The 116,159-nt window shown below is 44.2% G+C and overlaps 1 protein-coding gene across 1 annotated transcript; it reads right to left on the reverse strand.

Annotated features, from left to right (window-relative positions):
* Positions 1 to 1,148: 1,148 nt before the first annotated feature.
* cdc27 (cell division cycle 27) lies at positions 1,149 to 105,421 on the reverse strand. The gene is made up of 20 exons (XM_056287546.1): positions 105,262 to 105,421; positions 73,756 to 73,831; positions 67,508 to 67,655; positions 66,460 to 66,585; positions 64,389 to 64,486; positions 55,789 to 55,934; positions 50,634 to 50,854; positions 37,064 to 37,163; positions 36,519 to 36,628; positions 30,560 to 30,659; positions 30,077 to 30,263; positions 21,990 to 22,162; positions 21,662 to 21,814; positions 21,457 to 21,537; positions 19,537 to 19,664; positions 12,510 to 12,627; positions 12,047 to 12,175; positions 3,371 to 3,445; positions 2,717 to 2,879; positions 1,149 to 1,327 (listed from the first exon to the last, which is right to left on the reverse strand). Exons 1-20 carry the CDS (start codon positions 105,286 to 105,288, stop codon positions 1,149 to 1,151), a joined length of 2,538 nt encoding a protein of 845 aa, XP_056143521.1. The 5' UTR covers positions 105,289 to 105,421.
* Positions 105,422 to 116,159: the final 10,738 nt, after the last annotated feature.

Consider the following 116,159-nt stretch of genomic DNA (forward strand, 5'->3'; position numbering starts at 1 on the left):
CCTTGCACGAAGCTGAACTCTCCTAGTTCAGATTCCCGCTCTCTGCCCGAAGCTGAACTCTCCTAGCCAGATCCCTGCTCCCCTGCCCGAAGCTGAACTCTCCTAGCCCAGATCCCCGATCCCTGCCCGAAGCTGAACTCTCCTAGCCCAGATCCCCACTCCCTGCCCAAAGCTGAACTCTCCTAGCCCAGAGCCCCGCTCCCTGCACGAAGCTGAACTCTTCTAGCCCAGAGCCCCGCTCCCTGCCCGAAGCTGAACTCTCCTAGTTCAGATTCCCGCGCCCTGCCCGAAGCTGAACTCTCCTAGTTAGTTCAGAGCCCCGCTCCTTGCACGAAGCTGAACTCTCCTAGCCCAGATCCCTGCTCCCTGCCCGAAGCTGAACTCTCCTAGCCCAGATCCCCGATCCCTGCCCAAAGCTGAACTCTCCTAGCCCAGAGCCCCGCTCCCTGCCCGAAGCTGAACTCTCCTAGTTCAGATTCCCGCGCCCTGCCCGAAGCTGAACTCTCCTAGTTAGTTCAGAGCCCCGCTCCTTGCACGAAGCTGAACTCTCCTAGCCCAGATCCCTGCTCCCTGCCCGAAGCTGAACTCTCCTAGCCCAGATCCCCGATCCCTGCCCGAAGCTGAACTCTCCTAGCCCAGATCCCCACTCCCTGCCCAAAGCTGAACTCTCCTAGCCCAGAGCCCCGCTCCCTGCACGAAGCTGAACTCTTCTAGCCCAGAGCCCCGCTCCCTGCCCGAAGCTGAACTCTCCTAGCCCAGATCCCCGCTCCCTGCCCGAAGCTGAACTCTCCTAGTTCAGATTCCCCGCGCCCTGCCCGAAGCTGAACTCTCCTAGTTAGTTCAGAGCCCCGCTCCTTGCACGAAGCTGAACTCTCCTAGTTCAGATTCCCGCTCCCTGCCTGAAGCTGAACTCTCCTAGCCCAGAGCCCCGCTCCCTGCCCGAAGCTGAACTCTCCTAGTTCAGAGCCCTGCTTCTTGCACGAAGCTGAACTCTCCTAGCCCAGATTCCCGCTCTCTGCCCGAAGCTGAACTCTCCTAGCCCAGATCCCTGCTCCCTGCCCGAAGCAGAACTCTCCTAGCCCAGATCCCCGATCCCTGCCCGAAGCTGAACTCTCCTAGCCCAGATCCCTGCTCGAAGCTGAACTCTCCTAGCCCAGATCCCCGATCCCTGCCCGAAGCTGAACTCTCCTAGCCCAGATCCCTGCCCGAAGCTGAACTCTCCTAGCCCAGATCCCTGCTCCCTGCCCGAAGCTCAACTCAGGCTGCATTAACTCACTCACAACTTCTATGCCACAGTCGGTAACCGGGTTTGTGTACATCCAAGCAGCTTGTGAACAAACATAGACCGTAACGTCCATCAATTTTATTTTTTCCCTTTTTAGTAGTTTACTCGATTCTGACTGATCAATCATAAAATTTAACAAGGTGATTTCTGATTAGCTATGGATGCCGTTCTGGGATGGGACTGACTGCTGTTTATGTCTTCAGCAGAATTGTGGACATTTTTTTTTAAACGGAAAACAAAATCGTTTTAAATCCATACAATTATTTCAGTTATTGTTTTATTACCAATATTTTGTAGAAGAGTTATTTTCTTTACCTCGGAGTTAGTTTAAGTTGTTTAATGCTGCAGTGTGTGTTGGTCAGCTGGTCTCATTTGTTACTTACTGCTGGATTTTGCTGCTAACTGTAGTCTCTGAGTAATGGTGTAGAAATATTCACAATATACTTAACCTTCATCTCGCAAAGGTAATTAGTCATTACATCAAAAAAATGCTTGCACTTGCTGCCTTTTCTGAAGAGGAACTGCAACTCTCGCATGTGGATACTTTTTTTTTTTGAGCGCCACAACCCCCAAGAAATGACTCATTTCACTATCAGAATTTGATCCATTTGGTCCAATTTGGAAAGTCTAGATCTGCATGATTAAATTACTTCATCCCATTAAGGTTAGCAGAGGAGGGCTAAACCGGAAGCTAGCCGGCTTGGCTGGTGCCAGCAGAATTCTCTGGTATGCATGCTCTACAAGCACTGGGGCTGGTGGGGGTGACTGACTCAGTGACTCGAAAACCTGGCTCTTTTTAGTGAGTGACTTATACAAACTCAAGTCAGTAAAAAGAGTTGAACTTCCCATCACGATCGCTCAACCAGAGACAGAGGACAATCTCCCAGCTTTCGTTGCTAAAACTGGGTGCAAAAAATAGGAGTTTAAAAAACCCCCTGCATGCAGAGCCAATCCAAAATCTTTAGGGGGGGCCTGACATGCAGAAGGTGTGCTTGTAAACACGGTCGTACCAGGAACACGTACAGTATAGGTTAGTTCACCCGAAGTCACCGAAGAAAACTCCTTCAATGTTTGTCACGTTTGTGGTGAAACATATTCATTGGTTAAAAAGAAACACAATCTTTAATGAGGACATGATTCATCCGTCCGGCCAGACTGCTAATCTGCTTTGGAGGACATTACAGGATGAGTTACATCTTCTCCGTGTTACAAAGTGATTGGCTAAATCTCCAGTTTGTTTCACTACAGAGGAGGATGGGGGAGACCATCATCTCCAGTAAGGCATGTCCTAGCTTTCCAAAGCAGTAGGTCTAGGTTTTTTAGCAGCTGCACTCTCCGCCATACATTGCAGCAACTATCTGGCATTTAGAAATCCCCAGACTATTGGTAGGACGAGACTATTCGCTCTCTGATTCATGCAGCTTTCTGTACCTGATTCATAGAGGTAGTCCTCAGTGACAGGCTCTTCGTCTTCAGGAAGGTAGCGTTTATCGATGGCTTCTTTGATCTGGTTGTTTGCTCCTTTGGGGTCCAAATCCATTGCCCAGCTGAAGTTCATTAGAGCCAGATGGGTCTGACCCAATTTCTTATACACCTGGAGAGGAAAACAAACCGGTCCACAGACAGGCAGACACACAGATACGAGAACAAACAAACAGCAGTGAGATATACACGGACAGACAATATACATACAGAGTACACAGGGTTTACACCATGCAGAAAAACACAACAAGTCAATCAAACGGAGTTTAGGGGACATTTTGCTGTCTTTATTGTGGATGTCAAATCAATCGTGAATGTTATTTGAATGTATAGAAGCAAAAATAAGTGTGAAATACACCCATATCGACTGAGAAAATGCAATTGTGGTGCTGATAGTCGAGTTCTTACAAGATTCAGCCATTCCCACAATACCCAGAATTCATTGTGAATGCTGCTGTCTGAGATCAAACCTATCCACAGCACAGCAGAGAAATGGTGTGCCCTATAATTACTGGGAACCAAAAAACAGAGATAACATTTCAAAACGGCAAACATTCTCTTTAAGGAGTGAAATCTACCCTGTTTTGAAGGGAATTTTCTTACTTTGCCTATGAGGAAGTAAACCAGAGATTCTTTGGGGACAATTTGTTTCAACTCTTCCAGTTCCTGAAGAGCAGCCTGGCGAGAGACAGACAGACAGACACACCGATTAAGAGAAATGAAGAAAGAGAAAAACATGCCATACACATGTTAACACAGTGACAGTGTTTTACCTTCATACACTGAAGCCTGGCTAACTACTCTATTCACATACGCTGCAGCCTGGCTAACTACTCTATTTACATATGCTGCAGCCTGGCTAACTGCTTCATTCACATACGCTGCAGGTTGGCGAACTACTCATTTACATACACTGCAGGCTGGCGAACTACTTCATTCACATACGCTGCAGCCTGGCTAACTACTCCATTCATATACGCTGCAGCCTGGCTAACTACTCCATTCACATACGCTGCAGCCTGGCTAATTACTCTATTCACATGGCGAACTACTCCATTCCATACGCTGCAGCCTGGCTAACTACTCCATTCACATACGCTGCAGCCTGGCGAACTACTCCATTTACATACACTGCAGCCTGGCGAACTACTCCATTCATATACGCTGCAGCCTGGCTAACTACTCCATTCACATACGCTGCAGCCTGGCTAATTACTCTATTCACATGGCGAACTACTCCATTCACATACGCTGCAGCCTGGCTAACTACTCCATTCACATACGCTGCAGCCTGGCTAACTACTCCATTCACATCCGCTGCAGCCTGGCGAACTACTCCATTCACATACGCTGCAGCCTGGCTAATTACTCTATTCACATATGCGGCAGCCTGACTAACTACTCTATTCACATACGCTGCGGCCTAGCTAACTACTCTATTCACTCACGCTGCAGCCTGGCTAACTACTCCATTCACATACGCTGCAGCCTGCCTAACTACTCTATTCACTCACGCTGCAGCCTGGCTAACTATTCTATTCACATACGCTGCAGCATGGCTAACTACTCTATTCACTCACGCTGCAACCTGGCTAACTACTTTATTCACTCACGCTGCAGCCTGCCTAACTACTCTATTCACTCACGCTGCAGCCTGGCTAACTATTCTATTCACATACGCTGCAGCCTGCCTAACTACTCTATTCACTCACGCTGCAGCCTGGCTAACTACTCTATTCACTCACGCTGCAGCCTGCCTAACTACTCTATTCGCATACGCTGCAGCCTGGCTAACTACTCTATTCGCATACGCTGCAGCCTGGCTAACTACTCTATTCACATCGCGAACTACTCCATTCACATACGCTGCAGCCTGGCGGACTACTCCATTCACATACGCTGCAGCCTGGCTAACTACTCCATTCACATACGCTGCAGCCTGGCTAACTACTCCATTCACATATGTTGCAGCCTGGCTAACTACTCTATTCACATACGCTGCAGCCTGGCTAATTACTGTATTCACATGGCGAACTACTCCATTCACATACGCAGCAGACTACTTATTCACATACGCTGCAGCCTGGCTAACTACTCTATTCACTCACGCTGCAGCCTGGCTAACTACTCCATTCACATACGCTGCAGCCTGCCTAACTACTCTACTCATTCATGCTGCAGCCTGGCTAACTACTCTATTCACATACGCTGCAGCCTGGCTAAGTACTCTATTCACTCACGCTGCAGCCTGCCTAACTACTCTATTCACTCACGCTGCAGCCTGGCTAACTATTCTATTCACTCACGCTGCAGCCTGCCTAACTACTCTATCCACATACGCTGCAGCCTGGCTAACTACTCTATTCGCATACGCTGCAGCCTGGCTAACTACTCTATTCACTCACGCTGCAGCCTGGCTAACTACTCCATTCACATACGCTGCAGCCTGGCTAACTACTCCATTCACATACGCTGCAGCCTGGCTAACTACTCCATTCACATATGTTGCAGCCTGGCTAACTACTCTATTCACATACGCTGCAGCCTGGCTAATTACTGTATTCCCATGGCGAACTACTCCATTCACATACGCTGCAGCCTGACTAACTACTCCATTCACATACGCTGCAGCCTGGCTAACTACTCAATTCACATCCGCTGCAGCCTGGCGAACTACTCCATTCACATACGCTGCAGCCTGGCGAACTACTCCATTCACATACGCTGCAGCCTGGCGAACTGCTCTATTGTGCTGTAACGTCATAATCTGACATGGTGTATTTTGCTTTAATTTCATATGATGTAGTCTGTCATTTTATAAACTATCATAGTCCTGTTTTCATTTCATGTTAACTTTAATGTTTAATTTCAGTAACAAAATTAATTAGGATATAAAATGCAGCAGCCAGTACATTAGTGCCGCCCCCAAGCCTGGATAATCTGGATAAACGAGCCTGGATAAACAAGCCTGGATAAACTGGGAGGGTTGTGTCAAGAAGGGCATCCAGCGTGAACCCTTTGCCAAATCAAATATATACTACTACTACCACCACCACCACCACCACCACCACTACTACTACCACTACTACTGTTGCTACTAGTACTACTACTACTACTACCACCACGAGTTTTGGCTGCTCCCATTAGGGGGCGCCACAGCAGATCATCCGTTTCCATCTCTTCCTATCCTCTGCACGTTCCTCTGTCACACCAGCCACCTGCATGTCCTCCCTCACCACATCCATAAACCTCCTCTTTGGCCTTCCTCTTCTCCTCTTCCCTGGCAGCTCCATATTCAGCATCCTTCTCCCAATATACCCAGCATCTCTCCTCCACACATGTCCACACCATCTCAATCTTGTCTCTCTTGCTTTGTCTCCAAACCGTCCAACCTGAGCTGCTCCTCTAATACATTCGCTCCTAATCCTGTCCTTCTTCATCACTCTGTTCATCAAGGGAGGAAGAGGGTACATTAATCGAAACAGACCAGTGTTTTTTCATGTTTTAGCCAATTTACTACAAAAGGTGTATACTTTACTTTTCAGCTGTCCATCTTCCAAAGCATTCTGCAGTTGTTTTTATTTTAGCACTTGTGATTGTGTTCAGCCTACCTTTCAGCTGGTTTCTATTCATGTCAGTATGGCATGAATACACACATGCACACACAGAATGTGCTCGAGGTGTATAACCATCACAGTAAACATCTGGTGGTTCTTGTCAATGCACCATCATCGGAGGTTAATGCAGTGGAAGGCTTGGATTATGTTGAAAGGTCTCACAGTGGTGCGGTCCAGTGCTCATGGGTCAGGGTAAGCACTGGAGCTTCAACACAACCTTCTGACATCCCACACTTGAGTTGGCTGTCCAAGGGCAACCTTTTTAACGCAAAAACTACCAAGTTCACACAACCCTTATCACGGTGTCCATATCTGCTTATTATTTATCTCCCAGATTTTACATCAACACAACATGGATGTTAGGTTTTACATCAACACAACATGGGTGTTAGGTTTTATATCAAAACAACATGGATGTTAGGTTTTACATCAACACAACATGGGTGTTAGGTTTTACATCAACACAACATGGATGTTAGGTTTTACATCAACACCTCATGGATGTTAGGTTTTACATCAACACCTCATGGATGTTAGGTTTTACATCAACACAACATGGATGTTAGGTTTTACATCAACACAACATGGATGTTAGGTTTTACATCAACACAACATGGATGTTAGGTTTTACATCAACACAACATGGATGTTAGGTTTTACATCAACACAACATGGGTGTTAGATTTTACATCAACACAACATGGGTGTTAGATTTTACATCAACACAACATGTGTGTTAGGTTTTACATCAACACAACATGGGTGTTAGATTTTACATCAACACAACATGTGTGTTAGGTTTTACATCAACACAACATGTGTGTTAGGTTTTACATCAACACAACATGGGTGTTAGGTTTTACATCAACACAACATGTGTGTTAGGTTTTACATCAACACAACATGGAGGTTAGGTTTTACATCAACACAACATGGATATTAGATTTTACATCAAAACAACATGGGTGTTGGGTTTTACATCAACATAACATGGATATTAGGTTTTACATCAACACAACATGGATGTTAGATTTTACATCAACACCTCATGGATGGTAGGTTTTACATCAATACCTCATGGATGTTAGGTTTTACATCAACACCTCATGGATGTTAGGTTTTACATCAACACCTCATGGATGTTAGGTTTTACATCAACACCTCATGGATGTTAGGTTTTACATCAACACCTCATGGATGTTAGGTTTTACATCAACACAACATGGATGTTAGGTTTTACATCAACACCTCATGGATGTTAGGTTTTACATCAACACCTCATGGATGTTAGGTTTTACATCAACACCTCATGGATGTTAGGTTTTACATCAACACCTCATGGATGTTAGGTTTTACATCAACACCTCATGGATGTTAGGTCTTACATCAACACAACATGGATGTTAGGTTTTACATCAACACCTCATGGATGTTAGGTTTTACATCAACACCTCATGGGTGTTAGGTTTTACATCAACACAACATGGATGTTAGGTTTTACATCAACACCTCATGGGTGTTAGGTTTTACATCAACACATGGATGTTAGGTTTTACATCAACACCTCATGGGTGTTAGGTTTTACATCAACACAACATGGATGTTAGGTTTTACATCAACACCTCATGGGTGTTAGGTTTTACATCAACACCTCATGGGTGTTAGATTTTACATCAACACCTCATGGATGGTAGGTTTTACATCAACACCTCATGGATGTTAGGTTTTACATCAACACCTCATGGGTGTTAGGTTTTACATCAACACAACATGGATGTTAGGTTTTACATCAACACCTCATGGATGGTAGGTTTTACATCAACACCTCATGGATGGTAGGTTTTACATCAATACCTCATGGATGTTAGGTTTTACATCAACACAACATGGATGTTAAGTTTTACATCAACACCTCATGGATGTTAGGTTTTACATCAACACAACATGGATGTTAAGTTTTACATCAACACAACATGGGTGTTAGGTTTTACATCAACACAACATGGATGTTAGGTTTTACATCAACACAACATGGATGTTAGGTTTTACATCAACACAACATGGGTGTTAGGTTTTACATCAACACAACATGGGTGTTAGGTTTTACATCAAAACAACATGTGTGTTAGGTTTTACATCAACACAACATGGATATTAGATTTTACATCAAAACAACATGGGTGTTGGGTTTTACATCAACATAACATGGATATTAGGTTTTACATCAACACAACATGGATGTTAGATTTTACATCAACACCTCATGGATGGTAGGTTTTACATCAATACCTCATGGATGTTAGGTTTTACATCAACACCTCATGGATGTTAGGTTTTACATCAACACCTCATGGATGTTAGGTTTTACATCAACACCTCATGGATGTTAGGTTTTACATCAACACCTCATGGATGTTAGGTTTTACATCAACACAACATGGATGTTAGGTTTTACATCAACACCTCATGGATGTTAGGTTTTACATCAACACCTCATGGATGTTAGGTTTTACATCAACACCTCATGGATGTTAGGTTTTACATCAACACCTCATGGATGTTAGGTTTTACATCAACACCTCATGGATGTTAGGTCTTACATCAACACAACATGGATGTTAGGTTTTACATCAACACCTCATGGATGTTAGGTTTTACATCAACACCTCATGGGTGTTAGGTTTTACATCAACACAACATGGATGTTAGGTTTTACATCAACACCTCATGGGTGTTAGGTTTTACATCAACACATGGATGTTAGGTTTTACATCAACACCTCATGGGTGTTAGGTTTTACATCAACACAACATGGATGTTAGGTTTTACATCAACACCTCATGGGTGTTAGGTTTTACATCAACACAACATGGATGTTAGGTTTTACATCAACACCTCATGGGTGTTAGGTTTTACATCAACACAACATGGATGTTAGGTTTTACATCAACACCTCATGGGTGTTAGGTTTTACATCAACACCTCATGGATGTTAGGTTTTACATCAACACCTCATGGATGTTAGGTTTTACATCAACACCTCATGGATGTTAGGTTTTACATCAACACCTCATGGGTGTTAGGTTTTACATCAACACCTCATGGGTGTTAGGTTTTACATCAACACCTCATGGGTGTTAGATTTTACATCAACACCTCATGGATGGTAGGTTTTACATCAACACCTCATGGATGTTAGGTTTTACATCAACACCTCATGGGTGTTAGGTTTTACATCAACACAACATGGATGTTAGGTTTTACATCAACACCTCATGGATGGTAGGTTTTACATCAACACCTCATGGATGGTAGGTTTTACATCAATACCTCATGGATATTAGGTTTTACATCAACACAACATGGATGTTAAGTTTTACATCAACACCTCATGGATGTTAGGTTTTACATCAACACAACATGGATGTTAAGTTTTACATCAACACAACATGGGTGTTAGGTTTTACATCAACACAACATGGATGTTAGGTTTTACATCAACACAACATGGATGTTAGGTTTTACATCAACACAACATGGGTGTTAGGTTTTACATCAACACAACATGGGTGTTAGGTTTTACATCAAAACAACATGTGTGTTAGGTTTTACATCAACACAACATGGATGTTAGATTTTACATCAACACCTCATGGATGTTAGGTTTTACATCAACACCTCATGGGTGTTAGGTTTTACATCAACACAACATGGATGTTAGGTTTTACATCAACACCTCATGGGTGTTAGGTTTTACATCAACACAACATGGATGTTAGGTTTTACATCAACACCTCATGGGTGTTAGGTTTTACATCAACACAACATGGATGTTAAGTTTTACATCAACACAACATGGATGTTAGGTTTTACATCAACACAACATGGATGTTAGGTTTTACATCAACACAACATGGATGTTAGGTTTTACATCAACACAACATGGGTGTTAGGTTTTACATCAACACAACATGGGTGTTAGGTTTTACATCAAAACAACATGTGTGTTAGGTTTTACATCAACACAACATGGATGTTAGATTTTACATCAACACCTCATGGATGTTAGGTTTTACATCAACACCTCATGGGTGTTAGGTTTTACATCAACACAACATGGATGTTAGGTTTTACATCAACACCTCATGGGTGTTAGGTTTTACATCAACACAACATGGATGTTAGGTTTTACATCAACACAACATGGATGTTAGGTTTTACATCAACACAACATGGATGTTAGGTTTTACATCAAAACAACATGGGTGTTAGGTTTTACATCAACACAACATGGATGTTAGATTTTACATCAACACCTCATGGGTGCTGAAGGGGTTATAATACTGGTTTGTTCCTTTAATGTGTAACTGATGTGTTTGTGCGAAATGTGGATATTATGTAAGATATGCGTTATGGATAAACAGGTATGTGGTAATTTGTAACAGAGATACTGTAGTAATGTCAGTTACTTCTTACCTTGTATTTATATAGTAATTTGTAAGAGATAAACTTTAGTAATGTCAGTTACTTCTTAACTTGTATTTATATAGTAATTTGTAACATATACACTGTAGTCATATTAGTTACTTCTTAACTTGTATTTATATAGTAATTTGTAACACATATACTGTAGTAATATCAGCTACTTCTTACCTTGTATTTATATAGTAATTTGTAACAGATACTGTAGTAATATCAGTTACGTCTTACCTTGTATTTATATAGTAATTTGTAACAGATATACTGTAGTAATATCACTTACTTCTTTCTTACCTTGTATTTATATAGTAATTTGTAACAGACATACTGTAGTAATATCACTTACTTCTTACCTTGTATTTATATAGTAATTTGTAACAGACACACTGTAGTAATATCACTTACTTCTTACCTTGTATTTATATAGTAATTTGTAACAGATACACTGTAGTAATATCACTTACTTCTTTCTTACCTTGTATTTATATAGTAATTTGTAACAGAGCAACTGTAGTAATATCACTTACTTCTTACCTTGTATTTATATAGTAATTTGTAACAGATATATTGTAGTAATATCAGTTACTTCTTACCTTGTATTTATATAGTAATTTGTAACAGATACACTGTAGTCATATCAGTTACTTCTTACCTTGTATTTATATAGTAATTTGTAACAGAGCAACTGTAGTAATATCACTTACTTCTTACCTTGTATTTATATAGTATTTTGTAACAGATATATTGTAGTAATGTCAGTTACTTCTTACCTTGTATTTATATAGTAATTTGTAACAGATACACTGTAGTAATATTACTTACTTCTTACCTTGTATTTATATAGTAATTTGTAACAGATACACTGTAGTAATATCAGTTACTTCTTACCTTGTATTTATATAGTCATTTGTAAATGATACACTGTAGTCATATCAGTTACTTCTTAACTTGTATTTATATAGTAATTTGTAACAGATACACTGTAGTAATATCAGTTACTTCTTACCTGGTATTTATATAGTAATTTGTAACAGATACACCGTAGTAATATTAGCTACTTCTTACCTTGTATTTATATAGTAATTTGTAACAGAGATACTGTAGTAATAGCAGTTACTTCTTACCTTGCATTTATATAGTAATTTGCAAATGATACACTGTAGTCATACCAGTTACTTCTTACCTTGTATTTATCGTTGGCAAACAGGATGGAGGCTCGGTGGAATTTGCACAATGGGTTTTTGGGGTCGATGCTGATCGCTCTGTTCAGAGTCTCTAAAGCATGATCTGATTTCTTCAATGCATGCTGCACCTATGTATGTGCGCGCGCACACACACACACACACACACACACACACACACACACACACACACATACACACACACACACACACGAAACGTAGTGTAATAATCTAAATGACAGATGGATAATGACAGCAGCTGTAAGTTTGCGGTTTACTTTAGATGTGTTGTACTCAGACTGATCTAGCCGGTGGTCACATGGGTACTGGATAGTGCAGTTATGAAGGCAGGAAGGGTACTGCTATACAACAGCAGAACAGGGCTCTGAGGCTGGATGTAACGCTGACAGAATACTGCACGCTAACAGAACTATGACTTGTTCAGTATGGAACATGCTTACATACCACCCCGATATGACACAGCAAGACAGAGCTCTGAGGGTTGATGCTGAGGGCTTTCTTAAAGTGGATCTCTGCCAGGTTGAACTTCTCCTGCTTGTAGTAGATCATCCCCAGACCATACCTGCAGGGAAATTAGAGTAAACTAAAAATTCTACTGACATCAAGTTTGCATAGCATTAACTGACCATTACAGCACCCAACACAAGACAAAGAATCTAAAAGCACTTTCATTGTGTTTTGGTCATGTCATATTGGGGAGCATGCCGTCAGTTATAATGTAACTTGTCATGTCATGTTGGGGAGCATGTTGTCAGTTATAATGAAGCTTGTCAGGTCATGTTGGCGAGCATGCCGTCAGTTACAATGTATCTTGTCATGTCAAGTTGGGGAGCATGCTCTCAAAGTTATGATGTAGCTTGTCATGTCATATTGGGGAGCATGCTGTCACATTTATAATGTAGCTTGTCAGGTCATGGTGGTGAGCATGCCATCAGTTATAATGTAGCTGGTCATGTCAAGTTGGGGAACATGTCACAGTTATAATGCAGCTTGTCAAGTCATGTTGGGGAGCATGCCGTCACAGTTATAATGTATCTTGTCATGTCAAGTTGGGGAGCATGCCGTCAGTTATAATATAGCTTGTCATGTCATGTTGGGGAGCACACCGTCACAGTTATAAAGTAGCTTGTCATGTCATGTTGGGGAGCAGGCCGTCAGTTATATAGCTTGTCACGTCATGTTGGGGAGAATGCCGCCACAGTGATAATGTAGCTTGTCATGTCAAGTGGGGGAGCATGTCGTCAGTTATAATGTAGCTTGTCATGTCATATTGGGGAGCACACCGTCACAGTTATAAAGTAGCTTGTCATGTCATGTTGGGGAGCAGGCCGTCAGTTATATAGCTTGTCACGTCATGTTGGGGAGAATGCCGCCACAGTGATAATGTAGCTTGTCATGTCAAGTGGGGGAGCATGTCGTCAGTTATAATGTAGCTTGTCATGTCATGTTGGGGAGCACACCGTCACAGTTATAAAGTAGCTTGTCATGTCATATTGGGGAGCACACCGTCACAGTTATAATGTAGCTTGTCATGTCATGTTGGGGAGCACACCGTCACAGTTATAATGTAGCTTGTCATGTCATATTGGGGAGCACACCGTCACAGTTATAAAGTAGCTTGTCATGTCATGTTGGGGAGCAGGCCGTCAGTTATATAGCTTGTCACGTCATGTTGGGGAGAATGCCGCCACAGTGATAATGTAGCTTGTCATGTCAAGTGGGGGAGCATGTCGTCAGTTATAATGTAGCTTGTCATGTCATGTTGGGGAGCACACCGTCACAGTTATAATGTAGCTTGTCATGTCAAGTGGGGGAGCATGTCGTCAGTTATAATGTAGCTTGTCATGTCATGTTGGGGAGCATGCCGTCACAGTTATAAAGTAGCTTGTCATGTCATGTTGGGGAGCATGCCGTCAGTTATAATATAGCTTGTCATGTCATGTTGGGGAGCATGCCGCCACAGTTATAATGTAGCTTGTCATGTCAAGTGGGGGAGCATGTCGTCAGTTATAATGTAGTTTGTCATGTCATGTTGGGGAGCATGCCGTCAGTTATAATGTAGCTGGTCATGTCATGTTGGGGAGCATGTTGTCAGTTATAATGTAGCTTCTCATGTCATGTTGGGGAGCATGTCGTCAGTTATAATGTAGCATGTCATGTCATGTTGGGGAGCATGTCGTCAGTTATAATGTAGCTTGTCATGTCATGTTGGGGAGCATGTCGTCAGTTATAATGTAGTTTGTCATGTCATGTTGGGGAGCATGTCGTCAGTTATAATGTAGTTTGTCATGTCATGTTGGGGAGCATGCTGTAACAGTTATTATGTAGCTTGTCATGTCATGTTGGGGAGCATGCTGTAACAGTTATTATGTAGCTTGTCATGTCATGTTGGGGAGCATGCTGTAACAGTTATTATGTAGCTTGTCATGTCATGTTGGGGAGCATGCTGTCACATTTACAATGTAGCTTGTCATGTCATGTTGGTGAGCATGCCGTCAGTCATAATGTAGGTTTTCATGTCATGTTGAGGAGCATGTCGTCAGTTATAATGTAGTTTGTCATGTCATGTTGGGGAGCATGCTCTCACAGTTATAATGTAGCTTGTCATGTCAAGTGGGGGAGCATGTCGTCAGTTATAATGTAGTTTGTCATGTCATGTTGGGGAGCATGCCGTCAGTTATAATGTAGCTGGTCATGTCATGTTGGGGAGCATGTCGTCAGTTATAATGTAGCTTGTCATGTCATGTTGGGGAGCATGCCATCAGTTATAATGTAGCTTGTCATGTCATGATGGGGAGCATGCCATCAGTTACGATGTAACTTGTCATGTCATGTTGAGGAGCATGCCATCACAGTTATAATGTAGCTTGTCATGTCAAGTTGGGGAGCATGCTCTCACAGTTATAATGTAGCTTGTCATGTCAAGTGGGGGAGCATGTCGTCAGTTATAATGTAGTTTGTCATGTCATGTTGGGGAGCATGCCGTCAGTTATAATGTAGCTTGTCATGTCATGTTGGGGAGCATGTCGTCAGTTATAATGTAGCTTGTCATGTCATGTTGGGGAGCATGTCGTCAGTTATAATGTAGTTTGTCATGTCATGTTGGGGAGCATGCTGTAACAGTTATTATGTAGCTTGTCATGTCATGTTGGGGAGCATGCTGTCACATTTACAATGTAGCTTGTCATGTCATGTTGGTGAGCATGTCGTCAGTTATAATATAGCTTATCATGTCATGTTGGTGAGCATGTCGTCAGTTATAATGTAGCTTGTCATGTCATATTGGGGAGCATGTCGTCAGTTATAATGTAGCTTGTCATGTCATGTTGGGGAGCATGTCGTCAGTTATAATGTAGCTTGTCATGTCATGTTGGGGAGCATGTCGTCAGTTATAATGTAGCTTATCATGTCATGTTGGGGAGCATGTCGTCAGTTATAATGTAGTTTGTCATGTCATGTTGGGGAGCATGCTGTCACATTTACAATGTAGCTTGTCATGTCATGTTGGTGAGCATGCCGTCAGTCATAATGTAGGTTTTCATGTCATGTTGGGGAGCATGCCGTCAGTTGTAATGTAGCTTATCATGTCATGTTGGGGAGCATGTCGTCAGTTATAATGTAGCTTGTCATGTCATGTTGGGGAGCATGTCGTCAGTTATAATATAGCTTATCATGTCATGTTGGGGAGCATGTCGTCAGTTATAATGTAGCTTGTCATGTCATGTTGGGGAGCATGTCGTCAGTTATAATGTAGTTTGTCATGTCATGTTGGGGAGCATGCTGTCACATTTACAATGTAGCTTGTCATGTCATGTTGGTGAGCATGCCGTCAGTCATAATGTAGGTTTTCATGTCATGTTGGGGAGCATGCCGTCAGTTATAATGTAGCTGGTCATGTCATGTTGGGGACCATGCCATCACAGTTATAATGTAGCTTGTCATGTCAAGTTGGGGAGCATGCTCTCACAGTTATAATGTAGCTTGTCATGTCATGTTGGGGAGCATGCAGTCAGTTATACTGTAGCTAGTTGTGTCATGTTGGGGAGCATGCCGTCACAGTTATAATGTAGCTTGTCATGTCATGTTGGGGAGCATGCCGTCAGTTATAATGCAGCTTGTCATGTCATGTTGGGGAGCATGCCATCAGTTATAATGTAGCTTGTCATGTCATGATGGAGAGCATGCCATCAGTTACGATGTAGCTTGTCATGTCATGTTGGGGAGCATGCCGTCACAGTTATAATGTAGCTTGTCATGTCATGTTGGGGAGCATGCCGTCAGTTATAATGCAGCTTGTCATGTCATGTTGGGGAGCATGCCATCAGTTATAATGTAGCTTGTCATGTCATGATGGAGAGCATGCCATCAGTTACGATGTAGCTTGTCATGTCATGTTGGGGAGCATGCCGTCACAGTTATAATGTAGCTTGTCATGTCATGTTGGGGAGCATGCCGTCAGTTATAATGCAGCTTGTCATGTCATGTTGGGGAGCATGCCATCAGTTATAATGTAGCTTGTCATGTCATGATGGAGAGCATGCCATCAGTTACGATGTAGCTTGTCATGTCATGTTGGGGAGCATGCCATCAGTTATAATGTAGCTTGTCATGTCATGTTGGGGAGCATGCCATCACAGTTATAATGTAGCTTGTCATGTCATGTTGGGGAGCATGCTGTCAGTTATAATATAGCTTGTCATGTCATGTTGGGGAGCATGCAGTCAGTTATACTGTAGCTTGTCATGTCATGTTGGGGAGCATGCAGTCAGTTATACTGTAGCTTGTCATGTCATGTTGGGGAGCATGCTGTCACAGTTATAACGTAGCTTGTCATGTCATGTTGAGGAGCAATCCGTCACAGTTATAATGTAGCTTGTCGAGTCATGTTGGGGAGCATGCCAACAGTTACAATGTAGCTTGTCATGTCATGATGGGGAGCATGCGATCACAGTTATAATGTAGCTTGTCATTTCAAGTGGGGGAGCATGTTGTCAGTTATAATGTAGCTTGTCATGTCATGTTGGGGAGCATGCCGTCACAGTTATAATGTAGCTTGTCATGTTATGTTGAGGAGCATGCCGTCAGTTATAATGTAGCTTGTCATGTCATGTTGGGGAGCATGCTCTCACAGTTATAATATAGCTTGTTGTGTCATGTTGGGGAGCATGCCATCACAGTTATAATGTAGCTTGTCATGTCATGGTGGGGAGCATGCCGTCAGTTATAATGTAGCTTGTCATGTCATGTTGGGGAGCATGCCGTCAGTTATAATGTAGCTTGTCATGTCATGTTGGGGAGCATGCCGTCACAGTTATAATGTAGCTTGTCATGTCATGGTGGGGAGCATGCCGTCAGTTATAATGTAGCTTGTCATGTCATATTGGGGAGCATGCTCTCACAGTTATAATATAGCTTGTTGTGTCATGTTGGGGAGCATGCCGTCACAGTTACAATGTAGCTTGTCATGTCATGTTGGGGAGCATGCTCTCACAGTTATAATATAGCTTGTTGTGTCATGTTGGGGAGCATGCCGTCACAGTTATAATGTAGCTTGTCATGTCATGTTGGGGAGCATGCTCTCACAGTTATAATATAGCTTGTCATGTCACGTTGGGGAGCATGCCGTCAGTTATAATGTAGCTTGTCATGTCATATTGGGGAGCACGCCGTCAGTTATAATATAGCTTGTCATGTCATGTTGGGGAGCATGCCGTCACAGTTATAATGTAGCTTGTCATGTCATGTTGGGGAGCATGCTCTCACAGTTATAAGATAGCTTGTCATGTCATGTTGGGGAGCATGCCGTCAGTTATAATGTAGCTTGTCATGTCATATTGGGGAGCACGCCGTCAGTTATAATATAGCTTGTCATGTCATGTTGGGGAGAATGCCGTCACAGTTATAATGTAGCTTGTCATGTCATGGTGGGGAGTATGCTGTCACAGTTATTATGTAGCTTGTCATGTCAAGTTGGGGAGCATGCCGCCACAGTTATAATGTAGCTTGCCATGTCACGTTTGGAAGCATACCTTCAGTCATAATGTAGCTTGTCATGTCATGTTGGGGAGCATGCCATCAGTTATAATGTAGCTTCTCATGTCATGTTGGGGAGCATGTCATCAGTTATAATGTAGCTTCTCATGTCAAGTTGGGGAGCATGCTCTCACAGTTATAATATAGCTTGTAGTGTCATATTGGGGAGCAGGCCATCACAGTTATAATGTAGCTTGTCATGTCACGTTGGGGAGCATGCTGTCACAGTTATAATTCAACTTGTCATGTCATGTTGGGGAGCATGCCGTCACAGTTATAATGTAGCTGGTCATGTCATGTTGGGGAACATGCCGTCAGTTATAATATAGCTTGTCATGTCATGTTGGGGAGAATGCCGCCACAGTTATAATGTAGCTTGTCATGTCATGTTGGGGAGCATGTTGTCAGTTATAATGTAGTTTGTCATGTCAAGTTGGGGAGCACACCGTCACAGTTATAAAGTAGCTTGTCATGTCATGTTGGGGAGCATGCCGTCAGTTATAATATAGCTTGTCATGTCATGTTGGGGAGCATGTCGTCAGTTATAATGTAGCTTGTCATGTCATGTTGGGGAGCATGTCGTCAGTTATAATGTAGTTTGTCATGTCATGTTGGGGAGCATGCTGTAACAGTTATAATGTAGCTTGTCATGTCATGTTGGTGAGCATGCCGTCACAGTTATAAAGTAGCTTGTCATGTCATGTTGGGGAGCATGCCGTCAGTTATAATGTAGCTTGTCATGTCATGTTGGGGAGCATGTCGTCAGTTATAATGTAGTTTGTCATGTCATGTTGGGGAGCATGCTGTAACAGTTATAATGTAGCTTGTCATGTCATGTTGGGGAGCATGCTGTAACAGTTATTATGTAGCTTGTCATGTCATGTTGGTGAGCATGCCGTCAGTTATAATATAGCTTATCATGTCATGTTGGGGAGCATGTCGTCAGTTATAATGCAGCTTGTCATGTCATGTTGGGGAGCATGCCATCACAGTTATAATGTAGCTTGTCATGTTATGTTGTTTTTTATGTCCAAAAAATTGAAGTTACTACACTTGCAGAGGAGAACATTGTGGTCATCCACATGGACTGTTGTTGATTGTGATGCTGCTGGGTAGTCTATATGATATGTATAGTGTATATAAAGACTTCATATCTTGTATGTACTGTATACCATGCGCTGTATCTAATATGTGTTGTATCTAAGTGTAGTTCTAGCATGGGTAGTGTGTGTATTGTAAACATAGTGGATATATACCATGTGTTGTATCTAGTATGTGTTGTATCTAAGTGTAGTTCTAGCATGGGGAGTGTGTGTATTGTACACATAGTGAATATATACCATGTGTTGTATCTAGTATGTGTTGTATGTATTATGTGTTGTATCTAAGTGTAGTTCTAGCATGGGGAGTGTGTATTGTAAACATAGTGAGTATATACCATGCGTTGTAGTGTCTGCTGTTGACTCTGATGGCGTTACGAAAACAAGCCAGGGCTCGGTCCAGTTCTTCAGTCAGAACAAACTCATGGCCCAACAGAGTATAGGCATATGCAAATCCTGGATCCACCTGGTGGTCACAGTCACACAGAGCGAGGATACAGAGACGGACAGAGCCAGAGAGGAAGACAGAGACAAAGAGATACACAGAGTGAGAGTAAGGGAGAGAGAAAGAGAGAGAAGAAGTCACAGCACACTGTGACCTTGCTAGCAGTTATACACTGCCCAAAAAAATAAAGGGAACACATAAGCAATGCAATGTAGCTCCAAGTCAATCACACTTTTGAGATATCAACCTGTCCAGTTAGGAAGCAACACTGATTTGTGAATCAATTTCACCTGTTGGTAAATTGTCTAATTTCCACCAGGTGGAAATTAGACAATTTGCAAGACAACCCCTATAACAGGAATGGATTTGCAGGTGGTGGCCACAGACCATTTGCCTGTCCTCATCTTTTCTGGCCGATCTTTGCTTAGTTTTTCATTTTGCTAGTGCCCTCACCACTAGAGGTGGCATGAGGCGGTATCTGCAACCTACAGAAGTTGCTCAGGTAGTGCAGCTCATCCAGGATGGCACATCAATGCGTGCTGTGGCAAGAAGACTTGATGTGTCTCCCAGCACAGTGTCCAGAGCATGGAGGAGGTACCAGGAGACAGGCCAGTACACCAGGAGACGTGGAGGGGGCCGCAGGAGGACAACAACCCCGCAGCAGGACCGCTATCTGGTCCTTTGTGCAAGGAGGAACAGGAGGAGCACTGCCGGAGCCCTACAAAACGACCTTCAACAGGCCACTAATGTGCAGGTTTCTGCTCAAACAGTGAGAAACAGAATGCATGAGGATGGTATGAGGGCCCGACGTCCACAATTGGGGCCTGTGCTCACAGCCCAACACCATGCAGCCCGATTGACCTTTGCCAGAGAACACCTTGGTTGGCAGATTCGCCATTGGCGCCCTGTGCTCTTCACAGATGAGAGCAGGTTCACACTGAACACATGTGACAGACGTGAGAGAGTCTGGAGACGCTGTGGAGAACGTTCTGCTGCCTGCAACATCCTCCAGCATGACCGGTTTGGCGGTGGGTCAGTGATGGTCTGGGGAGGCATATCCTTGGAGGGCCGCACAGACCTCTACGTGCTAGCCAGAGGTACCATGACTGCCATTAGGTACCGGGATGAGATCCTCAGACCCATTGTCAGACCATATGCTGGTGCAGTGGGCCCTGGGTTCCTGCTCATGCATGACAATTCTCGTCCTCATGTGGCCAGAGTGTGTCAGCAGTTCCTGTATGTCGAGGGCATTGATGCTATGGACTGGCCTGCACGTTCCCCAGACCTGAATCCAATCGAGCACCTCTGGGACATCATGTCTCGTACCATCCGCCAACGCGATGTCGCACCACAGACTGTCCAGGAGTTGACCGATGCCCTGATCCAGGTCTGGGAGGAGATCCCTCAGGAGACCATCCGTCGTCTCATCAGGAGCATGCCCAGACGTTGTAGGGAGTGCATACAGGCACGTGGAGGCCACACACACTACTGAGCCTCATTTTGAATCGTCTTGAAGAGTTTCCACAGAAGTTGGATCAGCCTATGTTCTCATTTTCCACTTTGATTTTGAGTATGATTCTGAATCCAGACCTTAATGGGCTAATGATTTTGATTTCCATTGATCATTCTTAGGTTATTTTGCTCTAAACACATTCCTCTGTCTAATAAATAAAGATTTTCAGCTGAAATATTCCATTCATCGAGGTCTATATTGTGTTTTTAGGTGTTCCCTTTATTTTTTTGAGCAGTGTACATGAGAGTCACCATGGTAACAGTTGGATAAGCGTTGCTGAATAGTGGAACAGTGGAATACCTGGATGGCTCTCTGGAAGAACTTGATGGCAATATCATGCTCCCTCTGTAGGCTGAAACAGTTTCCTGCGACACACCAGGCCTACACACACACACAAAGTAACAGACAAGGCGGTGAAACTGAAAGACGTATAGATACGGAGGCAGTACGGCAGTAGTGCACATGTGCTGCTGCTGTCAGTGAGCAGGTAAGGCTCAGCGGTCACCTCTGGAGCGTTCCTGTCCATGTCTGTCAGCTCCTTGGACAGGGCGGACAACGCCACGTCCTTCTGAAGGTGCCACAAGGTAGTGGAGTAAATCTCCATCCCCTCCATCCTGTAGGACTCGATACGACGCACCTCACTAAACATCCTCTCTGCCTGCATGCACGCACGCACGCACGCACGCGCACGCACGCACACACACACACACACACACACACACACACACACACACACACACACACACACACACACACCATGATGAGAGCTACTGTCAGTGTTGACTTAATGGACTGTGTGTGTATGTTGTGTGTGAAGGTACATGTGTGCGTACCTGCATGTACTCTGCCAGCTCAAAGTAGGCTCGTCCAATGTGGGTGAGGACCCAGCCTGTGTTATAGTGGTGTGAGGGCACCGATGACAGGATGCCGATGGCTTCTCTGCAGTTATACGAACACAGAGCCTGGTAGCCACGAGCCAGCTCTCTTAGTAGCCACAGGACTCCATCTGTAACACACACACACACACGCAGAGTCAGGACCATGAACACACAGTCAGGACCATGAGCTACACAACACCTCCATCTGAAACACACACACACACACACACACACACACACACACACACACACACACACACACACACACAGTAGCAGTGGTAACAGTGGCAGCAAGACAGGTCCCTTAGTCACGACAGTCTAATCCCAGGAAACAGGATTCCCTGTAACGTCCATCCAAAACCATTTCCCATTTCCAGCAAATATAACGACAAATATAACAAGCATAACAACAAATATAACGACAAATATAACAGGTATAACAACAATTATAACAAGTATAACAACAAATATAACGACAAATATAACAAGCATAACAACAAATATAACGACAAATATAACAAGCATAACAACAAATATAACGACAAATATAACAAGCATAACAACAAATATAATGACAAATATAACAGGTATAACAACAAATATAACAAGTATAACAACAAATATAACAACAAATATAACGAGGGGATTTTTTTTTAAAATTTGCAACATATTGTAACAGGAACGCCGACACTGATGATGCACAAGCCAGTGCATTCTTAGTGCCAGTCCCAAGCCCGGATAAATGGGGACGGTTGCGTCAGGAAGGACATCCGGCGTTAAAACCTTCGCCAAATCAAATATGAGGATCATAAATCAGATTGCCATACCGGATTGGTCCAGGCCCGGGTTACCAACAACCGGTACTGTTAACCAGCAGAGTGCCAATGGAAACTATGCTACTGTTGGGCGAAGGACAAGGAGAGGGGGAAGGCATGTTCAGAGGCAGCAGGAGAGGAGGAAGGGTAGGAGTGTGGAGGTGAGAGTCGGAACTTTGAATGTTGGCACTAAGACTGATAGAGGAAGAGAGCTGGCTGATATGATGGAGAGAAGAAAGGTAGGCATACTGTGTGTGCAAGAGACCAGGTGGAAGGGGAGTAAGGCCAGGAGCATCAGAGGTGGGTTCAAACTCTTCTACCATGGTGTGGATGGGGGGAGAAATGGGGTAGGGGTAATTCTGAAGGAAGAGTATGTCAAGATGTGTGCTGAAGGTGAAGAGTGTGTCAGACAGAGTCATGAGTATGAAGCTGGAAATTGAAGGTGTATTGCTGAACGTTATCAGCACATATGCCCCGCAAGTTGGGTGTGAGATGGACGAGAAAGAAGAATTCTGGAGTGACTGTATGCACGCTCAGTAATCCAGGTAAGGAAAGCACTGAAAGTTGAATCAGTTCATCTGCACAAAATGTTTATTGACAGAAACGTTTCATCATCATCTAAGTGACCTCTTCAGTCTCACCTGACTACAGGTGTCCCCACCCTTATAAACAATACAGTGACTGCAGGTGTCCCCACCCTTATAAACAATACAGTGACTGCAGGTACCCCCACCCTTATAAACAATACAGTGACTGCAGGTGTCCCCACCCTTATAAACAATACAGTGACTGCAGGTGTCCCCACCCTTATAAACAATACAGTGACTGCAGGTGTCCCCACCCTTATAAACAATACAGTGACTGCAGGTGTCCCCACCCTTATAAACAATACAGTGACTGCAGGTACCCCCACCCTTATAAACAATACAGTGGCTGCAGGCACCCCCACCCTTATAAACAATACAGTGGCTGCAGGTACCCCCACCCTCACAAACAATACAGTGACTGCAGGTGTCCTCACCCTTATAAACAATACAGTGACTGCAGGTACCCCCACCCTTATAAACAATAGAGTGACTGCAGGTACCCCCACCCTTATAAACAATAGAGTGGCTGCAGGTACCCCCACCCTTATAAACAATACAATGACTGCAGGTTTCCCCACCCTTATAAACAATACAGTGGCTTAACTACCGAAAATAACAATCGGTTTCATATGCAAATTGCCCTGACCATTAACTACAGTTACTATTGCAATGTGTACTATTCACAAAGGATTGGGGAATAGTTGCATTATATGATGGTGACCGATGTCCTTAGGTCAGGGGGTGTCTGGGTGGCGTAGCGGTCTATTTCATTGTCTACCAACACAGGGATCCCCGTTCAAATCCCCGTGTTACCTCCCCGTTCAAATCCCTGTGTTACCTCCAGCTTGATTGGACGTCCTTACAGACACAATTGGCCGTGTCTGTGGGTGGGAAGCCGGATGTGGGTATGTGTCCTGGTCGCTGCACTAGCGCCTCCTCTGGTCGATCGGGGTGCCTGTTCGGGGGGAAGGGGGAACTGGGAGGAATAGCATGATCCTCCCATGCGCTACGTCCCCCTGGTGAAACTCCTCAATGTCAGGTGAAAAGAAGCGGCTGGTGACTCCACATGTATCAGTTGAGACGTGGTAGTCTACAGCCCACCATGGACCGGCAGAGGGGGTGGAGCAGAGACCGGGATGGCTCAGAAGAGTAGAGTAATTGGCCAGATACAACTGGGAGAAGAAGAAAAAAGCTGTACCTAGGTCACTTAGTCACTTAGCTGTGTGGTCTTTAGAGAAGTGATGGAAGGTTTTTCTCAATAAATGTTGTCCAGATGAACTGATTCAACTTTCTGTGAATTCTGGAGTGAGGTGGATGACGTGGTGGAGATGGTACCCAAGGAGGGGAGAGTGGTGATTGGAGGGGACTTCAATGGACATGTTGGTGAAGGGAACAGAGGTGACGAGGAGGTGATGGGTAGGTATGGTGTCAAGGAGAGGAATGTGGAAGGACAGATGGTGGTGGATTTTGTAAAAAGGATGGAAATGGCTGTGGTGAATACATATTTCAAGAAGAGGGAGGAACACAGGGTGATGTAGAAGAGTGGAGGAAAGTACACACAGGTGGACTATATCTTATGTAGGAGGCATGATCTGAAAGGGATTGGAGACTGCAAGGTGGTGACAGGGGCGAACGTAGTGGTGGTCTGTAGGATGACTTTGGAGATCAAGAAGAGGAAGAGAGTGAAGGCAGAGCCAAGAACTTTCGGCTTTCTTTCTGCTAGGATTACATTAGATGTGATGGGCACTCCAGATAGCCTTAGACCCGGGCCTGACAGCAGACCTGCTATTGTTAGCACGAGGCTCAGCCTCGTCGGCAGATGCAGTGCAGTTTGTCTCTGTTTACTGGCATGGGAAGGCTGGCCAGAGCAAGCCACCGGTCGTGTGGCCTGGTCTGCGGTCACCTCTCCTAACTGCAAACCGGTTTTCTCCACTCACCAGCCCTGTTGGTAGTCCTACTGGCCAGCGTACTTCTCCCGCTCCTGTCGACAGAGTAAAGCAACGCACGCTAATGATAGGAGACTCCATTACTCGCAATATCAGATTAGCGGCGCCAGCCTTGGTTCAGTGTTTACCCGGGGCCAGAGTCTCCGACATAGATGATAATCTTAGGGTGCTGGCATCACGGGGGGAGAGTCAGGGAACCCAGGCACACAGCACCACTACTTTCAGCAACACTGTTATTCATGTCAGCACCAATAATGCTAGGATGAAGCAATCAGAGATCACAAAAGCCAGCCTAGTCAGAATGCTTGAGTTTGCCGGAAAGATGTGTTAGCATCGATTAATTGTCTCTGGTCCCTTACCTGTGAGGGGTAATGATGAGATGTACAGTAGGCTCACCTCAATGAACCGCTGGCTGGCTCGTTACTGTAATGAGCAGGGTTTCGGCTTTGTTGATAACTGGCCTTCTTTTCGGGGCCACCCCTACCTGCTGAAAGCCGATGGCATTCACCCTACTGGGGACGGCGCTGCTCTTTTGTCTAGCAATATAGATAGCTGTCTATGTTTAATTTTACACTAGGGACTCATCATTCAGCAGGTTGCAGGTGATTATCCAAAGGAGTTGAATCAAGTGCAACTGGACTTGGTATATATCTGTGAAGACGTTTCGCCTCTCATCCAAGACGCTTCCTCAGTTCGTGCCTTTCTGACTAGACCAAGCTAGTCTGACTGGCTGGTGACAAGATTCAGAATTTATCCTCCTTGGAGTCGTTGTCACAGCTATAGATGTCCACGGCTCTTTGTGTTTCGATGTTTACCAACGCCCGTCGCTAACAGAGCCATAGATATGCGTGGCTCTTTTGTGTACTGATGTTATGGCCGCGCCCGTCATTATCGGAGCTATTGATATGCGTGGCTCTCCTGTGCTCCGATGTCCAGCCACACCAGTCGTTATCGGAGCTATTGATTTGCATTTGTTTAGCAGCGACGGTCGTTGGGGGTGTTTCGGCTTCATTATTCAGTGGTCATGAGAGTCGTTGGAGCCGTTAGTGACCGACTGTTGTTCTTGGAGGCTAGGCTTCTTGAGTCTCCTGGGTAGAGATGAAAGAATGGCATTGTAAGTGGGAGATAGGTGGTGTCACAGACCTCTATGTGAAACTGGAAAAACCATCCCTCAACAGAGGAGGAGGTCTGCCACACCACCTATCTCCCACTTACACTGCCGCAGAACTTTAGAGCTACCAATAGCTGAAAGATTAATCGGAATTAGACACCTTGTTGACAGTTTTGATGACCAACACCTTGGACGATTTGTGGTCACACTTTTGATAACATTAGATGTTTGGTTCTGTAGATTATTAGGTACTTCGTTGCACATTCCACCACCACCAGTGGTAGGAGTGATTATTAGATTATTGTGAGTCACACATTTAGGAAAAAGAGCTGGGGAGCAATACAGCAGGGTAGGGAGACAATCTCAATGTTATAGACCAAGCTATCAGACTGATAATCTACACTATGAGAAATTCCCTGACTATACATATTAACTAAACTAGTTTACTCCACATCCGCACTGGATTTAAACCTAGCAGGCTCTCTAATCACCTGCAACATGTCTGTGAATGTTCTCATTCATCCAGGTCATAGTTATCCAAAGGAGTTGAATCAAGTGCACCTGGACTTGGTATATATCCGCAAAGACGTTTCGCCTCATCCAAGATGCTTCCTCAGTTCGTGCCTTTCTGACTAGACCAAGCTAGTCTGACTGGCTGGTGACGAGACTCTGGTTCTGGTCTATAACATTGAGATTGTCTACCTACCCTGCTGTATTGCTCCCCAGCTCTCCTCTCCTAAATGTGTGAATCACAATAATCTAATAATCCTTCCTACCACTGGTGGTGGTGAAATGTGCAACGAAGTACCTAATAATCTACAAAACCAAACATCTAATGTTATCAAAAGTGTGACCACATATCGTCCAAAGTGTTGGTCATCGAAACTGTCAACAGGGTGTCTAATTCCGATTAATCTTTCACCTATTAGTAGCTCTAAAGTTCTGCCTGCTACTGACTACTTCCACAAGATGCTTAAATTTGTTTTCATAAATATCAGATCACTGTCTACCAAAGCCTTACTAATAAATGATCCGTTTTTTTTTCTTTTGAATCCCCCCCCCCTTTCTCCCCAATTGTACTTGGCCAGTTATTTTGTGAATTTGTGATATTGGGTATACAAATGAACTGGACTTGACTTATATCTAACACTGCTTGGCTAGGACAGAAGGTTTGCACCAGCAGCCTTTGAACGCTAACAGAATATGGAATCCATCTCAACTTAATAGAATGACTTAGAAAACAGCAAATTATTTGCTTTGACAAATTTCACTTGTTTATTGTCAAACATCAATTCCATGAGGCTGTTCTTGTCAGCAGGAAGATTACAGGCATTCCATATTCTTCACAGCTATAGCAAAGTTCACACTGCATACAAAGTTTGTATTGTGTTCATTCTAATGTTGATTAACATGAGTGGCATTCTTTTGCCTAAATGATTATTAAGGCCAACAAATAACACAGTACAGCGGTCAGGTTGGGAATAGGTTTCTACAGATGACTCTTTGCATTTATTGTTGCTTGAAATATTACCAAAGCGCTATGACTGTAGCTGAAGTTAGACCTTATAAACAAGTCCATTTCCCAGGATTCCTGAGATAGTGTGTTTCTGTTCCCAGTAGGGCTGTGTATTGGTGAGAATCTGGCGATATGATACATATCACGATACAGGGGCTACGATTCAACATATCGTGATATATTGTGATTTCATAGGCCTGTGTTCTTTGTGCTTATGCTACTTCCTGTCTCAGTTTACGTTGTTACGTTGGAGTGGAAGAGTCAAATCACTGAAGATAGATTACAACACTGTTATCTAGCGGTTGTGGGGTTACACACAACATAAAAGTTTGTCATGAACCTTTACATGTAAACAATTAAACATCGATAGTGTTTTTGAGAATTGATACAGTATCACAAAATATAATATCGCGATACTCAAGTGTATCGATATTTTCTTACACCCCTAGTTCCCGGGATAGAAAATGTCTCAGTTTCAGGAAAAATATTGAACCCTAGTCACCACAGAACTCCGTCTTAAACACACATACACACGCACTGCGTACCACAGCACACTGAGACTGATTACTAACTGTGAAGCCTGTACTCACCATTTCAGACTGTATAAAAACGTAAAGTGGACATGCTTGTCCATTAAGCAGTTCAGTCTCTGGTGCGCCATATACAATGTGCTCCTTTGTGAATTGCCTATATACAATATTCATACTGTTCTATTAAAGAGAAAATTCAAGGTCTTCATGACCTGAGATCAAATGATTCTTTTATATTTGATTATCCTGTTCTTGCTTTTCATAGCCTGTTGTCTTTCTGTTCACCTCCCGCTCTGGTGCCTACATTTAGATAATGTATTTTACTTTCATATTTTCCTTGTCGGCCCTGTGATAGCATGGTGGCCTGTCCAGGGTGTCTCCCCACCTGCTGCCCAATGACTGCTGGGTTAGGCTCCAGCATCCCTGCAACCCTGAGAGCAGGATAAGTGGTTTGGATAATGGATGGATGGATTTTCATTGTATTTTTTCATTTTGGGTTTATTTGTGCTATTTTTCTATGCTGCTGTCTTGACCGGGTCTCCCTCACAAAAGCGATTCTAAATCTCAAGTGGGCTTTCTGGATAAGTAATGAATAAAAATGATGGCATTAGTAGTAGTAGTTTTAGTAGTAGTTTTAGTAGTAGTTGTATTAAGAGCTGTGATAGTAATAGTAGTGATAGTAGAAGCAGCAGCAATGGCAGAAGTAATAACCGTAGTAGTAGAAGTAACAATAGAATTAGTATTACTGATAGTAACAATAATGGTAGTAGTATTAGCAGCAGCAGTAACAGTCATACAAAGTTATAGTACCTGGTAGTAGTTGTTGTAGTAGAAGTAGTAGTAGGTATAGTACTAGTATCATTAACAGTACTTATATGTAATAGTATCAGTAGTAAGGGTGTCACGATTCTCCATATCCACGACTTGATTTAACTTTCAATTTCAAGGGTCAGGATTTGATTGATCTAAACATTTTTTCAGCACTGACGGCTATGCCATTGTTAGACAAGTCTGGATCTGTAAAGATCAACAGATGGTTGTTTTATGCCCTGACAAACGGTAGTTTTTTTGTCAACCATGTGTTTGTTGCTGATATAACTCATGGGGAAGGGAACATTTTGCCACACTAGTGACTTCGGGGAAGCAGGAGGATTTTCCAATTCTCTTGTTTCGCCGACATCTCCACTTCCGGCAGTGGCCACAGTGTCTGGAAAAGTGAGGTTGCAGGACACCGGTAAGTATGCAGCCTGGGAGGTGAGATGGACGTACTTGTTTTACAAAGTGCGTGTTCAACTCATTAAAGCGCAACTTATAAAAGTCACGCACGCCATATAAAAGAATTACATCTATGTCCCCTCCCGGGCTGCGTAGATGCGCTATGCTGTGTCATCTTTCAAGTGTTTTGTTTTTTTTCCTTTGGACACATGCAAGTCGGCGGGGTGGAGAGAAAAAAAATAATTGGAGAATCGCCGATTCTGCTTTTGATTTAGAAGATCATTTAGAATGGAAACATGACAGCCCTGTGTAGTAGTGGTACCTGTGGTTGCTCTCTGCAGACTCAGAGCCTGGTACTGCGGAGACTTGGTCTCAGACAGAGATGGGTCCAGTTTCAGGATGTCCAGACTATCATTCAGGTTACTGTTGGAGGCTTTAGCGGGTTTACACTTTGCCTTCCTGTTTGGTATTTTAGTAGGAAACTTCATCTTTAACTTCTTACTATTCTCCTACGGGGGGAGACAGATGGAGAGAAAGGAAAGAGGAAAAGAAAAAGTGAAAGAAAAGTTAAAGTTGAAATTTACATAATTTTTTAAATTTAAAAATTCTGAAAAGTTTTAAAAATTGTGTGCATCAACGTTAAGGATGCGTGTATACAGAGTGTAGTATGTCCTGTGAAGGGTCTGTAACTGTATGGAGTGTGGTGGTGTGTGTACTTATACTGTATGTGAAGCGTGTATGCACACTGTATGAACACTGTATATATTTAGTTTATAACAGTTTGTATATCAAGTAGTTTCTGTACCTTGGCAGTAGAACTGGCACTAGTAAACAGTCTGGTGCTTCGTCTGGGCTGAACATTGGGAGGAGCAGCTAGAGATGGACTGAGGACCTGAGGAGCAGTACTGAAACACACACACACACAAACACACACACAATCACAAGAAAAGCCTCAATACCACTCTCCGAACTGTGCCAGATGCTGGTGATCTTATCTGAGGTCATACATTCAAACATTCCTTAGAGAGCTTTAAGGCCATGCTCTTGTTTCTGTACATGTAACGTTCTTGTTTCTGTATATCTCTTTAAGGTCACTCTCTTGTTTCTGTACATGTCTTTAAGGTCACACTCTTGTTTCTGCACATGTCTTTAAGGTCACACTCTTGTTTCTGTACATGTCTTTAAGGTCATGTTCTTGTTTCTATACATGTCTTTAAGGTCAAGCTCCTGTTTCTGTATATGTCTTTAAGTATACTCTCCTGTTTATGTATATGTCTTTGAGGTCACACTCTTGTTTCTGTAAATTGTCTTTAAGGTCACACACTTGGTTTCTGTACACGTCTTTAAGGTCACACTCTTCTTTCTGTACGTCTTTAAGGTCACACACCTGTTCCTGCAGATGTCTTTAAGGTCACGCTCTGGTTTCTGTACATGTCTTTAAGGTCAAACTGTTGTTTCTGTACATCTTTAAGGATACTATCTTTTTCTGTACATTGTCTTTAAGGTCATGCTCTTGTTTCTGTACGTGTCTTTAAGGTCACACTCTTGTTTCTGTACATTGTCTTTAAGGTCAAACACTTGGTTTCTGTACATGTCTTTAAGGTCACACTCTTGTTTCTGTACATTGTCTTTAAGGTCAAACACTTGGTTTCTGTACACGTCTTTAAGGTCACACTTCTTTCTGTACATGTCTTTAAGGTCACGCTCTTGTTTCTGTACATGTCTTTAAGATCACGCTCTTGTTTCTGTACATGTCTTTAAGGTCATGCTCTTGTTTCTGTACATGTCTTTAAGGTCACACTCTTCTTTCTGTACATTGTCTTTAAGGTCAAACACTTGGTTTCTGTACACGTCTTTAAGGTCACACTCTTCTTTCTGTACATCTTTAAGGTCACACAACTGTTTCTTCAGATGTCTTTAAGGTCACGCTCTTGTTTCTGTACATGTCTTTAAGATCATGCTCTTGTTTCTGTAAATGTCTTTAAGGTCACACTCTTGTTTCTGTACATGTCTTTAAGGTCAAACTGTTGTTTCTGTACGTCTTTAAGGATACTATCTTTTTCTGTACATTGTCTTTAAGGTCACGCTCCTGTTTCTGTACATGTCTTTAAGGATACTCTCTGTTTCTGTACATTGTCTTTAAGGTCACACTCTTGTTTCTGTACATGTCTTTAAGGTCACACTCTTGTTTCTGTACATGTCTTTAAGGTCACACTCTTGTTTCTGTACATGTCTTTAAGGTCACACTCTTGTTTCTGTACATGTCTTTAAGGTCACACTCTTGTTTCTGTACATGTCTTTAAGGTCACACTCTTGTTTCTGTACATTGTCTTTAAGGTCAAACACTTGGTTTCTGTACACGTCTTTAAGGTCACACTCTTCTTTCTGTACATCTTTAAGGTCACACAACTGTTTCAGCAGATGTTTTTAAGGTCACGCTCTTGTTTCTGTACATGTCTTTAAGGTCACGCTCTTGGTTTCTGTACATGTCATAAGTTCACATTCCTGTTTCTGTACATGTCTAAGGTCATGCTCTTGTTTCTGTACATGTCTTTAAGGTCACACTCTTGTTTCTGTACATGTCTTTAAGGTCATGTTCTTGTTTCTATACATGTCTTTAAGGTCAAGCTCCTGTTTCTGTATATGTCTTTAAGTATACTCTCCTGTTTATGTATATGTCTTTGAGGTCACACTCTTGTTTCTGTAAATTGTCTTTAAGGTCACACACTTGGTTTCTGTACACGTCTTTAAGGTCACACTCTTCTTTCTGTACGTCTTTAAGGTCACACACCTGTTCCTGCAGATGTCTTTAAGGTCACGCTCTGGTTTCTGTACATGTCTTTAAGGTCAAACTGTTGTTTCTGTACATCTTTAAGGATACTATCTTTTTCTGTACATTGTCTTTAAGGTCATGCTCTTGTTTCTGTACGTGTCTTTAAGGTCACACTCTTGTTTCTGTACATTGTCTTTAAGGTCAAACACTTGGTTTCTGTACATGTCTTTAAGGTCACACTCTTGTTTCTGTACATTGTCTTTAAGGTCAAACACTTGGTTTCTGTACACGTCTTTAAGGTCACACTTCTTTCTGTACATGTCTTTAAGGTCACGCTCTTGTTTCTGTACATGTCTTTAAGATCACGCTCTTGTTTCTGTACATGTCTTTAAGGTCATGCTCTTGTTTCTGTACATGTCTTTAAGGTCACACTCTTCTTTCTGTACATTGTCTTTAAGGTCAAACACTTGGTTTCTGTACACGTCTTTAAGGTCACACTCTTCTTTCTGTACATCTTTAAGGTCACACAACTGTTTCTTCAGATGTCTTTAAGGTCACGCTCTTGTTTCTGTACATGTCTTTAAGATCATGCTCTTGTTTCTGTAAATGTCTTTAAGGTCACACTCTTGTTTCTGTACATGTCTTTAAGGTCAAACTGTTGTTTCTGTACGTCTTTAAGGATACTATCTTTTTCTGTACATTGTCTTTAAGGTCACGCTCCTGTTTCTGTACATGTCTTTAAGGATACTCTCTGTTTCTGTACATTGTCTTTAAGGTCACACTCTTGTTTCTGTACATGTCTTTAAGGTCACACTCTTGTTTCTGTACATGTCTTTAAGGTCACACTCTTGTTTCTGTACATGTCTTTAAGGTCACACTCTTGTTTCTGTACATGTCTTTAAGGTCACACTCTTGTTTCTGTACATTGTCTTTAAGGTCAAACACTTGGTTTCTGTACACGTCTTTAAGGTCACACTCTTCTTTCTGTACATCTTTAAGGTCACACAACTGTTTCAGCAGATGTTTTTAAGGTCACGCTCTTGTTTCTGTACATGTCTTTAAGGTCACGCTCTTGGTTTCTGTACATGTCATAAGTTCACATTCCTGTTTCTGTACATGTCTAAGGTCATGCTCTTGTTTCTGTACATGTCTTTAAGGTCACGCTCTTGTTTCTGTACATGTCTTTAAGGTCACACTCTTGTTTCTGTACATGTCTTTAAGGTCACACTCTTGTTTCTGTACATGTCTTTAAGGTCACACTCTTGTTTCTGTACATTGTCTTTAAGGTCAAACACTAATGAGGACTTTGTTAAGTTTGTTTCACAGCAAATTGATTTCCTTTTGAGTCTAAACAAAACGCCTGATGTCTCCAGTTCAGTGCAGTGGGAGACTTTGAAGGCATGTATCTGGGGAGAGGTCATCTCTGATATAGGATATGAGAATAAACTTAGAAAAGAAAAAATGGCTAAGTTGGCACAATGCATATCTCAGCTTGATAACATGTATGCTACCTCCTGATCCCCAGAGATATATAAGGAATGTCTCTCCTTACAGGGTGAGTTTTGATATCCTTACGACGCATCGTACTACAGAAATTCTGCGCCAAATGAGATCAAGATTTTATGAACATGGTGACAAGACCAGCAAGCTACTGACACACCAGTTATGTCAGATATCGTCATCCCATCAAATCCCCCAGATCCAAACAAATTCGGGTACAACTACTGAACCCTCGGAAATTAATAACACATTTAAGGAATTTTTTTAGGTCTCTCTATGCATCTGACTAGGCTTCTACACCTCCAAATTTTGATTTTTTTTTTTCTTTGACAAATTAGATATTCCCTCCATTGAGCAGTCTCTCACAGCGGAGCTAGAGAAGCCAATCACTATAGCAGAACTCAATATAGCTGCATTGTCTCCTCAAAGTGGGAAATGTCCAGGACCAGATGGATATCCTTCTGAGTTTTATAAGAAATTTTGGCACAAGCTAGCCCCTTTACAAATGGATATGTTTAATGAATCATTTGATTTAGGTTGCCTTCCCTGGACTATTACTCAAGCCTCAATTTCCCTTCTTTTGAAGAAAGGCAAAGCTCCCGTATCCCGCACCTCCTACCGTCCAATAAGCTTGTTAAACACTGACTTTAAATTGTTATCAAAACTGCTAGTTGCGCAAGTCAATTCTGTTAAAATTAATATTCTTTCTTGATTCTCCTACTTGTTCCAATGCATACCACTTTTCCTTCCTCAGACATTCTTCTGTAAAGTGGAGAATCTGATCTTGGAGTTTATCTGGAATAAGAAGGTAGCTAGGCTGCGTATATATTATTTGCAAAGGCCTAGGCAACTTGGAGGGCTGGCTTTACCAAATCTCAGGTTCTATTATTGGGCATTAAAATTTTTAAATACTGGTTTCAATATGAGGCCTTTGAGCCCTTTCTTGTTTGCAATGGTGATGGACAGGTTGACGGACGAGATCAGGCAGGAGACTCTGTGGACTATGATGTTCTTGGATGACACTGTGATCTGTAGTAAGAGTAGGGTGCAGGTGGAGGAGAGCCTGGAGAGGTGGAGGTATGCACTGGAGAGAAGAGGAATGAAAGTCAGTAGGAGCAAGACGGAATACATATGTGTGAATGAGAGGGAGGACAGTGGAATGGTCAGGATGCAATGAGTGGAGGTGACGAAAGCATATGAGTTTAAATACTTGGGGTCAACTGTCCAAAGTAACGGGGAGTGCAGGAGAGAGGTGAAGAAGAGAGTGTAAGCAGGGTGGAGTGGGTGGAGAAGAGTGTCAGGAGTGATTTGTGATAGAAGGGTACCAGCAAGAGTTAAAGGGAAGGTTTACAAGATGGTAGTGAGACCAGCTATCTTATATGGTTTGGAGACAATGGCACTGATGAAAAGACAGGAGGTGGAGCTGGAGGTGGCAGAGTTAATGATGCTAAGATTTTCATTGGGAGTGATGAAGAAGGACAGGATTAGGAATGAGTATATTAGAGGGACAGCTCAGGTTGGACGGTATAGAGACAAAGCAAGAGAGGCAAGACTGAGATGGTTTGGACAAGTGTGGAGGAGAGATGCTGGGTATATTGGGAGAAGGATGCTGAATATGGAGCTGCCAGGGAAGAGGAGAAGAGGAAGGCCAAAGAGGAGGTTTATGGATGTGGTGAGAGAGGACATGCAGGTGGCTGGTGCGACAGAGGAAGTTGCAGAAGACAGGGAGAAATGGAAACGGATGATCTGCTGTGGCGCCCCCTAATGGGAGCAGCCAAAAGAAAAAGACTCAATTATTCTTATGAGTACTTTTACTTTGACTTGTGTAAACATTTAACAGAAGGTAAACATTATGATGTAACTATACTTTTACTTGAGTACCATTTTTGTTTACTCTACTCACCACTGTGTATGACCACAACCTTTACCTATCTCACTCATCCCTCCTCCGCAGTGGCCAGCCACTGTGACCATCACATCACTGACCATATTATTTTTTTAAAATTTGTTGAAGAAACAAGTACAGCACCCTTTTTCCTGTAATGGTAACATAGCAGAATCTTAAAAGTCTGAACCCTATCGGGCTTTCAGGAAAAGAGGGCAAAGGACAGGGCTACAAACTTACATGTTGGAGGAAGAGGAGGTAGGTCAAATGAAAAAGAGGAGACAGTGACAGCTCATGCAGTCAAGGAAAAGTACACAGACATAAAATTTGTGTAGAATGTTTTGTGAATCCTGTGCTGATTCCTCTCACACATTTCTTGTAAGTTCAAATCTAAGATGAACACAGGAAGTGAAGAAACATGAGCCCAGTGTTTCTCTCACTTCCCTCGTCTTACTGAGAAGATGGGGAGTGCAGGAGATACCTTCAATCACAAGTCACTGGAACAGTATGAAGGAAAAGGATCAGTTTACACCACCCTCCTCCTAACACACACACACACACACACACACACACACACACATACAGGATGACTAACTATTCGGTTACCTGCTGTGAGGAACAGAGCTCTGTGACTGGTTGAAAGGCATGGGCAGAACGTCTCTGCTGTTTCCACTCTGACTGAACACCGACTTGGACTGACTGATCCTAGACACAGACTGGACAGACACACACACACAGACAGTGAGACAACAACACAGGGGGAGACTGTGTGTGTGTGTGTGTGTGAGAGAGTATGTGTGTGTATGTCTCTGAGTGTGTGTGTGTCTGAGTGTGTGCGTATCTGTGTCTGTCTCTCTGAGTGTGTGTGTGTGTGAGAGAGAGAGAGAGAGAGAGAGAGAGAGAGAGAGAGAGAGAGAGAGAGAGAGTATGTGTATATATGTCTCTGAGTGTCTTTATGGGTGTGTGTGTCTCTGAGCGTGTGTGTGTGTGTGTGTGTGTGTGTGTGTCTCTAAGTGTGTGAGTGTGTGTGTATGTCTCTGAGTGTGTGTGTGTATGTCTCTGAGTGTGTGCGTGCATGTCTGTGTGTGTGTGTGTGTGTGTGTATGTCTCTGAGTGTGTGTGTGTGTGTGTGTGTGTGTGGGGGGGTCTACCTTCTTGCTGGCTCCAGTCTGCTGGGTGTCCATAGCACCAGAGAAGTTCTGGAGATATGAGGGGTCTCCTGGGCTGGGCTCTAGCGGCAGGATACCAAAACTAAACACAGGAAATGATTGACAGCAGCCAAAAGGACAACTTCAGACCACCAACCAGATGGAACACCACCATCCAACCAAGAAACCAGACACAAAAACACAGGGCTCACAGAGACAGAGCCAGTAGAAAACACACACAAAGAGACAGAGACAATAGAAACACACAAAGAAAGAGACAGAGAACATAAAACACACACACAAAGACACAAAGTCAATAAAATTCATACACAGAAAGAGACAACAGAAAACACAAAAAGAGAGACAATAGAAAACATACACAGAAAGAGACAGAGTCAATAGAATACCCACACAGAGACAGAGCCAATAGAAAACATAGACAGAAAGAGACAGAGAACAGACAACACACTCACACAAAGAGACAGTCAATAGAAACACACACAGAAAGAGACAGAGCCAATAGAAAACACACACGGAGAGAGACATTCAATAAAATTCACACACAGAAAGAGATAACAGAAAACACACAGAAAGAGACAGACAATAGAAAACCCACACAGAGACAGAGCCAATAGAAAACATACATAGAAAGAGACAGAGAATAGAAAACACACACAAACACAGAGACAGTCAATAGAAACACACACACAAAGAGATAGAGCCAATAGAAAAACACACAGAGAAAGAGACAGAGCCAATAGAAAACACACACGGAAAGAGACAGAGTCAATAAAATTCACACACAGAGAGAGACAACAGAAAACATACACAGAAAGACACAGTCAATAGAAAACCCACATAGAGACAGAGCCAACAGAAAAACATACACAGAAAGAGATAGAGAATAGAAAACACATACACAGAAAGAGACAGTCAATAGAAAACCCACATAGAGACAGAGCCAATAGAAAACACACACAGAAAGAGATAGAGAATAGAAAACACACACACAGAAAGAGACAGAGACAATAGAAAACACACACAGAAAGAGACAGAGACAATAGAAAACACACACAGAAGGAGACACAGACAGTAGAAAACACACAGAAAGGGACAGACAATAGAAAACCCACACAGAGACAGAGCCAATAGAAAACATACATAGAAAGAGACAGAGAATAGAAAACACACACAAACACAAAGAGATGGTCAATAGAAAAACACACAGAGCCAATAGAAAACACACACGGAAAGAGACAGAGTCAATAAAATTCACACACAGAAAGAGAGACAACAGAAAACATACACAGAAAGACACAGTCAATAGAAAACCCACATAGAGACAGAGCCAACAGAAAAACATACACAGAAAGAGATAGAGAATAGAAAACACATACACAGAAAGACACAGTCAATAGAAAACCCACATAGAGACAGAGCCAATAGAAAAACATACACAGAAAGAGATAGATAATAGAAAACACATACACAGAAAGAGACACAGTCAATAGAAAACCCACATAGAGACAGAGCCAATAGAAAACACACACAGAAAGAGACAGAGAATAGAAAACACACACACAGAAAGAGACAGAGACAATAGAAAACACACACAGAAAGAGACAGAGACAATAGAAAACACACACAGAAGGAGACACAGACAGTAGAAAACACACAGAAAGGGACAGACAATAGAAAACAGAGAAAGAGACAGTCAATAGAAAACACACACAAAGAGACAGAGAAAATAGAAAACAAACACAGAAAGCGACAGTCAATAGAAAACACGCACAGAAAGAGACAGGCGATAGAAAACACACAAAGAGACAGAGCAAAGAGAAAACACACACAGAAAGCGACAGTCAGTAGAAAACACGCACAGAAAGAGACAGTCGATTGAAAACACAGACAGAGCCAATAGAAAACACACAGAAAGAGACAGAGACAATAGAAAACAAACACAGAAAGAGACAGTCGATAGAAAACACAGACAGAGCCAATAGAAAACACACAGAAAGAGACAGAGACAATAGAAAACACACAGAAAGGGACAGACAATAGAAAACAGAGAAAGAGACAGTCAATAGAAAACACACAGAAAGAGACAGAGACGATAGAAAACAAACACAGAAAGCGACAGTCAATAGAAAACACGCACAGAAAGAGACAGGCGATAGAAAACACACAAAGAGACAGAGCAAAGAGAAAACACACACAAAGAGACAGAGACAATAGAAAACAAACACAGAAAGAGACACTCGATAGAAAACACAGACAGAGCCAATAGAAAACACACAGAAAGAGACAGAGACAATAGAAAACAAACACAGAAAGAGACAGCCAATAGAAAACACACACAGAAAGAGACAGACAATAGAAAACACACAGAGAAAGAGACAGACAATAGAAAACACACAGAAAGAGACAGACAATAGAAAAAACACAGAAAGAGACAGACAATAGAAAACACACACAGAAAGAGACAGACAATAGAAAACACACACAGAAAGAGATAGAGACAATAGAAAACACACAGAAAGAGACAGAGTCAATAGAAATAAAAAGACGACGAATACAAACATGATAGAGCCTTTAAAAAACAGAAGGAAAGACAGACAGCCAAGAGAAAACACAAAGCCCAAGACTTAAGCTGAAGCAACAGAAGTGAAGACAACAGCTGCCTCTTCTGTCCTGTACAATGTTTCACCTTAAACACGAAACACTTTCAAAATATCTACGCACACAAAGCTAACACAACTCAACGCTGTGCCCGGGAAAGCATGTTGCCATCAACACCTAGAGAACTTTAAAAAGTTCTCTAGGTGCAGGGCAGGGTGACTTCATGCCGTTCAACTTGGACAGGGTAACTTGATGCTGCTCAATAATCCAGGACAGAAGATCCCAGAAGGTTGAATCAGTTGCTCTGGACACGACAGTTGCTGACACACACGTTTCATCACTCAACTAAAGCCTCTCTTCCACTACATGGTACCGGCTCGACTCGACTCGACTTGCAGAGTGTGGTTTTCCATCACCGGAACAGTACCCCTCAGTGTAGCTGGTCTGCACTGATTTTAGTTCCCACTCCAGTTATTTTGGAACCTCGACAAAGGTGGTACCAGAAAAGTGGTGACAGTTACCAGAATACCAGTACTTTCCAGAACACCAGCACTTTCCAGAATACCAGTACTTTCCAGTGATGGAAAACGAAAAGGTCAAGTTGAGCCGGTACCATGTAGTGGAAAAGAGGCGTAAGTGACCTCTTCAGTTTCAGCTGACTGCAGGTGTCCCCACCCTTATAAACAATACAGTGACTGCAGGTGTCCCCACCCTTATAAACAATACAATAATCCTGCTCACACTGGATTTCTGACCATTACCACCTACTCCCGCAATGTGCTTGTCCACTCCCGCAATGTGCTTGTCCACTCCCATAATGTGCGTGTCCACTCCCGCAATGTGCTTGTCCACTCCCGCAACGTGCTTGACCACTCCCATAATGTGCGTGTCCACTCCCGCAATGTGCGTGTCCACTCCCGCAACGTGCTTGACCACTCCCATAATGTGCGTGTCCACTCCCGCAATGTGCTTGTCCACTCCCGCAACGTGCTTGACCACTCCCATAATGTGCGTGTCCACTCCCGCAATGTGCGTGTCCACTCCCATAATGTGCGTGTCCACTCCCGCAATGTGCTTGTCCACTCCCGCAATGTGCTTGTCCACTCCCATAATGTGCTTGTCCACTCCCGCAATGTGCGTGTCCACTCCCGCAATGTGCGTGTCCACTCCCGTAATGTGCATGTCCACTCCCGCAATGTGCTTGTCCAATCCCATAATGTGCTTGTCCACTCCCGTAATATGCGTGTCCACTCCCGCAATGTGCATGTCCACTCCCAAAATGTGCTTGTCCACCCCGTAATGTGCGTGTCCACTCCAGCCATGTTCGTGTCCACTCCTGCAATGTGCTTGTCCATTCCTGTAATGTGGGTGTCCACTCCTGCAATGTGCTTGTCCACTCCCGCAAAGTGCGTGTCCACTCCCGTAATGTGCGTGTCCACTCCTGCAATGTGTTTGTCCACTCCCGCAATGTGCCTGTCCACTTCTGCAGTGTGCTTGTCCACTCCCGTAATATGCTTGTCCTTTCCCGTAATGTCGGTGTCCACTCCTGCAATGCACGTGTCCACTCCCGCAATGTGCATGTCCACTGCTGTGATGTGCGTGTCCACTCCCACAATGTGCTTGTCCACTCCTGCAATGTGCTTGTCCACTCCTGCAAAGTGCGTGTCCACTCCCGTAATGTGCGTGTCCACTCCTGCAATGTGTTTGTCCACTCCCGCAATGTGCCTGTCCACTTCTGCAGTGTACGTGTCCACTCCCGCAATGTGCATGTCCACTCCCGTAAAGTGCCTGTCCACTCCCGCAATGTGCGTGTTCACTCCCAGAATGATTCTGTCCACTCCCGCAATGTGCGTGTCCACTCCCACCCGCTCCACTCCGACACTGATGCATTAAACATATTGCACCATTAAACACACCTGAAAAATGAATCAACTGCTTTGCAACAAAGTTTTTTATTCAGCTGATAAAGAACGAAAAATGAATAAAAATCTCTCAGCTTTTAATAAACAACATCACAACTGTTAGGCTAAAGCCTACCAAATCATTTTTGCATGTATCATAATATTAGAAATGAGAAAACGAACAACAACAGCTTATTAGCCGTACAGCCAGATGCCTCAAGATCCAAAGGAGTTGAATCAAGTACAACTGGACTTGGTATATATCCGTGAAGACGTTTCGCCTCTCATCCAAGAGGCTTCCTCAGTTCGTGCCTTTCTGACTAGACCAAGCTAGTCTGACTGGCTGGTGATGAGACTCAGAATTTATCCTCTTGGAATCGTTGTCAGAGCTATTGATGTCCATGGCTCTGTGTCCCAATGTTTACCAACGCCCGTCGCTAACAGAGCCATAGATATGCGTGGCTCTTTTGTGTATCGATGTTATGGCCGCGCCTGTCGTTATCGGAGCCATAGATATGCGTGGCTCTCCTGTGCTCCGATGTCCAGCCGCACCCGTCGCCATCGGAGCTATTGATTTGCATTTGTTTAGCAGCGATGGTCGTTGGGGGTGTTAGTTTCGACTTCATTATTCAGTGGTCATGAGAGTGGTTGGAGCCGTTAGTGAGCGACTGTTGTTCTTGGAGGCTAGGCTTCTTGAGTCTCCTGGGTAGAGATGAAAGGATGGCATTGTAAGTGGGATATAGGTGGTGTCGCAGACCTTCTCCTCTGTTGAGGAATGGTTTTTCCAGTTTTGCATAGATGGCTTCCTTCACCCCTCTTTCAAACCATCTATCTTCTCTGTCCAAAATGTGTACGTTGCTGTCCTCAAAGGAGTGTGTCTTCTCCTTTAGGTGTAGATAAACTGCTGAGGCTTGTCCTGAGGAGTTTGGCCTTCTGTGTTGGGCCATCCGTTTGTGTAGTGGTTGTTTGGTTTCTCCTATGTACAGGTCAGTGCAATCCTCATTGCATTGTACAGCATACACCAGATTGCTTTTTTGGATGTGTGGTACACACATGTTGTTTGTTTTTCTTTCCCTTTATATCTGTCCAAGTGGGAGAGTACTGCTGGCGTCGTCTGTGGCTGCCGCTTCTCCCTCTCGTAGTGCCCCTTCCCATCCACCCCTGTATGTCTGTGTTATGTTCATCTGTTGTCTTGTTTCACTCCATTTATTGTAAAGCGACTTTGAGTACTAGAAAAGCGCTGTATAAGATTGATTTATTATTATTACTATTATAACATAAATTAACTAAACGAATGAAACTGATGAATCACCTGGCCTACTTCAGATTGCTGTGCAGGAAGAGGATGTTGCTGAGTGACTGCAGTCCGAGGCCTGTGCAGGAAGAGGATGTTGCTGAGTGACTGCAGTCCGAGGCCTGCGGAGGAAGAGGATGTTGCTGACCAACTGCAGTCCCAGGCCTGTGCGTAGGGCTGCACGATTATGGCCAAAATGATCATCACGATATTTTGATCGAAATTGAGATCATGACTTTTTAATCACAATTATTCATTGATTTTAGGGCCAAAATCTTTTCATTGAACTTTCACATTTAAATAAACAGCACTGCTTTAACTTCCATGTTGTGCTACATTCCTGCTTATTAATAAATCTTTGCATCAAAATAAGACAAGGTTCTTATTCACCTGAATTCAGTGCATCTCTTAGAAGCAAAATATGAATAAAATTGTACCCAAAATATAGGCTAACTAAAAATAAATGCGCTATCATATAATGCAACCAAATGAAAACAATTCAGGCCTATGCAGAAAAGGCAATAATATAATGCTTACACGTTTTTAGCAAGAAAGACCAGCCTGTCAACATTTTCTGGCTTGAGAGACGAGCAAAGGCAGGTCACTACATTTCCCCAGTGCTAAAGACCCTCTCTGAAGGGGAACTTGTGGCCGGAATGCACAAGTAGTTTATTGCCAGTTTTGAGAGTCATGGGAAGAGTCTCTGGTGTCCCTCCACCAGTCCAGCAGGTCCTTCTCACTGTTAAGGTTGCCTAGTTGTAGGTAAGACTGTAGCTCAGAGGCTATAGCTTGTTGTTCCTGGTGAGGTCTTGGTGTGGTTCCCTCAGCGGTCTTGAAGAAGCTCCCCAAGGTCTTCTTTTCCTTTTAAGTGGGTGTATCCTTAGCACTCGCAACGCAGGGATCAGTTTGGCCCATCTCCTTGAAAAGAGTATGGTAAATAAAATATGAATACCAAATTCAATCTAATGAAACATAATTAACATCCATATCCAGAAAGTAGATAACAGCACATTACAGCACTTGATTTCATAGCACATTTTAATCCACTTCATTTCATTCATTTATAATAAATTCTGTATCTGTATGTAATCACAATAATTACTATTACCATGCCTGCAGGCGAAGTCCTCGCCATCTCAGAAGTCAGTCTGGCTTGGATTACTGCAACACTGTCCCCACTGATATGTCTGAGCTTGAACTGTGGATCAAGAGCAGAGGCCATGTCAAGCAGCTCTTGTGTCAGAGGATCCTTGCATTTTTCATCCAGGTAAGCTCAGGATTTTGGTCTTGATGGTACATGTTAGCGCTGGATCATCATCCTTCACTTCCAGGATAGAGGAGCTGAAAGGTTGGAGGACTGGCTTTACAAAGGAAACACTGACATACTTTTCATTGGAAAGTGCATCAGTAAACTCAGTCAGAGGTTGGCGGGATTTGTTGATGGACTCCAGGACATGAGTGTCCTGCCATGTGGGGATGAGGTGTCGGGCCTTTCTGTCAGTGGACACGACATGAGCAATGGCCTTCTGCTGCTCCAGGACTCTCTCTATCATGGCCTGCCTCAATTCCCCACCTTGTGGGGGACTCCGTCTTCAGTGCCTGCTCTGGAAGCTTCAGGTCCCTTTATGCCTCTTCTAGCTCCTTTTTACGCCTCCAGCTGTAGCAGAAACTGCTCACCAGCTTTTTGCAAAGACCCACGGAACGGTCAATCAGAGGATCTGTCATTGCATTCTCTATAAAAGAACATGAGATATGCATATGTAAAATTAAAGCACAGAATAAAACCTTATCTGCTTCGATACACATTTGATAAACAATCCCCATCATATTATTAATATATTACTATTGTTATTAAAGTATTCACTCACATATTAACACAATCAGCATAGATTACATGCAATTAATCTTCACAGATTACACAAAATATTTCAATTAATTACATGCACCTTTTTTTTTTTAATATATCCTGCTACTCACCTATTGCTAGACGGAGCCTGTGGCCAAAGCACTGGAGCCTCATCTGTTCATTCAGAGAAGCTGCCTTCACAACGTTTGAGCCTTTGTCTGTTATAATGCAGACAAGTCTGTCCTCCTGCAGGCTCCAAGAGGCCATCACTGCCCTCAGTCCCTGGGCAACTGATTCTCCTGTGTGGTCTTGTGGGAAAAATGACGTTTGCAAGCATCAACTATTCATTTTAAAATCACCGTCGATGTAATAAATTGTCAGGCTCAAGTACAGCTCCAATGTTCTGCTTGATCATAGTTCAGTAGTAGTTGCACAGTACTCGACAGCTGTGACATCCCTGTCTATTTCCCCTTGGCATTTTGCATACTGCAGAGGTAATGCCACTTTGGAAAAATAATTGCATGAGAGGATCACATGTCTTTTGTCCAGTGTGTTGACCATTTTCCTGAAGCCTTCATTGCTCAGTGTTTATTGGATACATATCTTTGGCCAAATGGAATGCGGTTGCATTGGTTAGTTCAGTCTGTCTTTGGGAGCTGGGTGGATATGGTTATGCGCTGTACAGGGTTGTTGCTATGGATATCTGAGTTGATGTTGGACAAGGACGGGGATTCAGTGAGCTAATGTTAGCAACGTTACTCTTCTTGGCCTTCATGCATTCATTGTACTGCAGTTTGTGATGTTTTTTCAGGTGGTTGAAAAGATTAGTTGTGTTGCTTTGTGGCACACACACACAACTCTTTGCATATGACTTGTTCTTGGTTGTCATCAGTTGCCCTAAATCCGAAATATTTCCAAACAAGGGACGGTGATCCGTTTTGAGGGACTAGCTTTTCACCTTCTGCTCCAGACATTTGATATTCGTTTTGCCATTACTCGTCTACTCTGGACTGCAGCCGCAACAACCAGAACATTTTTGCACAGGCTGCCGCTGGGTTAGCACTTAAAGGGAACAGCTGTGATTGGTCAGGAAGTTAGTTTAGGAAGCACTTGATCTGATATGCAGTGGAGCGTTCCATGAGTGGAGCACGCATTTTAAACGTCAATATTGCAGTCGATCATTTTCATTTAACTGTGGGAAGCTAAAATCATGATCACGATTAATATTCGATTAATTGTGCTGCCCTACCCGTGCGTCTCTCTTCCAAGATGCACCTACAGACTCTAAATACCCTCTCTGATGGCACACTAGATGCATTGATACTCATGATGAAATGTGCCAGTTCTAAGAGTGCAGAGAAGGACTCTCTGTTGAACTTCCACCATTGAAGCACACTGTGTGGGGGTCTGGGTTGTCCGAGAGTCGGATGCTAAGCTTTTCCGTTAGTTCATCATTGACAGGTTTTGGTGCTGGAATCGCAGGACACATCGTCCTCCCAGTCTGTGAAATGGTCTGAGCTTTGCTTTTTGGCTGCTGGTGGCTCATCAGCACCTCGTGGACCATTTCCTTTGCACCTTTGGATTGGATTGTTTTAACACTTTTAAAAACTAATTTTTATAAAATGGCTTTTAATTAGAGTTTCTTTTGTTTCATGCTCTCATTCATTTATTTGTTCTTAAGGGTTTATTCATCATCTTTTATGTTTTTATTTCTTGACTGCATTGAACTTATTCTAATTTGTAAGTGTCTGTGAATCACTTTGCAAACTAGTTTTTGAAAAGTGCTATATGAATAAAGTTTATTCTTGTTATTTTATTAGTAGGCCTGGGCTTTTTCACAAATATAAATAGGCTAACAAGATCACTTTAAAATAAGGCTACAAACAAGACATACTACAACATAATATTCACAACAATAGCCTGTTTAAAGTATCCATATTACATACCTGCTATCACCTTGTCTCTTGCATCTGGGCCCAGCATCCGCAGCCATCGCATTTTAGGAATCAGGACTGTACATCATCATACTGTACATCATGTGGAGGGATTTTGCTGATGTGTCACTACTGCCCATCCATTCTTCCAGACGTGAGGCGCACACATTGGCGACTTCGGAGAGAAAGGGATGGAGGGATGCTGCTTGGCAGTGTTAAATGAGTCTGATGGACCACAGCAGCGCAAGCAATGCGCTGGAAGTGGAGTTGTTGGACTTAAGGTCATTAGTAGCATCCTTGAATACCTTGAGGAACGCAACAGCTGTTTTCTAAGTGTTTGCACTGATCTGCGCAGTTCTTTCCCACTGGTTATTGGTCACCAGTAACGTGGAGATGTCCTCATGCTGTTGCAGTATGCAGTCCAGCACATCACAATTTGAATTCCATCGGGTCTCAATGGATTGCTTGAAGGATTTCTTCAAGCTGTTCAGCAGACCTGAATGCTTGAGATATTTGACCAGTTTTTTGCATTGGTCAGTTCAGACAGCTCAGGTGTCTTGGCCAACATGTCTGGGGCAAATGCGCTTGACAGGGCAACGTTCAGGATGTGCGCATTGCAGTTGAGCCTGGTGTGTCCATGCAGGGCAGCAACTATGTTGGCTCAACGGTCAGTGACAAACAACACAGCCAACTAGCAGTGACGCATCTGTTCCAAACGCACAGTTTCCCAAACAGCAGGTTCCTGATGTTCTCTCCTGGTTTTGACACAATTTTCGAAGGGAGCCGCAAACACCACCCTTGAAACAAGACCGAAATTTTTTTTTGTGTAATGGATGGTGCTAGATATGAATGATGTTTTTTGTGGTAATCATCAGTCCATATATCTGTTGTGATGGCACATCCATGTTTCGATGATGGGCTTTATCTCCGTTGCCAGGACGCCTGCAGTGCCTGAGCTCTCCCCTCCACAATGTCTGGATACTGTGGTTGGGTGAGGCAAACAACTTTTACATCAAATTTGCCATATTTAGCGGCTACATTAACAACGTGATGAACTATGTCAACAAAGCCTTCCTGGCGACAAGTCATATGGCCGCATGTGTGTACAGCAAAGTGCGACACATTCTGGATTATATCTCGTTTAACATGTGCAGGGAGAAGAGCTTTATCTTTGAAAGACAGCTTACTCTGACCAGGAAGAATGGAGCAGGTACGTTACACCTCAACCCAGAGGTGCTGGACTTGTGCCCGTTGTACATCAACACTTTGCACATTTGTTACAGCTAACAAAGTCCAGTTCTTTTCCACCTTTGTCTGTCACAACTGAGACATTTTTCCAAACATCAGACTCCCTTGCTTTGTTTTTGTATTGTAAAAACCAACTTGGAGTTTCTTTTCAACTTCATGTGTTGACTCCATCTTTCTTGTTAGCGCTAAATTGCGGGACTCGCAGTTTATTTTTTGACCGCCCGCAGCAAAGTTAAAATCGCCCACTCCCACAAGATTTGCGTTGGGTCCTGTGGAACCCGTGGGATCCCAATCCCAATGCAGCCCTCGAATGTGTACTATTCACAGAGGATTGGGGAATAGTTGCAATCACAGCATTGTAAGATGGTGACAGATGTACTCTCACCCCCCCCCCCCTCGGTTCAGGGATGGTCATTCCCTCTTCACATAGATGGCCTCTTTGACTCACCGTTCAAACCAGTGTTCCTCCCTATCGAGGATGTGCACATTCTCATCCCTGAAAGAGTGGCGACTGGCCTGTAGATAATGTAGACTGGGGAGTCCTGGTCTGTAGATGGTGTAGACTGTGGATGCCTGGCCTGTAGATGGTGTAGACTGGAGAGTCCTGGCCTGTAGATGGTGTAGACTGTGAACTCCTGGTCTGACGTGTTAGCTGTCCTGTGTTGTGTCATCCTCTTGGCCAGCGTCTGTTTGGTTTCCCCAACATACAAGTCATGGCAATCCTCCTGGCACTTAACAGTGTACACTATATTGCTCTGTTTGTGCCAAGGGACCTGATCCTTAGGGTGGACCAACTTCTGGAGCGGCGTGTTTTGTGGTTTGAAAGCAACGAAAGGAACAACCACCCCTGAATTGAGGGGGGGGCCTAAGAATACATCTGTTGCCATCTTGATAATGTGATTGCAACTGTTCCCCAATCCTCTGTGAATAGTACACATGGCCATTGAAACTCTAATTACGGGTCACAGCAATTTGCATATTCCACTTCAGGTGTGGGAAGATGGTGGCACAAATTCACATTTGCAGTGGCCTCACACAGTACCGGCGTGGGAAGATGGTGGCGCGAACTTACGTTTGCAGCAGCCTCACCCAGTACCGTCCATGCAGTGTCTTTGTCCATATCTGTGTCTCAGTTTGTGTCTTCAGTTGATGGCTGGGTGGGCTGGCGCTGGATCGGTTGGGAGAGCTTGGTCTGCTTTGTCCTGTGGGCCCAGGGACCACGACCCTGTCTGGAGCTGCGCCCGAAGAGGAAACACCGAGGGCGGTCTGTCTGACAGGACGCGGAAGCGGGGCAGGCTAAGCTAACTGTGAGCCCATGCAGACTGGTAGTTCCGATAACACCGAGGGCGGTCTGGCGGTGGCTTCACCTAGTGTTGACTTTGTTTTTGGAGTCGTCATGTGGAGTGCAGGGAGGTGTGTTGAAGGTGTCTGGCTGAAAGAGCTGGCGTTGGATCGACTGAGTGAGCCTGGTCTGCTGCGTCCGGTGGGCCCAGGGACCACGGCCCTGCCTGGAGGTCTGATAGGATGCGGAAGCAGGGCAGGCTAAGCTAACTAGCAGCCCATACAGACCGCCAGTTCCAACATCCATCCTGGCGTTTGATCTCTTGCACAGGTTTTTTTTTTTTTTGACAAGTTGGATATAATATGTGTTTTTTTTGTAGTTTGGATATATGTGTTCTTGTAGTTTGGATGTGTTTTTGTCTTTGTGTTGCGCTGCTGTGTCATTTCATTTCACATAGGCAGGTGCATGGAATGAAATGACAAAAATGTTCCTGATTCTTGATTCCATTTGAAACTGGTTGTTGGTTTGGGTCGTTATGCCACTGTGTTGTTTATAAGGGTGGGGGTACCTGCAGTCACTGTATTGTTTATAAGGGTGAGGGTACCTGCAGTCACTGTATTGTTTATAAGGGTGGGGGTACCTGCAGTCATTGTATTGTTTATAAGGGTGGGGGTACCTGCAGACACTGTATTGTTTATAAGGGTGGGGGTACCTGCAGCCACTGTATTGTTTATAAGGGTGGGGGTACCTGCAGTCACTGCATTGTTTATAAGGGTGGGGACACCTGCAGTCAGGTGAGACTAAAGAGGCCACTTAGATGATGATGAAACGTTTCTCTCGGTAAACGTTGTGTCCAGATGAACTGATTCAACCTTCTGTGGTTTTCTCACCTGGGTCACTGAGCATGTATACAGACGAAATGAATACTACCAAGAACAATCAACCTGGTCAAACTGGCCTAATATGGACATGAAATGCAATAAAAGCAATAAAAAGTAAGAATCTGCTAGATAAAGAAAACATCTGTACTTGTTCTTTTCAGCAGTTTTCTTCAGCTTTTAGTTATCTTCTGTATGATGATGTTTTAGCACACAAATATCACACGACACACCTGGCTGCTCCATGGCAAAAATGATTCAGACCCCTTCAACCAACAAATCGCTGTTGTGCGATGCTTTTCACATACAAGCACGGCAACTGACTGAAAGCTTGGTTTGGTAATTCAGAGTAGAAAACAAACAAGTTTTGGACTTTATACCTTTTGGATCACTACCCAGTCTAACTGAAGTACAAAAACATCTCAAATATTATAGATGGATAGATTAGACTTTAGATAGACTGGATTATCGCCATGCAACAGTGTTGTGGTAACTGTTTTGGTACAGTGCACAAGTGGGCATCCTTAGTGGGGAGAGCAGTGTAGCATCTGTTTACGTGCATGTTGACTACCTTGGTGTCAGTGGACTGAGAGCAGTGGGTCCTCCCAGCAAATTCCGCCCACTTTTGGGTTTGTTCTGTTTGGCCAATAGGGAGCCAGCTGATCCCATAGTCACCGTATTGGCAAGTATAGAGCTGTTGTCTGAGGAGATGAGGGAGGAGTCAATGTAGGAAACTGATGAATCAGATGTCAGCTTTCCATTGGATGACTCTAGATTCAAACGATTTAACTCCTAAAAGACAAACATAAAAATAAACACAAATTAATCAGATTTCCAGTTACCAGTGACATTTAAATCTGATACCACAAGATTAAGGGATTAAGATTAAAGGGTTAAAACACAGTGAAACACCTTCACCCTCTCTCTCAATGGGGTACCAGTGGAGAGGTCGAGCAGCTTCAGGTATCTCGGTGTTCACATACTGAGGATCTAACATGGACACTTACTGAAAACAGACACTGAACACAGACGTGAGGCAGCATCTTTATCACCTCAGGCAACAGAAGAAGCTCAGTGTCTCCCAATAGATCCAGAAAACCAGTGACGTAAATAAGTAAACGTCCTGCGTCTCAAACGCATGAAAATCTGAAAGGATGCAGTAAAAACTATCGATGCATCCAGGGGATGCACCGCACCCTAGTTTTCCCCTGACAATGCTACATTACGAACAACAAATCAGTAGTGACATCACAGGAAGAAACCGTGACAGCGGTTACCATTTTCTAACCGTCTGCACACCTGACTTGTGCAGATGAGATACTGTGTTCGATGATCACAACTTGTGCAGACAAGATACTGTGTTCGAAGATCATGACTTATGCAGACGAGATACTGTGTTCGATGATCACGACTTGTGCAGACGAGATACTATGTTCGATGATCATGACTTGCTGACTGAAGAGGTCACTTAAGATGATGATGAAACGTTTCTCTCAATAAACGTTGTGTCCAGATGAACTGACTCATGTTTCTTTGATTTCTTACCTGGATTATTGAGCATGCATCAAGACATGAAAGCAAAAGAGTTGCAGTGTTAGCCTACAGCAAGTATTAGAGCTCATCCATCTTATTGCCCAAGGACCTCACGTTCCCCATGATGACAGCTGGAACGGAAAGTCTATATTTATTTTTCTTGGCCCTCCGTTAAGCTCCAGCTCCTTTGGGATTTCAGGCCTTGCTCCAGGCAGTAGAACTGGTTTACTCACGCGATCAGCTGGTAGCATGAGTAAACCATCCCCTCACTCCTCTCTACATGGCTCTCCGTTACAGAGTGTAGAAAGTAACAGAACCACGAGAAAATTGCAAAATAAAAAGTAGTCATCGCCGTTCAGTAACTGAAACAAAACAGTCAAAAAAGCACGCACAAACAAGTAACAAAATAACCAAAAATCCAAACATACAACGGGAGCTGCTGCAACATACTGCTTGCTACCTAGCACGGCGCCATCTTAAAGAGACTGATGTGTGGTGCAGTGCCTAAAACTGAGCAATGTTATCAAGCCTCCACAAATACCATGCATTTCAGCATCGCCCCCCTGCACCTGCCCACAGCCTTGGGGGGAGAAGAAGAGAGAGAGAGAGAGAGAGAAAACATGCTTCCAACATGTGTTGCACAGCTTGTGGGCCTGCCTGCTCACTCAAACTTCTCACTTACAGTGTGTTTGGGTTACATGTTGCCATGTCCTGAGGGTGGTGTTACCAAAGTTGCCTTAAACGATATTTTCCATGTAAATCGTGAATCAAATGACTCCCTGTAATGCAAAAGAATTGTTTTTACAGCAGATCGTACTGAGAATCACCATCGGGCAGTCCACAGTTTTTCTTAACCAGAGACGATAACTCATTGTTTACATTATTCTCTAGAAGAAGCCCTCCCCCCCGCCATTCCTCACTATAAAACGGTAAACAAGCCACTTTTGCAACTGAGAAGGTGAGAATACAGTGTGCTTTGTTTGTTTCATCTGATTGTCTGCTGACATGTGTTCAACAAATCGACATGTAACTAGGAAGTTCTTTTAAAGATTGGGTTGTTGTGTGAGGAACTGGTTTTCATCAGGAACTATCGCAATGAACACATCCCGAAGGAGATCACTCGTCCAGCTGGAACTCACTGGATTACCATACCGGATGAAAGATGCAGGAGGGGGCGTAGAGACAGGAGGCAGAAGTGGGGATGCCGGGCTGGGATACAAACCAGGCTAAAAGACAGCCCCCCACAACCCTGCTCTGCCCAGCATGTTTCTCACAAACGCCAGATTGCTCACTAACAAAATAGAAGAACTGCTGCTGATCATTGCGGCACAAAGATCTGTGAAAAACTCCTCAATCATGGTTAATAGCCAAGACCTGGCTTCATACGGGGATCCCTGACAAAGCTATTTTGCTAGCAGGCCGCACAGGAACAGAGACTCCGGTAAGAGCAGAGGGGCAGGGTTATGAATCTACTCTCATAATAAGTGGTGTACAAATGCTACCGTCATTGACAGACACTGTTCGCCAGACTTGGAGTACATGACATTAAGATGCTGACCCTTTCATCTGCCATGGGAGTTCACTGTTGTAATTGTTATGGCTGCGTACATCCCACCAAGCACTAACACCAAGACAGCTTTGGACATACTGCCAGCAGCCATTAATAAACTACAGACCGCTCATCCTGATGGGATTTTTGCTGTGGCTGGAGACTTTAACCAAGGTAGCTTGAACTGTCCTTCCTAAATTTTACCAACATGTGACATGTCCTACGAGAGGTGAAAACACATTGGACCATGCTTACAGTAACTTCAGAAACGGATATAAGGTCTCCACACTCCCTCACTTAGGCCAGTCTGACCAGCTCTCTCTCTTTCTCACTCCGGCAAACAGACCTCTCATCAGCTAAAAAGGCCTTCTGTGAGAACCATAAAGACTCTGCCTGAGGGGGCTTCCACTCAACTTCAGGACTGCTTTGAGCATACTCACTGGGATTTATTTGCACAACAAGACATAGAAGACTATACATCCACTGTCCTGTTTTACATACAAAGCTGTATTGATACTGACTGTTGATAAACATATCCGATGCTTTCCAAACAATAAACCATGAATGACAAGGGATGCGAAGCTGCTGCTGAGGGACCTCGAAACAGCCTACAGGTCTGGCAATGCTTAACTATACAGTGTTGCCAGGTCCAACCTGAAGAGAGCCATCAAGGAGGCCAAAGCAGCTTACAGGCAGAAAATTTAAGAACATTTCAGCGAGGGCAACCCCCAACGTGTATGACAAGGCATTCAGCACTTCACAAACTACAAAGGCAGCAAAGACACAACCAACACCAGCAGCAGCGACTCACTAACTGAGGAACTCAACCACCTCTTCGTCCGTTTTGAGGTGAATGAGGTGTATGAGGCCGAGACTGAGACTGCGCTGATACCAACCAGAAACTGCCTGGCACTTCACGTGAGCACAGATGATGTCATGACAGTGCTCCGCAGTGTCAATCCCAGGAAGGCTGCCGGCCCAGACGGCATTCCAGGGAGGGCACTCAGATAATGTGCAGATCAGCTGGTGGAGGTTTTCAGTGACATCTTTAACCTCTCCTTGTCATTATGTAATGTTCCCAAATGCTTTAAGTCTGCCACTATTGTGCCTGTCCCTAAGAAAACACCTATCAGCAGTCTTAATGACTACAGACCTGTGGCACTCACCTCCACTGTAATTAATTGTTTGAGAGGCTGGTCCTTAAACACATTAAATCCATACTCCCACCCACTCTGGACCAACACCAATTTGTCTACAGAGCCAACAGGTCAACAGAGGACACCACTAGCACAGCTCTCCATACTGCATTGACATATCTGGAGCACTCGGGAACATATGTGAAGATGTTGTTCGTAGACTTTAGCTCTGCATTCAACACAATAATCCCCAGCAGAATGGTGATCAAGCTGCTCGAGCTGGGTGTCAGCCAGTCCACATGCAGATGGATAAGACTTTTTTTTAACAAATCGTCCACAGGCTGGGGGGACACCTCTCATTGACCCTGACAGTCAGCACTGGAGCTCCACAGGGCTGGGTGCTGAGTCCCCTTCTCTATTCACTTTACACATATGACTGCACACCAACCCACAGTACAAATACCATAATAAAATGTGCAGAGGACATTAGTGTGGTGGGAAAATACAGAATGGCAATGAGTCTGCCTATAGGGTTGAGGTCCACAAACCATCAGTATGGTGGCTTCAGTAACAACTTGGCACTCAACACCTCCGAAACAAAGGAAGTCATCATCAACTTTAGGAAACAGGAAGAGGAACCTCCTCCCTTATACATTGGCAGAGACATGGTGGAGAGGGTGACCAGCTTCAAATTCACTGGCACACACATCTCCCAGGACCTCACATGGACTGTCAATACAAGTTCCCTAGTGAAGAAGGTGATGCTGAGGAGAGCTAATTTGTCCCAGCCGCTGCTGGTGTCCTTCTATCACTGCTCCATGGAAAGCATGTTCACTTATGGTATCTTAGTGGGGTGTGCCAGCTGCACTGTGGCTGATAGAAAGCTCTGCAGAGAGTGATGAAGTCAGCTCAGAAAACCATTGGCACACAGCTACCTTCACTTGAGGACATAGTATACAGATCCCGCTGCCTACGTCGGACCACAGACATAATCAAGGACTCACCTCACCCAGGCAACCACTTTTTCCACTCTGCTGCCCTCTGGGAGGCGCTATAGTTCTTTCAAGACCCGTACTTCCAGACTTTTGAACAGTTTCTACCCAAGTGCCATTAAAGAACTGAACTCTGTTAACCAGCTCTAAAGTAACACCTGTACATCTTGGCATGTTCACTAAAACATGCTGACTCGGGTTAGTGCAATACACAGACTGACTATTTATCTCATGTAATAGATATTACGCTTGTTTTTACACTTATGCATACATTATCTATGTTGACTGTGCTGCAAATGTGTGTCTACTTCTTTTTGTCTAATTGTACATTTACTTTTTTTATTTTCTTATTTACTGTTTGTACCACTTGCACTTAATTTTGTTGTGCAGAAAAAAAAGGCATTCATTCATCTGCAGTACAAGTTATCCTTTCACATCGCAGGGAGTCATTTGATTCATGTCTGATTCTGAAAATATCGCTTTATGCATCATTAAGTGTACGTTTAATTCACATACCAGTGTGTCCTGAGGGGTCTCCATCAGGGCAGTGTCTAGGCGGTGGGAGGGGTTTTGGGCGGGGCTAACAGGAGGAGGAGGTGGGGCCACAGAGAAGTTGTGAAGTGAAGACAGTCTAAAGACCTGATCAGGGTCTGGCTTCTCCCCTAAGAACAGAATACATATATAAAGAGGTTAAAGAAATCTACATTTCTGATTTCTGGTTTGGGGGAATGGGGGTGGAAGAATATGTGCAACACAAAAATTTGTGACAATGGACTTTAAAAGGGCTTTCTCTTCTTTACTGCTATAACATATAATGAATTTAGAGTTATGTTGACTATTCAGCTAGTGCAACAACAACTATAAAAGAATTTAACTGCATCAAAACAGTATGCACTTTCCGCTTGCTGCCATAACACAATTTATTTCAACATACAGTACAAAAATATGCACATATTTTTAGTTTATGACACCAAGTGCCGAGCATTTGTCCATCCCCATCCTTTTCATCCAACCAAAGCCCACCAGCATTTATTCTTGTCACCACGGTCTGTGATGCTTGTGTCTTCACTACTCAACAGCTTTCACTTAATTACATTCCATTTCTAGCTGAGACTACAAATCATGTGCGCAAAGGAAAGCATTCTACGTGGAAACGCACAGATAGTAGCTTGCTAATCCAATAGCACACTACCCTGCTCACGTTTCAATGATCATTTTGATGTTACCCACTCCATGCTGAAGGTGATGGGTTACAACACATGAAAAAAAAATACATTGAGTGGTCGCCATTTAATAAAAAGTGATTGAAAATGAGAAATCTAAAACCCACGAACGCCAGAATTCTAGAATGGTTACAATAGTACAGTTTCATTCAGTAGACGCTTTTATCCAAAGTGACGTACATCTGAGAGTTAATACAACACAAGCAAGGACCTAGTCAGGAGGTGACAACACAAGTAAGAGCCAAAAAACTAGGTTCAAGTCTGATAGGACATGGGTGTCAACATGCAGTGCACAAAGGCAATGCACAGGGTGCATAGAAGTGATTTTTAAAAAAAATATATATTAATACCATCAGGTGTGGAGGTGTTCGAGAAAGAGCTGGGTCTTCAACTTCTTCTTAAAGATGGAATGGGACCCAGCTGATCGAACAGAGTTTGGTAACTCATTCCACCACCGGAGAACTACAGAAGAGAAGAGTCTAGCTAGTGACTTAGGGCCCTGTTGTGGTGGAAGTGCCAGGCACCTTTCACTGGCAGAGCGTAGTGAGCGGGACTGAGTGTAGACCTGAATGAGGGAGTTCGGGTAGGGACTGAGTGTAGACCTGAATGAGGGAGTTCAGGTAAGGACTGAGTGTAGACCTGAATGAGGGGGTTCAGGTAGGCGAGAGCCGTTTTAGTTGCCGTTTTGTAAGAGAGTACCAAGGTTCTGAATTTGATGCTGGCAGCAGCTGGGAGCTAGTGGAGGGATATGAACAGCGGGGTGACATGTGGTGTTTTGGGTTGGTTGAAGACCAGACGCGCCACCGCGCTCTGGATCATTTGCTGAGGTTTGAAAGTGCATGCAGGCAGACCTGCCAGTAAGGAGTTGCAGTAGTCAATGCGTGATATTACAAGTCTGTACCAGGAGTTGTGCTGCATGCTCAGACAGGTAGGGTCTGATTTTCCTGATGTTGCAGAGGGAACATCGGCACAACTGAGCAACTGAGGCCACGTGAACCTTAAAGGGTTAGTTGGTCATCAATCATGGTGTAGGGCTGGGCGGTATGTAAATCTTTTCCTATCGCCACCATCAGCCCATCAATCAGTGATGGCTGAAACACACCCCAAGCCCCAGCCATTTTCAGTGAATGTAATTAAATCAAATCAATTTTATTTGTATAGCCCAATATCACAAATTACAAATTTGCCTCAGTGGGTTTAACAGCAACACAAAATCCTGTCCTTGGACCCTCTCATCGGATAAGGAAAAACTCCCTAAAAAACCCTTTAACATGGAGAAAAAATAGGAAGAAACCTCAGGGAGAGCAACAGAGGAGGGATCTCTCTCCCAAGACGGACAGCGTGCAATGGATGTTGTGTTCACTATTCACAATTATAGAAGAGTTCATTGTGAAAAAAGAATACAAAATCCCCTATTTGGGATTTTGGTTTTAAACCAGACGCAAACAGCAAGCCAAAGGACCTATATGCATCTTTGCAAATGAGTAGTGCCAGCAAAAGATTCTAATACTACCAATTTGCATGAGCATTAATATGAAAAATCTTTTTTTTAATAGTTTTTCCATTACATAAAGACACACCAAAGAAAACAAATGCAATGCAGCTGGCAGCAGGCAAAGGTGGGACCGGGACGTGTCAACTTCTGGCATCGCAGATTGGGCCTTAGGACTTGAAATGTCACCTCTCTGGCAGGGAAGGAGCCTGAGCTGGTACAGGAGTGGTACCAATTGATATAGTTGGGCTCACCTCCACACATAGCAGGGGCTCTGGTACCAAACTCCTGGAGAGAGGCTGGACTCAAAGACACACCAAAGAAAACAAAATATACACAAAAAAACAAAAAAAATAAAAAGATCTGGATTGCACCATTTCCACAAAGCCTATATACTTCTGTGACATTCAGTGTATCATTTTTTTATCTACCCCTCCGAGAATTGTCACCTTAACGCGATGGAGGGGTTTGGGTTTCCCAGTGATCCTGGGAGCTGTTGTTGGGGGTAATAGCTCCTGGTAGTGTCTCCCAAGGCAAATTGGTCCCAGAGGAGGGGCCAGACTAAGAGTGATTCCCAAAAAACCTGATGAATTCACAAAAGCAGAGCCACAGCACCTCGCCCAGAAAAGGGAAACTGGGGCAACCTCCTAGAGCCGAACCTGGGAAGGGAGCTCGCCAGTAAGCATCTGGTGGTCAAGCCTTGGCCCATGCAGCCCAGTCGGGCTGAGCCCGAAAAAACAACATTGAGCCAGCACCCCGTGGAAACCAACACCCGCAGGGATGAGCATTGGGGTAGGGTGCAATGCAGGCCGGGCGGCAGGCAAAGGCGGGGACTGGGGCATGCAGACTTCCAGCATCGCAGACTGGTCTTCAGGATGTGGAATGTCACCTCTCTGGCAGGGAAGGAGCCTGAGCTGGTGCGGGAGGTGGAGCGGTACCAACCAGATATAGTTTGGCTCACCTCCACACATAACATGGGCTCTGGTACCAAATTCCTGGAGAGGGGCTGAACTCTTTACTTTTCCGGAGTTGGACAAGGTGACAGGTGCCGGGCGGGTGTGGGGATACTCACAAGTCCCTTGTTGAGCACCGCTGTATTGGAGGCCAGAAGGGCTGCGGCATCATCAGTCACGGAAGCAAAAACTCAGGTGTGGGAAGAGTTCGGCGAGGCTATGGAGGAGGACTTTCAGTTGGCCTCAAGGAAGTTCTGGCAAACTCATGAAGGGGAACCATGGCTTTACTCAGGCTGTGTTCAGCCGGAGAGAGGAACTGCTGACCCAGACTGGGGATGTTGTCAGGCGGTGGAAAGAACACTTTGAGGAGCTCCCGACCCCAGCGAACACATCCTCAGTGGAAGAGGTAGAGTCTGAAGAGTCAGTGGAAGCCCCACCCATATCCCTGGCAGGGGTCTCTGAGGTCGTTAAGAAGTTCCTCGGTGGCAAGGCGCCGGGTGTGGATGAGATTCGCCCTGAGATGCTGTAGGCTCTGCAGTTTGTTCGGCTGTCTTGGCTGACACACCTCTTCCATGTCACGTGGAGGTCAGGGACAGTACCTGTGGAGTGGTAGACTGGGCTGGTGGTCCCCATATTTAAGAAAGGGGACTGGAGGGTGTGCTCCAATTATCGGGGCATCCCACTGCTCAGCCTCCCTGGGAAAGTCTACTCTTGGGTGCTGGAAATGAGGCTCTGACCGACTGTCGAACCTCGGATCCAGGAAGAACAATGCGGATTCCATCCTGGCCGTGGAACAACGGACCAACTCTTTACCCTTGCGGAAGTGCTGAGGGGGACATGGGAGTTTGACCAGCCAATATACATGTGTTTTGTGGAGTTGGAGAAGGCTCACGACCATGTACCCCGGGGCACTCTGTCGGGGGTACAGGGTACCCGGGCAGTTGCAACAACCCATCCGGTCCTTATATAACCAAAGAGAGAGCTGTGTCTGCATTCTCTGCACAAAGTCAAACACGGTTTCGGTGGGTGTCAGACTCCGTCAAGGTTGTCCTTTGTCTCCGATTTTGTTTGTGATATTCATGGACAGGATCTGAAAGCACAGCCAAGGTGAGGAGTGAGTCCATTTTGGGAACCTCAGAATTGCATCTCTGCTCTTTACAGATGATGTGGTTTTGTTAGCTTCATCAGAACGTGACCTCCAGCGCGCACTGGGGCGGTTTACAACTGAGTGTGAAATGGCCGGGATGAGAGTCAGCACCTCCAAGTCTGAGGCCATGGTTCTCTACCGGAAAATGGTGGATTTCTCCCTCCGGGTTGGGAATGACTTGTTGCCTCAAGTGAAGGAGTTCAAGTATCCCGGGGTCTTGTTCATGAGTGAGTGTAGGATGGAGCGGGAGATTGACAGGCGGATTGGTGCAGCATCACCAGTAATGTGGCCGTTGTACAGGACCGTTGTGGTGAACAGGGAGCTGAGCCGGAAGGCAAAGCTCTCAATTTACCAGTCAATCTTTGTTCCAACCCTCACCTCTGGTCATTTGCTTTGGGTAGTGACCGAAAGGTTGAGATCGCTGATACAAGCGGCTGAAATGAGTTTCCTCCATAGGGTGTCTCAGCTCAGCATTGGAGATAGGGTGAGTAGCTCGGACATCCGGAGGGAGCTCCGACTAGAGCTGCTGCTCCTTCACTTCGAAAGGAGCCAGTTGAGGTGGTTCGGGCATCTGATTAGGATCCCTCCTGGGCGCCTTCCCTTGGAGGGTTTCTGGGCATGACCAACTGGGAGGAGACCCTGGGGTAGACCCAGAACTCGCTGGAGGGACTACATGTCCAATTTGGCTTGGGAACACCTTGGGATCCCCCAAGAGGAGCTGGAGGGCGGCGCTAGGGAGAGGGACATCTGGAGTGCCCTACTTAGCTTGCTGCCACGTGACCTGACCCCGGAGAAGCGGCTGATGATGAGATGAGATTTATTTATCTAGTCACTGACATGTAAAAATCGTCCATTTCTCCCATTTTTCTCGACATTGTCCCTCTTGAGTTCTTATCCTGTGAGTTAACAGTTCCATATCATAGTATACTGCATTCACTATTTTCAGCCATGAACCACCATGTTGGTGGTTCTGCTCTGTACCATCATTTCGTAACGGCCATTTTACAAGCTGCCAACAAGATTCTATCCTTTATTACTGTTCATAATGCTGTTATACCACTTGGAATCCATTGTTTGGACCTTTGGTCAAGAATACGATGTCTGTCATAGGCTATCCATCAAAGTAATCTTGAGGTCTTTCTCTAATCTCGTTTTGACGCGTCTTGTCTTGATGCATGTTGAAGGCACAGCGCTTTCGGTTTTTATTTTTCAAAGCCATCCAGCATTTCGAATTTCGCCACAAGAGGACACTGTTACGTAACCTCACATGAACAGGAACAATTTTTGGATCCGTGGAAACATAAAATCCGGGTGAAAATCAGTTTAAACCAATCTGCTCCTTTAAAAAAAATCTGGGTATTTTTTGGTGAAAATTGGTAAAAACCGAAAACGCTGAGCTTTGTGCATGCTCAATAATCCAGGTAAGAAAATCAAAGAAGATTGAATCAGTTCATCTGGCTACAACATTTATTTATTTATTAATTTTTTTGGGAGGGGGGGTTCTCCCTTTTTCTCCCCAATTGTATTTGGCCAATTACCCCACTACTCCGAACTGTCCTGGTTGCTGCTCCACCCCCTTTACTGATCTGGGGATGGCTGCAGACTACTACACGTCTCATCCAATACATGTGGAGCCACCAGCTGCTTCTTTTCACCTGACAGTGTGGAGTTTCGCCAGGAGAACGTAGTGCGTGGGAGGATTAGGTCATTCCCCCCAGTTTCCCGTCCCCCCCGAACAGGCGCCCCGACCGACTAGAGGAGGCGCTAGTGCAGCGACCAGGACACATACCCACATCCGACTTCCCATGCGCAAATGCGGCCAATTCACCCTTCGCTAAGGGCTGCCCCCCTTAGTTACTGTTGCTTAGTCCATCAAGCTGTAACATTATTTTACGGTTAATAAAAGTAATTACTTACCTTGGAGCAGACAAAGCTGTGCTTGTTGATCTTTGAGGGGATCAACTGGATTTGAGGACATCCACATAGCTTTATCCACAGCCTACACTTTTCAGGGTTTGACTTAGGTTTTGGAAAGGGAGAAAACCGTACATCTCCTTCCAACCTCTCCAGATAACAAGTGTCACTGTTACAAGTGCCCCAGGCACTTTAACCATACCTAGCTGAAAGTCCACAAAACCAGCTTGAAAATGAAGAAAATCTGAAACTTTTGCAACAGAGTCAACGGAGTGCCGCCAGGAAAGTGTCCGACCTCTGTCGGAGCCTGTCCCATGCTGCGCTGTGACTGGCCAGTCTGTGTTTTGGGGGCGTTGCTTAGCGAAGGGTGAATTGTGTCTGTAGGGTCACCCAACCAAGCCGGAGGTAACACGGGCATTCAATCCAGCGACCCCCGTGTTGGTAGGCAATGGAATAGACCGCCACACTACCCAGACACCCCAATACAACGTTTATTGAGAGATACGTTTCATCACTCAATTAAGTGATCTCTTCAGTCTAAACTGACTGCAGGTACCCCACCCTTATAAACAATACAGTGACTGCAGGTACCCCCACCCTTATAAACAATACAGTGACTGCAGGTGTCCCCACCCTTATAAACAATACAGTGACTGAAGGTGTCGTCACCCTTATAAACAATACAGTGATTACAGGTGTCCCCACCCTTATAAACAATACAGTGACTGCAGGTATCCCCACCCTTATAAACAATACAGTGACTGCAGATGTCCCCACCCTTATAAACAATACAGTGGCATACTGACCCAAACCAATGACCAGTTTCATATGCAAATATGGGTGCGACCATTAACTAGAGTTTCAATGGCCATGTGTACTATTCACAGAGGAATGCTGGTTTGAACGGGGAGTCAAAGAGGCCATCTATGTTGAGAGAACCACCATCCCTGAACTGGGGGGTGGGGGTGGGAGGCTAAGAGTACATCTGTCACCATCTTGCAATGCTGTGATTGCAACTATTCCCCAGTCCTCCATGAATAGTACACAGGAACACTGTAACTCTAGTTAATGGTCACAACCATATTTGCATATGAAACTGGTCATTGGTTTGAGTCGTTATGCCACTGTATTGTTTATAAGGGTGGGGGTACCTGCAGTCACTGTATTGTTTATAAGGGTGGGGACACCTGCAGTCACTGTATCATTTATAAGGGTGGGGACACCTGCAGTCAGTTGTACTGTATTGTTTAAAAAGGTGGGTGTACCTGCAGTCAGGTGAGACTGAAGAAGTCACTTAGTTGAGTAATGAAGTGTATCTGTCAATAAACATTGTGTCCAGATGAACTGATCAACCTTCTTTGACATGCATAGAGACAGTTTTTGGTCTAGTTTTCAAATATGATTTAGAAAGAAGAAAAAGAAGAAAGAGAGCCACTTTATTTGACATTGTATTCTGAAAATGAATTATTTTTCTGCATTTAATCCATCCTATGTATAGGAGAATAGAATAGAATACTTTGTCATTTGTACATACATACACTGAATTTCACTCTCTGCATTTAAGCCGTCCTAGCTGCTTAGCTAGGTGCAGCGGGCAGCTGCCGTACAGCACGCTGGGACCAACTCCAGTTATTTCTTGCTATTGCCTTGGTCAGGGACAAAGACAGGAGTATTAACCCTAACATGCATGTCTTTCTGATGGTGGAAAGAAACCGCAGCACCCGGAGGAAACCCACACAAACATGGAGAGAACATGCAAACTCCACACAGAAAGGACCTGGGATGGCCCGGGGTTCGAACCCAGCACCTTCTTGCTGTGAGGCAGTAGTGCTAACCACTGGGCCACCAGTGAATTTATGAATTGATGATGCTTTTCAGCAGCAATCGACTGGACAGTAACCAATAAAGATGGGTTATTTGTCATTTAGTCAGTAGCCTGTTTGGAGAAGGACTTGTCAGAAATCAGAGCAACAGAATGTGCTTATGGCCCAACTACAACTGCAAGTTCCTATTCTGGCATGCTTTGACTTGCGCTTTCCAAGTTATTGAGTTGAATTCTCAAGGAAGCAGACTATCAAATCAGCAAAACACAAGGACAAAGATCGTGCAAAAAAAAAAATCAAAAACAATCGCCGATTAACGATATATTGGTCCAATCGTCCAACCCTAGTATGGTGCCTACACACTTTAAGCCAGGTCATGTAATATATACGCACTAATGAACTAACTACCCATCTATCTATGTATTGTAATGCTATTAAACAAGTGCATGTCTTATTGTTTAGCTCAGTTATTTATATATGTTTAACAGTACCACTGACCCTGTGGACTCACAAAGGCATCACAAAAGACATGAATTCACGTCCTATCTGTGTGCTGTGTCTTACCTAGGTGACAGAGGTTTTGGAAAGGCGACCAGAGAAAGGGGTTGAGAGTTAAACTCCTCTGATAACACTCTGACCCTTTGGCAACACGATCTGTCTTACTGTTAACAGATAAAGAGAGAGACAGGTACACAGAGAGAGAAACATGGTAACAAAATACTATTAAGTCATTATCATTATCATCATAGCGTGGAGAGGTTAAGGAAGGTTTAACTTGAATAAGAGGATCATGTGCTTGGGCAGAAAGCACCACAGTGGATGTTTTGTTGTGTTGAATCAGAAGCAAGTAATGAGTGAAGGTGGTGAGAAGAGAAGGTGGTGAGAAGACAACATCACTTATGCAACACAGCAGGAAGCAGGTAATAAGTGAAGGTGGTGAGAAGACAACATCACTTATGCAACACAGCAGGAAGCAGGTAATAAGTGAAGGTGGTGAGAAGACAACATCACTTGTGCAACACACAGCAGGAAGCAGGTAATGAGTGAAGGTGGTGAAAAGAGAAGGTGGTGAGAAGACAACATTACTCATGCAACACACAGCAGGAAGCAGGTAATGAGTGAAGGTGGTGAGAAGACAACATCACTTATGCAACACAGCAGGAAGCAGATAATGAGTGAAGGTGGTGAGAAGAGAAGGTGGTGAGAAGACAACATCACTTATGCAACACACAGCAGAAAGCAGGTAATTCTACTCTACTTGTGTGTCCTTTCTTCCCTCTGACACACAAGTAGAGACACGCATTGGTGTGCTTGACTGACATCTCGGAGTGGATGGCGACACACCACCTGAAGCTCAGTCTGGACAAGACAGAGCTGATGTTCCTCCCATGGAAAGGTTGCCCACACCGAGACCTGGCCATCACTATTGACAACACCGTGGTGACACCAACTCGGACTGTGAGGAATCTGGGTGTGATCCTGGACGACCAACTGTCGTTTGCTGCAAACATTGCATCGGTTGCTCGCTCATGCAGATTTCACCTCTACAACATCAGGAGGATTTGCCCATTCCTCACAGACGAGACGGCACAGGTGCTCATCCAGGCTCTGGTCTTCTCCCGCCTGGACTACGGCAACTCCCTCCTTGCTGGCGCCCCGGCATCGGCCATCAGACCTCTGCATCTTGTTCAGAAAGCTGCAGCTCGTCTGGTGTTCAACCACCCTAAGTTCTCCCACACAACTCCCCTTCTCATGTCCCTACACTGGCTCCCAGTAGCTGCTCGCATCCAGTTTAAGACTCTGGTGCTAGCCTACTGGGCAGTGAAAGGAACAGCTCCTTCCTATCTCAAAGCCATGGTGAAGCCCTACACCCCCGCCCGACCACTTCACTCTGCTGCCTCGGGACGCCTGGTTGCCCCGTCGCTCAGAGGCCCCTGCTGCCGATCAACCCGGTCACGGCTCTGTTCTGTCCTGGCCCCACAGTGGTGGAATGAACTCCCCACTGATGTCAGGACAGCGGAGTCGCTGCCCATCTTTCGGCGCAGGTTGAAAACTCACCTCCTCAAGAATTACTACCCTGTTACTTGTTCTTAGCACTTATTGTATTCAGTCATTTAAAAAAAAAAATCTTTCTTGCACTTTTACTTTAGCACTCGTTTTGCTCTTAGATGCTTGTTTGATGCTCTTATGACCTCTGATGACTAGTAGATCTCCTGATTTCTTACGTTAAATGCACTTATCGTAAGTTGCTTTGGATAAAAGCGTCGGCTAAATGACTGTAATGTAATGTAATGTAATGTAATGAGTGAAGGTGGTGAGAAGACAACATCACTTATGCAACACACAGCAGGAAGCAGGTAATGAGCGAAGGTGGTGAGAAGACAATATCATTTATGCAACACACACGAGAAAGCAGGTAATGAGTGAAGGTGGTGAGAAGACAACATCACTTGTGCAACACACACCAGGAAGTACTGCCATGGTTCAGTCTTGCTAAATCCAAACCATGTAGCAGTAGCTCTGACTGCTAGTACTAGAAGCAGTACTTCTAGTTATGGACTATTACACTTAGTCATTAGCAGTAGCTTTAGGAGTACTATCAGTTAGTAATGGTAGTACTAGCAATATTACTTACCAGTATATGTGTCCAAGCAGTGAGAGGGTGAAGGAGGCAGAGTCTCCAAACTCTGTAATGATGTCATCCTGACTCTTCTGTTTATTAAGAACTCCACCCGTTAAAACTTGTTCTCCTTCAGCGAGCCTGACACACAAAAACACACACACACGCACACGCACACGCACACACACACACACACACACACACACACACACACACACACACACACACACACACACACACACACAGCGTGTTAGTTCAAGCTCCTCCTGTCCTATGAGCTCTGACACAGGCAGGCGGGTGCCTGCAGCGGTATCGCAGACAGGCAGACGGGTGCCTGCAGCGGTCTCAGGGTAGACAGGCAGGCAGACGGGTGCCTGCAGCGGTCTCAGGGCAGCCAGGCAGGCTGACGGGTGCCTGCAGCAGTCTCAGGGCAGACAGTGTGTACTTCATAACTTCACTTTCATTGTTTCTTCCAGTTAAATGTTCTTATTTACTAAACACTTTCATGGAGAGCAACTAACAAGAAAGGCAGCAAGTACTAATTACACACAAACCTGCAGACATACTATGTAGAGTGTAGTGATTTGTGTGTACACTGTCAACATATTTAGCATGTATACAGGTGTGTATTTACAATATAAACATGTATGCAGGGTGTACTGATACAGCACAGTTGCATACATAGATATAAGCACCTATTTTGTAATTATAAATAAATCATGACAATAGACAAATACCCCCCCCCCCCCGGACCGTTAGCGATCACATCTTTTTGAATTTTGAATGTCGCACCTCTCCCTTCCCCACTGGACGTTGTACACGTGATGTGCATGACAAGGCAGTAAATGGTATGTTCTTTACCCAGTAGCTTTACTGACAGCTGATGATTGTTTATGGCATGAAACAGGCTTGTACAGTCTCATACAACAGGCTTGTACTGTCTCATACAGAATTTACTTCACTCACTGGATTTTATATATATATATATATATATATATATATATATATATATGTGTGTGTGTGTGTGTGTGTGTGTGTGTGTGTGTGTATCGGGTGCACTTACTTGCTAAGTTCAACACAGCACTTGGCTAGCAGGTATCGGCATTGTGGTGTAGAGCAGCTATGAGCCTTCAGCAGCCTGTAGGCCTTATAGGGCTTTCCTGAACGATAGTAGCAGGTAGCCAACAGGTAGAGTGCTTCCTCCGAGTGTACTGCAGACAGAAAGAGATATATAGAGACACAGAGAGACAGAGACAGACAGACAGAGACAGAGACAGACAGAGAGGGAGACAGAGAGAGAAGATCATTATCTTCTTCTGGAAGATAATGATCTTGGTTTTCTGTCTCAATGAATTTACCAACCACTGTTCTGCCGCCGAGATTACAGAGTATAGATTATGACTAGTTGATAACTTAATTGATTATGACCAATGACTATTGCAAACTGTTCTCTTCTCTGACATGTCTTTTCTCTCTCTGAATGATGTCTTCTCCTTTCTCTTTTTCTGTGTTTGAATGGTGTCATGTGAGTCTCCCTTGTGTGCACGTGCAGTCGGTTCTCCTCCCAGGTCTCCGTGGTGATGGTGGTTGCCATTTGGATGCTGCCTGCCCTTTCTTCTTTTTTTTTTTTACATGATGATGCTGGTCACGTGGCTTGGGTCCTGGACTGTTCCAATGGTATCTGGACACTGCTTGGCATCCTGTGCATCATATTCTTCATAAATTTTATGTCCATTATAATTCTGTTATCCTCTTTCAATGTTGTATTATGTAAATTGCGTGAACACAACATCCATTGCACGCTGTCCGTCTTGGGAGAGAGAGCCCTCCTCTGTTGTTCTCCCTGAGGTTTCTTCCTATTTTTTCTCCCTGTTAAAGGGTTGTTTTTTTTAGGGAGTTGTTCCTTATCCGATGAGAGGGTCTAAGGACAGGATGTTGTGTTGCTGTTAAGCCCACTGAGGCAAATATGTAATTTGTGATATTGGGCTATACAAATAAAACTGATTTGATTTGAGTTGATCTTCCAGAAGAAGCCCAGATGTCAGGAAAATAGATACCAGTTGACTCTAGGTAGCATCACCTTAGAGCACACGATGCAGTATACTTACCTTGGTCTAATTATTACAGCATCGGGGAGTTTCAGTAGGGCAGTGATTAACCTAAAACAAAAAGCTGGCAGAGCTCTATATGCACTTAAAAATGAATTCTTTAACATTGATATACCAATCTCCATCTGGTGCAAACTGTTTGATGGTGTAATTCTGCCCATTGCGCGATATGGAAGTGAGATATGGGGTCCACTCAGTCTTTCCAGCTACACTAGATGGGACAAGCATCCAGCAGAAACCCTACATGCTGAATTCTGTAGAATGATTCTGAAAATACAAAGGAAAACACCAAACGATGCATGTAGGGCAGAATTAGGCCGGTTTCCATTATTGATAAATGTACAAAAAAGATCTCTAAATTTCTGGATGCACTTAAATACAAGCCCAACAAATACATTGCACTCTAAAGCTCTGAAAACCCAAGAACTGAACCCCGAAAAGAGTCCCCTGAAGCAGTTGGTTCTGAGACTCCCTAACCCTTTAACAAATACTAAGACCAACCAACCTCAGGCCAGCACTGCATTCCAAACCAACATGAGGATAAATCAGCTATAAAACAAACATGAGGATAAATCAGCTACAAAATAAACAAACATGAGGATAAATCAGCTATAAAACAAACCAACATGAGGATAAATCAGCTATAAAACAAACCAACATGAGGATAAATCAGCTATAAAACAAACCAACATGAGAATAAATCAGACTATAAAACAAACCAACATGAGGATAAATCAGCTATAAAACAAACCAACATGAGGATAAATCAGCTATAAAACAAACCAACATGAGGATAAATCAGCTATAAAACAAACCAACATGAGGATAAATCAGCTATAAAACAAACCAACATGAGGATAAATCAGCTATAAAACAAACAAACATGAGGATAAATCAGCTACAAAATAAACAAACATGAGGATAAATCAGCTATAAAACAAACCAACATGAGAATAAATCAGACTATAAAACAAACCAACATGAGGATAAATCAGACTATAAAACAAACAAACATGAGGATAAATCAGCTTTTAAACAAACCAACATGAGGATAAATCAGCTATAAAACAAACCAACATGAGGATAAATCAGCTATAAAACAAACCAACATGAGGATAAATCAGCTATAAAACAAACAAACATGAGGATAAATCAGCTATAAAACAAACCAACATGAGGATAAATCAGCTATAAAACAAACAAACATGAGGATAAATCAGCTATAAAACAAACCAACATGAGGATAAATCAGCTATAAAACAAACCAACATGAGAACAAATCAGCTATAAAACAAACAAACATGAGGATAAATCAGACTATAAAACAAAGCAAAAACAATTATCTGAAACATTGGAACGCTGAAATCAAAACTCAGAACAAACTAGAAGTCTATCGGGCCCTAAAGACAAACTATGATTTGGAAGAATACCTCTTAACTGTCAGAGACAGGAAGCAGCGACAGATCCTCACCAAATACAGGCTCAGTGACCACAGTCTAGCCATTGAAAAGGGAATACATAAAAAGATGTGGCTGCCAAAAGAGCATCGAACATGTGGTCAGTGCATGACAGATGAGGTGGAGACAGAGATGCACTTCCTCCTTAAATGTGACAAATTTGAAAAACAGCGCCGGGCTTTTGTCAAGGAGCTGGAACATGTGATTCCAGAGTAGCAGGAAATGGACGACGCAGGTAAGCTGCGGGTGGTCCTGGGAGGGGGGCCAGCGGCGAGCATTGCAGCAAGATTTATATTTTCCTGCCACAACCTGAGAGACAGTGGGTGACGGCACCTATAGCTACTGTTATTGTTTGATATAATAATCATTGTAGTTGTTGCTGTTATTATTATATTCATTGTTGTATTGTGTTGTTGTTTTACATGCTTTGGCAATATGTACACGTATGTCATGCCGATAAAGCAAATATTGAATTGAACTGACAGAGAGAGAGCGACAGAGAGAGAGAGAGAGAGGGAGAGACAGAGAGACAGAGACAGACAGAGAGAGAGAGACAGACAGAGAGGGAGACAGAGAGAGAGCGACAGAGAGACACACACAGAGACCGAGAGAGAGACAGACAGAGAGACAGACCGAGACAGAATCAGAGAGAGACAGAGACCCACAGAGACAGAGAGACACACACAAAGAGACAAAGAGAGAGACAAAGAGAGAGAGAGACAAATCTTTACATTAACAGGTTACCAACCATTGACAGGGTATGTGTTGGGAGTTTTTGGCGCTGACCAACATTTTCAGTTGGTCAGACATGGTCCATGATCACCCACATGGTTTCTGCAAGATCAGGAAGACATGGTCCATGATCACTCATATGGTATTGGTAAGATCAGGAAGACATGGTCCATGATCACTCATATGGTTTTGGTAAGATCAGGAAGACATGGTCCATGATAACCCACATAGTTTTAGTAAGATAAGGAAGATGTGGTCCATGATCACCCACACGGTTTCTGTAAGATCAGGAAGACATGGTCCATGATCATCTACATGGTTTCTGTAAGATCAGGAAGACACGGTCCATGATCACCCACATGGTTTTGGTAAGATCAGGAAGACGTGGTCAATGATCATCCACATGGTTTCTGCAAGATCAGGAAGACGTGGTTCATGATCACCCACATGGTTTCTGTAAGATCAGGAAGACATGGTCCATGATCACCCACATGGTTTCGGTAAGATCAGGAAGACATGGTCCATGATCACCCACATGGTTTCTGTAAGATCAGGAAGGCGTGCTCCATGATCACCCACATGGTTTCGGTAAGATCAGGAAGACATGGTCCATGATCACCATCATGGTTTCTGTGAGATCAGGAAGACATGGTCCATGATCACCATCATGGTTTTGGTAAGATCAGGAAGATGTGGTCCCTGATCACCCACATGGTTTCTGTAAGATCAGGAAGACATGGTCCATGATCACCCACATGGTTTCTGTGAGATCAGGAAGACATGGTCCATGATCACCAAAATGGTTTTGGTAAGATCAGGAAGAGGTGGTCCATGATCACAAACATGGTTTCTGCAAGATCAGGAAGACGTGGTCCATGATCACCTACATGGTTTCTGTAAGATCAGGAAGACACGGTCCATGATCACCCACATGGTTTTGGTAAGATCAGGAAGACATGGTCCATGATCATCCACATGGTTTCTGCAAGATCAGGAAGACGTGGTTCATGATCACCCACATGGTTTCTGTAAGATCAGGAAGACATGGTCCATGATCATCCACATGGTTTTGGTAAGATCAGGAAGACGTGGTCCATGATCACTCACATGGTTTCTGTAAGATCAGGAAGACATGGTCCATGATCAACCACATGGTTTCGGTAAGATCAGGAAGACATGGTCCATGATCACCCACATGGTTTCTGTAAGATCAGGAAGGCGTGCTCCATGATCACCCACATGGTTTCGGTAAGATCAGGAAGACGTGGTCCATGATCACCATCATGGTTTCTGTGAGATCAGGAAGACATGGTCCATGATCACCCACATGGTTTTGGTAAGATCAGGAAGACGTGGTCAATAATCATCCACATGGTTTCTGCAAGATCAGGAAGACGTGGTTCATGATCACCCACATGGTTTCTGTAAGATCAGGAAGACATGGTCCATGATCACCCACATGGTTTCGGTAAGATCAGGAAGACATGGTCCATGATCACCCACATGGTTTCTGTAAGATCAGGAAGGCGTGCTCCATGATCACCCACATGGTTTCGGTAAGATCAGGAAGACATGGTCCATGATCACCATCATGGTTTCTGTGAGATCAGGAAGACATGGTCCATGATCACCATCATGGTTTTGGTAAGATCAGGAAGATGTGGTCCCTGATCACCCACATGGTTTCTGTAAGATCAGGAAGACATGGTCCATGATCACCCACATGGTTTCTGTGAGATCAGGAAGACATGGTCCATGATCACCAAAATGGTTTTGGTAAGATCAGGAAGAGGTGGTCCATGATCACAAACATGGTTTCTGCAAGATCAGGAAGACGTGGTCCATGATCACCTACATGGTTTCTGTAAGATCAGGAAGACACGGTCCATGATCACCCACATGGTTTTGGTAAGATCAGGAAGACATGGTCCATGATCATCCACATGGTTTCTGCAAGATCAGGAAGACGTGGTTCATGATCACCCAAATGGTTTCTGTAAGATCAGGAAGACATGGTCCATGATCATCCACATGGTTTTGGTAAGATCAGGAAGACGTGGTCCATGATCACTCACATGGTTTCTGTAAGATCAGGAAGACATGGTCCATGATCACCCACATGGTTTCGGTAAGATCAGGAAGACATGGTCCATGATCACCCACATGGTTTCTGTAAGATCAGGAAGGCGTGCTCCATGATCACCCACATGGTTTCGGTAAGATCAGGAAGACGTGGTCCATGATCACCATCATGGTTTCTGTGAGATCAGGAAGACATGGTCCATGATCACCCACATGGTTTTGGTAAGATCAAGAAGATGTGGTCCCTGATCATCCACATGGTTTCTGTAAGATCAGGAAGACATGGTCCATGATCACCCACATGGTTTCTGTAAGATCAGGAAGACATGGTCCATGATCACCCACACGGTTTTGGCAAGATCAGGAAGACATGGTCCATGATCACCCACATGGTTTCTGTAAGATCAGGAAGACATGGTCCATGATCACCCACATGGTTTTGGCAAGATCAGGAAGACATGGTCCATGATCACCAAAATGGTTTTGGTAAGATCAGGTAGAGGTGGTCCATGATCACCAACATGGTTTCTGCAAGATCAGGAAAACGTGGTCCATGATCACTCACATAGTTTTGGTAAGATCAGGAAGACATGGTCCATGATCACCCACATGGTTTTGGTATTAACAGGAAGACTAATTCATTAAATCAACTCAGAATAAAAAAAAGATCTTTTGCTGCCTATCCAAGCATCCAAGCTGGAGTGAGTCAGGACAGAACGTTGTGCTCCTAGACTCAGATGAGAGCCTTCATCTATACAGAAGCACCACAATGATCACATCTTAGTGATCAAGCACATAACAGGAAGTAAACATGAAGAGAGCACACTACATCAGTAAGTGTGTGTGTGTGTGTGTGTGTGTGTGTGTGTGTGTGTGTGTGTGTGTGTGTGTGTGTGTGTGTGTGTGTGTGTGTGTGTGTGTGTGTGTGTTACCCTCTGCATAGAGCCTTTCAGCCAGGAAGACAGCATCCAGGTAGGCATAGTGGTTCAGGGCCTGCCACACTGCCGCCTATAACATGTACACAAGTGCAGAAACACAGACACACAATGTTAAAACAGTAGCCAAAATCAACATAGTAATACTAGTTATCATCTCACTCAGGCTCATTGAAACATCAACATAGTACTACTTATCATCTGACCCAGGCTCACTGAAACATCAACATAGTACTAGTTATCATCTGACTCAGGCTCAATGAAACATCAACATAGTACTAGTTATCATCTGACTCTGACTCACTGAAACATCAACATAGTACTAGTTATCGTCTGACTCTGACTCACTGAAATATCAACACAGTATTAGTTATAATCTCACTCAGGCTCACTGAAACATAAAATTTTTATTAATACTGTTGTCATCTTACAACCCAACAGAGTAGACCTGTTGTCTGACTCAGGCTCACTGAAACATCAGCATAGTAGTACTAGTTATCGTCTGAATCAGGCTCACTAAAACAACAATATAGTACTAGGTATCATTTGACTCAGACTCACTGAAACATCAACATTGTACTAGATATTATCTGACTCAGGCTTACTGAAACAACAGTATAGTACTAGTTATCATCTGAATCTGACTCACTGAAACAGCAACATGGTACTAGTTATCATCCGACTCACTGAAACATCAAAATAGTACTAGTTATCATCTGATTCTGACTCACTGAAACATCAACATAGTACTAGTTATCATCTGACTCTGACTCACTGAAACATCAACATAGTACTAGTTATTCTCTGACTCAGGCTCACTGAAACAACAATATAGTACTAGGTATCATCTGACTCAGGCTCACTGAAACATCAACAGAGTAGTACTAGTTATCATTAGACTCAGGCTCACTGAAACATCAACAGAGTAGTACTAGTTATCATCTGAATCAGGCTCACAGAAACATCAACAAAGTAGTACCAGTTATCATCTGACCCAGGCTCACTGAAACATCAACATAGTACTAGTTATCATCTGACTCAGGCTCACTGAAACAACAATATAGTACTAGTTATCATCTGACTCAGGCTCACTGAAACATCAACAGAGTAGTACTAGTTATCATTAGACTCAGGCTCACTGAAACATCAACAGAGTAGTACTAGTTATCATCTGAATCAGGCTCACAGAAACATCAACAAAGTAGTAACAGTTATCATCTGACTCAGGCTCACTGAAACATCAACATAGTACTAGGTATCATTTGACTCAGGCTCACTGAAACATCAACATAGTAGTACTAGTTATCATCTGACTCAGGCTCACTGAATCATCAACATAGTACTAGTTATCATCTGACTCAGGCTCACTGAAACAACAATATAGTACTAGTTATCATCTGACTCAGGCTCACTGAAACATCAACAAAGTAGTACTAGTTATCATCTGACTCAGGCTCACTTAACATCAACGTAGTACTGGTTATCATCTGACTCAGGCTCACTGAAACATCAACAAAGTACTAGTTATCATCTGACTCAGGCTCACTGAAACAACAATATAGTACTAGGTATCATCTGACTCAGGCTCACTGAAACATCAACAGAGTAGTACTAGTTATCATCTGACTCAGGCTCACTGAAACATCAACATAGTAGTACTAGTTATCATCTGACTCAGGCTCACTAAAACATCAACAAAGTAGTACTAGTTATCATCTGACTCAGGCTCACTTAAACATCAACATAGTAGTACTAGTTATCATATGACTCAGGCTCACTGAAACATCAACAGAGTAGTACTAGTTATCATCTGACTCAGGCTCACTGAAACATCAACAGAGTAGTACTAGTTATCATCTGACTCAGGCTCACTGAAACATCAACATAGTACGAGTTATCATCTGACTCAGGCTCACTGAAACATCAACATAGTAGTACGAGTTATCATCTGACTCAGGCTCACTGAAACATCAACATAGTAGTACTAGTTATTATCTGACAGGCTCACTGAAACATCAACAGAGTAGTACTAGTTATCATCTGACTCAGGCTCACTGAAACATCAACAGAGTAGTACTAGTTATCATCTGACTCAGGCTCACTGAAACATCAACAAAGTAGTACTAGTTATCATCTGACTCAGGCTCACTGAAACATCAACATAGTAGTACTAGTTATCATCTGACTCAGGCTCACTGAAACATCAACATAGTACGAGTTATCATCTGACTCAGGCTCACTGAAACATCAACATAGTAGTACTAGTTATCATCTGACTCAGGCTTACTGAAACATCAACATAGTAGTACTAGTTATCATCTGACTCCGGCTCACTGAAATATCAACATAGTACTAGTTATCATCTGACTCAGGCTCACTGAAACATCAACAAAGTAGTACTAGTTATCATATGACTCAGGCTCACTGAAACATCAACAAAGTAGTCCTAGTTATCATCTGACTCAGGCTCACAGAAACATCAACAAAGTAGTACCAGTTATCATCTGACCCAGGCTCACTGAAACATCAACATAGTACTAGTTATCATCTGACTCAGGCTCACTGAAACATCAACATAGTACTAGTTATCATCTGACTCAGGCTCACTGAAACAACAATATAGTACTAGGTATCATCTGACTCAGGCTCACTGAAACATCAACAGAGTAGTACTAGTTATCATTAGACTCAGGCTCACTGAAACATCAACAGAGTAGTACTAGTTATCATCTGACTCAGGCTCACTGAAACATCAACAGAGTAGTACTAGTTATCATCTGACTCAGGCTCACTGAAACATCAACAGAGTAGTACTAGTTATCATCTGACTCAGGCTCACTGAAACATCAACATAGTACGAGTTATCATCTGACTCAGGCTCACTGAAACATCAACATAGTAGTACTAGTTATCATCTGACTCAGGCTCACTGAAACATCAACATAGTAGTACTAGTTATCATCTGACTCAGGCTCACTGAAACATCAATAGAGTAGTACTAGTTATCATCTGACTCAGGCTCACTGAAACATCAACAGAGTAGTACTAGTTATCATCTGACTCAAGCTCACTGAAACATCAACAAAGTAGTACTAGTTATCATCTGACTCAGGCTCACTGAAACATAAACAGAGTAGTACTAGTTATCATCTGACTCAGGCTCACTGTAACATCAACAAAGTAGTCCTAGTTATCATCTGACTCAGGCTCACAGAAACATCAACAAAGTAGTACCAGTTATCATCTGACCCAGGCTCACTGAAACATCAACATAGTACTAGTTATCATCTGACTCAGGCTCACTGAAACATCAACAGAGTACTAGTTATCATCTGACTCAGGCTCACTGAAACAACAATATAGTACTAGGTATCATCTGACTCAGGCTCACTGAAACATCAACAGAGTAGTACTAGTTATCATTAGACTCAGGCTCACTGAAACATCAACAGAGTAGTACTAGTTATCATCTGAATCAGGCTCACAGAAACATCAACAAAGTAGTACCAGTTATCATCTGACTCAGGCTCACTGAAACATCAACATAGTACTAGGTATCATTTGACTCAGGCTCACAGAAACATCAACAAAGTAGTACCAGTTATCATCTGACTCAGGCTCACTGAAACATCAATATAGTACTAGGTATCATTTGACTCAGGCTCACTGAAACATCAACATAGTAGTACTAGTTATCATCTGACTCAGGCTCACTGAATCATCAACATAGTACTAGTTATCATCTGACTCAGGCTCACTGAAATAACAATATAGTACTAGTTATCATCTGACTCAGGCTCACTGAAACATCAACAAAGTAGTACTAGTTATCATCTGACTCAGGCTCACTGAACATCAACGTAGTACTGGTTATCATCTGACTCAGGCTCACTGAAACATCAACAAAGTACTAGTTATCATCTGACTCAGGCTCACTGAAATATCAACATAGTACTAGTTATCATCTGACTCAGGCTCACTGAAACAACAATATAGTACTAGTTATCATCTGACTCAGGCTCACTGAAACATCAACAAAATAGTACTAGTTATCATCTGACTCAGGCTCACTGAAACATCAACAAAGTACTAGTTATCATCTGACTCAGGCTCACTGAAACAACAATATAGTACTAGGTATCATCTGACTCAGGCTCACTGAAACATCAACAGAGTAGTACTAGTTATCATCTGACTCAGGCTCACTGAAACATCAACATAGTAGTACTAGTTATCATCTGACTCAGGCTCACTAAAACATCAACAAAGTAGTACTAGTTATCATCTGACTCAGGCTCACTGAAACATCAACATAGTAGTACTAGTTATCATATGACTCAGGCTCACTGAAACATCAACAGAGTAGTACTAGTTATCATCTGACTCAGGCTCACTGAAACATCAACAGAGTAGTACTAGTTATCATCTGACTCAGGCTCACTGAAACATCAACATAGTACGAGTTATCATCTGACTCAGGCTCACTGAAACATCAACATAGTAGTACGAGTTATCATCTGACTCAGGCTCACTGAAACATCAACATAGTAGTACTAGTTATCATCTGACAGGCTCACTGAAACATCAACAGAGTAGTACTAGTTATCATCTGACTCAGGCTCACTGAAACATCAACATAGTAGTACTAGTTATCATCTGACTCAGGCTGACTGAAACATCAATAGAGTAGGACTAGTTATCATCTGACTCAGGCTCACTGAAACATCAACAGAGTAGTACTAGTTATCATCTGACTCAGGCTCACTGAAACATCAACAAAGTAGTACTAGTTATCATCTGATTCAGGCTCACTGAAACATCAACATAGTAGTACTAGTTATCATCTGACTCCGGCTCACTGAAATATTAACATAGTACTAGTTATCATATGACTCAGGCTCACTGAAACATCAACAAAGTAGTACTAGTTATCATCTGACTCAGGCTCACAGAAACATCAACAGAGTAGTACTAGTTATCATCTGACTCAGGCTCACTGAAACATCAACATAGTACGAGTTATCATCTGACTCAGGCTCACTGAAACATCAACATAGTAGTACGAGTTATCATCTGACTCAGGCTCACTGAAACATCAACATAGTAGTACTAGTTATCATCTGACAGGCTCACTGAAACATCAACAGAGTAGTACTAGTTATCATCTGACTCAGGCTCACTGAAACATCAACATAGTAGTACTAGTTATCATCTGACTCAGGCTCACTGAAACATCAATAGAGTAGTACTAGTTATCATCTGACTCAGGCTCACTGAAACATCAACAGAGTAGTACTAGTTATCATCTGACTCAGGCTCACTGAAACATCAACAAAGTAGTACTAGTTATCATCTGACTCAGGCTCACTGAAACATCAACATAGTAGTACTAGTTATCATCTGACTCAGGCTTACTGAAACATCAACATAGTAGTACTAGTTATCATCTGACTCCGGCTCACTGAAATATTAATAGTACTAGTTATCATCTGACTCAGGCTCACTGAAACATCAACAAAGTAGTACTAGTTATCATCTGACTCAGGCTCACTGAAACATCCACATAGTAGTACTAGTTATCATCTGACTCAGGCTCACTGAAACATCAACAGAGTAGTACTAGTTATCATCTGACTCAGGCTCACTGAAACATCAACAAAGTAGTACTAGTTATCATCTGACTCAGGCTCACTGAAACATCAACAGAGTAGTACTAGTTATCATCTGACTCAGGCTCACTGTAACATCAACAAAGTAGTCCTAGTTATCATCTGACTCAGGCTCACAGAAACATCAACAAAGTAGTACCAGTTATCATCTGACCCAGGCTCACTGAAACATCAACATAGTACTAGTTATCATCTGACTCAGGCTCACTGAAACATCAACATAGTACTAGTTATCATCTGACTCAGGCTCACTGAAACAACAATATAGTACTAGGTATCATCTGACTCAGGCTCACTGAAACATCAACAGAGTAGTACTAGTTATCATTAGACTCAGGCTCACTGAAACATCAACAGAGTAGTACTAGTTATCATCTGAATCAGGCTCACAGAAACATCAACAAAGTAGTACCAGTTATCATCTGACTCAGGCTCACTGAAACATCAACATAGTACTAGGTATCATTTGACTCAGGCTCACTGAAACATCAACATAGTAGTACTAGTTATCATCTGACTCAGGCTCACTGAAACATCAACATAGTACTAGGTATCATTTGACTCAGGCTCACTGAAACATCAACATAGTAGTACTAGTTATCATCTGACTCAGGCTCACTGAAACATCAACATAGTAGTACTAGTTATCATCTGACTCAGGCTGACTGAAACATCAATAGAGTAGTACTAGTTATCATCTGACTCAGGCTCACTGAAACATCAACAGAGTAGTACTAGTTATCATCTGACTCAGGCTCACTGAAACATCAACAAAGTAGTACTAGTTATCATCTGACTCAGGCTCACTGAAACATCAACAAAGTAGTACTAGTTATCATCTGACTCAGGCTCACAGAAACATCAACAGAGTAGTACTAGTTATCATCTGACTCAGGCTCACTGAAACATCAACATAGTACGAGTTATCATCTGACTCAGGCTCACTGAAACATCAACATAGTAGTACGAGTTATCATCTGACTCAGGCTCACTGAAACATCAACATAGTAGTACTAGTTATCATCTGACAGGCTCACTGAAACATCAACAGAGTAGTACTAGTTATCATCTGACTCAGGCTCACTGAAACATCAACATAGTAGTACTAGTTATCATCTGACTCAGGCTCACAGAAACATCAATAGAGTAGTACTAGTTATCATCTGACTCAGGCTCACTGAAACATCAACAGAGTAGTACTAGTTATCATCTGACTCAGGCTCACTGAAACATCAACAAAGTAGTACTAGTTATCATCTGACTCAGGCTCACTGAAACATCAACATAGTAGTACTAGTTATCATCTGACTCAGGCTTACTGAAACATCAACATAGTAGTACTAGTTATCATCTGACTCCGGCTCACTGAAATATTAATAGTACTAGTTATCATCTGACTCAGGCTCACTGAAACATCAACAAAGTAGTACTAGTTATCATCTGACTCAGGCTCACTGAAACATCAACATAGTAGTACTAGTTATCATCTGACTCAGGCTCACTGAAACATCAACAGAGTAGTACTAGTTATCATCTGACTCAGGCTCACTGAAACATCAACAAAGTAGTACTAGTTATCATCTGACTCAGGCTCACTGAAACATCAACAGAGTAGTACTAGTTATCATCTGACTCAGGCTCACTGTAACATCAACAAAGTAGTCCTAGTTATCATCTGACTCAGGCTCACAGAAACATCAACAAAGTAGTACCAGTTATCATCTGACCCAGGCTCACTGAAACATCAACATAGTACTAGTTATCATCTGACTCAGGCTCACTGAAACATCAACATAGTACTAGTTATCATCTGACTGAGGCTCACTGAAACAACAATATAGTACTAGGTATCATCTGACTCAGGCTCACTGAAACATCAACAGAGTAGTACTAGTTATCATTAGACTCAGGCTCACTGAAACATCAACAGAGTAGTACTAGTTATCATCTGAATCAGGCTCACAGAAACATCAACAAAGTAGTACCAGTTATCATCTGACTCAGGCTCACTGAAACATCAACATAGTACTAGGTATCATTTGACTCAGGCTCACTGAAACATCAACATAGTAGTACTAGTTATCATCTGACTCAGGCTCACTGAAACATCAACATAGTACTAGGTATCATTTGACTCAGGCTCACTGAAACATCAACATAGTAGTACTAGTTATCATCTGACTCAGGCTCACTGAATCATCAACATAGTACTAGTTATCATCTGACTCAGGCTCACTGAAACATCAACAGAGTAGTACTAGTTATCATCTGAATCAGGCTCACAGAAACATCAACAAAGTAGTACCAGTTATCATCTGACTCAGGCTCACTGAAACATCAATATAGTACTAGGTATCATTTGACTCAGGCTCACTGAAACATCAACATAGTAGTACTAGTTATCATCTGACTCAGGCTCACTGAATCATCAACATAGTACTAGTTATCATCTGACTCAGGCTCACTGAAACAACAATATAGTACTAGTTATCATCTGACTCAGGCTCACTGAAACATCAACAAAGTAGTACTAGTTATCATCTGACTCAGGCTCACTGAACATCAACGTAGTACTGGTTATCATCTGACTCAGGCTCACTGAAACATCAACAAAGTACTAGTTATCATCTGACTCAGGCTCACTGAAATATCAACATAGTACTAGTTATCATCTGACTCAGGCTCACTGAAACAACAATATAGTACTAGTTATCATCTGACTCAGGCTCACTGAAACATCAACAAAGTAGTACTAGTTATCATCTGACTCAGGCTCACTGAAACATCAACAAAGTACTAGTTATCATCTGACTCAGGCTCACTGAAACAACAATATAGTACTAGGTATCATCTGACTCAGGCTCACTGAAACATCAACAGAGTAGTACTAGTTATCATCTGACTCAGGCTCACTGAAACATCAACATAGTAGTACTAGTTATCATCTGACTCAGGCTCACTAAAACATCAACAAAGTAGTACTAGTTATCATCTGACTCAGGCTCACTGAAACATCAACATAGTAGTACTAGTTATCATATGACTCAGGCTCACTGAAACATCAACAGAGTAGTACTAGTTATCATCTGACTCAGGCTCACTGAAACATCAACAGAGTAGTACTAGTTATCATCTGACTCAGGCTCACTGAAACATCAACATAGTACGAGTTATCATCTGACTCAGGCTCACTGAAACATCAACATAGTAGTACGAGTTATCATCTGACTCAGGCTCACTGAAACATCAACATAGTAGTACTAGTTATCATCTGACAGGCTCACTGAAACATCAACAGAGTAGTACTAGTTATCATCTGACTCAGGCTCACTGAAACATCAACATAGTAGTACTAGTTATCATCTGACTCAGGCTCACTGAAACATCAATAGAGTAGTACTAGTTATCATCTGACTCAGGCTCACTGAAACATCAACAGAGTAGTACTAGTTATCATCTGACTCAGGCTCACTGAAACATCAACAAAGTAGTACTAGTTATCATCTGACTCAGGCTCACTGAAACATCAACATAGTAGTACTAGTTATCATCTGACTCCGGCTCACTGAAATATTAACATAGTAATAGTTATCATATGACTCAGGCTCACTGAAACATCAACAAAGTAGTACTAGTTATCATCTGACTCAGGCTCACAGAAACATCAACAGAGTAGTACTAGTTATCATCTGACTCAGGTTCACTGAAACATCAACATAGTACGAGTTATCATCTGACTCAGGCTCACTGAAACATCAACATAGTAGTACGAGTTATCATCTGACTCAGGCTCACTGAAACATCAACATAGTAGTACTAGTTATCATCTGACAGGCTCACTGAAACATCAACAGAGTAGTACTAGTTATCATCTGACTCAGGCTCACTGAAACATCAACATAGTAGTACTAGTTATCATCTGACTCAGGCTCACTGAAACATCAATAGAGTAGTACTAGTTATCATCTGACTCAGGCTCACTGAAACATCAACAGAGCAGTACTAGTTATCATCTGACTCAGGCTCACTGAAACATCAACAAAGTAGTACTAGTTATCATCTGACTCAGGCTCACTGAAACATCAACATAGTAGTACTAGTTATCATCTGACTCAGGCTTACTGAAACATCAACATAGTAGTACTAGTTATCATCTGACTCCGGCTCACTGAAATATTAATAGTACTAGTTATCATCTGACTCAGGCTCACTGAAACATCAACAAAGTAGTACTAGTTATCATCTGACTCAGGCTCACTGAAACATCAGCATAGTAGTACTAGTTATCATCTGACTCAGGCTCACTGAAACATCAACAGAGTACTAGTTATCATCTGACTCAGGCTCACTGAAACATCAACAAAGTAGTACTAGTTATCATCTGACTCAGGCTCACTGAAACATCAGCATAGTAGTACTAGTTATCATCTGACTCAGGCTCACTGAAACATCAACATGGTACTAGTTATCATCTGACTCGGGCTCACTGAAACATCAGCATAGTATGACTGCATTGTGCTAGTTTGGTGGAGGAGGGATAATGGTGCGGGGTTGTTTTTCCAGGGGTTGAGCTAAGCCCCTTAGTTCCAGTGAAGGGAAACCTTAATGCTTTAGCATACCAAGACATTTTGGACAATTCTATGCTCCCAACTTTGTGGGATTAGTTTGAGGGGGGGGGCTTTTCTGTTCCAGCATAACTGTGACCCAGTGCACAAAGCAAGGTCCATTAAGACATGGTTGGGTGAGTTTGGTGTGGAAGAACTTGACTGGCCCGCACAGAGCCCTGACCTCAACCCCATCGAATGCCTTTGGAATGAACTAGAATGGAGATTGCGAGCCAGTTCTTCTCGTCCAACATCAGTGCCTGACCTCACAAATGCTCTTCTGGATGAAGGGGTAAAAAAGTCCCACAGACACACTCTAAAATCTTGTGGAACGCCTTCCCAGAAGAGTGGAAGCTGTTATAGCTGCAAAGGGGGGGGGGATTCCAAATTAATGCATATGGATTTAGAATGGGATGTCATAAAAGCTCCTGTCGGTGTAATGGCCAGGTGTCCCAATACTTTTGTACATATGGTGTAGTACTGGTTATCATCTGACTCAACTCACTGAAACATCAACATAGTACTACTTATCATCTGATCCAGACTCACTGAAACATCAACATATTAGTACTGTAGTAATCTGACATCCATATGCACATCATGTAACGTTGTGAACACTTTTTTCCGTGGATAGTAGGCTTTTGTATTATTTTGGCTCTAACAGTAATATTTTTACTGAATCTGTACCATCCTGTTCGTTCATAAATCAATAACACTGTTTGGTTTTTTTTGACAGGCAGTGTGTGTTATTTTGGCACAAACAATAACTTCTTGCTTACAAGTTTTACTGAGTGTGTGCCATCCTGTTCATTCAGAAAGTAATGGCCACCTTGGGCTTGTATGGCTGTGATCAGGGATGGGATGTCAGGTGCGGTGCTTGTGACAGTCAGCCTAGAGTCCTGATGTACATGGAGTGTGTTGCAGGTTTTGTTTTTATTGTTACAAGGGCACTAAATGCTGTCTCACACACACACATGTAGTGCTGCATGAAGGGTAGAATAACCCTTGTAACTGCATGTTTGGCCAGTCTGGGTGCAACAGCGTGTCCTTTGACTATCCAAAACTTTTTGTGTCCTGGAAATATCTCTTTGGCCCGAGCCAGCTTGAAGGTCAGCAAGCTCATCATAGCTGCAGCCCCACCCGTGCAGCATGCAGCAAGATTCTCATAGGGCAGGTTGTTGGATGAGAGATAGCAGTCCACAGCCATAAAAATATGCTGGCCTGTTGTTGTTGTGGTTAGATTGGTAGACATAAGAATGTCCTGTTTCAACATATGGAACATAAAAGATGAGCATGGACTCCTCTGACACTTGTCGTTTCATCCAGCTGAACGGCAAAGGGAACATTCCTCAGCTTCCCGCGCAGCTGGTTCTGACAATCTGAAGCCATTTTATCAATCGTGTCTTTGATGGTGTTTTCAGAGTGGGACAGTTCTCACTTTATCAGCCGCGTGCAGGCCACACAGCCTCTCTACAGTGTTCAGACAGGCGGGTTTGATAAGCTGCTCTCCAACACTGTGTGGCTTTTTAGCCTTAGTAGTTAATAGCCAACACTCACATTATGCCTCCCTGGATCTGTGCAAATCACTGCCTGCTCGTTCAAACGCTTTTCTGATGTCGGCAGATCTTCTTGATAGCGCCACCTGCTGTTTCCTCTCAAAACATTCCTGACATTCACCAATAGTCTCTTGGTGTTTTGTCTCTTGGTGTGGTTTAATTTTGTTTGGCTTCATGCTGTCATCAGCTAGTTTCTCACCACAGATGACACATTCTGGCTGAGACTTCTCCTGTCCTTCCATAAAACCAAAGTTAAGGTAGTTTCTCAGCCATGTGGTTTCATTCATAAAGTGCTGCTGCTGACTGCAGGAACAAACCAAGATGAACTAACGTTAGCTGCCAGCTGAGGAGCTACATGACAACACCGCCCGCTCAGTTTGATATCGCAGATTGATGGGTCACAGAGATGTGGTTACTAGGTGTAGCCCAACTACATTTTAGAAGGGGGGGGGCAAAAATGTATATCTTTAAATATTTTATATACAGACTTTTGTATAAAATAAATTACCCAGTAAGTGCGTTGTTATGCTTTTATTTAACATGTGCACTTTGACAACCTCAGAGCAGAAAAGCCTTGTATACCCCCTGTGATCTTTGGCACCCTCCCTCAGAGCAGACAAAGCCTCACGCACCCCCTGAGCTCTCAGGCGAGCCCCCCCCCCCACAAGGGGTGCACGGACCCCAGGTTGGGAACCACTGCTCTAATATACTCATTCCTAATCCTGTCCTTCTTCATCACTCCCAATGAAAATCTTAGCATCTTCAACTCTGCCACCTCCAGCTCCACCTCCTGTCTTTTCATCAGTGCCACTGTCTCCAAACCATATAACATAGCTGGTCTCACTACCATCTTGTAAACCTTCCCTTTGACCCTTGCTGGTACCCTTCTTTTACAAATCACTCCTGACACTCTTCTCCACCCACTCCACCCTGCCTGCACTCTCTTCTTCACCTCTCTCCTGCACTCCTCGTTACTTTGGACATTTAAATTCATACACCTTCATCACCTCTACTTCTTGCATCCTCACCATTCCGCTGTCCTCCCTCTCATTCACGCATATGTATTCCATCTTGCTCCTACTGACTTTCATTCCTCTTCTCTCCAGTGCATACCTCCACCTCTTCAGGCTATCATAACTAGTAAATATCATGACTAGTAAATATCACAAGGTGACTAGTAAATATCAGAATGTGACTAGTAAATATCATGACTAGTAAACATATTAACATGACTAGTAAACATAAGATGACTAGTAAATATCATGACTAGCAAACATCTTAACATAAGTAAATATCATAATGTGACTAATAAACATCATGACTAGTAAACATCTTAACATTCAATTCAATTCAATTTATTGTCATTAAAAACAATGTGCAGGCACGTTAAAAATGAAATGAGGGAACATGACTAGTAACTAACTAAAATGACTAGTAAATATCATAATGTGACCAGTAAATATAATGTGACTCGTAAATATCATGACTAGTAAACATCATGACTAGTAAACATTATAACATGACTAGTACATATTATAATGTGACTAGTAATTATCAGTGGGTGTTAATGATTAAAACAAAGTAAAAGGGTCAGAATGGTCCATTTAAAACCACAGGAGCCGGATCAGCTGACTGGTTCTGTTGGTTTGGGTCAGTAAACTATACAGCCATTACAATTAACAGATTTCTACTGAAGGACTGTCTATCCACTACCTTTATATTTGAATTGGTTCAGTCTGGATTGATTTGTGGTTGTTATTCACATTACTGAACTATAGAGGGTAGGATGCATGTAGAATTACCATCCTCATGATTTCTGTAAGGGAGAGAAGTTTGCACATTAACATACACAGATGAGCCAAAACATTATGACCGTTTGCTATTGGCCCTCCATCTGACACCAAAACAGCGCCGAACTGCCAAGGCATGGAGTCTACAAGACTTCTGAAGGTGTCTTCTGGTATCTGGCACCAAAACATTAGCAGCAGATACTTCAAGTCCTATAAATTGTGAGGTGGAGCTGCCCTGGATCGGACTTGTCAGTACAGCACAACCTGCAGCTGCTCAATCGGATTGAGATCTGGAGAAGTTGGACACCAGGACAACACCTTGAACACTTCATCATGTTCCTCAAACCACTCCCGAACATTGTGTGCAGTGTGGCAGGGCATATTATCCTGCTGAACGAGGCTACTGCCATCAGGGAATTCCATTGCCATGAAGTGACCCAAATGACTTGGAGGCACTGACACCCAATCATCTCCTGCTGCTGAAGGTGAAACCATCATTTCCACCAGGATCATTCGACAAGGATGATCTCTACTCAAGGCGTAGATGGAGGCAGGTGCAATATGTGTCGGATTTGTTTTGGAAGAGATGGATTAAAGAGTACCTTCCTCAACTCCAGGAGCGGCAATGATGGTCCACAGCATCAAGAAACTTTGCAGAAGGAGACGTGGTTCTTCTGGCAGATGACTGTGCTCCAAGAAATTCATGGATGGGAAAAGTCAATGAGGCAGTTCAAGACAAGAAGGGGCTTGTTCACAGAGTTCGTATCAAGACAAAGACCAACATCTTGGACAGACCCATCACAAAGATCTGTCTCCTCATGGAATCTGAATGGACAGGTGGTAAAGATTGAGCCCCCACGATGAGCCATGTCGTGAAAACCTCTGGCTCTGTCTTGCTCGCTCTCTCTCTTTTTCTTTCAGAAAATGGACCTGTCAAGCTGACTGGTGAAATATTGGACTGTGTGCTTACCAAGCACTTCCTTTTCATTTTTGTAACATCAGAGGTTTGATAATACAAATGCCTGTTCATTGTATGTATTGATGTAAGTTGATATGGAATTTGTTATGGATGTGGTAATTGTTCTAGGCTTTAGCATTATCAGAACAATTAGGGGCCAGTAATGTAGGAGCCAAATGGCTCCTAATGGTTATTAATTAATGTTTTAATTAGTAATTTGAATAATTAGTTTAAATACTTACTTTTTACACATTGTATACTTTAGGTAAGTGCTTTCTTTATGTATGTAACAAGTTTGCCGTATATTCTTAAATAGGTGCATGTCATTTTAAGAACTGGAGAAGAGGGTTCCTGGGTTAACGCACTTTAGTCAGTGGAAGATGAGTGGAATTGCTAGTAGCTTAGATGGAAGAGTGGCGCCACACAGCTTTCTGACTGTGCATAGCCTATATGTATTCGTGCTTTGTGCATACGTGTATTAGGTCATGTTAAATGTTATTATTTCATGGATGCAATTCATTATTTCACTGTACGTCTTCAAGCAAGTTTAAATAAATACTTAAAACACAAAGGAAGAATCACTCTTAGACCAAACAGACAAGTGGAACACGCGTCAGCAATAAGGCTCTTCTCTTTTATTTAGTTTAGTTTATCATGATAGCTATAGCAACCCTTTCATAGAATTTAAAAACCAGCCATCAGGCGTCCGGGTGGCTTAGTGGTCTATTCCGTTGCCCACCAACACAGGGATTGCCAGTTCAAATCCCCGTGTTGCCTCCAGCTTGGTCGGGCGTCCCTACTGAAACAATTGGCTGTGTCTGTCGGTGGGAAGCCAGACATATGTATGTGTCCTGCAGTGGTGGCTGCTGACCAAAATTTTCAGTGAAACAACTAAAAAAAGAAAAAGAAAAAAAATGCACAGGGCAATTTCACTTTTTACCTCCTCCTGAACGGTAGCAGCAATGCTTCAGCCAGATCATTTTGTATGATCTTAGACGTCCCAGAAAACACAGTGGACGATTTCAAAATGAGCAACCAGAACATCATCAAAGCGTCTCTCTGTAGTTTCCTTTATCATCAGACTTTTCACTCTCATCATGACCCCTGAACGCTGCTCCTGACGACCCAATGATGACACCAAATCAATCAACCTTTTCACAATGTCACGGTTGTTCTGGACTGTGTCGTTATGCTTTGCGAGTATCAATCCTGATATTTCCCAACAGACTTGATCGCACGGCAGCACTGACACACTGCTTCGATTCTTCATGAAGCCTAACAGACCTGTCAACATGTTGTAGATCCTCAAATCCATCTCTTGCAAACTTTGAAGAGCACCCATCTCCTGCAGCAGCACACTTACACATCACTCAAGGCCAGCAATACAAGCGGTTTGTTAGCACACTCCCCGTTAGCCACTCCACCTTGTCATACCTAGAACTCTTAAAACTCCAACTTACTGAGCCCACTCTCTGCACCAGCTTGATGGGGGGCTTTGGCCTCTCCTGTGCCTTCACTCCTAGTTTTCCTCATAGGAGAAAGTGTAAAAAGATTCCCGTAGGATTCGGTCCACGACGTTTGCATCAATCATAATTCTTCTTTGCAAAAATTGCGAAAGACAGGACAGGAGCGCTAGCTAAGTTAGTTAGAAGAACCAACGTTAGCCTACAGTACAGGGCTACTATACGAGGTCAAGATGAAAAATGCAAATATAAAGATGAGCAATAGAGTTGAACAATAAAGATCTGAACAGATTATTATAATATTTACCACACACACACACACACACACACACACACACACACAAGAGGCTGGAGAGGTGGAGGTATGTACTTGAGAGAAGAGGAATGAAAGTCAGTAGGAGCAAGACGGAATACATATGTGTGAATGAGAGGGAGGACAGTAGAATGGTGAGGATGCAAGGAGTAGAGTTGACGAAGGCATATGAGTTTAAATACTTGGGTTCAACTGTCCAAAGTAACGGGGAGTGCAGAAGAGAGGTGAAGAAGAGAGCGCAGGCAGGGTGGAGTGGGTGGAGAAGCATGTCAGGAGTGATTTGCAACAGAAGAGTACCAGCAAGAGTTAAAGGGAAGGTTTACAAGATGGTTGTGAGACCAACTATGTTATATGGTTTGGAGACAGTGACACTGATGAAAAGACAGGAGGTGGCAGAGTTGAAGACGATAAGATTTTCATTGGGAGTGACGAAGAAGGACAGGATTAGGAACGAGTATATTAGAGGGGCAAGTCAGGTTGGATGGTTTGGAGACAAAGCAAGAGAGACAAGATTGAGATGGTCTGGACCAGGGTCCGAAATTAACACTCGCCACCCACCAAATGTGAGTAGGTTTTCTGATTGGCGAGTAAATCTCAGAAGCTTACCCGCCACATGGCGAGTAACAAAAAAAGTGAAATCCAACCACTTAATCCTCCCCCATCTCTCTCGCTCACTCTCTCTCTCCTTAGCAACAGTAATAACATAGCAACAAGAATAACAGAAATTAACCAACCAAAGTGCATTAGAACAATAACTTAGCAACAACAATAACAGAAACTAACCAATCAAAGTGCATTAGAATAATAACTTAGCAACAACAATAACAGAAACTAACCAATCAAAGTGCATTAGAATGTTGCTAGACGCTACTGGCAGGTAACATTACGCACACACTTGAGAGGAACAACGACAGCAACACCGGTCACACTCGGTACTCACCTACTCTATTCTTTTAACTAGCGTTAGCGAGCAACACCAATTACGTGGCAATATTTAGAAGGCGCAAAACCACCACCAAAAAGACAAACATGCCCCGAAGAGGAGGAAGAAGCCACCATCACCACAAAACCGAAAAAAATAATGTTTTGAAAGAAAGAAAAACAAAGTAGTAAATAGTGGAGGTATGACGATAAAGAAGGTGCGAGAGGCTGGCTGGAGTATAATGCACAGACCGTGATAATGAGTTACTCCGTCTGTCGCCAGTATGCAAAAAACTGTAACAATTCATTTGTCATCGGTAACAAGATAATGAAGGTAGAAAACATCAAGGAACATGAGACCTCCAGATGTCACATTACCTGTATGAATGCCTCTTAGGCTCAATCGGAGCATCTCCTCGCAACATCCTCCGTAAAGGCGCCAATAGCCATGTCCAAGCAGACCAGCAAGAAAATGCAAAACATGTTTAGGACTGTGCATGCCATTGGCAAGAAGTAGAGACCACTCTCCGACTTTGAATGGATGTGCGAGTAAGTGAATTTAGTTGTCATCTCAAAATATCCTTATACAGCGTAAACAAAGTGCTGGCTGTAGCTAACGTTAGCCAGCTAACACTAGTATGTGACACCTAACTTGCACTAATGTTAGCTGTGTGCTAGCTTCAACACCCTGAAACAGGTTAAAACTGATTGGCGGTCCAAGGGTCCACGGTGGTGTTGCGGTCTAGGCATCAGCTTTGTGTCGATGCAGTTGCCCACTGGGGACCGGGGTTTGCGCCCCGGTCTCGTCGGATCCGACTATGGCTGGACTCGGTGAAGCAGCAATAATTGGCAGCGCTGTCATCGGGAGGGGGCCGGAGTCGGCTTGTGTTTGTCACATGAATGCGTCTCTGTGAGTGTTGGAAAAAGCAGTGGTTTGGCCTGGATTCACCTCGTCACGAGTGGCCAGGCATCTCCTTCGAGAATGCCGGCCGGAGAGATGAAGTTGGTGAACGCATGCAGTATGGGGGTGGGTGTCTGAACTAAAATAGGGATCAATTGGCCACTAAATTGGGAGAAAATCAGAAAAAAATTTATAGGAAAAAAAAACTGACTGGCAGTCCAACCTCAACTCAGACACACTCTCGGATCTACTGATGGTGCAGCTGTCATCTCCCGAGATCAGGGAGTATGACCCAACCAGTGCTGTTGATCTGTGACACCAAGACTCTGTCAGGAACAGGAGGCCAGACTTCATGGACGGTGCAAAGAGAGTGGCTGCTATAGAGTGAGAAGTAGTGTGGGACTAGGGATGGGCATGTGGAGCACTCGAGTAGTTATAATAATACTGCAAATAAAACATGAAATCATACTTGTAACATTTTATCTTTTAACCATTGACTAATTTTACATAAAAATATTTTTGCTTCAGATCTGCTCTTTTCACATTTTTAAAAACTTCTATTCAACACAATACCTTATTCTCTCACTAATATATAATGAAAACGTATGTATGGCACAAAAAAAGTCTACTAATTATTTTGGCCGGTAAAAAATATGTTTGGCCGGTAGATTTTTTCATCTACCAGTCCCCTTGGCCGGTAAGCCAAAAAGTTAATTTCAGACCCTGGTCTGGACATGTGTGGAGGAGAGATGCTGGGTATATTGGGAGAAGGATGCCAAATATGTAGCTGCCAGGGAAGAGGAAAAGAGGAAGGCCAAAGAGGAGGTTTATGGATGTGGTTAGGGAGGACATGCAGGTGGCTGGTGTGACAGAGGAAGATGCAGAAGACAGGAAGAGATGGAAATGGATGATCCGCTGTGGCGACCCCTAACGGGAGAAGCCGAAAGTAGCAGTAGTAGAATATACATATCCATACATACATACATACATACACACACACACACACACACACACACACACACACACACACACACCAAAAACTACTAAAGTAACCACTAATTTATCTTAGGCTAATCTCTTTTTCTCGTCTTTCTAATCTTTCACTGCGCTTCGAATACCAAAAGGTATGATAAAGGTTGGAGAACAAGTCAAGGATCGGAAAGGCTGAACTGGTGTGCTCTGATTGGTTAGACGGGTGTCAGTCATTTTCAGGTCGAGGAAAGACAAGGTGGGTTGGCATAAAACGCGTTTTGTTTTGAGTCATAGGGGAAATAGTCATTCTAATGAAATGTTGGCATCTAAAAAATATGTTTTATGTGATATGTGTGCCATGTTTTTTGTTTTTTTGTTTTTGGTGAAGCACTGCTTAACCTGTGGTCTTACAGAAACCTCCCCTAGTGTCCTGGTCGCTGCACTAGCGCCTACTCTGGTTGGTCGGGGCGCCTGTTCAGGGGGGAGGGAGAACTGGGGGGAGTAGCGTGATCCTCCCACACGCTACGTCCCCCTGGCGAAACTCCTCACTGTCAGCTGAAAAAGAGTGGCTGGTGACTCCACATGTATCGGAGAAGGCATGTGGTAGTCTGCAGCCCTCCCCGGATCAGCAGAGGGGGTGGAGCTGAGGCCGGGACGCAGGGTCCAAAATTAACACTCGCTACCCACCAAATGCGAGTAGATTTTCTGATTGGCGAGTAAATCCCAGAAGCCTAACCGCCACATGGCGAGTAACAAAACAAAGTGAAATCCAACCACTTAATCCCCCCCAGCTCTCTCACTCCCCCCCGCTCTCTCTCCTTAGCAACAGCAATAACATAGCAACAACAATAACAGAAATTAACCAACCAAAATGCATTAGAACAACAACATAGCAACAACAATAACAGAAACTAACCAATCAAAGTGCATTAGAATGTTGCTAGACGCTACTGGCGGGTATCATTACACACACACTCGAGAGGAATAACGACAGCAGCACTCATCAAACTCGGTACTAGCATACTCTATTCTTTTAACTAACATTAGCGAGCAACACCAGTTACGTAGTGATATTCAGAAGGCGCAGAACCACCATCAAAAAGACAACCATGCCCCGAAGAGGAGGAAGAAGCCACCATCACCACCAAACCAAAAGAAAAAGAAAGTTTAGTGAGAATTGGAGGTATGGTGATAAAAGAGGTGTGAGAGGCTGGCTGGAGTATAATGCACAGACAATGATAATGAGTTGCTCCGTCTGTCGCCAGTATGCCAAAAACCGTAGCAATTAATTTGTCATCGGTAACAAGATAATGAAGGTAGAAAACATCAACGAACATGAGACCTCCAGATGTCACATTACCTGTATGAATGTCTCTCGGGCTCAATCGGAGCCTGTCCTCACAACGTCCTCCGTAAAGGCGCCAATAGCCATGTCCCAGCAGACCAGCAAGAAAATGCAAAACATGTTTAGAACTATGCATGCCATTGGCAAGAAGTAGAGACCACTCTCCGACTTCGAATGGATGTACGAGTAAGTGAATTTAGTTGTCATCTCAAAATATCCTTATACAGCGTAAACAAAGTGCTAGCTGTAGCTAACGTTAGCCAGCTAACACTAGTATGTGACACCTAACTTGCACTAATGTTAGCTGTGTGCTAGCTTCAACACCATGAAACAGGTTAAAACTGATTGGCGGTCCAACCTCAACTCAGACACACTCTCGGATCTACTGATGGTGCAGCTGTCATCTACCGAGATCAGGGAGTATAACCTAACCAGTGCTGTTGATCTGTGGCAACAAGACTTCTGTCAGGAGCAGGAGGCCAGACTTCATGGACAGTGCAAAGAGAGTGGCTGTTGTAGAGGGAGAAATGGTCTGGGACTAGGGATGGGCATATGGCGCACTCAAGTAGTTATAATAATAATGCAAATAAAACATGAAATCATACTTGTAACATTTTATCGTTTAACCATTGACCAATTGTACATAAAAATATTTTTGCGTCAGATCTGCTCTTGTCACATTGTTAAAAGCTTTTATTCAACACAATACCTTATTCTCTCATTGATATGTACTGAAAACGTATGTATGGCACAAAAAAGACTAATAATTATTTTGGCTGGTAAAAAATATGCTTGGCCAGTAGATTTTTTCATCTACCAGTCCCCTTGGCCGGTAAGCCAAAAAGTTAATTTTGGACCCTGCTGGGACGGCTCGGAAAATAGGGTAAATGGCCATATACAATTGGGGGGAGAAATAAAACAAATAAATAAATAAATTACATGGCTTTGTGTTGATGCAGTTGCCCACTGGGGGCCGGGGTTCGCGCCTCGGTCTCGTCAGATCCGACTATGGCCGGACTCGATGAAGCAACGATAATTGGCAATGCGGTCTTTGGGAGGGGGGCAGAGTTGGCTTGTGCTCGTCACATGAATGCGTCTCTGTGTGTGTCGGAAAATGCAGTGGTTCGGCCTGGATTCGCCTTGTCACGAAAGTGGTGAGGTGTCTCCTTTGAGACTGCCAGCTGGAGAGATGCAGTTGGCAAACGCATGCAGTACGAGGGTGGGTGTTTGAACTAGAATGGGGATCGATTGGCCACTAAATTGGGAGAAAAAAAAAGAAAGGAAAAATCAGAAATACATTTATTAAAGAATTAAAGAAATACACTGCAATAATCCAGTCTGTCCTCCGCATGGCCATCACTGTCTGGTTTGGTTCAGCCACCAAACAGGACAGGGACAGACTACAATGGACAGCTAGGTCTGCAGAGAAAATCATTGGTGCCAACCTGCCCTCCATTCAGGACTTATACACCTCAAGATTCAGGAAACAGGCAAGGAACATCACTGCAGACCCATTACACCCTGGTCACAACTTGTTCCAACTCCTCCCCTCTGGTAGGTGCTACAGAGCACTGTACCCCAAATCAACCAGATATAAAAACACTTTCTTTCCACTGGCTGTCATTCAAATGAACACTTAACACTGTCAAATAAATCCACTCATGTTGTATATCCTGTACTGTACATGTTGTGTGTGTATGTGTGAGACAGCACACAGAGTGTGTGTGACCCGTCAGTGCAGTAGTACTGGGGTAGTAGTGCTTGTAGTTAGTGCATGCTGCTTCTGCTTGCTACTTTCCGCTTTCAGCTACTGCCGCCGGCTAGCCCTCTTGTAGGGGGTGAAAGGAGGAGCCGAGTGCCTAAGTCTCCTCCTGCCGGTACATAGCCTCTCCGTCGTCAAGACTCCTGCAGTACCTCCTCTTGGCCACACATGGTAACTGGGTACTTTGCGGTCTCAAGCCAAACTGTAGGGGATCTCAGAGCAGCAGTGGGCCCCAGAGAAAAGGAGCACAAGCCCACCGGTGTGTGGACACGCCCTGGCGTCTCTCAACCACTTCCCCAACTATGGGCTAATAGCAACTAAGTCCTCAACGGCGGAGCGGGCAAAAGATGGTGGCTGTGAGGAGCACCACAACGGCCGCAAAGGCGGAAGAAGGCTGCAGCAAAGAAGGGCCCCCAGTTGTCTTGGTCTCCATGCCACTGGATCCTGGCCTTTCTATACCAAGGACTGTGTAGAGGCTGCCTGTGCACCAGCCTCCCCACATTAAAAGATTCCACGCACAGGCGTCCTCCCGAAAGGGAATCAGACCGTTTAACATCCCGGACAAAGTCCTGTGGCGGTCAGGAAGTGGTGACGGTGGCAGGTCCGTTAAGTCTGGCAGCTCCTACCCACAACCTGACACGCAGGCGGTGGGTGTCTGATTCAGTCGCTAAGCTCTTGGGCTGAGGCAGAAAGAGCTTTTTGGCAGCTGTACCGACGACTGAGCAGCCCCATTTAGGATTCACTCTGCTCACCCCAGTAGGGGAAGGGGCTGGAAAAGGTGCCCTAAACATAGCCTGCCTCGAAAACTCCTGTCTGGGCTACCGCACCCAGAGGGATCACCACTAAGCGGTCAGAAACATAAACAGAAGCAAACTTACATTGGAACCTCGAACGTGTGGACCCTCTTGGACAACAAACAGTGATCAACCCGAAAGGCGAACTGCCATCATCGCCAGGGAGCTAAGGAGATTCCGGATCGAAATCGCAGCACTCTCCGAAACCAGACTGGCTAATGAAGGGCAGCTGAAAGAGGAAAAAGGCGGACACACTTTCTTTTGGAAAGGAAAACCTAATGATGAGCCAAGGATCCACGGTGTGAGTTTTGCTATTAAGAACAGCCTCATCAACCCAAAGTCCCCAAGGAGGATAAGCTAATTCTACTTGGAGATTTCAATGCGAGGGTGGGACGAAACCACAATCTATGGAGAGGTACAACAGGGAAGGAAGGAGTTGGCAACACGAACTCCAACGGCATATTACTGCTATCAAAGTGCTCAGAACACAGCCTGGTCATCACCATCACTCTTTTCCACCAAAAGAATAAACTCAAAACATCCTGGATGCATCCTCACTCTAAGCTCTGGCACCTCATCGATTACACAGTCGTCCGTGCCAAAGACCGCCATGATGTGCTCAACACCAGAGTGATGATCAGTGCGGATGACTGCTGGACAGACCACCGCCTCATCCGCTCCATCATGCCCATCAGTCTCATGCAGAAAAGAAGGGTGCAAAAACGACAGTGCCAGCCAAAGCTCAACATCGAATGGATGGGTGACACCACCTTTCGAGAACAGCTCCAGGCTACTCTCAGCGCTAGTCTGCCTAAGCAATATCCAGAAGATATTGATACACACTGGGACCTGCTTAAGTTTATCATCGTGAACTCCTGCAAAAGCACTGTTGGATACAAAACCCGGAAACATCAAGACTGGTACGATGAGAATGACAACGAAATCCAACAGCTCATTGACATCAAGCGGCAAACCTTCATTGTCTGGCAAAATGACATCAACTGCAAGGCTAAAAGAGTAGCCCATACCATAGCAAAGGCAGCTGTTCAATCTTGGGTTAGGCAACTGAAGAACAAGGAAGGCTCTGGAGATCCAGCAGCTTGCTGACTGTGGGGATACCAGAGGTTTCTTCGATGCCACAAGAGCGGTATATGGCCCCAGCCACTGTTGCCTAGCCCCCCTTCGCTCCAAAGATGGGCTATTGCTGCTGAAAGACAATGAGTCAATTACCAACAGATGGGAAGAGCATTATGAGGAGCTACTGAACAGGGACACAACTACTGAGATGGAGGCCCTTGACCAACTCCCTCAACAACTCATCAATGAGAATATGGGAGCACCACCCAGTCGGAACGAGGTGCAGGATGCCATAAGGAAGATGAAGAACAACAAGGCCAATGGACCTGACGGCATCCCAGCAGAAATCCTGAAGGATGGTGGGCCAGTTCTCCTTAGTCACATCCAAGCCCTGTTCCTAAAAATATGGGAAAAGGAGGAAATCCCTGCACAACTTAGGGATGCCCTCATTGTTTCCATCTTTAAGAAGAGAGACGAGGCAGACTGCAGAAATTACCATGGCATTTCCGTCATATCCACTACTGGGAAAACTCTCGCCTGGGTTTTGGCTAATAGACTCCTCCCCGTCAGTAAACATTCTCCCTGAGTCTCAGAGTGGATTTCGGGCCAAATAGAAGTACCATGGACATGATTTTCATTGCTCGCCAACGACAGGAAAATGCCGGGAACAAAATCGACCACTATACATGGCCTTCATAGACCTCACCAAAACCTTTGACTCTGTGAACAGTCAGGCTCTGTGGCTGGTTCTGGTAAAAATTGGCTGCCCGGACAAATGCATCCGGATACTGAGACTATTGCATGACAATATGTCAGCCACAGCACTCAGTGGCAGTGGAAATGAAACGGAACCCTTCAGGGTTGACACTGGAGTCAAGCAGGGCTGTATCATTGCTCCTACCCTGTTCTCCATTTTCATTTCTGCTATCCTCCATCTTATGGGTAAACACCTGCCACAAGGAGTCAGAATCATGTACAGAACTGACGGACAACTCCTGAACAGCAACAGATTCATGGCTAAAAGCAGAACCACCACCGTATCCATCATGGAGCTGCAGTATGCCGATGACAATGCCCTTGTGGCCCATTCAGAAGAGGACCTCCAGTGCATTCCGGACGCTTTTGCCAAGGCATACAAGCAACTTGGTCTGGCCCTTAACATAAAAAAGACCCAGATCCTCTACCAGCCACCACCCAACACGAATAACCCTGCTCCACCCCCAACTATCTATGCTGACAAAACCAGACTGGAAAATGTGGACCACTTTACATACCTTGGAAGCCTCCTATCGTCCAAAACTAATATTGATGAGGAAATACACCACCACCTCAGCTGTGCCAGTGGGGTTTTCTCTGGTCTACAAAGCAGTAGTGTAGCCCACCCTACTGTATGGATCAGAATCCTGGACCACATACAGCAGGTACCTGAAGGCACATCATCAGAGGTGCCTCCGAAAAATCCTCAAAATCACCTGGGAAGATAGACGCACCAACACCAGTGTCCTGGAGGAGGCTAACATTCCCGCTATCACTGCCACCATCGCCCAACACCAGCTCAGATGGACTGGCCATGTCATCCGTATGCCCGACTCTCGCCTTCCAAAACAAGTCCTATACTCCCAGCTTCTCACAGGACAACGTGCCCCAGGTGGTCAAAAGAAAAGGTATAAGGACAACATCCAAACGAATATCAAAAAATGCCACATAGATCCTAAGACCTGGGAGGACACAGCAACCAACAGGGCGACCTGGAGAAAACTTGTCCGGGAAGGAGCTGCACTTTATAATAATGATCCCCGACGTGCTGCAGAAGACAAGCGCAGACTCAGAAAGGAGGGAGTTTCCACCAAAAAGGCCCGAACCAATCCCAAAATTACCACTGCCCACCCCTGCCCACACTGCACCAAAATATGCGGCTCCAGGATTGGCCTCTTCGCCCACCTGAAGACCCACAAGAACCAAGAAGGAGGACAGTCATACTCGACCCCGAGTGACTGCCGATGGTGATGACTGTACATGTTGTATATACTGTACAAGCACGTATACTGTTACACTCTGTCAGGTACATATACCTCAGGCATGTATGCAAGTAACCTGCAAACATCTATTTCAGCATATCTGATATATCTCTGCACCACTGCACTTTATCACCCCTTATTTCACCTGTATATGTCCCCCACCTCCAGGCCTGCATGCTCAACTCCACCTGCCCCTTGGCTGTCCGACTCAGTACATACTGACAGATGGAGCCTAAGAGTGGCAGAGCACAAATGGAGAAAAGGCAAACTCCCAGAGGACCTTCTCAATTTCCAATCTCTTCTTTCCACTTTCTCCTCCTCCCTTTCTGCTGCGAAAGTTGCCTTCTATCACTCTAAAATCCTATCCTCTGCCTCTAATCCGAAGAAACTCTTTGAAACCTTCTCTACACTTCTTCAACCCCCACCTCCACCTCCTACTTCCTCCCTTCTCCCTGATGACTGCGCTAACTTCTTTGACAAGAAGGTAAACGACATCAGATCCTCCTTTTCTCACCACCCGGTTAGTGATCTTTGCACTAGCCCACCCTCTGCACCCTCCCTCACCTCTCCACATCCCACCCTATCCCACCTCGCTTCCCTCTCCCCCGACAAGGTCCTCAACCTCATCGCATCCAGTCACCCCACCACATACTTCCTTGATCCGGTCCCCTCCCCTCTTCTTCAGTCTATAGCACCTGAACTCCTTCCCTTTCTAACCCACCTCATCAACACCTCCCTCCAAGCAGGATGCTTTCCATCTGCCTTCAAGAGTACTAGAGTCACCCCCCTTCTCAAGAAACCATCACTTAACCCCTCTGACGTCAAAAACTACAGACCAGTTTCCCTTCTACCCTTTCTATCCAAAACTTTCGAACGTGCTGTCTTTAACCAACTTTCTTTGTACCTCCACCAGAACAACGTCCTGGACCCCAACCAGTCTGGCTTTGAGGTGGGTCACTCGACAGAGACGGCCCTCCTTGCAGTGACAGAATCGCTGCACTTGGCGAGAGCAAACTCTCTCTCTCCTCTGTCCTGATACTCCTGAACCTGTCAGCTGCGTTCGACACAGTGAACCACCAGATCCTCCTCTCTACCCTCAAGGGGCTGGGTGCCATAGGCTCTGCACTCTCAATGTTTGCATCCTACCTGACCGGTCATTCCTACCAGGTGACATGGAGAGGATCTGTGTCGGAGCCTCGCAGACTGACTACAGGCGTTCCACAGCGTTTGGTTCTGGGTCCTCTCCTTTTCTCTCTGTACACGACATCTCTAGGTTCCGTTATTCGCTCGCATGACTTCTCTTACCATTGTTATGCCGATGACACCGAGCCGATCTTGTCCTTTCCGCCCTCTGACACACAAGTAGAGACACGCATTGCTGCGTGCTTGACTGACATCTCGGAGTGGATGGCGACGCACCACCTGAAGCTCAGTCTGGACAAGACAGAGCTGATGTTCCTCTCGGGGAAAGGTTGCCCGCACTGGGACCTGGCCATCACCATTGACAACACTGTGGTAACGCCAACTCGGACTGCGAGGAATCTGGGTGTGATCCTGGACGACCAACTGTCGTTTCCTGCAAAAGCTTGCTCCTGCAGATTTCTCCTCTGTAACATCAGGAGGATTCACCCATTCCTCACTGACGAGATGGCACAGGTGCTCATCCAGGCTCTGGTCATCTCCCGGCTGGACTACAGCAAATCCCTCCTTGCTGGCGCCCCGGTGTCGGCCATCAGACCTCTGGAGCTTGTTCAGAAAGCTGCAGCTCGTCTGGTGTTCAACCGCCCCAAGTTCCCCCACACAAGTCCCCTTCTCATGTCCCTACACTGGCTCCCAGTAGTTGCTCGCATCCAGTTTAAGACTCTGGTGTTAGCCTACAGGGCAGTGAAAGGAACAGTTCTTTCCTATCTCCAGGCCATGGTCAAGCCCTACACCCTCGCCCGACCACTTCGCTCTGCTGCCTCGGGCCGCCTGGTTGCCCCGTCACTCAGAGGCCCCTGCTGCCGATCGACCCGGTCATGGGTCTTTTCTGTCCTGGCCCCACAGTGGTGGAATGAACTCCCCACTGATGTCAGGACAGCAGAGTCGCTGCTCATCTTTCGGCGTAGGTTGAAAACACACCTCTTCAAGAACTACTACCCTGTTACTTGCTCTTAGCACTTACTGTATTCTATCATTAAAAAAAAAAAAAAACACAAAAAAAACTCTTTCTTGCGCTTTTACTTTACCGTTGGTTTTGCTCTTAGATGCTTGTTTAGAGAGAAGATGCACTTATGAACTCTGACGACGAGTAGTTCTCCTGATTTCCTACATTAAATGCACTTATTGTACGTCGCTTTGGATAAAAGTGTCTGCTAAATGACTGTAATGTAATGTATAAGTCAGTCGTTGTGTATATATGTGAAGATTGTTGGGTAACACTTTAGTATGGGGAACGTAGTCACCATTAATTAGGTGCTTATTAGCATGCAAATTAGCAACATATTGGCTCTTAATTGGTCATTATTACGTACTCATTAATGCCTTATTCTGCATGGCCTTATGATACAACCAGTAAGCCATTAACTATGACTTTTCCCTCTATAACCTCAGAATTATTGCTTATTAGTAGTACCATCTCAATATGCTTTGCTTAGTATGGACTTTATAAGGTGGTAGTACCACAAGAAGAGTCATTCTCCCTTACTAACACTTAATGAATATGGTCTGTTCTTACATAACAAAACACAAAACTACAAGTGTTCATAGTGTTAAATTACTGTAAATTAAGTTTTTGTTACTTAGAATATGTTCCCCATACTAAAGTGACATCTTGATCATTACTAATTCACTAGTAATTACGTTTTTTTATGTTCCCCATACTGAAGTGTTACCGATTGTTGTGTTGTAATTCTGTTAAGTACACAGACAGCCACAAAAACGGAGTCAAATTCCATATATGAGCAAACCTACATGCCAATAAACATGATTCTGATGATTCTGATCAACACATTGGTCAGCAAGAGCAAATGTGTCTGCTAGAAATGTTAAATAATATGTGACATTAGTGTATGCTGTGAGACTTAACTGGCCCAAAATGTGCCCTTCAGTAAATCATAGATTGGTAATAAGTCTGAAGACATATGGACAGAGCAGCTTGTTGATGATATGGCGGAGATGGTATTTAACCATTGAATGAGATGACAGAAAGGTTGCAGGCAAGTACATTTTACAACTGACATAAACATTCAAACCATTCAACTACTGGGAGGGTGGATTTAATCCCGAGTGACCTACAGCTCATTTACTCTCCTCTTGTACTCATGGTGTATGGATGAGTTTATGGACATACAGGAATTGTATCATATTAACTACTGACTTCTTCTCCTTTTCACCTTATCAAGGCATATCTCTGACTCACAACAACCTGTAGTCCAGTAGCTGGAAGTCTGTGGAAGAAAGGTGAATCAGTTCATCTGGACACAACGTTTATTGACAAACGTTTCATCATCAGCTAATCGACCCTTTCAGTCTAAACTGACTGCAGGTATCCCCACCCTAAACAATATAGTTGCATAATGACCAAAACTAACGATCAGTTTCATATGTAAATAGGCGTGACCAATAACTAGTTTCAATGGCCATGTGTACTATTCACAGAGGCTTTGGGAATGTTTGCAATCACAGCATTGTAAGATGCCGACAGATGTACTCTTAACGTCTCGCCCTCCGTCCCGCCCTCAGATCAGGGCTAAGAGTACTGCTATCGCCATTTTACAATGCTGTGATTGCAAATATTCTCAAATCCTCTGTGAACACACATGAACACTGCATATGTAACTGGTCGTTGGTTTGGGTCGTTATGCCACTGTACTGTTTATAAGGGTGGGGACACCTGCAGTCACTGTATTATTTATAAGGGTGGGGGTACCTGCAGTCACTGTATTGTTTATAAGGGTGGGGTACCTGCAGTCAGGTGAGACTGAAGAGGTCACTTAGATGATGACGCAGTGCATCTGTCAATAAACGTGTCCAGATGAACTGATTCAACCTTCTTTGACTTTCTTGCCTGGATTATTGAGCATGCATGAAGACAGTAGCTGGAAGGTTCCTTATTTAGACTAATTACACCACCTGCTCTTAACATTGAGAAAAAAGACCTTGATAAAGCAGTCCACCTCATACCAAAGCAATGACCGAGTGCCTGTTTGTGACTTTACCAGCCACTGTCACTATGTTACCAGTAAACTAGATTTTAAGTATAGAAGAGGTCCACCAAATGATGGCTGGCTAACCTGGTAAAATGGCTACTTGAGTAGACCAAATAGACTCACAGACACAGACCAGTATTTCACAGATAGTTTGTGGGTTCTGTCCAATATTTCACAGCCAGTTGGTGCCAGATGGAAGCTTCTCTGCCTAAAATCAGAATTTGCCTCTAAACCATCAGAAGCAGGGTTAGCTGACGGCCTCCCCTCCAAGCTAGTTTAACACCAGACACCGGGACCTTAAGTTTGGGCCTCCTAACATTCAAACAGTCACTTGGCTAGACTCACATATCAAGTCAGATCAAATTAGCGCCTTTGTCTGTGTATACTGAGCTGAGTTGGACAAGATAAATGAAGCGATGGCCAATCACTTGGCCAGTCATCCATTTGAAGGGGAGCAACAATCAACCATCAGCTCCAGTCAGCTGCTCAAGAATCAAGGTAGTGGACAACAGTGGATCCTTAGTGCAGTTAAAAAAATAAAATAAAAATCAACTGAGGAGTGGGAGTCTGGTCCCAAATTCCCTGAATCTGCTTGCTACCCAGACGTATGCCGAAACCCTTCACCATTAGTTGTCCGATTGTTAGTATGAGAAAAAGCTAATCTCAGTGTCTGAGTCATTTTAGCTCAGGCTGGTATCAAAAACCTGTTGGTTCTAAGCAGCTGACCGTCAGCACAGGACTGTCAACTGGAGAAAAGTCATTTTTAATGTTTTATCCTCGGATAATCGCCTCAGCTTTCTCCGTCCTTCAAACGGCGGTCTAACGTTAGCTATGCGAAGCTAATGTGCTAGATACTGACGGCTTCTTTTAACCAAGCTAACCCTGAACAAGACAAGCTGGTTGTTATCGATAATTAAACTAATACTGGTGTTTACGTGGCCAAAGAGTTAACAGGTTATCATCGTGGCGCTGTTAACAGACAGCAATACAGAAAACTACAGTTAGCATTGGTGTTAGCATTGGTATTAGCATTGGTATTAGCTTCACAGTGCAGTTAGCTGCTAGCGGTGTTCCGACGGGCCTGGCGACGGGATACGGGGCTCCCGTACCGCGGAGGACGACACCGCCAGACCGGCCCACATATGACAGCAGCTAACGGGGCGTTGTTACCTGGACAGGTTCCTGCAGCACCGTCATCCCGCTCCGAGGCTCCCTTCTTCTGTGTGTACGTGTGTTTTCGCAGCTTTTGTCTGGTTTCAGTCCGTTTCGTTTACTTTCAGTCTCCAGGCCACAGGCTGCCGGACAGCCGGAGATTTGAACACAGCAGCCGTTAAGCGCCGAACGGAGCCGTTTGTAGCCGATCAGGGGCGGAAATAGTCGTCTATAGCCGATCAGGAGCGGAAATAGTCGAGCGACGAACGGAAACATCCGAAAAAGCGGGACGCGCTCTCCGTCTGTCACGTGACTTTACAGCGTGCCATTTGTGGGCATGTGTAGCGACGCCCCCTCTGGCCGGGCGGGCGCTTGGTGATTAATAAGGGCAATCAAGGCACGCGCTCATTTCACTCGGTTTGCTGTGTGGCGAAAAGGAGAGAGAAGCACGGAACACACGCTTCCACCTAACTCCGGCGGCACAGTGTGTGTGTCTGTGTGTGTGTGTGGGGAACACACAACGCTTCCACCTAACTCCGGCGGCACAGTGTGTGTGTGTGTGTGTGTGTGTGTGTGTGTGTGTGGGGAACACACAACGCTTCCACCTAACTCCGGCGGCACAGTGTGTGTGTGTGTGTGTGTGTGTGTGTGTGTGGAACACACAGCTCTTCCACCTAACTCCGGCGGCACAGTGTGTGTGTGTCTGTGTGTGTGTGTGTGTGTGTGTGTGTGTGTGTGTGTGTGTGTGTGTGTGTGGAACACACAGCTCTTCCACCTAACTCCGGCGGCACAGTGTGTGTGTGTCTGTGTGTGTGTGTGTGTGTGTGTGGAACACACAGCTCTTCCACCTAACTCCGGCGGCACAGTGTGTGTGTGTGTGTGTGTGTGTGTGTGTGTGTGTGTGTGTGTGTGTGTGTGTGTGTGTGTGTGGAACACACAGCTCTTCCACCTAACTCCGGCGGCACAGTGTGTGTGTCTGTGTGTGTGTGTGGGGAACACACAACGCTTCCACCTAACTCCGGCGGCACAGTGTGTGTGTGTGTGTGGAACACACAGCTCTTCCACCTAACTCCGGCGGCACAGTGTGTGTGTGTCTGTGTGTGTGTGTGTGTGTGTGTGTGTGTGTGTGTGTGTGTGTGTGTGTGTGTGTGTGTGTGTGTGTGTGGAACACACTGCTCTTCCACCTAACTCCGGCGGCACAGTGTGTGTGTGTCTGTGTGTGTGTGTGTGTGTGTGTGTGGAACACACAGCTCTTCCACCTAACTCCGGCGGCACAGTGTGTGTGTGTCTGTGTGTGTGTGTGTGTGTGTGTGTGTGGAACACACAGCTCTTCCACCTAACTCCGGCGGCACAGTGTGTGTGTGTGTGTAAAACACACAGCTCTTCCCCCTAACTCCGGCGGCACAGTGTGTGTGTGTGTGTGTGTGTGTGTGTGTGTGTGTGTGTGTGTGTGTGTGTGTGTGTGTTAACCAGTGGAGTGCAGGGTCCGAGCCGTTGGCCGCGGCCTAGCGAGGCTTTGTATCCGCGCTCGGTACAATCGTATCATGGAGATGAGTAGTTTTAGTACAAGTATTGGAGATGAGTAGTTTTAGTACAAGTATTGGAGATGAGTAGTTTTAGTACAAGTATTGGAGATGAGTAGTTTTAGTACAAGTATTGTTGCTTCTGTTAAGCTATATAGAGGAAGAGGATGCAACACTCATCTCCCCGAAATCCACCCTTCATCCATCCACCCTTCATCCATCCATTTCTCCTGCTGTCAGGGTGGCGGGATGCTGGAGCCTCTCCCAGCAGCCACCGGGCGGCAGGCGGGCGGGGAGACAGACCCCCTGGACAGGCCGCCAGGCCATGACGGCCCCCCCCCCCCGACACACACACACACCCACATCCGGCTTCCCACCTGCAGACACTTCTTTTTTAATCCAAGAAAAATGTACAGAACACGTCTGGGAATAAATACAAAATGAAGGTTGCAAATAACTCAACACCGGTGGACATTGTGGTACAGTACAATAGCGTGAATACAGTATGGAGACATCAGAGCAACAGAACACAAGACAGACTACATGATATTTTACAAACAAATCACCAAGCAGAAGGAGCACAAGAGAGCAGGGGAAGCGGATTTAAGACCGGAAGGGCGGAGGTATAAATGTCTTGTAGCGCACTTCATGACATCATCTGCCACAATATGCTGACGTTCTGCGTCACTGGCCCTTCAAGAAAGGGTTTCCGGGTTGACAGGGTGGAGCTCAGGGTGGAGCTCAGGGTGGAGCTACGACTCAGCGCCATGTTGCGCCCCTTGTTTTATTTTTTATTGTCAATATTATACAATCAGCAAGGCACATCATATTCAAGAGAATATCTTCTACAACAAACAGGAGAAACTGAGCGAGCATAATCATCACAACAACAAACACATGACCCAAAAATAACAAATACAACACAAGTGGTCATCAGCAATTAAGGTACATAGATACTGACAAAGACCTAGGGCTTCTTGAGTTTTATAACATTTCATATATATTTTTATATGGTGTGATCTCATTTTGATATGCAGCAAATATTGCAATAATTTTTAAAAAGCGACATTTGTGTATGATTAATTTAGCCAAAATAATTAAATTATTATTCCCAAATTCTGTTTTCTTGTCCTCCAATTGTAAACCAATTTTTATATTTTCATATGTTAAAATCTGACTAATTTGATCATTGCAGGTTATCCAATTTTAAAAAGCCTCCCAAAAGGCCCTAATTAAGCTACACGAGAAAAAATACGTTGTATTGTTTCAATGTTTGCGTTACAGAAAGTGCAACTATTTAAATCTAAATGAAACCTTTGTGTAAGAAGTCATTACACGGTAGATCTCGTTCAACATTTTAAAGTGAACTCCTTCAGCCTTGGCTGGTATTGGAAAGGAAAGGTAACTGGTTCTTATCTTAATTATACCATTTCTGGTGTATTCCTTGAACAAACATTTCCTCTTCAAGGGTGAAGAGAAACAAATTGAGGTGAGATTAGTCCTTAATGATTTATTATTGCATTTTAATCTACAAAACTACATCCATCTATGACCAAAGTAGGCATTGGTAGAATAACCACAGAATAAGTCAGCATGCCTTTGATTGAAATAATCATTGCTTGTGGAATTGCCTTGATTACTGCGTTGTATTGTTTATTAGTACAAACCAGACTGCATTTTCCAATGAAAGCATCATATGCTAAGACATTTCCACGACTAGCCAATAGATGCAAAATGGACCAGATACCTTTCCCCATCCAGTCTTTGTAGTAGAAAGATTTTCTCTTGATTAATGTGCATCTATTCTTCCATATGGGGACTGTGTGTGGGGTCAAGTTATGCTTGTATATCAATTTCCAATAACGGAAGACTTCTTGATGAAAAGCAGATAGCTTAACAGGTGGTTTAGGAATATCATAATCACATCTTAATAAGAAGTCTATACCACCAAAATTCCTGAAGATTTTGGATGGAAAATCAAACCAAAAACTTTCACATTTTTTAACAAAACTTTGTAACCATTTTAGTTTGATGGTACCATTCATTGGGTCAAAGTCAATTGCACATAGACCCCCTTCCTCAACAGATTTCACAATATCCCCTCTCCTTAGATAATGATGCTTATTTTTCCAAATAAAGTTGAAGTTCTCTTGATTAATTTTCTTGATCACTTTATCAGGTATCTCTAATGAATAGGCTGGAAAGAGATGAACCCTCCATCTTGGTAAGTAAAATGCGCCCAAAAATGGATGTCTCTTTAGAGCCAACTATTAAGAATAGTTCTACCGTTCTTGTAAATGACCCATATTACTTTATATTATATTTGATATTATTAAGACAAGTTATTGAGATTATTATATGGTGCTTTGTTTATTAGACTTATATGCTATTGAATTTGTTCTCGAGTGCCATGTACCAGATTTGATTTTATAGTGAATTGCACTTTTGTTGTTTATGTAACGGGGGCAGTCCTATGCTGTTCTGTGCTGGTCAGCCTGCTGCATGCCCGTCACTCTCATCATTAGCTCTGCGTTGTGTTCTAGTTGGGTGGGGCCCCAGGTGTTGTGGGGGGCCCTCAGTCTCTCATCATCATCATCATCATCATCATCATCATGATCAAGGAAGGAGCGGGGACACACAGGACTCTATTTGGCCCACCTTGCCATTTATTTTGGTTTCAAACCCTTCGGCAACCGTCCAGTCCTCCAGCGGGAGCGGTGTTTCTTACGGACGTGGGGGTCGAAGTTCAACCACTGCCCGGACTCCACTCGTGTGCGTTAGAAGGAGAAACCGTCCACGGGACTCCGATGTAAGAAAGGATAAACAAGTATTTTATCCCACAGCTTGCAGTATCTTCTTACAGGGACACTCAAGGTTACGTTCTCCTCAACCAGCAAAACTGTCCCACGGTAAGAAACACGTGTGGCTCGGCTCGATTGCTGCTTGAGACTCCTCCCACAAAACAAAAATGGCCTCTCCCGCGTTCCCTCTTCCGTGTACCCACAAGACCTCTCTCTTAAAGCGACAGTACACGTATATGACGGTCGTTGGAAAACATACATAAAAGTAAATAATGACATAAAATAAAATGTAGTAAACACAAATAACAGCACACAGACAGGATTTGGTGATATTTCATACTCAAACAAAATAAAATAAAAACATTAATTTTAACCTGGTTACATTCACCCCTCCTGAAATTCACCAACATCCTGACAGCAGGATAAAAAGAGAAAGAGGAAAGGAAAAGCCCATCACTGACTACTGGCACAAGTGAAAAGAAGGACCTAGTCCTCCAGTCAACTTAGGAGCTACCTCGGTTACGAGGTTCAGAAAATAATGAGGTTGATCAAGTCTCAGTATTCCCCTAGATCAATGTGACGCCTGATACGCCACACCATGCTCTTGGCCCAAAACAACCCTGTCTGATAGACACCTAATAACTCACATTAAACTAGTTTGAATGACTCCAACCTCCATCAAAGTTCAAACCCTCACACTCCGTAGAAATGGCATCTGAGCCATAGATTCTATTAACCTGTTCACTGACCTCACCACCCTCCCTGTGCGTGTCCTAACCCGACCATCGCTCTCTACTTGTGTGCGTGAGACAGTGCGAGCTGCAACATCTGTATCGAGTGAGTGTGGTGCTTCTGTGTGCGAATCAGTGTGAGATATAACACCAACATCGAGTGAGTGTGATGCCTCTATGTGTGGTGCATGTGTGTTGTGTGGTGCGTGTGTGTTGGGTGGAGTCTGAGCAGTGGCCCCCACAGGACTGACTACCAGACTAGACGGAATGAACTCTTCCGCTTCTGCCCACTCAGATCTAGGCGAGTCTCCAAGTGATGAGACTGCTAGCCCCACTGCATCCCCTGAGACCGTCAGGCCATCTGCACTGTCCTCCTCATCGGACTCTGCGCAGTCAAGCAACTGACTGGTTGTACTGGACTCCTCACCCTGATCTAACTCAGGAAGGGGCAAGAAGTTGACCTCCAACAAACGGTTCCTGTGCACCACTCTGGTGTGCCCCTCTGCATCCTGAATCTTGTAGACGTGGATATTGGGGTTGACACCGACAACCGTGTACACTCCGTTCTCCCATTTGTCAGCCAACTTTCTCTTCCCTCGCTCACTCTGGTTCGCAACCAAAACACGATCCCCGACAGACAGGACAGTGCCCTTGGCGTGTCTGTTGTACTGTCGCGCCTGATGCTGCTGCTCAGCCGTGGAGTGCTTCTGAGCGATCTCCATTGCACTCCTTAGACAGGAAAGCAGAGACTGAGCATAAGAGTCATAGTCAACAACGTGAGGATCATGCAAAACCTGCCTGAACATAACATCCACCGGCAGTCTTGGGACACGCCCATACATCAGGAAGAAAGGTGCACAACCCGTGGTCTCGTGAACAGTGGCATTGTACGCGAGCGTGAGAGAATGGATCTGCTGAGGCCACTGTTGCTTCTGCTGAAGCGGAAGGGAACGGAGCATATTCCCCATCGTGCGATTAAAACGCTCTGTCCCGCCATTACCCATAGGATGGTAGGCCGTCGTGTGGGACTTCGCTACACCCGCCAACTTGAGAAGCTCTGCAATCAGGTTGCTCTCAAAGTTTGTGCCCTGGTCAGAATGTATTCTTTCCGGAAACCCGTAAACACAGAATACATGATCCCAGAGTTTCTTGGCGACCTGCTTCGCTGTCTGATTGGTGCAGGGGAACGCGTGAGCAAGCTTAGTGAAGTGGTCAGTAACCACTAAGACATCGACTGACCGCTGCTTACTGTCCTCAGCGGACCAGAAATCCATACACACAAGCTGCATCGGTGCGGAAGTTTTAATGCTCTCCAGGGGCGCGCAAGCAGCTGGCTCTGGGGTCTTCCCAAACACACATCTCCGACAGCATCTGACATATGCTCTGATATCCCTCTCCATGTCAGGCCAATAAAAACGCTGCCTTGCAAGAGAGAGAGTACGGTCCTGGCCCTGATGACCAGCGTGATCGTGGATGCCAGACAGTGCCTTGTCTTTCAGACTCAGAGGTAAAACATACTGAGACCTCCTCTGCTTGGACACTGGGTCCTTTGTCACCCTGTACAAGACACCATCATTGACTTCCAACTTCTCCCACTGTTTCAACAGCCTGAGGACCTTCTGGTCAGCACCATGCCTCTCACGCCTCGATGGCCGCTTCTGAACAGCGACAAAGGGCAACACCTTGGAGATGCAGGGGTCCTGCTCCTGACTCAACCTGAGCTCCTCGGTGGATAACATTGGCAGTGTATCCTGACCACCCGACAGATGCTGAACGTGCTGGACCAAACTGAGTGCTGTGAATACTGATGCATCAGGCCAGTCACATTTGGCTTGACAAAAAGCCCTGACCTCAGCTGCATCACAAGCAAACCCAGATCGCGCACTACTCAGTGTTTGGGACTGGCAACTGAGTCTGAAAACATCCTGCACAGAGTCCCCCTCAACCCCGTCGGCTTCCTGAACAAGGGCCGGGTAGGGCTCCCTAAGTAGCCTCTGACTGACGGGCTTGGAAAAAGGGTCGCGACTCAATGCATCCGCCACCACGTTTTTCTTCCCTGGCAGGTGTTTGAGATCGAAGGTGTAAGACGCCAACTTAGACACCCAGCGGATCTCACACGCGTCAAGCTTCGGCTTCGTTAGGAGATAAGTCAGCGGATTATTATCTGTCCAAACGGTGAAGCTTTGACCCTTCAGCCAGTGGCTGAACTTTTCACAAACACTCCACTTCAGCGCCATGAACTCCAGTCTATGAGCTGGATACTTCCGCTGTGAGGCACTGAGGGACTTGCTTGCAAAACCAACAGGTCTGGCCTTGGACTCTCCTCGGGGCACTTGAGACAGCACCGCGCCGAGTCCGTCCAAAGACGCATCGACCGACAAAATGAAAGGCACCTCAAAGTCTGGATGGGCAAGCACCACACACTCCAGTAACATCGTCTTCAACAGATCAAATGCTTCCCCACATTCCACCGTCCAGTCTGCGGAGGTAAGCTTAGGGAAGCTGCCATGGGGCTTCTTATCCTTAGCCGACCTCCCCCTCCTCTTTTGTCCAGCTGTAAGGGCGAACAGGGGCTTAGCCACGGAGGAGCAGTTCGGGAGGAAATGCTGGTAGTAAAATACCATACCAAGGAAAGATTTGATCCTACGAACAGAAGGCGTGCACCCATCACCTTCCATGAGATCCTGCACTGTCATGTTGGAGATGACCTCTACTTTGGAGGGATCGACAGACACACCTCCGCCATCAACCACGTGGCCCAAAAACCGCACCCGCTTCTGCAGCAGATGACACTTCTTCGGAGCCAGTTTCAAGTTGTTCTCCCTCAACCTCTGAGACACAGTGCGGAGCCTCGACAGAGCCTCAACCTCTGACGGCGCGAAGACAAGAAGATCATCAAGATAGCACAAAAGCTTCGTGAAGTTCAGATCCCCAAAGATCCCAATCATCATTCTCATGAAGGCTGCAGGGCTATTACAAAGGCCCTGTGGCATGCGATTGTATTCATGCAACCCAAGGGGAGTCGTGAAAGCAGTGTACTTCTTGTCATCTTCATGCATTGGGATGTTGAAGAAGCCAGAGGTGAGGTCCATCGTACTAAAGAGGCAGTTACCACCCAGCGCGGCAAGACAGTCCGACTGGTGTGGCAAGGGATGAGCGTCTTTCAAGGTCCGAGCATTCAGCCATCTGAAATCAGTGCAGATCCGAAGCCCGCCATCCTTCTTCCATACCATAACCAGCGGTGAAGCGTATGCGCTCGAGGACTTCCGGATAATCCCTTTCTCCTCCATATCAGTGAGAACCTGTCTCAACTTCTGATAGTGGGCTGGGGGAACCCTCCTGTAGGGCAAGCGAAAGGGGCGCTCATCCACCAGATGGATGCGATGTGTGTATCCTGTGACCTCGCCACAGTCCAGAGAGTCCCTGGAGAAGATGTCATGGTACTCGGTGAGCAGCTGAGTGAGCTGGGACTTGCATGCCTCACTAACCTGACAGGAGCTGAGGTCAATGTCACTGAGTCCGAGCTCTGACAAACTCCTAGCCGGCTGGACAGGGGGACAGGCACTATCTGTGGCGTTGGACTCATGCCTCCCTGCAACTGATTGCAGTCCCTGGAAAACATTAAAGTCCTCAATCGCCAAGCATGGAAACACATCAGCCAACTTGCAGTTCCTTTTCAGTGTGATGGCTTTGTCAGATGGATTGACAACAGTCATGGGTACCCACCTATCACCCCAGAGCGGTGTGACAAGTCGACCTACGAGGACACTGCGTGGCATGGCCTTGGAGTCTGTCGGCTCCACAACAACAGTGCTTCCAGCTGACATAGGCACCTTAGCAGGAAGTCTGCCCCAGACTAAGTGCTCGTGCCTCGGTAAGAGTGTCACGGCCTGGGTGAGCTTAACAGTACCTATCTTCTCAGGAACTGCACCACCCCTCCAGCGCTCTACATTCGTGAACATGGACAAGAACTGTTCAACGTCAGGACTAGACGGATGTTCCGGTCTGGACGCGATGTCCCAGTACTCAGTACCACTCTTGAGTACATGGGCCACATGTTTAATGACGTTTGTGCCGACTATCAGATCATCATGCTGACCGGGCACGACCAGAGTGGGTATGACAAAGGAAACACCATAAAGCTGCATGTTGAGGTCATAAAAACCATCAGGCCTAGTCTCCAGACCACCGCAGCCAATCAAGACAATGTTCTCTTCACATTGCTGCTTCTCAGGTAAAACACCCCCAGAGCGGAGCTTCTCTACTGCATGTTCACTGATACTGCATGACATAGAGCCAGTATCCAACATGCCATTAAGCTGCACACTCTGGTTGATAAGAACAGGAGCATAGAACAAGTCACTGAAAGCCTGAATCCTCTGTGTCGCCTGAATGACCATACGCGAACCCTGAGGTGCTTTGGCACACTTGTCTTCATACAAGTGAGCCAGGTCGGAGACATCAGTGAGGGATACATCTACATTACCCACACCATCCCTCTCTAGGTGTGGGTTTAGTAGTTTAACGGACGAGACTGACGACCAGCTCTTCCACCAAGCTGAGAACGGAGCTGCTGGGGCGGCTGAGGGTGAGGACAGTCCCTCTTCCAATGACCAGGAGACAAACAGTTTATACATCGGTTCTCCCGGCTGCAGTGGGAAAATGTGGAGTGATCCGGAGACTTACAAACCCTGCACAACCGCTGCGGTGCGTCTGGCACCCGCCCTGCGGCGCTAGCTGGCGGTTGAGTCCGCGTCGGTGTCTGGACCGCAGCGCTAACTGGAACCTGAGTCTGCATTGTGACCAAACGGTCTAGCAAGCTCACCAAACTCCTCATATAGTCATCACCGCCAAAGACAGGTGCGGGAGACGGTGTAGGACACCTTGCACAAAATGATGTAGATGACGCATGAGCCGGGATGGGAGATGGCACCACCGGCACGGTCGTGTTCAAGTCGGGAGCCACGTCGACTACAGGGACATGAACCTGTGAATGGAACCTACGCTCTACTGCGCCTGCTTCACGTTGTCCACCTGCAGCAACACGGTACTTCCTCTCCAGCATGTGCTCATCAAGCCTCTCTTGGATCTCGCTAGCAGACCATTTCCCTGCGGACTTGAACTTAAAAACATTGGCAAGAGACTGATCTGGACAGTGTTTGATAAACATCATGCTTACCTCATGGCTTGGCTCTTCAATACTACGGCCTTGCCGCTTCAAGCATTCGTCAGCCACCTCCACTGTCTTATTATGCCTAATCCAATACTCCATAGCGTCCTCACCTGGCTTGGGCAGCGTACTGTAAAAGTCCGCCAGGGGCATGCTCGAGTATGTGAAGTCACTAAAGTGTTGCTTCAGTACATCAAAAATAATGTGGGGGTTCGCTATGTGGTCGACAGATGTGTTGCGCAGCTTTATCCTCACCACGTCCCTTGCTTTCCCCATAAGCTTAGCTAGAATCTCATGTGACTGCTCACTAACTGGAATGGCTCGCTTCCTCAAATACAAAGTCATAAGGCTCTCCCACTCATGAACTGTAAACTTATCAGAGCTGTCGCCCCTGAAAATAGGAGGCTCCCTAGCGTCTGTCTGCATTACTACTCTAACACTAGGCACTGTCTCCGAACACTGTTCAGCAGACCTAGCACTGTCTGTGTGTGTGTTTCTAAGCATTTGTGTTTCCTGCAGCTTAGCAGTGATTGACTCTCCTATCTTCTCTGCTAACCGAGTAATGAGCATTGCTAACTCACCCACTGGCTGCTCGCTGTTACCTAGCACAGCCCCTTCGCTGATACCTGGCCTGGCCCGTTCTACGTAGCGTGTGGAGGTGAACTGAGGAGTGCCAAATGTGGTCGGGTCT

Source organism: Lampris incognitus, chromosome 10 (genome assembly GCF_029633865.1).
Source record: "Lampris incognitus isolate fLamInc1 chromosome 10, fLamInc1.hap2, whole genome shotgun sequence".
NCBI classification, from domain to species: domain Eukaryota; kingdom Metazoa; phylum Chordata; class Actinopteri; order Lampriformes; family Lampridae; genus Lampris; species Lampris incognitus.

Excerpts from the sequence above, each read along its gene's own strand:
- cdc27 (XM_056287546.1), bottom strand. The coding sequence starts at position 105,288 with ATGACGGTGCTGCAGGAACCTGTCCAG. Across the intron at positions 66,586-67,507 it reads TGCTGTGTTGAACTTAGCAA|GCTCGCTGAAGGAGAACAAG; the intron begins GTAAGTGCACCC and ends TTTGTGTGTCAG. Across the intron at positions 50,855-55,788 it reads AGACCCCTCAGGACACACTG|GAGTTAAATCGTTTGAATCT; the intron begins GTATGTGAATTA and ends TTTGTCTTTTAG.